This window comes from Juglans regia, chromosome 3 (assembly GCF_001411555.2).
Source record: "Juglans regia cultivar Chandler chromosome 3, Walnut 2.0, whole genome shotgun sequence".
NCBI classification, from domain to species: domain Eukaryota; kingdom Viridiplantae; phylum Streptophyta; class Magnoliopsida; order Fagales; family Juglandaceae; genus Juglans; species Juglans regia.
In genome coordinates this window covers 3,632,898-3,767,328 of record NC_049903.1, presented here as the reverse complement: position 1 = coordinate 3,767,328, position 134,431 = coordinate 3,632,898, and the positions used below count along the sequence as shown (strand labels likewise).

Genomic DNA, 134,431 nt, shown 5'->3' with positions numbered 1-134,431 from the left:
GAAATTACAATATTAGAGTCTTAGACAAATATTTCCAATATTCGTAAATGCATTAATGTGCATTTACGCCTAACATAAGAAAATCTATTTTTTCTCCTTATCCTTGGACTAATTGATCTTGATCATCAATTCATGACGATGGAGATAGTGCTAAAATAATTCTTAAAGACTTTGATAGCCGCGTACTGTACGTGGAATATTAATGGTGATCTAAGTGTACGCTACGTCCATTCATAAATATGGAATATTACCAGAGATCATAGAGAACCCAACTTAAGGTCCATTTTCGTAATCATATTTAAATTTCAATTGGATCCAATTAATATGCTTCAAGGCATGCTTCTTCTTTTAAGCGCATGCACGACCAGATAGATAGACTAGTGCATGCCACTACTGATCATCATCCAGCATTTCATGATCATGCATAGTGTTGTATACGTGGAAAATTGATATCAGAGTTACACGCGGATATTTGCAATAGTAATATTACTATACATATCTTCCTATATCTAAAACGTCAATAGTAATAAACAGTGATTATTGTTCACGTTAAAAGCTAACCATCATCAATATTACTGTTCATTTTAAAGACAACAATAATAAACAGTCATTACTGTTTACGAATCACTGTTTACGTTAAAAGGAAATAGTAATAAACAGTGATTGGAAAAATTTTAATTTGAGACTTTAAATATCAATTCTTCATCTTGAATCTCTAGAATTGATCCAACAGTAGAGGTTAAAATATTAAAAATAAACAAACTTAAAATAGATAATTAAAATATAAATTCAACTTTAATTTATAAAGTACTAATCTTTTATCGTTAAATAAAAAATAGAGTTTTGTTAAATATTTTTAAGAGAATAAAATCATATAAATAATTAGAGTTTTTAATATAATTTAAATCTCATAATATTCTTAATTAACTAAAATCATTTAGATAAAATGATTTTTTTAATACTCTCTGAGTCATTGAGTAGTGTGGTTAAATTCTACAATTCATATATTTTGTTAAGAAAACTATTGCTAGAATATCCAAAATCTTTTAATTTTCATATTATTCATATTACTGTAACATTTTGTTATCATTATGATGCTTGTTAAAATTTATTTTTCTACTCTTGTATATTAAATTAGAGTTTTGCTACACAACTTCCACCACACTCCATACTCCACATTTTTTTTAATTTTTAAAATTTTTTTTGAGTTTTTTTTTTAATTATTTCAAATTTTTTATTCATTATTCATATAATAATATTTGATAAAAGAACAAAATAATAAAAATTAAAAAAAATTGTGGAGTGTGGAGTATTAAGAGGTTAAAATTTAAAAAAAAAAATTTTGAGTTTATTTATTTTTAATTATTTCAAAGTTTTTATTCATTATTCATATAATAATATTTGATAAAAGAACAAAATAATAAAAATTAAAAAAAATTATGGAGTATAGAGTATTAAGAGGTTGTAAAGATTTTTTGATATATGTATGTATGTATGAACTATTTCTCTTAAATTTGTCATTGAATTATGATAGATATTATTATTTTTATTTTATGCAGTACTACTGCTAATTAGGGCTAAAAACCGATCTGATCGGTTCGGTTTTCTCATGAAACCGAAACCGACCGACCGGTTTCTTAAGAGGAAGAAAACCAATTGAAACCGACCGGCTTAAAGGCTGAAACCGACCTGCTTTCGGGCCGGCTGGTTTCTGGTCGGTTTGATCGGTTTTGGGCTTTTCTTGGGCCCTTCTTTTGGGCCTTTGTTCTATTCTAATTGGGTCAATTCAACAAACTGTTTTGGACTTTTTTTTTTCTTTTCCTTATTTCATTATCCAAGTTCTTTTTGAACTTTTTTTGAGTTGATTTCATTTTAAATTTTAATAGTAATATCATTTATAATTTTCTAGTATTAGTCTATTACTAACTAACTATATTAATTATTACTTACTACTTATTACATAATTAAAAATAAATAAAAATAACTTCACTAGATGTTTAGTATTACCCAATACATATTAAAAAAAACAAAAAAAAAAATAAATTGTCTTAAGCATAGCAAAATGCAACTAAAAAATATAACATAATTAAATGACAACAAATTGGATAGTTGCTACTTGCTTCTTCAACTTCACGCCATCAACCTTCAATCTTCAATACTTGTCACGTTTGATTGTGTGCCCAACTCTATATACAAATATTAATAATAAAAATAAAACATCAAATGTTAGTGAATTTGGTTTATAAAAAATACTAAAATTAAATTACAATGTAAACAAATAAAATATTACCTGATTCTACTATGAAGCTCTCCACATTATCCATATCCTCCCATATATCAATAGTTGTTGCTGGATGTCTTAACCAATTTTGAGTACAAATCAGTGCTTCAACAGTTCTCGGAGCCAATGAACTCCGAAAAGGGTCAAGCACACGACCTCCCGTACTAAATGCTGACTCAGACGCAACCGTGGAAACAGGCATAACCAATAAGTCTTGTGCAATCCTCGCGAGTATAGGATAGTTAGCCTCATTAATTTTCCACCAAGTCAACAAGTCAAACGATGTGGAGAGTGCCTCACAACCATCTGATAAATATCGATCTACTTCTGTTTTGACAATAGTAGATCCCATGGCGGAAGATACTTTATACCACTCATAGAACCATTTGATCTCACGCCTGCCATCACCATCATTCATGGTTCTAGATGTCGGAGGGGGCACATATTCTTGGCTACTCGTAGTGGAGCCGAATTCCATATTATATTCTGCATACAAATCTTTCAATAATTGTTTCACATTTGACACCAACTCCTCAGCACGAAACTCATCATGAACTTTTTTCGGGTGGAAAGTAAGAAGTCCTAACTTGCTTCGTGGATCAAGCACAACTGCAACTAACAAGAACAAGTTCAGCCTGTCTAATGACCTCCAATACTTATCATACTTCGTTCTCATATTTATGGCCATACTCCTCAAGCAACTATTAGGACTCTCGCTCAACTCCATCAACTCATTTTGGAGATCACAAATCTCCAAAAAACTGGTGTTGGCTGTCATATATAAAGACCCAGAAAATCTATTAGTAGCATCATAAAACATCTCAAAAAATTTAACAAAAACCCTCACTGTCTCCCACTCCCTAGCTTTAGGAGGCCCCATGTGCCCAGACCCAGTGCCATCATCAAAATAAGAGAGGTAATTATAATCCTCACTCTCCATCCGCCTGAAAGCCTTCTCAAACTTCTCAGCTGCCTCCAACATCATATAAGTTGAGTTCCATCGTGTTTGTACATCAAGACACAACATTTTCTTACAATCAATTTTTTCTTTTTCAGCACATCTCTTAAACTTGTCAATCTTGCGAGAGATGAACGCACATATCTAACTGCATTTCTCACCATTGTGATGGCGTCATTACACTCCTTCAAACTCTCATTCACAATAAGATTCAATATATGAGCACAACATCTCATGTGCATATACTTACCCCCCAACAAATTTCCACTCAAAAACTGTTTCAAATATGAAATTGCAGTATCATTTGAACTTGCATTATCAACTGTCACAGTAAATATTCTATCAATGCCCCAATCATACAAGTATGACTCAACATATCTCTCAATAGTTTCTCCTCGATGATTAGGGATTAAACAAAAGTTAATGATTTTTTTCTACAATTTCCAATCTTGATCAATGAAGTGTGCAGTTAGACACATATAATTCAAATTCTGTATTGATGTCCATGTATCGATCGTCAACGAAATCCTCATGCCACCATTTTTTTAACACTTTTTTCAGTTTTTCCTTTTCACTTTCATACAATTTCATACAATCTCTTGCCATTGTGACACGACATGACACTTTAAACCGAGGTTCGAAAGCCCAACACACTTTCTTAAATCTCTGTCCTTCAACAATTCTAAATGGTAACTCATCAACAATTACCATCTCTGCAATCGCTAACCTCACAACATCTTCACTATATTTGTGGGTTACAAGACTCCTTAACATACCATCACTCTCTCCAACCCCCTCCTCAGGTGTTGCCTCACCTGTTAATATTTTTTTGTACCTATCTAAAGGACCACGTTTATGAGGATTTTTAGGATATGAAGGCAAATGGTTTTGCATTGTTGAAGTCTCATTCCTCTTTGAGTAGCAAGCATATGTTTTGCCACAATAATTACATTTAGCTTTTGGATCATCTATAGCACAACCCTCCACTTTCGTAAAATAGTCCCAAACAATAGATGAATCCTTCCCTTTTCGTTTCTTAGGTAATGGACAAGTAGTACTAGTAGGGGCACTAGGGGGTTTTGATGACTGGGTCTCCCTCACATCATCTCCCAAGTTAATAGTTGGTGATGATGCATCAACATCAATCGGAGACGACGAAGAATCCATCTAATTATAAAACAAAATATAAATATTACACGTTAGTACTTAATACGTTATCACGTACATTATCACAACAGCTAGTTTGCAACATAGCAAACATCACAAGTCTAAGACTCTAATCTAAGTTTAGTTCACTCATCACATTTCATGCTTTAAATTCATTAATTCAAACTTTCAAAGATTGGTAAGAAATAAAATTAACAAACATAGCTTACAATCCACAAGTCTATCACAGACACACGCGCAAAAATTATCACTAATCATCACAAATTATCACACTGTAAGCACTAGCAGTGGCACTAAGCAGTGGCACTTGCCGCACTTCACAGTTCACATTTCGGGCAGTGGCACTTCACAGTTCACTAAGCTCATTTCACAAACCACAATATTTTTACTAACCAAGGCAAAAACAGAGGCTATACATCATCTTCCTCCCAAAAAATTCCTCAAGAAATTTAACAATAACAACTTTAACGTTCAAGAAAATAAACCCATAAAAGATGAATAAAACTTACAGTGGGATGTGGGCCGTGTGGGTCGTCGGCGATGAGAGAGGAGAAATGGTTGTGCCGCTGTGAGTTGTCAGCTACGAGAGAGGGAGTCTGGGTCACGACTCACGGGGTCCGGGGAGAGGGAGAGGGATTCTATATGGCCACGGGGTCCGGGGAGAAGGAGAGGGAGTCTGTAATTTGTATGGCCTATGGGGTCTGGGGAGAGGGAGAGGGAGAGGGAGGCTGCCGCTGGGAGCTGCTCGGGCTCACGAACTCGAAGGAACGAAGAAGACGAAATGAGATGGGGGGTTGGGTCGGAGTTCTAACTCTAGCCAAAACGACGCCGTTAGACTAAACGATGTCCTGAGTAATTTTTTTTTCATTGGTTTAAAAACAAAACGACGCCGTTTCATGTGAAACGGCGTCGTTTTGTATAAGAAATATATTTTAAATATATAGATTTAAGACGCCGGCCAGTTCGTCGGTTTAGTCCGGGATTGAACTGCAGACCAAACCGGCCGACGTCGGTTTACGTCCTTAAATTCCTACTGCCGGCCGACCGGTTCTCTGCCGGTTTCGGCCGGTTCCTGAATCTGATGGTCGGTTTGAGTCGGCGGCAGTCGGTCCAGCCGGTTTATGTACAACCCTACTGCTAATTATTTTATAAATTATTGAGAGGTGAATCCCCTTTGGGCCGGGAAGGAAGGCTAGCTTGCTGTAGGGACCATAAAATTATTTGTTCCAAACATTCTTCGCAAGTACAAGCTAGAAATTAATTAATTTGATTTTTTAGGATGAGAATTTTTGTTTCTAAAAACTGGGATTTTATTTGTCCCTAAAGACTGTTTGAGATGAAAAATCTCCATCCTGACCATTTTGTTCCAAATTAAAAGTTCTTAAAAATATATATATATATATATTTTTGGAACGAAATTGTACGTGTTAGACACGTGTGAGCGGATTTGAACTTTTGGGACAAGAAGATGTGAATTATTTTACATTTTGTCCCTAAGCATGTGAATTTCACATTAATATTTAATGCCAAGGACGTTCGTCCAAGTTACAAGCAATATTATTAAATACCGCAGGGTACTATATACGTACGTTGCACAATTAATAAGTAGTTGTATGATCTGTTTCTTTCTAATTGTAAACTCGGATATTCAAGGCAGATCGATCATTAATATTGTAAACTCGGATATATATATATATATATATTAATTACTCATGATATGATTCTAGACATGATGAGTAGACAGCAATCATGTATAGTATGGGATTAATACAAGCGCGCAGATCAGTACCGTAATTTATTGTCATATTGTGCACCAAATTAAGTTGCACTTATTCCATACATATATATATATGATCGATCTAATACTTATTCCATACATATATATATATTTATCTATATATATGATCGATCTAATACTTATTCCATACATATATATATATATTTATATATATATATGATCGATCTAATACTATTTATTGATCTTAACCAAAAGTAACTTGGAACTTGGGCTGTTTATTTGGAAGAAAGAGCCCCCAGTGTTTCTCAAACGCTGGTTCTTTCTGATTCTCATCAAACATGGCAAACAAATAAGTTTCTATCGGCTTTCCAGGTCTCTTTGGAGTGCCACTGGCGCCCTTCACATGCTGAACCAAATTCGTTATGTAAGTTCTTTCATTTACAAGCGATGTGGCTACCCCACCGTCTGAAGGCCAACCGGACTCCGATACAACGATCTCCAATGACCCCCCGCCGGCCTTCTCCAATGCCGAGTAAACAGCATCTAGAATGGCATCGAAAAGATTACGATAACTGCGCGGAGGGTCGCTCACTACAACTGAAGGAGCCGTGAAAAGGGCAAAGTCCAGATGAACATTTTGGGTGTCACCAATGTGACTGAAATATGGGTATAAGTTAACGAGTAATGGAGACCGGTTGTTCACTAAGAAGGTGATGATAGGATCAAGAAGTGGCCTGTATTCGGGCTTGAAAGAGCCTCTTGATGGGGGGGAGGACTCTCCAAGTACTCCAGTGTCAACGGCAGTGGAAACTTTGATCTGGTTTGCGAGGCCAGCTGCAGAAACTGCGTTTTGAATGTTTCGCATGGCGGGGACAAGGAACTGTGCATATCGATCCGAAGGCTTTACTTCGTTTCCAACTGCAATATACTTGAACCTGACATTACCGAAGTTTTTCACGTTGTTTTGAACCCAAGCGTCTGCATTGGCTTGGCTTGAAGCGATGTTTTCAATGTTGTCGTTCGGAAGGCCGAGCATGAGCTCAATGTCGGAGCCTCCGAGGGCTCGAAGAACATCTTGGTTTGGATCATAGATTCTCATTCTTCGGATGTTGTTTTGTTTACTGAGGGCTATAACTTCTGTCGGCTGTGGTAGATTATTACCAAGTCTTCCATAACAAACACCAACTTGCGCACCTGCACGTACGAGTCAATTAAACAACAAATGATCAATGGTTTTACATATACATAAAAATACCAATGCATACTTTACCCCCGACCACTTCTTTTAGCTCAAACTTTGTGCAGCTTGAGCTCCTATATATAAAGCCTACGGCATATGGTTTAGTTCCAATTGAAATATGCGCTCAATTTCCTCCTTAATTGTCATCGAATTACTCGTAAAAAATGAACATGAAAAAAACAAGTTCTGCCGGTAGTAAAACATGATCGAACTCTGTCCTTAACTTGGCTGATCAATTAATATCCTAAAACACGAAACTAGTGCACATTCTACTGATCTATATATAGGAAAAAGACCCCGTGCATGCCGTGCAGAATAAATCGTGAATATGGTTTTTGGGTGTATAGTAGAAAAGGTACCCTCTTGTCTCTTCCATATAGTTCTGAGAGGACAGATCTAGCACTACCTAATTGGGCGAAGTATAGTGTTCCTAACGAGCTATATCCTGAACCTTGGTCAGGCCAGTACTGAGCATTCGAGCATGGGCTGTGACGGGTGATCTTTTGGTTTGAATATGTATTAAGAAAAGAGAGCGAGATAGAAATTAAAACCTGTTGTGCCAAGAGTAGCCATTAGCAGTCCAAGAACGAGCATTGTGGAAATAATGGAAGGGCCTTTCCCGGCCGAATCGGACTTAGCCATTGAGGAAAATATAGAAGAAAAGAGAAGAATAACTACACGTTATAATTTTCAACAGGCCAATCTCTCTCACTTTATAGAAACTAAGTTGGTTGCTCAGAAAGTTCTCCATACAATGCACCAAATTGCGTCATTCAAGCGGCCACATCTAGTTCGTCATTTTGTGGAAATATTTTTTTTTCCCCGTCGAATAGTCTTCGGTTTTTCCTTGTTTCTTTGTGAACATGTTCTCATATGTAGGCAACCATTATTACAATGGACACCTTGTCGTCAGGGCGGACCTACGTTGGTAGTTGGGGGTGTGGGGTTTTCCATAATTACACCTATTTTTTTTTGTTATTAATAAAATTTCACATTCTTAATATTTTTTTTTATATCTCGTAAGAGGTAATAAAATATCTTGGTCTTTTATCATAAGTTATTTGGTAAATTTACAACCTCATTTTTTCTATTTATTTACATTTTTTCTTATAAATCTTCCACTAACTAACTTGTTTGGATTAGTTTTGTTAGTAAATATATATATACTACTATCAAGTTAACAATTATTAGTGAATGCAACAAACCTTCCATAGCTATTTTTATATATATTATAGAGACTTTACAATATTCAATCTCAGATTCAACAAAAAAATTTATCTTTATTTACTTAATTTTTATCATTTGCTTCAAAAAATCTTACATGACTATTTCTATCTTAACTTTTATCTTTTACTTGAGTTTGATGGAGTTCAAGTGAGAGGTTTAGATGGGTGGCTTTAATAATTTAGTTTGTCCCTAGATAACAACCTTATATGGTTAATGTTAAATGTCGGTGACACATTTTGCTACCTTAAATGTCGGTTATTGTTCACTCCTACATACGACATACTTTGCTAATTGCCCCCCCCCCAACGCACCAAATTCTAGTTCCGCTCCTGCTTGTTGTAATGTTGAAACAGGAGCATCCATGAGTCCAAAACCACTCCCATCAATCAATTTGTGACATGTACAAGTCCTCAACACTTGTAAAGATCACAGCATGGCATGGGAGTGGAAAACACTGATCAACCTCCCTGGAAGGTCCCTCCCATTACAAGAACATTTCTCAACCACATTTGACGTGGCAGCAAGACCATGTGGCAGCACCTCAGCAACAGTTGACAGGGCACACAATGGATCAGTCCAGTTTGTAGTAACAGAATTCTCAACTAGCTGTAATCCACATCAAAGGGAAGCTATGGCAGCAGTACTCATAGGTGTCCAAGAAGCACACTCAAGAAGCTAAAAACGATTATCATAGAAGGAGATTCACAAAAAGCCATAGCAGCTTTGCAATAGCCACATCATACCACTGATTGGATAATTGAGGGCATCATCAGTGACACACAGTTCCTTCTGCGAAGCTTTGAGGAGTGGACAGCAGTAAAATTACATCGTTCTCAGAATCGATGCGCGCATTCCATTGTGCAATGGATAGCAACCAACAACATGTTAGGTAGTATACCCCTAAATAGGACTATTGTTTGTTGGAATTCCATAATGGAAAAGATCCATCTATCTACACTATTTACTATTGTTAAATTGTACTTTTAATTTCCTGCACCAAGAACAATTGTCCCTAATGTTTCTAAAGTTTCTAATGAAGACTACTTCTAAAGTTTCTAATGAAGACGGCATGCAGTGGGAACCATATACCACAGAGATCCATGGAAGAGGGTTCGATAAGATTGGAGAGACGACGAATAATCTTAACAACTGATGTTAATACTGAACCACCACACACATGCAAGTGTAAATGATGTTAAAATAAGAAATGAAAGGGACAAATGCTTCTTGACAGTATGCTATGCGGAAAATTCAAAGATCCAACCGATTTTGTCATATTAGTGGACTTAGGTGTGGACTAGGGCTGCTTGACCGGCAGGAGTCTTCGATCAATAGGTGACAAGCGCAATTCATGCTGCATGCATGTGATAATTCAGATCAGAATAGAAAGGCGGGCTAAAATCCAGCTCGTTTGTGGAATAGGAACAGCCAGCCGGCTAGAAGATGGGACGAGGAGAACGGAAAAGTCCAAAGGGGAAGGGGGGTTGCATACATGCTTTGATTGACAGAAACATTTGTTTTCAAATTCATTCAAACGCTACGCGTAGAAAATATAACCCTTTTTCAAAAGTTTGATAAAACTAGTTCTTAAACCCCTCTTTGCAGACTGTAAAATTATCATTTATCTTAAAAATTTAAGCTGATGATAAAACATAAATTTTATTATTTTCTATCTTAACACTCTCTCTTACTTGTGAGTCAAAATCCCCTCGATGAATAAGCTCAACAAGTTAAATATTTAATTAAATAAAATAGAATGTAAAGTTAGAATTCAAACTCAAGACATCTGTCCTGATACTATATAAAATCACCACTTATCACAAAAATTTAAACTGATAAAAAAATACAAATTTTATTATTTTATATCTTAACACAGACCAGTGCCATTGGAACACTATTTCCCATATGCATTACACGAGAAAACAGAGCCTAAACATTGGATTAGATTACACGATTCCAAGGATTTACGAATGATGTTTTTGTCGTTCTTTGCTTGTACCATAAATTTACAAGATTTTGTAACAAATAAAAATGACAAAAAGATTAACAAGTTAAGAGTAAAACGCGAATTAACCCACATCAGAGTTTAGTCAGAAGGCAAGCAAATGAAATCCCACTCCCCCGGCTGTCTTCTGAAGTAACAGAAGGTGTTTGCCGATTAAGTCAACTTCAGAAGTTGGTGTCCGGCCTGTACGCTCATGAATTCAAATTAAGTGCAACACTTTTTACCTTAAGAGTGAGACACTTATAAACTCAAAGTCCAAACACCCTTCGGGTCACACCGTGTCTCGGAAGGTGGCTGGCTCCTTTGACGTCCAAGCTTACCATATTTGAATATTACTCATCCACGGAGGACCTAAAATGTTTCTCTCTTTCTTTCAAACAACTCTCTTCGTAAGATCATGACTATCTTATCGAGGATTCCATTGCTTTCAGCCAAATACTGTTCAGCTTGATGTTTATCACTGAAAAATTCTCCCTTTATGAGGTATTTGCTTCCTTCTTTAATGATGATTCCATGTTCACAAGCCAAGTCCAAGACCTCAGACTCACAGCAAAAGCCTTTCCCAAATTGTATTCCCAGTTCAGCCATTTTCATCGAAGGTGCCAGGTTATTTTTCACAACTTGTACGCAAACCCCAAGACCAGTTACCTAAAAAGTAATATATTTTTTAGGAAAAAAATTATTTAAATAATACAATACAACCTCAAACGGTGGGCTGGAGAGGAAACAGGTCTACGAGATAATAATAGAAACAAAAAATGGAAAAAAATCTCAGAAAAGTAAAAAGAACATAAAAGATGAGATTGACCTTATCCTCCGTCTTGAGTAATGCTTTTCTTATCATCTTCAGTCGTACAGATGCATAGAATTTCAATGCATTTCCACCACATGTGACCTCATCTACTCGTCCAAAACCTTGCACTGATTTCGGACTTAACCGAATCTGAACATAAAAGATAACAACGATAGGAAAGTGGCATCACTCCTTGCTATAACTGAAAAGATACATGTTATAACATATAAACAGAAATGTTAAAAATGACTTTGGCATACCAACAACCACCTGATTAAGAAAAACAATAAGTGTTTGAGATTGGCTTAATGAGTAATGAATTTTTCTAAGTGCTTGAGTCATTATTCTCGATTGTTCATCTTTGGAGGTGCCACCTATCGTTTGATCAAGCTCACATTGGGGGATAAGGGCAGCTACCTGAAAGGCCAAACATGCAGAACAGTATATAGGTTAACAGGATGAAATAGAAAGTTGTAATAGTATAGGCTCCAATAACAGACTAACAGAAGATATTGCCACCTGGAGCTGTTAACTTGTTTTCCTAAAACAACAAAAAAGTAATAATAATTAAAACAATGGGTAGCAATTCTCGTTCATAAGGAGAATGACTTCAACTGAAAAGAGAATCGGTTAAGGACAGTGAAAGTACTCAAAGTTGAACTCCCCCCTCCCCCAAAACCCAAACTGTCTCCAGGAAAAAATCAGTCCAATCGATACACCACAATCATGTGAAGTAATTAATCACTTACACTATCAACCACGATTACATCTACAGCTCCACTTCTGGTCAGTGTGTTGACTACACTTAACAAATTTTCAGCAGAACTAGGACTTGAAATAAGAAGATTCTCTGTGTTTACACCCATTGCTTCTGCAAGAGAAGGGTCCATTGCATTCTCAGCATCAAGATATGCACAGCATCCTGCCAAAAGACAATTTAGTGAGGCAATGAAGACCACAGACTGTAAAAAAGGACAGAACAATAACAGGTACTAATAAATGTTGCCAATGTAAGTCACTGATCAGTGAAGCATGGAAGATGTTAAGATATATTTTTTTTTTCTTTTGATGACGGTGGAACCACCCCATGGCAGAGCCCTTGGGACTCACCCAAGATATTAAGATATAATGAAAACAGTTATTAAACTTTCTTCCTATAAATGGGAAGGAGATGGAGTGTCATCAATTATCTTAAAAAAAAAGTGATTTAATGCCACCACAAGTGAAGAAAAAATCGTAAAACAAATAAAATGTTTGGAAGAAATTTGTAATAATCGGTTAGTCATTTAACTCCTTTTAGCACATCAGTTATTGAATTCTCGTGTGGAAAGAGAAATGGGAGAGAAACATGCATCAGGTCCAACACACCTTCATAATATGATAATAACTAAAATAGCCATGAGAATCATGCAGAAATATCTATAAAAAGCTTTGGTTAGTGTGATAACTTATAAAAGAATATCAGGTCCAACACCCCTTGATAAAGTGCTAATAATTAAAATACACATGAAAATTTTGCAGAAAGATCTATAAAAAGCTTTGGTTAGTGTGATAACTGCATATAAGAACAATCAAGGGTTTCCAGGATCTATGTTAATTGACTGATCTGGATTTCAAAGTAATGGGAAAATAAGTTTCTGATAACTTACAAACCAAAACCAATTCAACTCATGCCGAAAACACTTCCAATCACAGAGTACAAGAGGACAATTAGTGTGCACCTCCAAACTTTTGAGCTTCCTTGATGATGTGAAGGGCGAGTGTAGTTTTTCCAGATGCCTCTTTCCCATAAATTTCAACAATTCTTCCCTGCAGTGAGCAGCGTAAATCTCTCAGGACAGCTACATAGACACCATTTTATTTTTGCAGCTAAACTTATAACTTGAAACCAAAATCCTTCAAATCACATATCATTAACTTGCCTTCTTGAAGAACCGATTAGAGTATTTTAAGCGTTGATTAGGCAACACATCCAAAAGCTCATAAGCTGGTACTCCATAAATTTATTGTTTTAAACTAATGTTTTTTTTTTTTTTTTTTTGTTGGGGGGGGGGAATGCACTCTTTGATTGAATAAAAAAGGCAGCATAGACTCATACTGATGGTCTGGGCAGAAGAAAGTCCAATTTGGCCAACTAACCTGCCTATCTGTGTCAAACAAATCAAAACCATAATATTTTCCAAACATCTCTAATGGTGTCATCAACCAGGAATCTGCCTCTGGCTCTCACATATACCACTCACTACACTTGCATGTGAGTTGTGGATAAATGCATATTCGCATACCATATATGTGGCAAGAGTAAATTTTTTCTCTGTCAAATGATCACCTTTGGTAATCCTCCAATCCCGAGAGCCATATCAAGCTTTAATGAGCCAGTAGGTATCACAGGTGCACGCCGTGACCTGAAAAACCGCTGCAATGACAACATAGATTCTCTACCAAAATCACCGGCAAGTTGTGAGAGAGCGAGGCGCAATGCGGTGTCTTTTTCCTTCGCTTTGACATCATCATAGAGTTCGTCACATTCAAAATCTGAGACTTCAGCTGACAATACGTAAAACATTAAATTCTCAAATGAGAGCAAATCAATCATTCAATGCCAAATAAGTTCACATACAACTAGGAAATTTAATAAGCTGTTGTACATGCCATCAGTGTTGCGAATGTTTGTCTGAAAAAAGACAAAAATATATGCAGATTTGTCTTTAAACCCTGTACATTGACATATTCAAGGATATTTGTCCTTAACACCATTTCCAGATCTAATGAGTTACACCAGAATTAGCTAGCTCAGCGATATATGAGAAACTGTGAAAGAGACTAAAATTTTGGAACTCTACACGAGGAAAAAGATGAGAATGCACTAAAAGTGTGTTTGCAATAGCAAGCCATCTGTCAATCTAAACTATTTGATACCAATCATTTGATGATCATTCAAACGGACATACGGAAACATTTGGAATGACAGATTATGGTACCAATGGAAGACAAAATAAGAGGATGTGTTTAAGATGGTATGGCCAATGGCCATATGTAACAGAGGTCTGTGAATGCAATGTAGCAAGAGTGGTTATATAATGTGCAGGGAGCAAAAACTGCAAAAACAAAAAGAATAAAAGAAGATTTGGGGGGGAGGGGAGGGGGGGTAGAAATTATAGGCAAAGACATGATTATTAAGAGAGAAAACCAAGAGCAAGGCCCTAGGCAAGGCTGAATGGCCTTAAAAGGATCCACATAACTGACCCCAATTTGTTGGGAATTTGTAAATAAACATGACTTGAGTTGAGAGAACAATTATTTGTTGGATTATTCATCAGTGTCCATTTGTAATAGCAGAACTTTCTGGACATCCTATTAACAACCACTTTAATATATACCATAATTATATAAGGGAACGGTAGTAACTGTTACTATCCACAATTAAGTTTTAGAGAAATACACTAAAAGCCTACTTAGAACACCATGGTACATCAACCACTTCAAATATCATAGAGTACATGATTACAAGCACTTTCTGTTTCTGATTCACTAATGGTTCTAACGAAATTAACCATCACGTTTTCAGGCATTTAGGAGGGGCACAGATCAATGAATATATGCATGCATAGATAGAGAAAGGGAGATATGAGCTGTTTACTACCTACAGCAGAAAGGCGACGGATATTCAAGCAAATAGAGTTAGTCCCATCTCTTCTTCCACTCTGGCAGGGGAAAAAATTATTACAGTACAACAAAAGCAATATCATTTATATATTTGAAGTAAGTAAACAACTAATTTGTCTGAAGAATGAAAACAGAAAGAATTTAATATTTGAATAAATATATTTTATAGGAGAAGCCGTGAGCAAATCTCTAATGCTCCAATACTTAAAAATATAAATTTGAATCAAGCAGAAAACATAAAAGGCATTGTAGCACAGATATTGCCTACACTGGTGTATAATACACAACATATCAACAGATTTCCAGAGACGAACTGATACAACAACAATATAAAACAATTATCTAAATTTAGACACCTTGAGTTTATAAATTATGTACTCTTTTTTGTTTTCCCGGTAATCACAGAACCATACACAAGCCTTTGTTCTTCTATTGCACGTTGTTGAGCAGAGCAAAGGCAAGAGTTATAATTAATCATTTCCAGGCATGCTAGCTGGTTTTATTTTCCTTTATATCATATATATGCAAGTATATGTTGTAGTCATTACAAAATATCAAAATAAGCAGCAAATTTTACAATATCTAGGTACCGAGTTTAGAAAAAAAAAAAGAAAAAAAAAAAGAGATATAACACGGAGGCAACAGATAGAAACCCGCCACATGACTCCTGCAGCTAAAAACTAAGAGATTTTTTTTTATCGGAATGAAATGGGGGGTCTGTGAGACAACCGTGTGGCCATCACAACCATGCATTTTCTGAGCTAAAAACTAAGAAATTTACAAAGAACAGAATTCAAAATATACAATCAACAGAAAAAATAAAAATAAAAATAAAAAATTAACAAATTGATAAAGAGGGAGAGAAACCTTATAGAGAGAGTGGACTAGAGAGGAGAAGCGAGGTCTTCCGAACATATTGAGACGAAGGGAGTTTACAAGTGAAGAAGCTGTAAACAACCCCATATTTTGCAGGGTTCCTTTTTGTGACAATTTACGCTCTAGGGTTTAAGCAAAGGAAAAACATCAGTGTACTTGTGAGGGTTTTTTGAGATACGAGGAAGACGCGCCATTTCACAATAATTTGTGTTGTTGTTCGTTGTCAATGCATTAGCTTTTGTGCTGTTAATTTACTGGGTCACAAGCACTACGGATATGGGCTCGCTCCCCCATCAACTCGGCAAGGCCGCAATAAATCAAGGCCCACGTAAAAATCATACCACGGTATAAAGCATCCGATACTGATCTATAATTTATTAATTTCAATTCAATCCATTTAAAATGTGAGATGTAATAACATCACTTTATTCGTCAGTTCCAACATTTATAACACGAGATTTCACGCGAGTAAAAGGGTTAGTTTTACATTACAAATAGATTTTATAAAATTAAATTTATGTAATATATGAGATTTATTTTATGATAAAATTAATTTTATAAATCTAATATACTACATCAAGTCACGTTATCAACTTGTAAATTTATTTTTATAAAATTATTTTACGGCCAAAACATTTATCTTCTTTTAATTATATGGTTATTTTCCTTTAATTTCATAATAAATATATCTTTTATTATGTATTTCAAATAAAATAAACAAAATGTATACAGAAAAGGAAAACTTAGAAAAGAACAGCAATTAAAATTGCATAACCACACAAAGCTCTGTCTCTCTCGAGCGGTTTTGCATTCAAGGTGTCTTCCTCTCTCTCTCTCTCTCTCTCTCTCATTTTTTTTGGGATGGGATATGTTTCTGGGTATTAGCTTGCGACTATAATTAATTCGTGTTCTTCGGCCCAAGCCGATGGATCATATTACATTCATTTTCACTTCTATTTTCTCGGAGATATTGAATAATGTTACATACAGTTATAAAATATGTAAATGACGTACAGTCGTTTTAAAAAAGAATATAGTCTATAATTAAAAAATTAATTCTTTTTAATGTAGATCTCATATTTATTCATTTTTTTCAAAACGACTACACGACACTTACACATCCACGACTACAAATGCCACTTCTCGTCATCCTATACTTACACGTTCCAATTTGTAGCGTTGTCAGCAGCCCTTCTTTGGAAGAGCTACCGCGCGCCTACCGAGATTTTTCTTACTGAGCTGGCCAGCCAGTTTGATTCATTGTTTCTAACTTTATAATGGTACTCATGTACGTGGATGCAGCGGACGAAGAAAGTTAGCATTTCCAACAGGTTTTTACGATATTGTTATTAATTAGGTATTGCAATAACTTAATTTATTATGTTTGACGACTAACTGTATTCTGTTTTTTTTTTTTTTTTTTGGTCCCCTTCCAAATGCTGTAATGCTGTGCTTCTAATTCGCATGTGCTGATCTCGGGAGGAAACCCATGCACCGCCTAATTAAGAAGTTTGAATTCGTCTCCAAGTGTTGAATCATGATTAGATTAATCCACAAGCAGAACAACTAAATGTTGTACTCATGTGAGTAATTCTAGAGTTGCTGGTAAGTTGCGCGATTGAAGACCTGACAATCGCGCGCTTGCTGTGCCCTATTTGCAGGGAAGCTTCATCCTGCAAGTGTGCATGAGAACTAGGGAATTCAACCATGCATGCATGATGGCCACGTACGAATACTTGAAAGGAACTCGATCGGTTGGTTTCATGTGTTCAAGTGTCTGGCCGCCTGCAAGAGATCTAGAAGAGAAGGTACGTACGTATAAACTGTTCTTATATATATATATATATATATATATATGTATATGAGTCAAGACATTGTGCATGGGTGTCTCCTGATCATGCATATAAGTTAGTATACATATATATAAAAGAATAGGGCGGGTGCATGTAAGCAGCTAGCGCTAGCTAATTAATTTCCTCATTGTAAGCCAGAGAATTAGATCAGCTAGAGAATATATATTGGAATGAGTCATGTGTCATGTACGTGATGATTATATATTATCATGTACAGTACTCTTTTTTGTTCTCTAACTCATGTGTATATATATATGGATATTGATCATTTTCACTAGATTCCATTATTTTCAACCTAATGAGCCTGCCTGCCTTTACGGAGTGCGCCATAAATTGTGAGATCATGATGATCAGTGGGCCTAGCTACTTGTCATGGGAACGTATACTCGTCGACAAGTTTAATTATTTTTTTCAATATTCATAGTCTTGGGAATGCGTGCATGCATTTGGTATGTTTTCTTGATTCCATGCATGCACCTAGCTAGCTAGCTAGCTAGCTCGCTCGCTCGCTCGATCGTCGATATATATTGCGTTTACAGTACCTCCAACTGCTTGACTTGACTCGTTGGGCCTAGTTTATTGGGCTGCATCTAAATTAAACCGAATGGCTAGATATCACCTCATGTTTACGTACTTCCCGCCCAATCAGAAATAGATTAACGTACTCATCATCTCGCGCGCTCGATAATATTGTACCCGGTCAACACCTTATGGCCATTAATATAAGGGATCATTTTGGGTACGTGGCATGAGAGTATATATAAAACCAACTAATACATGATCAGTAGTGCTAATTCATTAAAAATATTTAAATTTTTTTATTTGAATTTTAAATTTTACACAATTACGTACGTAGTACCATTCATTTTAAATCCAATAGTAAAAAAAAAAAAAAAAGCTATAAAAAGGATCATCACTTTATCTAAGATACATTGACTCAATGACTCACAAAATCTAAGAGTAGTAGTACTACTGGGCAAGTCGTACGTCGGCCGGCTCCTATATATAATAATATTCTTACAGTAGTCATGAATTATATCTTAAACAGAGATCAGTACCTAATTAGGATCATTAATTACATATATATATATATATAATCTTTCAGCGTACTTAGTGGCTTAATTAATTATCGTGGGAGCCCCCTCAGTACAAGATCAACTGCATGGTGTGATTAAAGTTTTGAACCCACGAGCGAGCGTTTAGCTAATTTGATACCGGTATAAATAAATTATAAATTATATTCAACGATCCTAGCTAGCTAATTAAATTATCTTATATATATATATATATATAATGACGTTGAAGAGTCATGTTGAAAAACTTAAAGTACTCTTATAAGATCTTTTAAATATGATTGAAGAAAACATGAGTGTATATATATATATGGTATAAATTAAATTATTATAATACCAAATGCATTGTATATTCAATGCATGTCTATTTCACATGACAACTAGGGTTAGTGGCGGATCGATATTGGATTTAGCCGGATATATAATATTAATGTTTATAATGTCATAATTAAGTTCCTCTTATGATTGTGTGGTATACATGCATTCGAATTTCTTGAAAAAGACTTGGGGTTGATTAATGTCGACTCTCATAAAAAATTTGGCAACTCCATGATTTCGATCGTTTTCTGACAAAATTAACGTTAGGGGCTGGAACTGCCCATGATCCCCCACTATGTGTATGTGGATGAAGTCGAAAGCCACTATTTCCACGTGGCAAAGTGCCGAGGCAGGTCCAAGTTTTTTGAGGCAAAACAACTAGCTAGGGTTGAGACAGATGTATGTTAGGGTTTTACTTTAGTACTTATCCCCCCAACCAGGTAATGCATGGAGCTACGCCGCGGCAATTCATGAATTAGATATTAATCATGATCATCATCTACCAGCTCATTGACAAGTCCTCTCACCTTTTAGAGAAGTCCCTTCATGTCGACGTTTCTGATGAAAACGAAAACCTACTTATAAATTATAATGCAGTTTGATCGATGTTGCTTCTCAGCCCAGTTTGGTTGAAACCTAATCAGATTCCTCCACATCCATTCTTTATCTACTATTGGGAAGTCTTGTCCATGTTCTCCACTGATGAGAGCACGAGACACTTATAATGTACGTGGGTGCATATGACCTATTTACGACCGATAATGTGTCTGTGTACTCATGTCATGTGTACGTATTTGTAATCTGTAAACAACTTTATGCTTAATTTGTTAAGAAAATCAATATAGAGCAAAAACAAGAGAGATTGAATAAGTACATGATAATTAGGTTGTCATGGATTAATAGAGAAGTACTCGATCTGGGGTTAAATACAACGTACAATATCTTTTTCTCATATACGTTTTATATATTGTTTCATTATATATCCACGAGTACTACTCTTTTCTGATGCATGTTTCGTAATTTTTGTGCAATAGACATTGTAGTAGCTAGCTAGCTGTGTAAATTACAACGGTTAATGTTATAATAGGTACTCATGTACAGTTCTTGGAATATATATGCGTGTACTGATCAACGTGCATGAGTGCGTACCGGTTAAATCCTAATCCTAATTAATTAGCTAGATTGAGTTACTGGAAACTCTTTAGATTCGTACGCACCTTAATTAACGCGTGTAAATATCTTGGGACGTTTTTAAAAATAAAAAACCTTGATCAGCTCTAGTACTACTGTAAACCTTGATCGATGTTTCCGATTAATTAAGGGTCAGGCTACCCTTCCTTTTCCGGGAACTTTGCTTTTCTTTCTTCTTCTTTTTTTCTGATCAAACCAACTTGCTAAAGGGTCCTATGAATATGACTCGCCAAAGAAACAGATCAACACAAAAAGATATGGCTAAGATATGCCTTTGAAAGAATGCCCATTAGTGGCAGTGCTCGTGTTTTACAACACTAAAGGTAACCCCAGCTAGCTTCTTATAAATATGTCAGGCATGCATGTTTCGGATATATTAATATATATATATATATATAGCCTCAGTTCTAATATGACTGTGTGCTAGTTTATATATATCTCGTATATGTAGTACTCAGGATATTCTGTATGCTTTGAATCAGAGGGCCCAATAATATTTGTGTTCAAGGTTTCTAGACTTGGATCTGCTCAAGTGATCGAAATGAAAAGTGTGTGCCACTATATATATCTATAATTTTCAAGCGAGCCTTTGCAATTACTCGACGACGTTAGTCACGGGGTCTACACCTAATCTCTCTCTAGGTATAGCACATGGATCTCCTAATGCCAAATGATGTGGCACGACAGTGACAAATCAACACCAAATATGCACATCATATGTTAAGATAGAGATAGTGAGATATATAGCTAGCTAGCTAGCTGCGCGCTTGAGCTTTTGGGCTGAGATAACTGAAAAGAAGTCATCCCAACAACAGAGATAGATCGGTTCTACAAAGCCAGCATGCTCTCAAAAAGTCTTTTTGCTTGGACTTCAGACTAATGACAATCCTCCTTTCTACTCCACGTACTACTATGATAATGACTTCGCCTCTCTCTCTCTTTCACGCACGAACCCATGCCCACCCACCCCCCACACTCACTCACACAAAATCCTTCAGTACCAGGCCTAAAGCCCTACATTTGAATGTCCACGTGGGTGAGCTATATATGTTGGTACGTTGCAATATTAATTGTCTTGCTTGTTTTCGTTTCGAAGTGCTCATCAGACTGATGTTGTACTAGCATTTCATTTTTGGCCGTAGACTAGGCTAGCATGGGTATAATCCCTCGTGTTGTAGATCGAACACATTTCCTCCCTTCTTTGACTTTCTAGCAAGTTTAGTACAAAAGATATGGTAGCAAGCCCACATGGGTAAAGGTCCTTTTTTTTTTAAAGTAATGGGTAAAGGTCATGACAATATATAATCACATGGCCGATGGATATTGGCATCTCGTCAAGATGTTTGAGCTAGCTAGGTCACTTAGTTCTACTCTGAAACCCATGAAGTTTAAGTACCTTTTGATCAGGCCTCCATAAACAAGATGGAGAATGATTTTTTTATGAAGATTACACACAAGGAATTAGGATTTCTGATCGTGAACATGCAGTCTTGGGTCGATAATGGACCCCTACCCTGCAGCTAGCTAAAAGTCCTCGACCTTAGACAAGACCGGAAACCATTTTCGATAAACATGATATTATATCACTACCCATGGTTTTCGTACTAATCATTTGTTCAAGAACTTATTATTAGTGACAAGTGCATTACTGCGTTTTGCTTTCTTTCCACAATGATTATATGCAGTAGTCATTATTTTAAGGAAAAGATGTTCACCAAATATCGATGAAAGATATGTGTGTGTGTGTGTGTGTATGTCTGTCAGTGTGTGTGTGTGTTTTTGTGTGTATTTGTACATATATTATATACAATGAACCACTAACGATGTTGACCATTACGATGAATTTGGTCTAGCATTCGAGGCCAATTACTTGATTATCATTTTGAAATGTCTGGTGCAAGACCATTTATACAATGTTTGTGTGTGTCTAGCTATATATATATATATATATATATCAACGGCCTTTTGAAACCGTTGGTCGTTTTGTCAAGTGAATTAGACAGCATCATGAGCTAGCATATATCCTCGAGTGCCAGCTTAGTGCAACACACAAAATTAGAACCTCATCTTTTCCTTTCCTTTTTTCTTGGCGATGTTATTAGATTCCATGGTCACCAACATATCATTGGTGCCTATGTCTTCATTTATCATATTGTTATTTGACTCCTCACTAATTCCTTTTTCTTACATGACAAAAAAAAAATCAAAGAATTCCATTGTGATATCAAATGTCATGCTTACACCATTCTGCTGCGCACCTTCTCTTTTCATAATATGACTACTGATCACTAACTGCTATATATATATATATATATATATATATATGTACTGTGGTGCGTGTGTATTTAAGAAAAAAAAATATACGTATATATGATATCATCGTACGTAGCTTTGTTTCCTTTTTCCCTATAATATAATGATTTAAATACCATTATATATAAACAGTACTTCCCTAGCTAGCTAGCTAGCTATTACGTACATGAATATTAATTATAAATTCATGTGTGATCGAGAAGGTCATCATGTCACCCCCATGCACTCTCTATCTCGAAACAAAAATATGAAAATAATTCCTATTTATAACCAGAAAATAGATTTTAGTAAACAAATACATGACCATCTACATAAAAAACAATAGATCGAGGGCTAGATATATAGCTGATCAGTACCTGTGCCAGGAAAGAATGGGCCTAGCGGCCATGTGCATGGACCAGCTTATATGATGTCTTCAAAAAGCTAAAAAATTAAATACCCATTGCAAAGTATCACATGAATCACCTCTTCTCAATCCATAAAAGCATCAAATTAGTTGTAAATATATATATATGGTTTAATTAATTTATTTTATATATATAATTAAATTCATCTTTTAATTTCCACCAGTTATATATTGGGACAAATGGTAACTAATTAATTAGTATACATGCATGTTACATCCATCTCAATTAGACTGCATGGGTATATGTACTTAATTAATTAGGTTAAATTATCTTGACATGACAAGAAAATTGTTTATTTATTATCAGTTATTTCCTGTCAAAATGATTATTTCTTATCAAAATGAATTTATTATTGTCACAAATAGTCATTTTTTATCATAAATAACTTATCACAAATACTCATTTTTCTTACGGTCATGAGTTAGAAAAAAAAGAAAGGCTAAATCCGACATAATTTATATTAATGAGTGAATTTGAGACATGATGCACCTATATATATATATATATAAATCAGCTGATGATCACTTTGTTTCTTTCTAACATGTACAGGAAGCTAGCATGCATGCACTCAAATACTTGCAAAAGGCAAAAGGACCATTGAAGGTCCTCTTAATCCTAATCCTGCTTTCACTTTTCCGAACACAACATTACAATGTTAATGAGATTAATTAAGAGACACTAATTGGTCATTGGTTCTGAATGTTTAACAAGCAAAGCTAGCATTGAGGTGCTAATGACTTGAGGAAGAGTCACAAAAGAAGGGACAAAGAGACAAGAAAAGAATGGAATGTAAATGAAACAGGGAACACGAATGGGATTCATTTCTAATCTCTAAAAGCTAGCCTTATATATATTTTAATTTATATGAAAATTTTAATTAGATCAGTACGTACGTACCCTAATCACCTTCTTCCCTAGCCATCCCTTTACTCCTTTTCTGCAGCATGATGATCGTGACTAGGACAGCAACAAATTAACATGACTAGCTTGGCAGATCATGACCCAATAATAATATATATTTGCCCGTCACGGCCGGACTTCACGGCCGTTTCACTATCGATCACTTCTTTCAATATATTTACATGATCTTTTTCTACCTCATGAACCTATCCATGCTAGTATATATGTCATTCAGCTTTAATTAATCTTTGAACCCTAGCATAGCCAGCCAATATTCAATTTTTTATACACGCGGGTATAATATATATATAGTAGTACTACTACATGCATGCATGTTAACTTGTCGATCAATGCATGAGTACTCACGTACGTACGTACAATATTTGATAATTTTATTAGTATTTCTAGTAATGTGTAATTAATTAGGTGATCATTTTAGTTGTGAAAGTTCATATAATATATATATATATATATTACATAATAATTGAGAATTGCTTACGTACGTGATTCCAATTTAAAAACAAATCATTAATATATTAAGTATAATATATAGGCATATTAATTTTACCATGTATTCATGCATGTCACTATTCTCGAATACAAGGAATAAGTACTATATTATATGGTCTTGATTAATTATCACTCTTAACTGATGACAAACAAGTTCAGCTTTATTGACCGCCGGGGGAGCTAGCTAGCCACATGCACCACGTACACATGACATGCATATTATTTGTTTCTTCTTAAAACGTTAATTTCTATCTATTCAATCACACGTACAGTAGTTGCCGCTAAATGCCAGATAAACCAGCTGATGATCTCTTTCCGCGCGCATTGAAAATATTTTTCTATATTTGTTAAAGTTTGCATTAATACCTTTAGAAGATGTCAAGATGCTGAAAATTGCCTAAATATATTCCATTTTCACTGTAAGAAAAATAAGTAATATTTGTGACGAGAATTGATTTAATTTTATAAAAAATTATTATTTTTATAATAAATAACTAATTATAAATAAATATTTTTCTTGTAATATATATGATTGTTATGAAAATAACCTGTAAAGTATGGTTAATTTTCAGCTAGCTAGGGTATAAATTTGGAAAGACACCCTAATTGTAGCCTTGTTTTAGAAGACTTTTTGCACATTAGATCATAAAAGGGTTTCGTGTAATACATTTGCTAATTAGTCAGATGAGATGAACTGCTAATAATAATATAATATTATTTAGATAGTAAGGTGATTTGAAATAAAAATAAAAATTAAATAATATTTTTATTATATTTTATATAAAAATTAAAAAAATTATAATAATAAGATAATAAGATACTTTCTTTTCAAACGGGACTCAAGTAGAATTAATGGTGATCATGCGCCAGTAATAAATTAAAAAAAAAAAGGATGAATGGATGACAAAATTCATCATTAGTTAGATGTTTTTGGCTTTGAATTAAGATATTGTTAATAATAAAAAATAATTAAAAAAAGGAGTCATGTTGGTCTGTCTGAGACAGTGGGATCTAGGATCCCAAAGCCAGTCTAGTTTGTAGACCTGCCTTTTGGTTTTAAAGTTTTGTCTACATTTTGGTGAGCAGGATAAAACAATTCATAATTACAAAATTGAAAACAAAAAATCGTCAGTGCAAAGGTGCCCGGCCCTTCTCCTTTTCTTTCTTTCTTTTTCTTTTTCTTTTTTTTTCTTTTTTTTTTTATTTAAGTTCCACCCTTTTACTTTTGTCTCTGTTCTTCTGATGAGATCAAGATTGAGCTCCTTTTATGCTCAGAATTGAACTGTGAAGATATTTTTTTTGTTTTTATTTTTCATAAGTACTTGAATCTGATCAGACGTACCGAAATCTGAGCCAAGTGATGAACTCGACACTAGTATTAAGGCTTGTTAATTGCATGAGTGCTCTAATCAACATTATAGTATCATGAATTTCTTTTAGGAAATTGAGGTAAGAGGACTCAACCCTCATATATCTTACAATATCCCATTTCTTCAGACAGAATAGAGGTATACGTCGTAAGGGAAAAGGCCATTACCCATTAGCTCTAAGACCTTTTTGACTTGTTTGTCTTTAGGGGTGTTATAAGGAGTTCGGTCCGGACAGGAAAAACCGACCTGGTCGAGATTCGATTTGATCTAGATTGGACCGGACCGAAGTTAAGATCAGTTGGTCTTGGTCCCACAAATTATGAATTGAAAAATTTTGTCCAATTCTGAGATCTACAAATTTTGGATTGAACCGGATTGAACAGGACCGAACTGATCTTATAAATATTTTAAAATATTTTTCATAATTTAATATATTATTTTTATATAGTAATTATATAAGTTAATGATGTAATTTTCATCAAATTTATTATCTTTGATCATATAAAATAATATATGATATCAATTAATCATAAATCATGTGATAATTTGTATCATCATATGTAAATAGTTAATACATCATACATTCATACATACTCTACTATTTACACTTAATTAAAATAATTAGGTAATATTTTACAAAATTCATATTAATAATTCACTTAATTTTAATTTAATAATTTAAATAACTTTTTCTTAATTTAGTTGAAAAAAAAAAGATGAAAAAAATTACAAAATAATTGGGCTGGACCGGACCTATAGCTACCGGTTCGGTCCGAGGAAAATGATGGCCATCACCTCCGAACCAGACCAGACCGATTTACAATCCTATCTATCTTTGAGTGGAGTTCAAGATCCAAATTAACAATTTTGTGTGGGAAATCTATATGTGGCTATTTTTCTTTGCACCGTTGACATTTATATAATCTTGGCCAAAAAGAAGGCTGGTACTATTAAAGGCTGCATGCCTCTTAACATCTCTTTGACTATTTTGGCCTTCAGATTCTCAGTTTGTGCTCTTTCGAGCACTACTCCATGCGGGAAATATTCTTGAGCAAATGGAAAATATATAAGGTACTGCATGTGATCAACTTCTAATAACATGAGATCATGATCAGTTCTTTATTAAGAACATGATTTTTTTTCTTCTGTTGAAATGAGAATGATTTACGTCCAGTCGAGTTTGATCCCTTGGGGTAACACATGATGTTTCTCTTAAAAAAGTGTTGCTGAATGAAAATGGTTTGTTTATTTTCTGGATCACCCAACAAGGAAAGCAAATTGAGATGATAATTTCCAGAATATATAGTAGAAATTTGTTGGGCACAAAAAGCTATGTAGAAAAAAGCATCAAACGTGGGAATCATTTCAAGGATCATGTCCCACTGCTGGGATCAAAGACTCCAAGAGCCCCCTATTTATTAGGTTAACACCTTTAATAGTGCTACTGCTACTGCTTCCCCCCATTCAAACTGTCATTGCCTGCTGTATCCACTTCCCACTCTTCCCCTCTGACCTCCTTTTCCTACAGAAGACAAGAACCCCAGGCCCCCACTTTTCCAACACCAGCCATAGACATATATACAAACATACATACATATATATATATATATATAATTTCTGTAAAACGAATAAAAACACAGCCTGACTCCTGCATATATGCACTAAGTTTTTATACATAGGTTTTTAGGGTGAAACACATGATAGCAACCCAAGTACAAGTTTGAAGCTTGTTAACTTCATCCATTCATATTTTTTTTCTTATTTTGGCAGAAAAGAAAAAAAAAAAAAAAAGTAGTAGTTTCGATTCAGATAACCAGATCGATCGATTCCCAGTAATATTATCATAGTTTTTCATTGCTTTCTCAGGTAAAAACCAAACCAGACAGGTTCAATCTCAAGAGGATCTTTATCTTTAAGAATGTACGTACATGTTGTTGGTCCTTCACATGAGTTCCCAGTTCACAGTAATTGGTTTGACAGTTTGTATCGGAGCGATGGTCAATATATATGGCAGTTCCTCTCCCCCACCCAACATTGAAGCTCGAGGATCACGTGCTTGAGCCCCCACAAAACCCCTCTTATTCTCCATTTAAGTTCCCATCTTTCAAATTTTGTCACGTCCACGTCAGTATAACTAGTTATAAGAATACAAGTTCATCAAAATAGATTTGCCCTTTAACTCACATCAGATCTCTCGCCATTTCTCACAAATCAATTACAAATGCCAGTTCTGTACCCAAGAAGTTTGACAACGTCATTTTCTAAGTGGCCATGATAGAGTTTTCCATTATCAAAAGGCTCAAATCATTGTTAATTTACTTGATTGACCAATAAGAAAATCCAAGTTGGCCACTGTACAGATTTTTTCTTCTGGAATAATGATATATAGACAATACATTTTACAACACATTGTAAAATATATAAGAATATTTTTATAAAATACCCCTAATTTTAAATATATTATTGTATAAAATGTTACAAAAAATGATGCGCGTTTATAATTTTTCTTCTAGATTTATTGAAATTTATGATGCTGATACTAGTACTGATACATTCCCCCAAGTGGATATCTCGAATCCATGCCAAGATTTAGGTAAACAAGTTTGAACATCAAGAAACACAACAAATTAATGTCACTCGTCCTTACATATACATAGGACAGTTCATGTCATAGGAGGACAAAACATGAACACTTGAAAATATACGAGATTTTTATCATTTCACTTTATGTTGGCAAATAAAATAATTAAAAATATCATATTTTTACACCAAATAGATAATACCAGAAAAAGGTCATGTCTTTTTAGGTACTGTGGTTTGGATAATGAGATAAGATTAGATAGTTTTAGATGAAAATAAAATAGAATAATATTAAAATATTTTTTTAATATAAGAATTTATAAAAAAAATTAAAAAAATTAAATTATTTATTATATTTTATATAAAAATTTAAGAAAACTATAATAATAGAATGAAATGAGACACTTTCACTATCCAACCGGCGGGTTGTAAACACCAACTAATTAGAACTATGCATCAAGTAGCTAGTGAAATGGTGCTTTCTAAATATGCTAAATCTGGAAGCTTTTTTAAGTTGAAACTATTGAAGTGTAGCTCTAGGAGGAGAGATCTATCCAGCTAATCCACAAAGAGTGATGCTTGTTTGTCTTCCAAAAATGCCCTCCAAAAATACACAAATTTATTAGTGGTAATTTTTTAAATATTTTAAAAAAAAAATGCACTAGGCACACTTTAGAGCCACAAACCAGCATTTTCCATCCAAAAAAATACATGTTATAATAATACCCTTTCCAAAGAATCAATCCCCACTGCAGTGGGACCCAACAATCCGATGCACCTCAAACACTCTGCTGTGACAGCGTGAGACTTGGTAGGGGCCGGCCCGCCGATCACTCTATGATCGGAGAATTAAATCCCAATGTTGCAAAGCTCTGACAACAGAGCACTCGTGCCATATATTCATTAAAAAGGAAAATCAGATGGTGGTGGCAGTAACTAAGCAGGTCGATGTCTTGGGGGCATCTTGGCGTACTATCATCGCTTGAAACAGCAATACAAAACTCCATAAATGGCCAAGTAAAGAGGTAGAAAATGTGTTTATTACTGTGGGAACTGTACCCAAATCTTCACTTTCCTGTGACTTTTTTCATCTCCCTAACTTTGGAACACAAAAAAGGTGAGCTAAAAAGCAAATCCTATACGCACACCAGGGCACAGAAATACAACATGAAAGACGGGTCTATATACGGAGTCATCACTGTGCATGTGTTTGACTATGCCGCCCAAAACCTCCCTTTAAATTCTTTTCTCTGCCTTTCATTTCCTTGTGCTCTTCCACACCTCTCCTTTTGCTTTGCCTCACAAAATACAACAAAGAGAAGCTCCCCGTCCCCCCTCTCCCTCTCACCCTTTCTCTCCCTCTCTCAACATATCCTAAGAAAAAAGATGGGGTCAGCGTCTTTGAGCTTTCTCAAGCAGAATAACATTATACACCTCAAGATTCTCATGGTTTTATTCTTAAGCTGTATACCTGATAGAACAAATCTTTGTTCTAACAACTCTTTTGCCACTCTAACGGTTCCACCACGTTTCAATTCGACCAATATCAGTCTTTCATCATTGGAAACACTTACTCTAGATGGGTACTTCAGTTTTGAGAATAATCACCATGCAGCCAAGGACTTTGGCAACCTATATCATTTCCTCCCATCAGCAGTCCTACACCCAAAATCAGTTTCTGATATTTCCACCACGATAAGGCATATTTTCAAAATGGGTTCTGCTTCAGAGCTCACTGTTGCTGCCAGAGGCCATGCTCACTCCATCCAGGGTCAAGCTCAAGCCCATCAAGGCATAGTTATCAACATGGAATCACTTCAGGGACTTAAAATGCAAGTTCATACTGGAGATATGCCTTACGTAGATGTTTCAGGTGGTGAGTTGTGGATAAATATTCTGCATGAAACTCTCAAACATGGGCTGGCTCCTAAATCTTGGACAGATTACCTTCATCTCACTGTTGGGGGTACTCTGTCAAATGCTGGAATTAGCGGGCAGGCATTCCAGCATGGACCCCAGATCAACAACGTCTACCAGCTTGAAGTTGTCACAGGTAATGTTCCATCAATCCATTTAGTCCCTCCCAAGAGCATGTTTACAGTACAATTAGGCTCAACCACAGATCACTAATAAGGGACATAGCACTGTCATTTCACGAAAATAAAAGGGTACTCTAGTAAAGTAAGTTCAGTACCTTGATTCGGATGAAATAACAATGATACCCTCTATCCACAATAATGAGGTGCTCTGATCGTGAGTCTTTAATAGATTTGCCCTTCAAGATAAGATGCACTACGCAAATATAACTGCTAGTTTCAGTGCCAAAACCATGAAAGTCACAACTAATAAATGCCAAGATTTTGAGCGCAGGAAAGGGAGAAGTGGTTACCTGTTCTGAGAAACAAAATGCTGACCTCTTCTATGCTGTTCTTGGTGGGCTTGGACAATTTGGCATCATCACCCGAGCTAGGATTTCTCTTGGACCAGCACCAAAGATGGTGAGAATACATTTATTTTCTTTACAGCACATTAATCTCCAAGGCTATATAAAATTGCCTCCCTTTATAGCAAAACCATTTACTTTGGACAGGTGAAATGGATTAAAGTGCTCTACTCGGAATTCTCCACATTTTCCAAAGATCAAGAGCACTTGATATCATCTGAGAATTCATTCGACTACGTTGAAGGATTCGTAAATATAAACAGAACCGGCATTCTTAATAACTGGAGATCTTCTTTCAGTCCCAAGGACCCGCTTCAAGCCAATAAATTCACTTCAGATGGAAGAACTCTCTACTGTCTTGAAATGGTCAAATACTTCAACCCAGATGAGACTAAAACTATGAATCAGGTGAAACTGGCTTAGAAACTATCACATTGTACTTTCAATATATATGTAAAGGTACAACCTAAAATTTCTGTTAACCTCTATTTCAAAAGCAGGATATTAAGAACTTACTGTCGCAGTTGAATTATATTCCGTCCACACTCTTCCTGTCAGAAGTTTCTTATGTGGAATTTCTGGATAGAGTTCATGTGTCTGAGAGAAAACTACGAGCAAAAGGTTTGTGGGAAGTTCCTCACCCATGGCTGAATCTTCTCGTCCCCAAGAGCAGAATTTCTGTTTTCGCTGAGGAGGTCTTTGGCAACATTCTTACAGACACAAGCAATGGTCCTATCATTATCTACCCAGTCAACCAATCCAAGTACTTATTCAATGGTTCAAATTATTTTATAGAGAATATCTCAGAATATTTCATAATCTCAACCTCAATTTCCCTTATTTCTGTGTTTTAGGTGGAACAACAAAACATCTTTAGTTACCCCAGATGAAGACATTTTCTACCTAGTGGCATTTTTATCCTCTGCAATGCCATCTTCTACGGGAACAGATGGCTTAGAACACATTTTAACACAAAACAAAAGGATTCTAGACTTCTGCGCCACAGCCCAACTTGGAATGAAGCAATACCTGCCCCACTACAACACACATGAAGAGTGGCAAACTCACTTTGGCTCTCTCTGGGAAGTATTTGTACAGAGGAAATCAACCTATGACCCTTTGGCAATTCTTGCTCCTGGACAAAGAATCTTCCAGAAGGCAGTACGCACTTCATGATAGATTGATGCTGGCCACACAGATGGCCACACGGTATGTATATGGCCAAAAAAATAGTAAACTACGACAGTTGTCCTATACATCTTTGGCTCTCAATAACAAATGAAGTACAAACAAGAAGGCTGTGGGCCAGTTGAAACTTTGTTGGGAACTCTGGTAGAAAATTCAAAAGTGCAAAGAGAAGATCGCACTATGAGTTAGATGTAAGGCATCAACCTCACTAAAAAAAACCTTTTTAAGTGTATTGAACAGAGAGATATGTACAGTAATGTCCGTGTGATTCCACATATAAGATCAGAAGACATCTCTACGATGAAAGTAACAGTGTGCTAACAAAAAGACGAAATTCCTCTTCAAAATAAACTCATATCATGAACTAACGTGTTGTGATCGTACTTAAAGTCTTACAATTATAAGAAACGTCAAGTGCAACAACTTGCGCATGCGAGCAAAAACTGAACTAATCCACTTCTGTAGATTCTGTCCAGCCAGTCCGCATTGTTATGAAACACCGCTTTTAGATTACATGGGGAGATATGCGTGCATCGTGGATAGTGGCTTCAAAGTCAGTAGAATCAATTGTAATAGGAAGAAAGTTAATTATCATCCCAAGCTCCAAAGCCTCTCCATATAGCGTCATCAGTTGTAATAAGGGCCTCCATGTCAACTTCTCCAGAAGCCTTCATAATTCCTTCTGGAGATGCATGTTTCAGAACATTTTCTTCAACTTTCCAATGAATGTCTACAGAATTTCCAAGAGGACTTGAAACCAGATTAAGAACGTATTTTCCAAGAGGACTTAAAACCGGATTTAGAACACATTTTCCATCCTTCTCACACCAATTGAGTTTTGATACTTTGATCCGCACTAAGTTTTCATTCTTATCTGGTGCATTAAAAGCACAAACTTTCATGCCAAGAAAAAAAAAACACAAGCATGTGAATGAAAGCAACTCTGTTCACAAAGAAACAAAATGGGAAACATCTACCCATGCTTTATTCCTACTAGACAGATATTGAGACAAAACATATGATAGGGCCACACTTTAACTCTTGACTCCTCTATAAGTAACAGTGGCTGGTTTCTAAACAAAACGTGCACTTAAACATCTAATGGAAAAAGTTTATGGTAAACAAGAGCGATTGGGAAAAATAGATGCTTATAGATCCCAAGAAATTGAAGAGTGTAAAATAAGTTCTAATTTTACTTATCCAACTAACAAATAAAATAAGAAGTTTTGGTTCTTCTCTCTTTCATATTTGTCTTCCACTGCTGTGATCAAATTTCAAAAATTTTGTGACCTTTCTTGTAGTCAATGTTTCTCATGTTCACCACCCTTTTAGAGTGCATCCCCATAATAATTTCTTACAAATTCGAATTAAAAAAAACTGAGTCTTCTCATATTTTTCTTCATACTACTCAAGAGGAGTTTTGAATTGCATAAAGATGTTCAACATAATTGATTTCCATATGGTTGGTCATAACAGCTCGTCTTAAACTTTTACAAGCTTCTTTTTACATAAAGTTACTTCAAAAAAAAAAGTTTAACCATGGTTATTTTGGAAAATATAAAATATAATTTTTTGCAATCAATGTCCAATTAGATTTACCTGAAAGAGGGGGTAAAAAAGAAGCAAATTCATTATGATTTCACATTTTGTCTCATGCTCGCTAAATATGGAAGCTGTCATTAATGAGTTGACTTCAATTATAGGAGTGATACTCCAACATCATCACAAAATAGATATCGATCTTTTGTCTATCCTTTTAATTAAATGAATCGGAGATCCACTTCACTCATCATTCAATGTTTTTGTCTTTCTTCACAACATTGAGACCCCTTACTGAGTCAATGTCTCTCTTTTAGTGACAACTTAGCATGCTATTGGTACATGTGTCAACACATAAAGGTTTTGTTAGCCATCTTTCACATACCTCCAACATGTGGCTTCAGACTGACTAAAACCAAAATTATGAAGAGCATTAACTATAATTTAGAATTTAAGTGGCAATGAACTTTTAGCTCAAGTGCCTACAAAAACTAAGCACAAGATTCAGGACACATAACTGCCCCCTTGAAGGGCATACATAATCAAATGCTTGAAAGACATAATCAAGTGCTTGATGCAAATAAGTTATCTAGGCATATAAGTCTATTAACATATACAATCCCCTCTTTTCGAATTTTATATTTATTTCAATCCACAAACAATGCTTCTCGATATGTAAGACAAATTCCATGAAAACTTACCTAAAATGATTATAAGATTATTTATGTAGCTACTAACCTTGAGGTATGGCCAACGAAAGTAGAAGAATCTTACAGGAACCACTCTGCTGTTCTGTTTCTGCACATCTTGATCTTTCATGGAGACAATTATATGAGCATAGCCTCGACAAGAAGAAACTGTGCTTGAATCATTTCACAATAACTACAAATAGCTCACCTACTGGAATTGGACTAAGATTAGCAATAGGAGTATCGCTTTACAGTATTCCATAGCACAAGATAAAAATCTCTATGGGTGGACGCCTAGACATTTATAAAAAATCCCAAAAAGGGCATTCATATCATTATAGGACTTGACCAAATATCACAGAGACAAGCTGATGACAAATTAATGCTTGCCCAATGTTAGTTAAGAAGACTGTGCAGACTAAATTTGAACATTATGGTGGTCTTAACATCTGATACGTGGATGAATCATATCGCAAAAATTAAAATAGTTCACCTAGTTCAGTTTGACAGATTAGCCACATATAAACAGTTACACACTATTTTGGGGGTGTGCATGTGTGTGTTTAATGAATTGAGGAGATCCTCAAATTAAAACTGTTTCATTATCCAGTTTTAAAACTTTAGAGCTCATTCATAAGAAACAATGCTATATTTTTACCCAACAAATCACTCGCTTCAATTTATCAGTAGTCTTCCTTAGCTATGAATATGAACTCAACTCCTTGGTTTAGTATATACAATTATCCAGACAACAAATTCGTATGTTCTACTACATAAAGACATCATGATTAAAGGGCATCCTTTTCAGTCTTAGGACTGTAACATCCAAAATTGTCAAACCATTTCTTCCAGAGGCTATCGAAATCCATAGACTGCTCTTAAGGGGGAAAACTTTGGGAGAAAATACACCTTGCGACCTCCAACTACCAGGTGTTTTATAATTTGCACCCAAAACTATCAAAATTGACACATTGCACCCTTAAACTGCCAACAAGTTGCAATGTACACCCTCCATTAAGATCCAACTATCAAGTTGGGCTACACTACCTATTTTTCGTCCATCCTAACAGTCAAAATTGGACAATGGCACCACTTGTCAAGCTTTGGTAGTTGAATGGTAAGAAGATGTGTCAATTTTGGTTGTTTGAACCTTTGAGGTCTCAAGTGTAAAAGGTCTAGAAGTTGGACAAACCATAGATAAAAAGCTCTAATTCGATAATATCTGAATGTTCAGAGTGCAGTCAGCTGGAAGCTGGCAACCAATCTGCTGTTCAACTACGAAATGTGGTAAATAAGGATGTTATCTAAACTCAAATATTATTGTTTCTTAGAGGTCAGTATCCCTTCATGTCATTTATCAGAAAATGATGCCATCTTTGAGTTTTGAAATAGGGATGGAAGGATGAAGAAATTTTAAAAAAACAAAACGGACATAAAGAAAATGATTATCAAAGGTCGAGATGAAGATGCAGAGCAGACCAATTATTACCTTCAATATAGGCAATAGAAAGATCGTAAGAAGGGGCCTCAATTAGAAGATTAGGACTTGTGAAAATGTGGAGCAAAGATGATGCTGGAACCATTATGGATCATCATCGAGAGTAACGGGTCCTTGCCGCTGCATGAGTGGTAGCTCATGCTCAAAACTCCTCCAACATGAGTCCTAGTCGTTGCGCTTTTAAAAGCAAGTTCTACAATTTTAGAACAGTTAGTTTTAATATCAATTTTAGAGTAGTTTGTAAATGAAGAAGTTTTAGACAAAAGAAACGACCCTGCCACTAGGCACTAACTATCCTTCCATTTATGAATCAGAGAAATGTAGCACAAACACAAGATTGATGGTAGATGAACATAGAATGAGCTCTCAAACGGAGACCTACTGATCTAATGGGCAACATGAATTTTTCAAATCAGGCTTCAGTGCCTTCAATCCCCAACTGCCATTGAAAAATGTAAGTTTCAGAGCCCAGGGCTTGTCCCTTCTCCCTTTTTTTTTTTGGGTCAATACGCTTATTCCGACTTCCTTCTGATATATTATCGGACTGCCATAATAAAAAAGTATAATCACTGTTTAATACCCACCTCTTTCAACTAATATTAATTAAATCTGTCACTGATATAGCACATAAAGACGCACACGTGCACACGACAAAAGCAACATAGATTGTCTAATTAAGAACCTAGAATCTAAAATCTCAAGCACGAAGAGTCCTCCTGAAAAATCACAGATAAAGGAATAAACCCACGTCTATATAATTCTGAATTGTCCAAATGAAAGCAATACGCATTTCCTGCTCTGTTTGGCTGCTAATAAACCAAGGGAAAAGCAACAGAAACAGAAAACCTTGACGCTAATACATAACATAATTAACATTACCACGGAGTTGAGTTACCACATTACACTTCAAAATTCAAACTAAATGAAGAAGCAACGAAAGAAAAAGAACACGAGACTCGAAACTCCAAGTTGTGTTTCTCTTTTTCACTTACTTTTTTCGTATTTGCCTTCGTTTTCTCCGAACCAAACACTGATGCTAAGTGAAAAGGATGATAAGTATTGAGATAAGAAAGGAGTTAGTCGGTGGTGGCGTTACGGTTCCTGCTCTGGCTCTGTGTCTTTCTTTTGCCACCTTTCATTGTTTCGAAAGTTGTTTCTCTTTTTGATTTACATTGGGCAATGTTGCTGTGTGTGAGGGGGGCTCGGAGTTCGACGTGTCCGAAGCCGTTGTGTCACACCTGTTCGACATGGTCGTTGGAAGTGGAATTCCTCTGCGCAACTCTGGTGGGCAATCATTGGTGGGAGCAGATTTGGAGTACTTCTTCGAAATTCGGGCCTGGCCCCCATAGAAAGTCTCGTGTTGTCTATCATCAATTTTATGGTTTTTCTTTTTCTCTTCCTCTCTCCATTTAACAAAAAAAAATAGAACAATATACTGAAATATGGAATAAAAATCTAATGCATATTATGGATAGAAATCATAACTGAATCTTTTATTGCATCATGCATATCACTTCAATCGAGAGTCTCGAAGCGGGTACTTCCATTGCATTACATTATGCATATCATTAAATTGACTACAAAATAACTAATAATTAATGACATGATATAATAATAAAAATTTATTTATCCTTTTTTTTTCGTCATTATCTTAACATTTTTTATATGATATTAAATGATAATCTATAAATAAAATATAATAAATAATCTTCTATTATTTAATATTATATCATAGAAATAATAACAAACAGATTGATAAATAGCATTACTCTATAATAAAACGTAAGGTGTGCAAGCCCAAGTATATTATTTACCATATAAAGCTCGTTTGAATAGTAAGATAATATGAGATAGTTTTAGATGAGTTGAATAAAATATTATTAGAATATTATTTTTTAATATTATTATTATTTTTAGGTTTAAAAAATTTGAATTGTTTATTATATTTTATGTAAAAATTTAAAAAAATTGTAATAACAAGATGAGATGAGATGAGATGATTTCTGTATCCAAATGAGTCCATAATTTCTTTCTCAATATATATATTGCACCAGTGCTCTGTTTATTTTTTTATTTTAATGCACTTATAGTAAGGTGTGCAAGTTAAAGCATTACTAGTGATTAAATCCATAATTCATATTGAAAAATCAATTTTTTAATAATAGATTTTATTTTTTAAAATTATTGTGTAAAATTTATATACCATAAGATTGTATATAACATTACACATATATTATTTGTTATTGTACTTAATCTTGCGATAATGAAAATATTGATCTTTTATAATTATAATAAATCTCACGTGTAACTGTGCTGACACATGAAACTTTTAAGTTATTAAAATCTTCCGATTAAATTATAGAAAATTTGCAAGTTAATGTCATTAACAATATAAAATTTAAATTATAAAAAAAACATTAAACATAATACTATATGTTTTAAGTTTCTTCTAAAAAATGCTTTTATGCACGAAAGGAAAAGATTGACAAAATTTTTAGACATTATTTGGAAAACAAACCATCTTATCATTTTAAAACTTATCATATGTTATTTTTTAAATATTATTTAAACACAAATATTTATCAATTTTCAATTTTTTTATCTATTCATTATAATTTTACAAAACTTACAAACAAAATATAAAAAATAATTCAAATTTTTTAAATTTTAAAATAAAAATTACATTAAAAAATTATATTATAATAATATTTTAATTTAACTTTTTTTTCTTATCATTTCTTAAAATACAATAAAACATTTTAACTCCATCTATTTTAAATTCTACTCTCGTCACAATTTGAATTTCGCGAGTAAAACGATGAAAGGTACAAAATGACATAAAACCCTCACCCTTCGATTCTGCCTCCAAGTCCCAACGTTCACATTCTCCGTTCCATCGCTTCCAGACTAAGCGAAGGACTCAAATAATTGATTGACATACAGAGGAAATATTGCAAGAGTCTGTAACCCTAGTTTCACTGATCGATCGTCGGCGGAAAATGTCGCCGGCGGCCGTGGATGCCCGGTCTCCAATCGCCGCATCATCGGTTCCCCAAAATCCCAATCCCAATTATACGTTCAATTTCAGTGCAACTTCTTCGAGCGATTTCACGGAGAATACTGTAACCGAGTGCGATCGCGGCGCACCTTTTGCTTCAAATGTGGCGCGGGCTGGCTCGCGAGCGCGGCCAAGGCGCGTGAAAGTGAGGAAGCAGCTGGGGAGTCAGCAGGAGCGGTCGACAGCGGCGTCGAACGAGGTTGGTTCGAATTTCAATCCGTTTCGGCTTGTCGTGGGTCGAGTGGGCGATGGGGCTAGCACGTCGAATGGAGTTCTGGAGAGTTCCAGTTGTGTAAGTACCGGTTCTAGTGCTTCTAAAGGTTTTAGTTTTTCGAATGGTGATATTAGGCATGTCAACTCTGAGGGTGCGGGCTTTGTGTTTGGTGCTAATCGAAGCGTTTTCGATGCAAACCTGGGGTATAATGTGAGAGGGATGAGTGAAAGTGTTGGAGATTTGGGTAGCGAGGACGAGGGGAAGGTGAAGGATTCGAATGTAACACAGCTTGGGGAGATGGACCATGCGGGTTTTGTGTTTGGTGCTAAGCAGAGTGGTTTTGAACCGGATTCCTACGAGGAAAAGAGACTGTCTGGTGAAAATGCTAGAAAATCAGTGGTTGGTGGTGAAGGAATTGTGGAAACAGAGCCTAAATCGGAGCATGGGAAGTTTCATGATGTTCGTTCCATGCTTGATGTTGATCAGAGTAATTTGGCTTTGAAATCAAATGCAGAAAGGAACCGGGAATGTGCAAATAAATCAGGCTCTGAAGGTATTGGAAAAGCGAAATTAGAGACTGAAACCAAGTGTGGGAAGCATGATCATGTGGTGTTTGGTACTAGTCAGAGTGATCTGCCATCAATTTGGCATTCAGAAAAGGGAGAGTCTGGTGAGAATCCAGAGAAGCCGGATCATGACGAGGATAAAGTGAATATGCAGACTGAAACAATGACTAATAGATGTGCTGGTCAGAGTAAAAACTCGAGTTTATTGGACTCTGAAAATGCTGGCATTTTGAGAACTCGGAAGGAAGTTGAGTTTGGGAAGCATGGTGATTTGGGTTTTGTATTTGGCAGTAGTTGGTTTAGTTCAGTGTCAAAGAACTTGGAAATGAGAGAATCTGGTGAAATGCTAGGGAAATTGGGTACTGAGGATTGGGAGAAGGTGAAAGTGGAGAGTGGAGTAGAGTCCCGTAAAATGAAAGTTACTACTGTTAGCTTTGATACCGACTTAGATAAGAGCTTGAAGGACAATATTGATCAGGGAGTCTTTGTATTTGGAAGCGGCAGTAAGACTCAGAATAGTGAGATCAAGTTGAATGTTAAACATTCTGATAATTGTGAAAGCATCAAGACTCAGGCCAATGATTTAGGTTTTGATGTCAAAGTTAAGGGGAAATCTGTATTTGGAGATACTCGTAGTGTGGAAAGTGCTTCTGGGACAAGTCCCTTATTTAAACTTCCGGATGAATTGAAGAAATTGAATATCGATGATTCCGAGAAGGGTGATGGTACTCACAAGAGCGGAGATTTGAATAAGAACTCGCATGCCAATTCTAGGGCTGCTTTCGTGTTCAAAATAATCGAGAAGGCTTCTGGTTCTTTTGACAAAAGTTCATCAGGATTCAATAAGAATTTGAAGGCTGGCCAATTTCCTCAAGGTCAAGCCAATGATGATACACAACAGAATGCATCCGTTGCATCATCTTCATTCTCTTCGAATGGCCTTGACTCCCAACCGAATGGTAGTGCTTCTGAAATAAATTTTGTCGGTGGATGTGAAAATAAGGATGGGAATCGTTTTACAAGCATTCCAGAGGGATTAGGGGTGCCCTTTACAACCTTCAGCGAGCCAAAATGGGATCCCTCTTGCTTTAAAGGAAATTTATATCCTGAAATAAATAAAAAGGCCTCAGTAAAGAAAAGGTTTGTTAAGGACAAAAGATCAAACAAAATGAGGGGAAAATCAAAGTTATGTTCCCTAAATAAGCAAAAGCCAGGACAAGATCATGTGCAACAGGAAATCAGTTCTGAAAATCCAGACTCACCTGGATGTTACTCCCCCATGGATTTTTCTCCCTATCAAGAAACTACAGCGGCTGATCCATTTTTAAGAGAAGCTAATGTTACTTCACAGGAGTTCTCCTACCTAGATACTGATTTGGCACCCTCTACCCTGCTTTCAAGAGCTCTAAATGACACGAAAGATGAAGATTTGGGTGCTTCAGAAGGATTAGATGTTAATAATACAAGTGAGAAGAAATCTAGAGAGCAGAATGAGGTGAAGTTTTGTTATCAAAATGGAAGTGGTGCTGGTGTTATGTCAACAGGGGATAGAACTGCTTTGAGCTCAAACACAGAGTGGCAAGAAAATAATTGTAGAGCACAGTTCCATTCTTCTTCAAGTTTGGAAAAGATGGAGAAATTTTTTACATTTTCTGCATCATCCTCTGCACAAGGTGGTTTATCAGCAACAAGGCCTCAACAAAGAAAGAAAAGTAAGGGGAAGGTTCGTCGTGATTCATCTGTTAGTACTCCAAGGACAAATGTCAACACTCGGTCATCTTCTGCTCCGTTGTCACCCATTACCACTTCACATTTGGATGCAGTGGATAAATCTGAAGTGCATGAACACTCGCAAGGGGATACATCTTTCTCTGTTTCCATTCAAAAAACTTGTGATAAGCTGCGACTCAGGTGCTTTTTTTCATCATAATAACCAACCAACCTCTGCATCATAATAAACAGTCTTTTAATTCTATTTCCGCTTGGGTTTAATTGATAATTGTTATGCTGCTTTGGTCTACATTTATTTTGTTTTTGTTTTTCCTGTAGAATATTTATTGTTGTTCATGTGGCGAGTATTGTTTTGTTTAGGGGAAACCAAGCTTATAGAGATCGGCAACTGTCTAAAGCTGAGGATTTATACACCCAGGGGATAGTTTCTGTCCCTTCTAGTGAAAGATCGGGATGCTGCCTTGGGTCTCTCTTGCTGTGTTATAGCAACCGTGCGGCTACACGGATGCTTCTGGGAAGAATACGGGAAGCGTTAGGGGACTGTGTGATGGCTATCGCACTAGATCCCAACTTTCTTAAAGCTCAAATGAGAGCTGCAAAGTAAGACTTTTGTTTTTTATGATTTCAAATTATATGTACAGTAAGATTTTAACTAGCTCATTATTCTTGCAAAAATATTCACAATATTATGTATAACCAAAAGAACTTATTTGAGTTGAATGGTGTGCCATACCAAATGTGCAGTTGGTAACAATGCTCAATTTGGTTTGAATTAGTGAAAATTTGGATCTTGTTTGAACCATGTTGAAACAAATTTTAATTAACAAATTTATGCTAAAGCTTCAGGTGGTTATTATTAACAAGTTTGGTTTGAATTAATGAAAATTTGGATCTTGTTTGACCCATGTCGAAACAAATTATGATTCTCTTGCCATCACGAGTCAAACCAGCTACAAATGAGAAATAGTGGAATCTGTTAACTTTAGAAGGACAAGTAAGAGCCCAATTTATGTGCAGCCTTGCTGCCTTATTTGCTTAATAAGAAGACATTTTACGTATCTGCTACATATGTTTTTTCTTTCTTCGCAGTTGCCACCTTGTCCTTGGGGAAGTGGAAGATGCTCTGCGGTGTTTTAACAAGTGCTTGGAATCGGGGGGTGGTGTTTGCTTGGATCGGAAAGTCATTATAGAGGCTGCTGATGGTGTTCAAAAGGCTCAGGTACTGCATTTCTTTTCTATTATTTTAATATCGCATGACATTGAATGTTTACGGTTCCTTATTGGGCTGAAAATCAAACCTATATAGTTTTCACATGCATCTCATTATAAATTTCTGCTTATCAACCTTTAACAAGATGTATTTTTCGTTTTGCTTCTTTTTGGCAAATAGTTTGTCTGCCATGATTTTTTTTTTTTTTGTTGGCCTTGGGTGTCCAAGAACAAAGTCCCAACTAATCCCGGGGATGCACAGACCCTCGGCAAGGAGTTTCCCGCAAGTGCACCTTGGGTAATTGAAGGGAAGTTTCCCGAGTCCGATGGCCCATTGAAATTATTTGCACCCAAGAGCATTTGAACCTTAGACCTGGAGGGAGCATACCACCAAGACCAAGGCCTTTACCACTTGAGAGTGCCATGAATTACTCTGTTGTACTTACATAAAAATGAATTACTCTGTTTCACTATTGAGTAAAATATTGCTCATCTTCAGAATTCCTGCCTGATTATCACAGGAAATTTAGTATAGGCTAGAAGCAGGAATTTCCATTGTGACATTGTTAAAAGTCCGTTCACTATGTAATGCGGGATCTACAACAAACTTAAATATCTGGCATATTACAATCTCTCATGTAATGCGGGATCCCATTCACCATGATCATATCCTCAATCAAGGGTTTGCAATCTCCATCATTTAAATATGTAGCGTCCTCCTGTCTCTAATGACTTTAATGGGCAGACTCTGCATGACTTTCTTGTATCTATTTCTTCTTCTTGATAGGTGTTACAATTTCATGCTTCCGATGTGCTTGGGTTGCACCTTTGGTACATGGTAATAAATTGTTATAACAAAAATCCTTGGCATCCTCATCTGACCATTCTGTTGTAGGTGGTATGGTTCAAGCTCCCCATGTCTGATTGAGATTAGCTCTGATACTATTTATAATGCTAAAAACGCTATTTATAACGTTAAAAAAAAGTCCAAGCCACACTTGGGCTTATACCTCAAAGGACTTGTTGAGGTTACAATTTGAGCCCCTTAGAATCACCCCGATTTGGAGAATACTACTTCCTCTGTGAAACTACTAATCCTTTGTAAGAATGAGTTTTTTTTTTTTTAATTATTTACTGATATGTTCTTCTGCAAGGTTTTTTTTCCTTTTAATTTCTGTGCATAATGGTTCATTGATGCACTGACTAATTGTGTGGCTTGTGTTACTGGCAGAAAGTGGCCAAGTGTACAAATCGTTCTACCGAACTTTTGGAACAGAGAACCTCTGATGCTGCTCTTAGTGCTTTAGAAATAATTGATGATTCCCTGTCAATTAGTTTATACTCGGAAAAATTACTTGAAATGAAAGCGGAGGCTCTTTATATGGTCTGTGGCAACTCTATTTACTTTTCCGTTAATGCATTATTGTAATCAAGTTGATCATTTTTGTATGGTTTTTTATTTTTTTATAAGTCTATGGTCTCAGCATCAACTATGTTATTTGGTGGCATTTTGCAGCTGCGGAAGTATGAAGAGGCAATTCAGCTCTGTGAGCAGAGTCTCTCTTTTGCTGAAAAGAATTTTACCTCGCTGAGCACTGTAGCAAATGTGGAAGGTTCTGGACGTGAAAGTTACTCAACTGTTAGACTTTGGAGGTGGTGCTTGATATCCAAGTGCTACTTTCATATGGGAAGACTTGAGGCAGCTCTTGAATTACTTCAGAAGCTGGAACAAGGGAGATCTACTATAAACAAGTATTACAGAATATTTATGAAGCCAAGATCATTTTTCCACTTGCCAGTTTGTTCGGTATATTTCTTTATTTTACTGGCTTTGAGGTTTCTGATGCTAATTTCAACACTGTAGGTCCGGAATTAAGAGTTTGGAGTTGTCAATTTCATTAGCTGTCATCATACGTGAACTTTTGCGCTGCAAGGTATGCCTAGTTGGCTTTAAGTTTTTGTTTGGCGTGTTTTCTTCGTGTCCCAAGTTACTTGGTCACAGGCCTCGTCTTTTATGCATACAAACACATCATATGTCATATTTACTCTCTTGGATGCCTCTTCTCCTTGGTTGTGATGCAGAAAGTTTTTCATGTGTTTACTCTTCTTTTCTTTTCTCTGTCATATTTCATCCTTCAAAACTCTGATCATTTATTTTTTAAATAATGTTTCATCTTAAATCCCCATAAAGTAACTACCTAATGCTGTTCAAAAATTGCTGCTACGAATTTTCTGCTTTCCAGCAAATTCCACCCTTTAGATTTGGTCTGATTTTGTATTGTGCTGCAACAAGGAAAAAGATTTATATTTAATTTCATAATCAGTAATAATATCACCTCTTTTGGGTAGTCGAATTAATTATGTGGTCACTATCATAAATCAATATCTTTTCTAGTTAATCTTGTCATTCCAGTTATAAATCAATATATTTTTCCATTTCAATTTTGCGAACCCCAACATCGGTTATTATAATTTTCTATTAAGGTGATGTGGGCCAAGATAGCCTAATATTGTTATGTATTTATTGCTCTAAAAACAATAATGCCCTTATTTAAAGATTTAACTCCTTGATATCATTAAGATTCTTTTGTTCAGTCAATTTTGTGTTAAGCAGCTCATACTTTTCTCTATCGTGTAGATATGTGGGATTAAAAGGGTCAACATTTGACTTTTTTGTTTGATTTGACTCTTGATTTGCTCAGCATATTAATGAATTTCTTTTTATTGAATTCTCATTACCTATTGAACTTATTCACCCATGTTACAATTCTTGAAATAAACAGAAAGCAGGGAATGAAGCATTTCAATGCAGGAAATATACTGATGCAATAGAGTACTATACCATTGCTTTATCTAGCAATGTCGAATCACGTCCTTTTGCAGCAATCTGTCTCTGCAATCGTGCTGCAGCATACCAAGCTTTGGGCCAAACTGCTGATGCTATTGCAGATTGCAGTCTTGCCATAGCCCTTGATGGAAATTACGCAAAGGTATGCTTTTGCATTCATCTGTCATGACATGCTAGCAAATGTATGACTTATTTTTGTTTTGAATGCTGACTTTTATGATGTGAAAATAGATCATATTGCTTCTTTTTTTTATTATTTTGTTGGCCATTAGAGAGAGAGCCAACTTGTGATAAAGAAGCTTTTTGCTTGCTTTCTTTTTTCTTTCTGGGTTACTGATAAATAATACGAGTTACAGGGACTAATCCATCAAATTTTGACAGGATCCTTAGACATTGATTATTCATTTTGAAACCTTTATAAATTTCAACAATTTTTCATTTTAATTAATTGTTCGTTTTAGGAAAAAGTTAATTTTTCCAATTGTGATCAGCAATTAGATTGATGCCGTAGATGTTACAATGCTCTGAATGATAGAGGTATAAGGTAATTTCTTAAGGGTTTGGCAAGAACCTTTTACTTTATTTAGAAGTGGTCGAATGGGTGGCTCGGTTTGATTACCAATAAAAAAAATGGTCTTTCAGTTTTTAGTTTAGAAGGTGATTGTCTTAATATGCTAGAACAATTCAAGCTTTCTTAGAAATTACCTTCCTGTCCTTCAGATTTCATGCAAAACGAAATTGCTAACTTTTAGAAGAGCATATAATAGTAATGTATCTGTAATCAGATTCTTTTCCATTCCATCAAAAACACTTCCAAACAAGATGAACTAATTTTCTTTTCCTTTCCTTGCAAACATTTCAATAACAGAATGAGGAACTTAATAATTCTTTTGTATTGCCTATTCATTTTAATTTCCATTCCTTTCCATTGCCCTTTTCATTTTAATTTTCTGTTCTGTTTCATTGCTTATGATCTCCGAAGCACATTGTCAGAGATTAATTCCGAAGCACTTTGTCAGAGATTGCTTATGATCTTCGAAGCACATTTTAACCAGAATTGGTCCACTGGCACTCTTTTTTTTTTTTTTTTTTCCGAATAGATTGATTCCCCATAAATTATTCACTATCACTCATTTTGATTTTCTATTACTTCTCTATTCATACATGGGCCAAATAAGAAAGTATTTCTGGATAAAATAGTCTCAAACATTAGACATACACTGATTTCATGAAAATTCTTACTCTTTGTATTTCTTCTTCTGTTTGACTAGATTTTTACTCTAGTGATTACTATGTTTTTCTTCAGAAGAAACAAAAAATTTAATAAATAAAAAGGAAGTTGTTATCATTTTGAATTTGTTCAAGAGAGTATTTGTTCTTCTTTTCCTGTTAGATGGCACACCTGTTTTGCCTGTGCCACCTGTTGACTTGTTCAAAGAAGAATGCCAGTAACATTCTTTTCTACGTGATGATACCGTGTCTTCCTTGCTTGTAATGATCATTCCATTATTAAAACTTTCACTTTCCTATAAAAGTTATTTAATAAATTAATAATGATATTGCACAATAATTTTGCACCTAGTTAGTTTTTCTTTTTGTCAGTATTTTGTGCCTGAGCTCCTGCTGTTTTGCAGGCTTTTTCTAGAAGAGCCACCCTACATGAGATGATTAGAGATTATAAACAAGCAGCTAGTGACCTCCGAAGACTCATATCAATTCATGAAAATCAGTCCGATGAGAAAACAAAACAATCAAGCACGCCAGGTAGATCCACCAGCAGTCTGAAAGAATTAAGGGAAGCTCAACGGCATCTGTCTTTGATGGAAGAAGAGGCTAAAAAGGGAATTCCTTTGGATTTATACCTGATTTTGTAAGTTTTCCACTTTGATTAGAGCCTTTGAAACTTTGTTTTTTAAGTTCTGCTTAATCCATTTTGTGTTGAAGCCTATAGTTATTATCCACTAAAGCAGAAAATATAAACAATGTTGTATGAAAATGTAGTTGTTTCTTGTTAGAAGGAAGATTAAGAAAAGTTTTTAACCCTGGGGGTTGGCTCAAGTAGTATGAGCCTTCGTCTTGGTGGTATGCTCCTTCCAGGTCTAAGCATTGAACCCTTGGATGCAAACAATTTCTAGGGCCCACACCCCGTAGGTGAAAGGCCGATGATTTGCCTAATCCATGTGATGGGGACACGATATGCAAGTCCGGGTTTTATCCAGATTAAAGACATATTGCGTTTGCATGGTTTCCAGGATTCCTCACCATCAAAAGAAGTTTTTCTTTTGGTTTTTTTTGGGTTGGGGGGGTGGGGCAGGGTGGGGTGCATAATGGGAGTGCACTTTGATGCCGATGAGTGTTGGTCATGTGATAAGAATCTCTCATTTTACCCAACATTTCACCCAATTTCCTTTGGGTTATTATGTTAATTTCTATCGCAGAAGTTTCTGTTACTGTGATTGCTAGATGTTTTTAATAGTGTTTGAGAGATGGTTGAATCTGATGAAGCTATTTTTCTGCGGCTTCTCCGTGCCTGCTTATTTTAAGTTTTTTGTTTTACTACTAAAAAATTGCAAATGCCAGGGGAATTAAACCATCTGACACAGCAGCTGATATCAAGAAGGCATACCGTAAGGCAGCTCTTAGACATCACCCAGATAAGGTTTGAAGCTTTTGCCCTTACATTTGTTCAATTATTAGGTGATTTGCATGGTTTTTACTCATCTTAGGAGGTCTCATTAAATATTTTGTATAATATTTTTGGTGGCTTTTAGGCTGGCCAGTTCCTGGCAAGAAGTGAAAGCGGAGATGAAGGGCGACTTTGGAAGGAGATATCCCTGGAGATTCACAAGGATGCTGATAGGCTATTTAAAATGATTGGAGAGGCGTATGCAGTGCTTTCAGACACCACTAAGGTTTGCTGCCCACATGATAACTGAATCTTGAGAAGTTTTTGTGCTTGATTGCATTTCCAGCATTCGTTATATTCAGCACTACAGGAATTCCAACCTTTTTGTCTTTCTTTACATGTGCATGCATGTGTGTGTGTTGGGGTGTGCGCGCATCTAACTGCTTACAGTAATAGGGAAAATCTATTTCTTACCTTGGGGGTGGGGGTGTCTATGGTAATGAAATGGGAACTAGAGAACTATCATCCCTTATTTTTGTCTTTGCATCACTTCATCTGCGTTATAATTAACCATTCTGTGAGCAGCGGTCAGACTATGATATTGAAGAGGGTGTGAGGAAAGCCCCAAAGGAAAGCCGCAGCTATAGAAGAACTTCAGATGTTCACAGCTCTCAATTTGAAAGAACCAATAGAGGAAACCGGTGGGAGAATTGGAAAACATACGGAAATTCACATTCTCAATGGTGAGAACGCACCGGAATCTCATAATTTAAAAGTGAATGGGCTATGGAACAAGGGCATAGCGCGTATAGGAGAGGAGGCACTAGTTCTACGAAGGATGTATAGAAATCACTGGGTACCGAACTGATATAATCAGGTAATTGACAGCCGAATAATGCATTATGTTGGAAATGACTGTGCCCTTTGGTTTAAGAATGATAGTGTTGTGTGGGGTATTGCAGTTTTGGGCTTGAGGATTCCATATAATCCAAGGAGTCGAGGGGGGATAAGGGGGGGATTTTGGTCCTGACACACAGGAAACATTCATTCATATGCAAAATTCTCCACCTTGAAAAGATAAAGTGCTTGGCAGGCACTGCATCCCAAGAAAAGAAAGTTGGAGTAATTTGGTATTCATCAATTTTGACGGATTTCATATTAAATTGTAATTTTTGTTTTACAAATGATTTAGATGCCTTATTTATAGAAGAAGTTGCGTGTTTCACTGTCGTTGCATTTGTCGTATACATGTCTTGTAATAATTTTATCATCCGCATTGGGAGTAAAAGATAGTTAACAGAATGATTCAAATAAAATATTTAACATTTTAAACAAAAGTAGCACAATCACATTGGATGGTTTTGTAAAATTAATATCATTATTCTTATAATTGTGACAACTTTAGGTGCCAAGTTTTGCGTATCCAATTTTCATAGGAACGAATTTACCTTCTCCAAATTGGTGAGAAATTTCTTCTACATGGGACTGAAATTGTAATATTCTGGATTAAATATAAGAAATGATAACTAAAGTAATTTCAGTTGTAATTTTGACATGTTCTAAAAATATAATCTGACTTGAAAGTTTTCTTGAATTGTTGGAGAAGGGAAGCTCGGGAGGCAACATACACAAGTGCTTTTATTGCAGCGAGACAACCCGACGTAAAAATCTATTTCTCAAAGAAAAATGATACTTGTCACTTTTCATAATATTTTACACAATAATATTTTAAAAAGAGGGTTATTTTTGTAAACTAACTTATAAAAATAACATCATATGCAGTGAGATATATTGTGCAAGTATCATTACTCTTGCTCAAAAGCAGTCAACTTCTAGCGACAATATAAGGGGCTATCATTTGCCAAAATAGGATTTAAACTCATTACCTGGATAGCATGTTCTTAATTCTGACGTAATTGCTTAAAATTTCGAGGAAGGTCAATGCAATTTTATTTTATTTTTTTCAATTATTTTCCTCGAGAATAGAAAGTAGACTAATCGTGGTTTTCTAAATCGGATTCTAATAAGACAGGCTCTGAATACATTGTTAACAAACTGAAGTATCTCTATGAGTGCTCTCTTGTAAATTCAGATTCCAAAGATGCTTTTTGCACGCTTTGCCCTGGTAACACCCTTGACCAAAGGTGGGGTGGCAAAGCGAGTGCAAAACGGTGCACAGATTTTGTGCAGGGAGAAAATAGTCCAACAATCCATAGGCATATAACGGTTGAGAGAGAGAGCGAGAGAGAGAGAGCCTCTTCAGATCTTAGGTAGTTAGAAAAGCCTTTTGAAAAAAAATATAATTTTAGCTTGCCAGAAGAAACAAGCAATATGGTTATTATCATAAAATAACTGGGAATTAGATTGCTTACTAAAATTACACAAACTTGAATCTTTCGCTCACAGCCCAAAAGAAACAAAATTCTGAATAATTTGAAAACGTGAAGTACCAGACTTAACGTGCAGGTTGTGCCTGTGCTTGTTCCAGAAGTTGACTGACCAACTTGTAAGTACGTCCTGAGAGTGCCTTGGTGTGGTCTATTAGCTGCTCATACCTGCAAAAGAAAGATTAATTTAGGAGGCAGGTTGGGAAAAAGAATTATGAGGGAAGCACAATTGAGTGGATAAAATGTGTGAATTGACGAAAGGAGCTATTTAAAACCTCTCTCACTTACACGTTGGGATAATTGGGTTCCATAACCACAGTTCCTGATTGAGAGTCAATCTTAGCATCTAGCTTTGAGCTCCGGATGAGATTCACAATCCATCTCTCAGCCTCCTCATAATTCAAATTCAATTTCTCCGCAAGTACCCTGCCACAAGAGCACATCTCAAATTCCAATTCAATCTGACTGATACACTCTTCATGGCATATTTGGTAATCCCAAAAAAATGCTTGAAAAGTGAGACTTTCAGACATCTTTATAAAGTAGGCCGACTGTAAACACTTTAATCGAATATAGAATTGATGTTTTTCAGTTAAACAATTCATTGCTCATATTCTCCATGAAACTTAATTCAGAAATGAATTTTCTCCACATATACTTGAGAAGCTGAAAACCTCTTTGACCTAAACTCAACGATCTTTTAGAAGATAATTTTTATACCCTCACTATCATCATCAGCTTTTTCATTGGTCCTTGTGTTTTATAACAAATGGTTTTCTTTATCCAACAAAATTTAAAACTATAAACTAGTTTCCAGCCCTCTTTTTGGAAGGAAGTAGGAAAGAAGCTAGTTTTAAATAATTTACAGCTTTCCTTTTGAGACTAGTAAAATTAGTATTGAAATTAATTTTAACTCTTTTTGGAAGGAAGGGGGAGAACAAAAAATAGTAAGACACTAACAAAAAAGAAAGAAAAAAAACAAAATCAAAAGAATATGCAATGATTTTAGTATGGAATACATTTCAAATTTTAAAATCATTCCCCCCAAAAAATAACTAATTTTTTTAATACGTTAAAAATTATACTTCCACATACAATGCCACAAAATATGCACATTCGAAAAGAAGATGCATACCCCATGTCAATGCGCTGATGTATTCGGCAGTAGGTCTCGAAGATAAATAGACGGGCATTTTCAAGGAACTCATCTCTCAGTGGTACAGTAGAAAAGTTGCCTTCTTCAACCCGTTTTCCAAGGAAGGGATCATTCAATATTACCTACATTTTCATAATACGTTAGCATAATAGGAAAGCATGATGCTATTCTTGGCATTATTACCAGAGTAATGTCGTTCTTTCAAACTTGTTCACAAACATTTTACCAGATCTGTATGCACCTTTTTATGAAAAATCAACTCAAAAGAGAAAGTGTCATATGACAGAATAGGGAACTCAACCCTTGCTTGAGAAGTGTATTGGGTTGAAACCCAATCGCTAAAGGTATAGGAACTATATTTCCTTAAAAAGAAGTCAGAAAAAAGTATAGCAAGCTTACTTCTTCACACTCCCTCATCTTCTTCTGTGCCCCATCAAAGTCATAATTGACATACACACATGCTAAAAACTCTGTAATGGGATCTTTGTAAGAATGCTGCTCTTGCTGAATAACCTTTATAAAGTCTTTGAATTGAGGTCTCCTCCTTTTGTTGACAATGAATGCAGTGGCCAAGTAACGTAACAGATGGGGAGCACTTGTTTGAATCGCATTAAGATACCTGACACGAACATTTCCATGTTTTTAGATTGGGCTGGATGACAAAAGCTGAAATTTGAAAAAGTACATACAAAAACTTGACAACTGTGCAAAGAGAAAAATAGCATTTGAGCCTCAAACCAAAAGCATTGGTTTATATAAAACCAAAAGAAACACAAGAGAAAATTAAGAGTTGAACAACTAATAGTTTTGCTTTACCAATAACGGAATAGAAAACATCGTAAGGATTGAGCAAAATAATAGCATTTACAAACAATTCAAGTTATGATTGACTTGTTAATTCATTAATTTTTTACGTAAGTTATTAAAGCTTTACTGACCATAAGGATGTCAGCAATCTTCAAGTTCAAAGTGTAGGGGATCAAGCAGGTGGTGTTAACAAAATCACACTCAGGTACAGTGGAGCAAGTGAATTTTTAAAATTAAAGTACATAGATGGAAATGGACTAGTCCAGAAGGCATACTTATCCTGGTTAAACAAGTCAATGATCTGTGTCCGTCCATTGTCATGGTTGAAAAAGATGAAGAGACTCCAATGCATTAACCATATTCTATTTTGCACCTGATTCATTGGTGACGCAAAACTCTGCAACAAAACACCATTGTTAAACTTTCCTCACACTGAAATATAACAAAAACCAAGTGCGTGCTATGAACAAGTAGTGTATGGAAAAGAAAAACCTTTGAGTCAATTATTTCTTTCAAACGATTGAGCTCTTCAAGAGAAATGTCCCAATTTTGCATCAAAATCTCAGCCGCAAGCTTTCCCCACAATGCACTCAGACTCCTCTCGCTATTTGTGCACAAGGCTCTATACTGATACAGATAGTCGGCTGCACCAGAGTAGTTTCCACATTCAAACTGAAATTTGGCATACTGATATAATGCCTCTATTTGATCCGTTCCAATCTGGTGGAGAAGAATCATCATTTCATAAATCTAAACTAATGAAGAGGGAGTTTTCAATTGTAGGAGTAAAACTTCAATAACAACGCATCTAAAAGTTTGACAAGATTATCCTACTGAAATGATAAAATGGAGGACTGCTCACAAATACAAGCAGAAAACCATAGCTCGGGTTACAAATTGCACAGAGAGGAAACTTTTTGCTAACAAAGCTCGTATTCTTTCAAGTCCAATGGATGATGTACAAGTACTACTAAATAAGAGTGACACGTCAAGAGAATTTACAGCCACCAACGGTTGCACTTTGAGCATAATACTGAGATTTCAAAATTTTCCATCAAAGCCAAACTACTACCAAGACCGCGTAATGGTAAATACTCCGTCAAATCCAAAGTACTACGAACGCCAATCGGTTGATTAATTCTAGAAACCCATGATCAAATTCAGATTGGACAAAAAAACAACCACAACAATGACGCCAACACAAGAAACAGTGACACCAAATGGATATCCTTAAAAAATCATAAGCTAACAAAACCTGGTATCGCTCATTAAGCATTTGGAGATTGTACAATTTGTCAGCCCTAAGCTCCTGCACCGCATTCGGATTCTGCAAAAACGCCACAAGCGGCGCCGCGGCCTCCTCCAGCGACTTGAGTCTCGCCACTACCTCCACCCTCCTGTCCACCATATCTACAAATTACAATCACATATACACACATCAAAACCCTAAAAACTCAGACGCACGTATATATATCTACGTACTGTAAGTACGGAAATAAAAGGGTTTAGACCTTGTGGAACGTCTTCGGTATGGTAGAGGCTCTTGTGGATGTCCATGGCGTAGTCGACCATGTTAGTCTTGTTGAGGAGCTCAATCTTCGATTTCAGGATCTCCTCGTCCTCGTAGAGACGACGCTCCTGCAGGAACTCCAGGAGTGGGAAGACCAGATGCCGGTCCAGGTTCGGCGCTATCCGCGGGGTCAGGTCGTAGGTCGCCATTGCCGCGAACTCGCTCCCTCTCTCCGTCCTCTGCTAAGCTTAGCCCTAGACGGCCACAAAAAGGTTCTTAGCAATTTCTACCTCTTAGGTTTAGATGTTTTGGGCTAAATGTCAAAACTGCCCCCATTGGACTTCTTAAATATCATTCCTCTCCGATGTTCGATGAAAAACATGAGTATTATTATAGTTGAAAAATTGACTTAAACATTGCACACTTATTTAAAATTATAAGTAAAAAAATAAAATAATATATTTTTAAATAAATATATAGGGTATGAGACTTATAGATAACATGACTCATTACAATTTTATAGTGTGAATATCTTGTTTATTATTTTTGAAAAATGGTGAGTTTTGTTATTTAAAAAAGAATAATGTTATTATTCCATCTTATTTTATTCCATTATTTTTATCGCTCATATATTTAATTTTTCTTACTTGTTAATTAAGAAATTAATTATTAATATATTGATATTTTTTTATATTTTTATAAAAATGTTTAAAAATATTAAAAATTTATGAATTAAAAAATTAAAAAAGCCGGGGCACGCCAACTATCACTGTGGGGCGCACCCTAGCAGCACTCCTTAAAAAATAATAATTTTTTTTACGTAAATTTATATTTCCTTATTTTCTAGTTTACTCACAAATAGGTGTGTAACGATTCGATTTTAGATATATTTTAGAACCGAATCGGCATATACCAGTTTTGAGATTTGAAAAACCGATACTGTACCAGTTACGCTCCTAAACCAATACTTTCAATTTTATCAGTTTCAGTTCGGCTCGATTCGATTTTTTTGAAATATTATATAGTATATTATAATACATAATAATATATTGTACTATATATTTATAATATATAATTTAGTGATATATTATAATATATAGTAATGTAGTATTAATATAACTATTAATACAATAGACTATAGTGATAATATATAGTTATTTATATAGGATTTTAAAATTTAATATTATATTAATTAGTAATTTATCATATAATACAAAAATATTTTTATATATAATTATATATATTATATATAATATAAAAAACCATATAAAAAATTATACAATATAAAAATGAAAAATATATATATGAACCGGTCCTGTCTGGTGTTAGAAAAAAAAAATAGAATCAGACCGATTTTAAGAAAAATAAAATGAGTACTGGACCGAATCAAACTTGGTACCGAATCAAATCCATCGGTTCAGTTCGGTCCGGCCTGATCTGATTCATTAATTTTATTTTTTAATTTTTTGTACCCCTGCGCACAAAGAATTCTTGTTCATGAAATATTACAATGCTAGACCCTTGAGACGGGATGTGCTCAATTAAATATTTGAAACCAACAATTAAATCGAAGGTGAAATACGCCAGAGGGGGAGGAGTCATTAGCTCCCTCCTCCTCCTCTTCATTCCCTCATTCTATTTATTCATATTGTCTATTAAAATTTATTTTATTTTATTTTATTTTATTATCTTTAAAATTGAAAAAGATAGATTTACAGCTTTCTGACAACTCTCGAGAGACACGCATAGTACAAACAGATTTATAGGTCAAAAATTATTGGAAAGAAAGTAATAGTTTTGCGAAAATCACCGTGCATGGTTATTACGCGCCACCCACATTTGCGTGTGGTCCTCACGTGCCACCCATTTTGACAGTTCTTCTTGACATGTACACTATATCATCGGACTTACCACCATTAGACATTTCAGATTTGACTTTTGTGACTGAAAAGATACAAGTGTGTTGCTTTCACGAACCATCACAGATTATGAAGTCTACAAAATTGGTCCAAACTATAATCTGTCATTTTTCGCATCTATCATACTGTTTTCCTTTTTGGTTTCTTTATCATTAATTAAAAAAAAAGTTTGACTTTTGTCTGTAGAGGTTAAATCTTCTATTTTTATGAAGGGTGAGGTTGAGTTATTGTTTAGGCAGTGAGTGTTTTGTATGTAAAGAATATCAGCAATAGTGAAAATCAGATCAGTCATAAAAAAAAATAATATAATAGTGGAGCTCTAAATATATTATTTTGGTTTATAATGTCATGTTTGGTATGGAGACATTCTAGAATGTATCCAGTCATAAATGTAAACTTATTTAATAAATAAATGATAATAATTTTTCTTAAAAAAATTGAAGGTGAAATACTTCATCTACAAAAAAGGTTATATAAAAGTAAATATATAAATTGATTTAGGATGATATTTTTATTATAAAATAAATCTAATATACTATAGAAATTTACATCAATTTGTGAGTTTATTTTATTAGACTTCCCAAATTAAAATTGGAGCTATTCCCTGGATTTTTCGTGGGAAAATGAAAGTTCTCTACCATGAACGGTAAAAAAAAATTAACATTTGCGTTGAAAACCTGTGATTCACCAGCCGCAAATATTTAAAGAAGTGTTATAATCGTAAAAAAAAAAATCAAATTGATATGATAAATTATATCTATTTTATAATAAATATAATTTTACAATATAATATCATCCATTAAACCATATTTATTTATAAATTTACTTTATCAAACGTTTAAATTTCCGAATTATTATCCAATATCCGGTATGAGTAAAGTCGCAGGCCCTGCTCGTAACCGTTACATGATGGCCGTGGGCGTGAGCACGCACCTCCTGATAAGCGTGGGTGGGCAAATCTCAGTAGTAAAATCAACGTAAGTAGCAGCGTTAAACCCAGACGGCCACCTTTCAGCTTTCTTATATATATTAGAGTTAAGGGAAACGAGGATTACAACCAGAGCGAAGCAGCTATCCAGTACTAGTACTGGGAAGTAAGATTTAGCAGCAAGCACCGTGATCTTCTTCATCCATACCCACCCCATCATGACCACCATCTTTCTATTTCTGATCGCTTTTCTCATTCTGATCTCATCATCTCTCCCTCACCTCTCCAAGGCGCTCGTCTCTGAAGTGGGTACGTACGTTCTCAGTTCTCTCTCTCTCTCTCTCTCTCTCTCTCTCTCTCTGTTCCTGGTATCTTCTTGCTTTAGTTCGTCTTAAAGGTCGCTAATGGGGTTTTGGTGGTTTTCTCTTTCTGTTTTTCAATTATAGCGCAAACGTCACATAACATCATGAACAAACAAAATTACACTATTTTTTGTCCCGATGTTATTTTCTTTTATCGGTAGAAATGTCATTCTTCTATTGGTAATGGGAATATGACTAACACATTATAAAAACATCGCATGCCAGATCTCTCTCTCTGTCACTCTGATGATCTCTCTGTGTTTTTTAAGCATGCTGTTTAGATTTCATCTTGAGCATAAAATTTTTGCTCAAGTCGTCGAATCGTACTGAGAAATAAATGGATTTATTGAAATCCAATATTCCAGAGATCAAAGTTTCGTAAAACATATTTCTTACCAATTAATTAAATTATAACCTTGATCGTCCTCTTTATGAAATCATTTTGCAGCTTTCACTGTGCTTGATCAAGACCGATCGATAACCAGCTGTTATTTATGTGATTATGACAAACTCAAACTTTAAAGAGCAGCAGCTAGTAAATCCATATCTTGCCAATGATCACGCTGAAACTAATCAAGTCATGTTTTCATTGCTAAACAACTAGGCTATCCAACGTGACCGGAAGCCTGGATTAATGAAGTTTAATTATTGCAATAAAATTCTTTTTTAAAGAAATAATCATTTATAATTAAAATGAATTTATTTTTGTCATAAATAATTTTTTTACATTTTTTTCTTACTCCAAAATCCTTGATAAGTTGATATATATATATATATATATAAATTTATATATTTATCAAAATTTTGGAGGGGCCAGACCCCCTTGACCCGGGCCCACTAAAATATGTCATGATGGTGACAGCTGTTTAATTTCTTAATTTTTAGGATCTAAGTATGACAGTGATTCATGATGATCAACTGCTAATCAAAACACTCATTTATATATATATATATATATCAGATGCAAAATTATTCTCCAAAAATAAAGTCTTTGATTTGTTTACACGATAAGTAATTAGCAGTACTACTATAGCGTCACTTTTATTAAATGCTGAAACAGTTATTTCAGACTTTTTTCTGTTATATCCTTGAGGGCAAAGAAAGTATTAGCTTCTTTCCTTTTGATGTCGTATAAGGTTACGTGGCCGAAACAAAAAAAGGTTTCGGCAATTACTTTTGAAAAGGGAGACAAGATTTGTTGCGTCTATTTTTTTAAACTTTGTCATTTTTTAGGATCGCTTGGTCATCAGCTAGCTTTGCTTTACGTTTGATAAAATAAAAATAAAAAAAAAACAAAGAAAAGAAAAAAAGATGCTCTCTCTTGACTTTTTACTTCATTTTCTTTGCAAGAATTTTGTCTTCATAACGCTTTCTTTGTACTCGGGAACACGTAAAAGGATTAATGTCACGTACTTATCATGTCATTGTGTCTCACTGAGTAACTATGTAAAAGGAATGGAAAGAGTAGATGCACTTCTAGGACTCGGTTAGATACATAAATCATTTTATTTCATCTCATCTCGTATCATTTCATCTCATCTTTATAATTTTTTTAAATTTTTATATAAAATATAATAAACAATTTAATTTTTTTAAATCTTAAAACAATAATAATATTAAGAAAATAATTTTCATGTTATACATTTTATCCCAATCTGATTATGCACTTTCTATCATTTATTTATTTATTTATTTTTGAGGCGGGACAGATGATGAAATTCCATTTACTTACGTCGAGGGAACTGGTAAAGGGCCAAAGAAATGGGGCGAAATTGATCCACATTGGAAAGCTTGTGGTAATGGAAAAATGCAGTCTCCTATTGATCTTCTAGACAGAAGGGTGCAGGTTTTTCCTTCTCTGGGAAAAATAAAAAGGGATTACAAACCAGCTCCTGCTGTTGTGAAGAACAGGGGACACGACATTACAGTAAGCTGCCTAAGCCATGCTTTGCATGTCATCATTTTCCATGGTCATATTTACATATCAATTCAGTTAATGTTTGCAATTTCAATTGCATGAATGCATGTGTGGCATGGCTGCCAACCAGGATTCACACCGAGTTATAGAAGAAGAATGCTATGCATCGGTTACTATTCACTTTCACACACCACACCTGCAACTTTTTCATAGGGTGTGAGGTCGTGAATAATGACTGATGAGAATAATTTTTCGATTATAAAAACAAGCATTGCTAGGCTTATAATTCTTCTAAACTAGGACTCCTTAACCTTAATATATCTAGAAGTGGTATGCATGGGCATCTTTCAGCTGTTCAATTTATTCAAAATACATGTTTTGTCAGGTGATATGTTTTTCATAGGGTGTGGGGTTGTGAATAGTCACTGATGAGAATAATTTTTCAATTATAAAAACAAGCATCGCTAGGCCTATATATGATTCTTCTAAACTAGGACTCCTTAACCTTAATATATCTAGAAGTGGCATGCATGTGCATCTTTCAGCTGTTCAATTTATTCAAAATACATGTTTTGTCAGGTGATATGGAGAGGGGATGCAGGAGACATTAAGATAAATGGTACTGACTACAAGCTGCTACAGTGTCACTGGCATTCCCCCTCTGAGCACACATTCAATGGATCGAGGTCTTTTGTTTGCCTTTTATTCTCTCTATTTTTCCTTTTGTCTGAACCATGCTATTAAATTTATGTATCTTGCACTCAACACATTTTTTTTTTTTTACATGCAAAAGTGCAATGGCTGATGACAAATATTCACTGCAAATTCCGTTTTCAGGTATGACTTAGAGCTGCATGTAGTTCATTTAAGCACCGGTGGAGAGATAGCTGTTATTGGAATTGTTTATAAATATGGCCGCCATGATCCCTTCCTCACAGAGGTATCTAGGCTGTCTTCTCTTTCATTTGCTTGGACACATGCATCCATGATTGGCAAAATGCATCAAATAAACAAAATTTGGCCAACCTGGTCACTTGGATGGTTTTTGAAAGTAAAAAAGATATAAAATGACTTTTGATATAAATGACTTGAATTTTTAATGTCATACCCTTCATCTTTACTCTTGACAGTAAAAAGATATAAAATGATTAGAAGAAGACATATGTTGTATGAATGAATCATGTCTAGTTTGAGAATATGTAGGTATATTTCCCAGCTTGTTTTCTCATCTCACACTACTTTTTGACAGCTGCTTCACCACATAAAATCAGTTGGGAATGAAGAGAGAAATTTGGGGACTGTCAATCCGGGAGTAATTAAGTTTGGGAGTAGAAAGTATTACAGATACATTGGATCTCTTACAGTTCCTCCATGCACTGAGGGTGTCATTTGGACAATAGTCAAGAAGGTCCTTTGCCAAACACAGCTCAATTAGCAATTGCAGCGTTAGCTCTGTAACCCTTAATTTGTCTTTTAATAAAACATGACTTCTCTTTTATAGGTGAGGACAGTTTCAAGGGAGCAAGTGGCAGCTTTAAGGGAAGCTGTTCACGATGTAAGTTTGTTCTAAGTAAATATATAACTAGTGCATGCCTATCTGTCCACCCTCCTCACCCACTTCTATCTATCTCCTTAAGGTGATTTTCAATAGAGTATCCTAGTTTTGATCAAACAAGTCTTTTTGGCAGTGGAGCCTCTAGGTTCATTTCAGGATCGAAGCAAATCCCTATAAACTTACTTTCTGCGGTGTTTCAAAGTTGACTGTTGGTTTGTTCTGGTTTCAGGGATTTGAAGCAAATGCCAGGCCGACTCAACAATCAGCTGGAATAGCGGTTCGGTTTTACAATCCAAGCGGAGGTTCTACTTAATTAGCTTTCCACTACTGAGAAGAGAATTAAATATGCTGTAGAGCCACATAACTGCACGCGTTATCTCCTTTACATAAATAAATAATGCATCTTACAACATGAGCTAAAGCAACTGCCCTTGTTGATATTCACATGAAAGCGGATTTGCATGTCTTGATCGAAACAATTTGCTTTTCACACTTGCAAGTAAAGACTGAACAACGAAAAGCGATATTAGAACCTATGTTTTAAAGTTGGTTTAAAGAATTTTGATGGAAGCAAGCAAAGACTTTTTTAGCAGGTCTGTTCTTCCGATCGACTTCCATTCATATATCGGTACTATAAATCGGCATGGCATTTGTGTGGGAAGACACAATTAAGACATACAAATCGACAAGACAATATCATTATCCAAAGACTGACAGCATGGCTCATTGTCAAATATATCCTCACAGGAAAGAGAGATGGATTGATAATTCTATCAGCAAATTTACCCATAAACACTCTCTACACAAGACACTCTCTACACAAGACACTCTCTACACAAGACCCGTACAATCGAACAGAAGCACATAGAGATATTAGTAAAGCTAGAAATAAAACAAATATCTATTGCGCTAAAACACACCAATCGAGATCACATCAAACCAACCCAAAGACCATCATCAACCTGGCTATGCGATAAGGAAGGGGAGAACAGTCATCATGAAGGTCTCATAAGTGAAAGTTGCTGAACCGGAGTATGCCTTATCCTTCTCCTTGAATTTCTCAGTTAGTCCCTGCAAGTCGAATTGTCTTGGTCAAAATGTTATGAGAACAGTTCAGTCTACAAGTGCTGGAAAACTCAGATTCAAAGATTTCACACAATTCATTCAAGTATGCAAGTTAGATCGCAGAATTATCGAAATGAAAAGAAAATGCTCTTCTTATTTTGGTAGTGGAATCATGTATGGGAAGAAAGGTGGCTAGTATTCGGAAATTCATAATAACTCAAGAGTACTACTGTAAGCAGTGCAGAATGTATTCAAGTCAATAAAATTCAGGAAAAGCTACCTCAAATCATTTGAAAGCTTAAACGGAAGTCAGAAAGGGAAAAATAAATCCTCTTTTGCTAGTGTTAAAATCAAGTAAAATGGCAGAAATGCCTTGATCGAGCCAGTGTAATTAGTGCATTGGGCATGCATGCCAGAGTAGAGGCAATATTTCAATCAAGATGATAATAATGTCAATCACAAGATATGAGATCACCTTAACTGTAAGACAGCACCTGCATTCCAGAAAAAAAGGTGAAGCCATTAATAAACAGAAAGTACATTGCAACTAAAACAGTATCTGATCTTGAACCAACCAATAAAATAGTGAAGCAAAAAACAAAACATACTCGATGAAATTATCATATTCAATGGCCTTGCTTTTGCCTCCAGTTTTATCAAACTTAGAAACAAGCAGATCCAAAACCACCGGCGAGACAGCAAATCCCAGACTCAGAAGTGCCTCTCGTAACTCGGACGAGTCAATTTTGCCACTCCTGTCCCTATCAAATCTCTCAAAAATGTCCTGAGAAGTTGAATATGGTAGATGATTATACAAATTTAGATTTTAGACGGAAAAAATGTATTCTATAACTGATAATAATAAATCTCTACTTACTCTCCAACTCTGGAGGCTGTAGAATACTGCAGTGAATTCCTTAGGTCCTGCAGTATATTAGGCGGAAAAAACTCAAGTTAATAAACCTTGTTAGGTGGAGAACCACTAGATTCAAAAGGCGGAAAAAACTCAAGTTAATAAACCTTGTTAGGTGGAGAACCACTAGATTCAAAGGACGCTAGTCCAGTCTAGAGTAGTAAGTAGGGAACGTGAAACCGGCTGGGCTTCCTCACAATAAGTGGTGTGATGATGCCAGAAAGTTGCAAATAGATTTTTTTAATATTAAATTATGCATTTGTTTAATTTTATTCTAGGAAAATGCTTCCTGGTCGCCGATTGCTTTTTTTTTTTACTTAATTGTTAAGTAATTATTTAAAAAAAATATTTAATGAATTTAAATATATATTTAAAAAAAAAAAAGACAAAATTGTTTTTGCCTATTCGGTGGTTGTTTCCATCCGTCTATCCCAAAAGAATGGCCAATCTAGTCATGTCAAATTTTAAAACTGTAATAATAAAATGAAACGTGAAACACTTTATCTATCTATCTAGAAAGGCTTATCTATCATCAATATTTCCCACGTGGAATGTGGAACCACATGATCACATGTACCCAATAAACCGTGGCCAGATTCAAAATCTTACAAGCATTACGCGTTACAGATTAAGGGCTTTATGGACATTTCAACGCCTTCCTCTGCACCGGTCAAACATCGAGCGGCCACACCAGCCAACTAGAAGTCGTTCCCGTGAATCGGAGGACCTCCAACCCGGCGCATTTTCTAACGGTGAGCCGGAATTTCCTTCTCTCAGCGCAATCCAGAATACAGGCAGATCTCAGTACCACGCGGAATTCACTACACCAGGAGAGTGAAACCAGAGCTCTCCATCCCTCCCTTGTAATTGCTAAATTTACCCTAATATTCATACAATAGGGGAGAGAGAGAGAGAGAGAGAGAGAGAGAGTATCTAACCGATTCTTCTGGTGTTGGAATTGGTGAAGAGGTACATAAGAAGATGGACGGTTCTCAAGCTGAAGCTCTGGTTGTAGGAAGAGAGCGCCTTCTGCAACTCCTTGTCGTCAATAAGCCCGCTGCCGTCCTGGTCCGCTATCTGGAAGCAAGCAACGACGTTCGGATCGGTGCCGGGTGGAAAGGCCGATGGCACCAGCGACGCGAAAGGGCTGGAGTAGTTAGGCCCCGATGGGGGGTACGCGGCCCCGGCGGAGGAAGAATATTGTTCCTTAGGGGGCTTGTGGTCGTAAGGCGGGGCCGATGGCGCGGCGCCGTAAGGATGGGCAGATGGCGCGGCGCCGTAAGGCTGGGCCACGGGGGCGTAGGGAGACTGACCTTGCGGCTGTGGTGGCGGTGGCGCGCCGTAGGGTGTGCCGTATCCCTGTGGTGGGGGCGCACCGTATGGGGAGGAGCCATAAGATTGGCTTCCAGGCGGCGGAGCGCCGTAGCCGTAGCCGGAAGTATTGTGAGGGTAGCCTGACATTTTTCTGCAGAAAGGGCAATGGGTGAAGCTTTGTTCTAAGTTCGTTTACCTGGCTGTTTTTTTTTTTTTTTTAATAGTTATATATATAAATAATAGGTGTGTCCGAAGCAGCGTTTAAGGAGTATTGATGTCCATAAGTTACGCACGTCACAAATTATTTTATTTTATTTTTTTTTTTTTTAAATAATTAAATTTTTTTACTCATTATTTATATATTATATATTTTATAAAAATAAAAATTTAAAAAAATTATAAAAATTATAACGTGCGGTATATAAGACCTGTGAATATAATTTTTCGAGTTTATAAGAACCGCACGCATAATAAGACTTGTTGGGCTTGACCCAACGCCATATGAACAGTACGCCTACAGACCTCCTCGCTCACGCGGAAGCACACGGATTCACACGGATTCTTGAGAGATGTTTTGAAATAATTTTCATATCATCTATTTTTTTAAAAATATTATTTAAATATAAGTATTTTTAAACTAATCATTGCAATATTTTTAAATTTTTAAATAAATAATAATTTAATTTTTTAAAATATTAAAAAATAATATTTAATTTTAGAATTTTTTTTATTTAATTTTTTCTCTCTTCCTTTCTAAAATTCAAAAAATATTTAACTCAAGAATTAATCTAGGGAGCAGCCACTATTTGAAAATAGCCATTTTGCACATCCTATGTGGCATCATCCAAACCGGACTGAGAGAGAGAGATGATGGATGAGAGGTGGAGAGCAAGAGAGATGTAGAGGGTGAGAGTCGTGAGACAGAGAGACCGAGAGAGAGGTGGAGGGCTTAGTTGGCTCGTAGGTGCTTGGGGAGGAGTTGCAGTGGTCAGGGGAGGTGCACGGTGGGGCTAGAACCGATGCATAGTGGCGATAGGGCCGTCAGTGGCCCCGAGCTCGTGTGAAACCCATTTTATGGGTAGTTTGCGTGTGTTCAACGGAGAGGGAGGTTTTTGGTGACTAGGTCTGCGAGATGTGGTCGTCGGTGTGAGGTGGTGGAGGTGAGGTGGCCTGGGTGGCCGCGTACGACGGCACAAGTGGAGAGAAATTGGTAAATCCATTTCTGTTGGGTTAACGCAGGGGATAGAGAGAGCTGTGCATGAGGGAGATCGGTGGTAGCTGGCTTGGTCGTCGGCGTGGGGGGGAGTCGCCAGTGGTGGCAGTGAGGCTGGACGGCGTCGGGCTGGGTTGAAGGGAGAATCGGGTGTGGGGGAGAATCGAGCCAGAGGAGAGAGAGAAAGTTAGAAAGTGAAGAATGCGAAAGGGACTGAAAAAAAAAATGTAAGGACCAGAAACAGTCACGTAGTGTGTGCACATCTATAGTAGCTACTCTGTAGCAATTTTCTTAACTCAAACTATATCACTAATATTCACAAACTAACTTATTACTATTCATAAAATTTTCATCTCATCTCATTCTCCAAACATCTTTAGATTGCAAGGAAAGAAAAGCTAGCAGGAGCGTCTGTGAAGTTAAACAAATGAAAAAGATAAAGACAAGAGAGGATTCTACAAAATTAAGTGATACAATATATTTTTCCTTACTTTCACTTCTCCCTAACTCCCGCCTTTGTTCCTCACCCGTTATTTTCCCAAAAAGAGAGATCGAGAGAGATTGTGTAGATATTAGTGAGGAGTGACGATAATGATGTCTATTGTCTTGCTAGAAATGAGAGAGTGGCGTCGTTGAGGGGTTGCGACAGCATAAGGCTCGAGTGTTTGGAAAAGAGAGCAAGAAAGGGAGGATGGGAGGGGGAAAATGGGGGAAAAATAAGAAGAATAAGACTAACGTGACATATTAGTACTATGCCCCGTCAGTTTGTAATATCCTTTTATGTCTGTAACATCTCTCCAAACAAATTTAACGTTTTATGATTACTCCTTGATGATCTGGTTCTTAGCAAATGTTTAACTACTAATTAATTTGTGTTGACTTTGTTTTTTACACCCCTCCCGTGAGTTCGGTCTATTTTCTCTCAATCTATTAATCAGCTACTCTCTCTACCTTACATACTAGTTGTTTTTGTCTTTAGACTCTATATGGCGCAAGCTCTATAATTTCTATTTCATTATATCCCAATCGCACCTTCTTTCTTTTTGTCTCTATCGATCTCTCATGCATTTCTATAATTCATGTCATTTCTATTTCATACATGATTTTTTTAATTCGTTTATAAATAAATGTAACATATTTAAAAATATTTTAAACATATAATTATCAAACAGTCAATAAATTTTTCATGCATGTTTCTATCTCTCATGCATTTCTATAATTCTTAATCCATTGACATGATGTTAAGAATGATTTTACTATAAATCAGTCACTATTCATCTACATATCTTATACTTGATAGTTTTTTTTTATAAGATGTGAAGTATAGAATAATAAATAGTGACTGGTGAAAAAAATTATTCTATTAAGAGAGTCTATTTACAGAGAAAATAAGATTTATTTTAGAAGTGTTTTGTTAGTAATTTTCCGACCATCCTCCTATATTTCCCATCAGTATATTGGTCCATTAGACGGTTTTGTATTGCCCAACGTTGTAACCGAATCTGGTTCGTATGGCCTTCAAGCCTTCAACGACAGATCACCGTTTCTAAATCCGACATTACGTTTGCCAAAAATGATATTTATTTATTTATCTCTTTGAAGACCCAAAAGAATAATAGATGTAAGCATTAAGTATTAACGGCATATTTGGGATTGTAACGGAAAATATAGTTTATAACTTAAGTAATAAGTTTATTATTAAAAAATTTATTGACTTTTTGATAATTATATGTTTAAAATACTTTTAAATATGTTACATTTGTTTAGAAATAAATTAAAAAAACCATGTATGAAATAAAAATGACATAAAAGATCATTTAAGTTTTTTAAAATTATGATTATATCTAAAAAAGTTTGAAAGTTGTAATTATCTAAAAGTTATATGGGTATTTTTATCTATTAATAGACTTTTTAAAATTAAAATTATATTCCATATTATTTAGAAAAGTACAAATGATAATTTTTCTTAAATGTATTTTTAAAAAGTATTTTAATATATAACACCCAAATAATCTAATATTTATATTAGAGCTTTTGGGGTTATTGAAACACTTTTTTAAAATCTTAATGCAACCCCAAATAAGTCCTAAATGATATCCTATTCAATAATCTAAAATAAAACGATAAAAAAAAAATATTGTTATCGTTGTAACATTATTTTAACAAAGAAAAATTATATTTTTAAGTTGGTGTGGATAATTTATCTAATAAAAAACTTATGCAGTATGATTTGATTTAAAAAAATATTTAAAAATAAAATTTTATAAATCTTATTTTACTATTTAAATGATGTAGATTATGTATTCTATACACCAAACTCGATAATAAAATATGAATAATTATAAACACAAATTGAACAAGCATCACATACTTTTTTTGAAAAAAAATTTACAATTAATATTTAATTTTTTTTTATATAATTTTCATATTTAATATTCTATAATTATCATTACTCATAATAGAATGTTGAAAATAATTCCTTAAAAAAAAATGAAAACAGGTTTGCCAGTGAAAAGCGGACGCAGACGCTAGGAAACCGATCCCGAAGCATTCACGGGCTCTCAATACCGTTGCGATCCTCTTGTAAAAAAAAAAAAAAAAAAAATACCGATGCGATGCAGAGAGGCCACCGAAGAAAAGAGACAGAGAGGAGAGAGGAGTCTCCTCGAAACCTTCCTCTCCGGTCTCGCTCTGGCCAACAAATATTGAAATTAATTTAAAAAGAGAAATAAATAAAAAGAATTTAGGAAACCACGAAGTAGCGCACGTTAACGAATGTCACCCACTTTGTGCACGTTAGCAACCAGCGATGCCACCTGCACCCTGTGTGTCTACGATCACTCTCTTCCTCACCTTATCCTACGCACCCCACATTCCTTTCCCTTTCCCTCTCCCGTGTCCTTTCAGGACTGCTCTAGGGTTAGGGCTTTATTATTCTTTTTATCTCTTAATCGACCAATTCTCAATGCTCTTCGGAGAGCTAGGGTTTCGTCCCCTACGGTCAGCTTTGGAGCCTATTCGGGCCAACGCACATGGACCACGGGAGGCAATCGAAGGACTCACTCTGCTACTCCAATCTCTTCAATCTTGAGGTTTTTCGTATAGGTTTTCGCTCTTCGCATATGAGTTCTCTTTGTTTTCTCAAGTTTACTACCTCTTATGTTCTTGTTTAACTTTCATATATTTATAGAGAACTTAAGTCCTTCTTTTAAAATTTTATTATTTTGATATTTTACCCTGTGTTTCATTGTTAGTTGGTTATTACTTTAGATTTTTTTTAATCGAGGAATTTATCTTTTTAATATATATATATATTTTATTTCCTTGTGGGGTTATATTGTAGTCTTTGATGAACTTTCAACTTCCTCAACAAGATGATGATTTTGATTATTATGGAAATAGTAGTCAGGACGAGAGCAGAGGTAGCCAAGGTAGGCTTTGGTTTTTATCCTTTGACTTGAAATCACAATGAAACATCTGGATTGAGTCTCGTAATTGGATGTTTATTTTTTTGTTTGAAGAACATTCTCTCTCCTACTACACAGACACAGACACAGACACAGACACACACACGGAGAGAGATAGAGAGAGAGAGAGAATTGGTTTCAAGTGGCTTGGGATAGTGAGATTTGAGCTTATGTATGTATGCATGAATGCATTGTGCTGTTTGGTTGGTTATACACACAGGCGGGACAATTATGAATCACGGTAATGGGCCTATGCGTGAAAGGGAATCAATAAAGAGAAGGAAGCAGTCTGGAAACAGTGACGACGAGGATGAGGAAAGTTATTATGGGACACGCGTTACAGAGGACAGGTATCGATCAATGCTCGGAGAACATGTTCAGAAGTACAAGAGGAGGAGGGTGAAGGATTCCTCAGCAAGTCCTGCACCAACCAGGATGGGAGTTCCACTTCCGACGAGTAATTTGGGCTCAAAAGCTAGGAAGCTGGGGAATGAGCACCGAGGAGGATTTAATGAAGTGGAAACCATATCAGACTGGCTCAATGATATTAATCGTCAAAAACAAGAGAACTATCATGAAACAGATTTTGCACCACTCAATGGCAGTGAAAGGTATGTCATCTCCTGTGGGTTTTTAAGGTGCTTTTTTTAAGCATATTCTAATTTTTATATTGGGTGATAATTATCATTTATTTACCTTTTGCAGAACAACATATGAACCGGCTTTTTTAGATATTGGGGATGGTATCACATATAAGATTCCTCCTACTTATGATAAGTCAGCAGCATCACTGAACTTGCCAAGCTTCTCAGATTTCCAGGTGGAGGATTTTTACTTAAAGGGTACATTGGATTTGGGGTCCTTAGCAGCAATGATGGCTAATAATAAAAGGCTTGGACCTAGGAGCTGGGCAGGAATGGGGGAGCCTCAGCTCCAGTATGAATCACTTCATGCGAGATTGAAGGCCTTGTCAGCTTCTAAATTGCCCCACAAGTTCAGTCTCAAAGTATCCGATATTGGGTTGCATTCCTTCATCCCAGAAGGGGCAGCTGGAAACATAAAGCGTTCTATTTTGTCAGAGGGTGGTGTTTTGCAGGTTTACTACGTGAAGGTTTTGGAGAAAGGAGACACATATGAGGTTCATATACTACTTTTTGGATTTTAAATGAAATATTTTGGAGTTTATTTTATTTTATTTTTTTTTGGGGAGGTGGTTGTTTAGTTGGCCTTCCATTTTCTATTTGTGTACGGTATGATATGGTATTTTTTTTTCCCATTCAGCTTTGGTTCTTTTGTTCTGCAGATCATTGAACGGGCTCTGCCCAAGAAGACAAAGCTAAAGAAAGACCCTTCTGTGATTGAGGAGGAAGAAAAGGAGAAGATTGGAAAAGTTTGGGTAAACATTGTAAGAAGAGACATACCGAAGCATCATAGGATTTTTACAGCTTTTCATCGAAAGCAACTAATTGATGCCAAGAGGTTCTCTGAGAACTGTCAAAGAGAGGCAAGTATTATGTTGCATTTTTATTGCATGCTTCATTTTCAATTAGTATGTGCCAGTCATGTGGGATGTGGTTTTCAGTTCTTCAAACTTAAGCAATGTTCGATTTCTTCTATCTCTCCTTTATTATTTTTGTAAGTTTATCCTGAAGCTAGTGTGTCAACTGTTTCTTTTTATCAGGTGAAAATGAAGGTGAGTCGATCCCTTAAACTGATGAGGGGTGCTGCCATTCGCACAAGAAAATTAGCTAGAGATATGCTGCTGTATTGGAAGCGAGTAGATAAAGAGATGGTTTGTTTCCTTTCTTCCTTTATGAAATTTATTCTCCATGAAGATACAAGCTGTTAGATAATTTTATCTGTGGTTTTAATGAGACTGAATGTAGCATTATCAGGCTTCCACATGCATGTATGCACACCCACTCTCTCTCTCTCTTCTTTCTACATTCTAATTTTCTCTTCTCTTTCATGTATATTTATGTTGAATGTTACAACTTTTATGCATGCATGAACCTGCAAGTACATGCTTGTTCATCCAATGGGCCCTAGTTTTTCATGAATATGTTTTTATGTATGTTCGAAGTTCTTCTGGAGACTGCTCCAGACTCCATAGGAACTTCGAACACTATTTTTCAGCACTTTATTTCTATGGGCCATTGCTTTAGATTTTAATGGCCTGAATTTTCATGACTTTTTAGTTTCCCTTACTTCGACCTAGATAGGTCTTATCTCTTGTATACCATCTTGTGTACTTGGGCTTTGCCTATCTTTATTAATAAATTATTGATTACTTATATATAAAAAAAAAAAAATAGTTTTGCATAAATACTTATTCACTATCCTTGTGTACAGGCAGAAGTAAGGAAAAGAGAGGAGAGAGAAGCTGCTGAAGCTTTGAGGCGTGAACAGGAGCTTCGGGAAGCAAAGAGACAACAACAACGGCTCAATTTTCTTATTCAACAAACAGAACTTTACAGTCATTTTATGCAAAAAAAGTCAAATTCACAGCCCTCTGAAGCTTTGCCTGTGGGAGGTGAAAAATTAAACGACCAAGAATTGGTCTTGAGCTCTTCAGATGCGGAGCCTGATGAGGAAGAAGACCCTGAGGAGGCTGAATTGAAGAAGGAGGCTTTTAGAGCTGCTCAAGATGCAGTCTCTAAGCAGAAAAAGTTAACAAGTACCTTTGATAGTGAATGCTCGAGGCTGCGACAAGCTGCTGAATCTGAGGTCGCAGGAGCTAGTAACATTGATCTACATAATCCGTAAGTTCTTCATTTCTTTCCTCTCCCCCCTTCTTATTAAACACTTAGGGACAAACCTTTCTTGTCAAATAAGAAAATTCTTATTAAACACTAAGGGTCAAACCTTTCTTGTCAAATAACAGAATTTCTGTAATTATATTTACAGTTCCACCATGCCTGTAACATCGACAGTTCAGACACCCCGGATGTTTAAAGGCTTCCTTAGAGAATATCAGCTAAAAGGTCTTCAGTGGCTGGTTAATTGTTACGAGCAGGTTGTGAGACAAGACAATCCCTATATTAAAAATTTAGTATCTTTCTCTTTACTCTTTTCTAGATTGTTTATGTATGTGGTCCCTTGTCCCTTGGAAAAATTGCACATCAAGACTGTCACATTGTAAACAAGAGTGCATTTCTTTTTGCCCCTTTTCTTTCAGGGATTAAATGGTATACTTGCTGATGAGATGGGACTCGGAAAGACCATTCAGGCCATGGCGTTTTTGGCTCATTTAGCTGAGGTAAGTATTCAGCTTTGTGTTTGATAGTTTTAGGTTCTCTCTAATAACTTTTGTTGCTTGTGTCGCTCAGGAGAAAAATATATGGGGGCCTTTTTTGGTTGTTGCACCTGCTTCTGTGTTGAACAACTGGAATGATGAAGTTAGTCGTTTCTGCCCTGACATGAAAACTCTTCCATATTGGGGTGGGCTTCAAGATCGAACCATTCTTAGGAAAAGGATCAAACCTAAGGATCTGTACCGCAGGTAGCTATCTTTTCTACTGCTTGTTCTTTTACTTTGGCTAGAAAAGAAGACAATGATGTACTGTTTTTGGAATTTTGGATGCATTGTAGTTCTATCAAATCCATATTTGGGTGGGGAAACTTCTTAAAAATGATATTGGAGACATACACTGGAATATCTGTTTCTGACACTGATAAGCTTGCAATGAATTTTGGAGCAACCTGGGTGTTGATACCTGAAACAGTGGCCACATGTTTATGAGCCACTATGCTTGATGTATTTGAAAAGGAAAAAATTGTGATTTGTGAAACTTCCTTTTAAAATATTTGCCTTTGAATTGTTTCTGTATGATTGTGGACAACTGATGAAGAAAAATAATATTTTTTAGCACATTGTTCAACTAAAAGATATGCTTACTTTGAATATACTTTTTTTGATCAGTAGCTTACTTTGAATGTATGTCATGCCATCTCCAAAAGTAGCATTCTTGCAATAGAGGCACACGGATAATATGTCTTTGAAGTGTATTCAAACTCTTCAGTCTTGAGTTAGTTTGTAATGCACCTTATGTGAAGAGTTGAGCAGTTAAAAACATATTTTGCCCTTCTTTAATTTTTAAAATCATTGATTAATCTGAGCAATTGGTCAGTGAGGAGGCCTATCTTGTATTTTAAATGTGAGCATCTTTTTCTTGCCAGGGAAGCAGGATTTCACATTCTCATCACCAGCTACCAGCTGCTAGTGTCTGATGAGAAGTATTTTCGGCGAGTGAAATGGCAATACATGGTGTTAGATGAAGCCCAGGCAATTAAAAGTTCGAACAGGTTAGCTTAATCTTTCTAGTCTTAGTGGCTTTAGTATATGAGATAGGTATATTACATAATCTGTTATCTTTTTTAGAATTACATAGTAAACTGTCAAGGTGTAGCCTATTGGTTAAAGGGCGAGCTTGGCATGAGTTGTAGAATCATATATTCTGGGCTTGATACACAGTCTTGATGGGTGGGGTCGTGTATTTGGGGTTTATTCCCCAAAGGTGGGACTAAAGGGCCCTCCTTTGTGTGGTTCCATGTCACCAAAAAAGTATCGCATGGTATTCAGTGTATAGGCACCTCAATCTTTCCCAGTCTTTTTTAACCATCTATCTTGTGAATAGTTTGCATTTCTAATCCTTTGTATTCTCATCATTATTGATTGGATACTTACTAAAAAAAAAGTATTGATTGGATATCTGATTTGGCAGTATAAGATGGAAGACACTTCTCAGTTTCAATTGTCGGAACCGCTTGCTGCTAACGGGCACCCCCATCCAGAATAATATGGCGGAGTTGTGGGCCCTTTTACATTTCATTATGCCCACCTTATTTGACAGTCATGAACAGTTCAATGAGTGGTTTTCAAAAGGGTGAGTCTTTTTGTTCAGGTTAGCTTGTCGTTTCTGTAAATTTAGCCTGCAGACTACAGACTTGAAATGTTCTCTCCTACTGATTTTTGCTGCATTTTATCAGAATCGAGAGCCATGCTGAGCATGGGGGAACTTTGAATGAGCACCAGCTTAACAGATTGGTGAGTTTGCCTTTTTAGTAATTTTATTGCTAGACTAATCAATAAAATTTTCAATCTTCCTGCTGCCATAAACTGTTCTTAACGTGTGTATTTTATTTAAAGTAACTACAATAATTGTCAGCTGCTTTTTCTATTGTGAACTCTGCTGTCTTCACTTTTGACCTTTTTAATATGGAAAATAACTGTTTTTTATCGGTAAATAATAATTTTGTTGATAATAGAAAGTACGCGTAGTCAAGTACACATGTACGAGGAAGTCATGAATATTCATGCCATTGAAGTCTATTACAATCGACCAATGAAATAAAGTCTTAAAGTCTTAAACATTTTTTAACATTCGTAATAGATTTTTCTGACTAATGTTTTGGTCGCCGTTACAGCATTCAATTCTGAAGCCATTTATGCTGCGAAGAGTTAAAACAGATGTGGTTTCTGAGTTGACCAGTAAAACCGAGGTTACAGTACATTGCAAATTGAGTTCTCGGCAGCAAGCTTTTTATCAAGCTATTAAGAACAAGATATCTCTTGCTGAGTTGTTTGATGGCAATCGCGGGCATCTTAATGAGAAGAAAATTCTAAATTTGATGAATATTGTCATTCAGCTGAGAAAGGTATTTCATCATTTCTATTGGGGCTTTCTTTTGTTCCACATCTTCATTTTAAAAGTATAAATTTGATGTATGTGAAGAATTGTGGATCTTAGTTTCCGGGATTTTCTTAATCTCTTTCCTTTTCTACTTAGGTGTACCTGATGTATGCTCTATATACTTCGATGTCGCCTTTCTTTCTTTTTGATTGTGGACCAAAATTTTGTTACTTACAAAAAAAGGAACGTGGATCTTTGTGAATTTTGTGTCTGCAATATGAAATGTTTCTGTTTTACATGTCATCCATAACATGTGAGTAGTTTGTGTAATGGTAGGTGTGTAATCATCCAGAGTTGTTTGAGAGGAATGAGGGAAGCACATACCTCCACTTTGGGAAGATCCCAAATTCTCTTTTGCCCCCTCCCTTTGGGGAGTTGGAGGACATACATTATGCAGGAGCTCACAATCCTATAACATACAAGGTACATTTATCTTCCTGCCCCTTAATTAAAAACTTCTTTATATTTCTATTGCTGAAACTATAAGCTCACTTTCATGCTTAAGGCCTCTCTTCCTAAATACTTAATTGTTTGGCATTTCCCGTAGTTCACTTTACTTGCATTCTTGATGTTTCCATTTTAACCACATTTCTACCATCTCTCTCTCTCTCTCTGTCGCTCCCTCTCTCTCAATTTCAATCAGCCTTTTTCTTTATGAATTGTAGAAGTGCAAAAACTAGTTTTTGGACTATACATGCCTTGTGTTTGCAATACCACTAGAGTGCAGTTTAATGCCATAAAGAACAATAATAGCACACTGCGGAGGTATTTGTCTTGCCAAGTCTAACTTAAATCTTGATTTTTAAATGAGTTAATGGGCCAGAGTCTTTGTACCTTTAGGGTTCCATCGCCATGGCCGGAGCTCACAGCCTCTCCATCTCTCCCTCTCTCTCTAAAACTTTTATTTTTCTTTTGGTCTCCCTCTGTCTGTTCCTCGTGGTTGAAGCGAGGAATCCAGTGTCGTATTGAATCCGTGAAATGTGTGTTTGGCGAAGTAGACTGGGAGACAGTTTTGCCGTCTGCTTGTCTCATTGATGAAGCTGATTCGTCAATGGCAGAGGATTCTCATCCTCTCTCTACTCTCTGACTCTTCGCTCCCATTGTTTTCTTCTCCCAAAAGCTTAAAAATCTCTCTCATATAGGTATTCTATGTTTTTATCTACAATGCATTGAGTATTTGTTTGGCTAAAACGAGCGTTTAGAGAACCAACAAAAAAATATGACAGCTAAGGTGTGCTACGGATCAGCCATGAACATTGGCTGATCCGTAGAAGTACTCAATTCAAATATTCAATTCTTTCTAGCTTATTTTAGTTTTTAACCTGGCAACTTTTTGTAGACGAAATGCCAAAGGTTTCCCTAGTTTTTTAGGATATCAAAGCATGTAATTTTAAGCTACATATACAAAGATTGCTTATAATTAAATCTACTCCAGACTTGCTTATTGTTTTGCGACAAGCCTGTTCTTAGCTATCACGTGCTTTTGAATAATGAGGCATACACATTGGGAATGTCTCTAAAAGAGCTCATCTTTCATGATGGGGCCAATAATAATGAGGTTTAGTAGCAAATGTTACATGGGTTGGTAAACCTAATTTTTTGATAATGCACAAAGCACATGGATTGTGTGTGCACTTGTATCTATGCTTCCAATGAATCTGTTTTTTTGTTCAGGGCTAGTTGTGAAGAAGATGGGAAGGAGATTAATGTGGGGAAAGTTTTGTGTTTGTGTGTCTGCTTGCACGTGTGCTTTGTCCCCTCATTTCTCTGCTTTGGTTTCCAGTAATTGATTGACTTTAACTTATTCTGTTTGCTAATTTTCCCTTTTCTTCTCAGATACCGAAACTAGTTCATCTAGAAAGTGCCCATAGTTCTGAAACTCTTTGCTTGGAAGTTGGGCGTGCTGTCTCCAGAGAATCTTATCAGAAACACTTTAATATGTTCTCCCCAGAAAATGTTTATCGATCCATATTCCTGCCGGAGGATAATTTAAATGGATTGTCTGTTAGAAGTGGAACTTTTGGTTTTACACGTTTGATGGACTTGTCGCCCTCGGAGGTTACATTTTTGGCTAGTGGTTCTTTTATGGAGCAACTTCTGTTTTCTGTAATGAGATGGGACCGAAAATTCCTGGATGGAATCATAGATTTACTTATGGAAAAAATGGATGATGACCCTGAATGCAGTTACCTTAAGAAGGGGGATATGAGAGCTGTGACGCGGATGTTATTGATGCCATCAAGATCTGAGACTAACTTACTTCGAAGTAAATATGCTACGGGGCCTGGAGATGCTCCATTTGAGGCCTTAGTTATCCCTCATCAGGACAGGCTTTTATATAATTCTAGGCTACTTCACTCAGCATACACATTTATCCCGCGAATTAGAGCTCCTCCAGTATGCCTGATTTATTCATTTATGTTCTTCTTTACTTACTATTTCCATTTCAAGAAATTTCAGTTAATATTGCAGAAGCCTCTTCATGTTCTATTTTTATGTTCTGTATAGATTGATGCCCACTGCTCAGACAGAAACTTTGCTTACAAAATGTCTGAAGAACTACATGATCCCTGGATAAAAAGGTTATTTACTGGGTTTGCACGGACGTCTGAATTTAATGGACCCAGAAAGCCTGATGGTCGTCCTCATAATTTAATTCAAGAGATTGATTCCGAATTACCAGTTTCACAACCTGCTCTTCAGTTGACATACAAGATTTTTGGGTCTTCTCCCCCGATACGAAGCTTTGACCCAGCAAAGTTACTCACTGTGAGTTATTTCTTTCCTATGTCCTTTTGTTCTTCAGTGGCCATATCGTTTTCTTTTCTGTTAACCTGAAGTTTTATTTAATGTCTAAATAGGACTCTGGGAAGCTTCAAACACTTGATTTACTGTTGAAACGTCTCCGTGCCGAAAATCATCGAGTTCTCTTGTTTGCCCAAATGACAAAGATGCTGAATATTCTGGAGGTATTCTTAGTTCTATTTTTTAATCTTCTTGTGCAGTTAACATGGTGCTGTCCCAAATTCAGCACAATCAGTAGTATTTCTGGTCAATCCTAACATCTTGAGTTATAAATTTTTGTCACAATCATGGTATTGGTGGGCCCTAATATAAATTGGTGTTGGTGATTTGGACAATTCTTTGCATGTGTTGTGATCCATATAGTTAGTTGTGACCCAAAGATCAGCTCATGATTCAATTATCACATGAGCTTGTAGGAGCCTGGATTTGGAAAGGTTCTTTGTTGAGAGAGATTTAAAGTTGAGTCAATGAATTGATTTTGCTAGCCAGTTGGTGCATTGAAATCTTACTCTGTTTTGGCATTCACGACCCTTTATGTACTTGCAGGACTACATGAACTATCGGAAATATAGATATCTTAGACTTGATGGATCCTCAACTATAACTGATCGACGAGACATGGTCAGAGACTTCCAGCATCGGTAGGAGTTCATATACATACAGGAAACTTTTTAATAGATTTCTGCAGTTGAAGGACACACACACACACACACACATATTTGCTTGTTCTCATATCTATGGTAAGCGTTTGAGTTGTACGAGTTGGTTACCATGATTTACTTGTTTTTTTTTGTTTGTTGTAGGAGTGATATTTTTGTCTTCTTGTTGAGTACAAGAGCTGGTGGACTGGGCATTAACTTGACAGCTGCTGACACTGTCATATTTTATGAAAGTGATTGGAATCCTACTTTGGATTTACAAGCAATGGATAGAGCTCACCGGCTGGGTCAGACAAAAGATGTTAGTTTCTTTCTTCCACTTTTGTTCAATTTTTTCGTTTTAGAATGCCACAGGCATTTGGATGGTTTGAGTCCCCAGTAATGCCATCTGTTTTCTTGGCTCTTTGGAGATTTCCTGTTTCCTTGCGTGCATCTCTCTCTCTCTCTCTCTCTCACACCTGCAGACACATTCCCACACTCATTAGAAAACATACATTTTTAAGTCTTGTTTCAGATTCTTCAATCTAAACTTACAGGTTAACATTTCCATGATGTAGGTTACTGTCTACCGACTTATTTGTAAAGAGACAGTTGAAGAGAAGATTCTTCAAAGAGCAAGTCAGAAAAATACAGTGCAGCAGCTTGTTATGATGGGTGGTCATGTTCAGGGTGATCTCTTGGCTCCTGAGGATGTTGTATCTCTACTTTTGGATGATGCCCAGTTGGAGCAGAAATTGAGAGAAATTCCGTTGCAGGTTGGGTCAGAATCTAGTTATCTGTCTGTCAATTGGGTCAGAATCTAGTTATCTGTCTGTCAATTGTTCCAACTCAGTACATTTTCTTAGAATTCCCACTCTCTTCCTTACACATTCTCCCCTCCTCTCCCTCTCCCAAAAGAAAGAAAGAAAGAGAAGAGTTCCCTCCTGTTTGGTTGTGCTCTCAGGAAACTGTTTCCTGGGAACAAGAAATAAACTCCGATTATAGTGGTTTCATTTTTACCATTCCGTAAATGGAATACCAAAATATTCTAATTATTATCTTTTTCTGACAGGTTAAGGATAGGCAAAAGAAAAAAAATTCGACAAAGGGTATACTGTTAGATGCAGAAGGTGATGCTTCTTTGGAAGATCTAACAAACGTTGAATCTCAGGGTACAGGATATGAGCCATCTCCTGATCCTGAGAGAGCAAAATCTAGTAACAAAAAGGTACCGAAATACTTCCAAAACTAGTTTTTCTGAAAATGGGATTGTAACTTTTTTTCACTTGTTTCGTGATAACAAACCTTATGGGAAGTAGTTTGAAAATAGTATAGATCCATAAATTTTGTTCTCCGAAGGATCCCTTTTAAGATATGGGGCCCTCATTACACCAGTCTTGTCAACATGTTTTTATTGTGGTTTAGATGTTTAACAAAGGCTTCCCCAAGCAACCTTGTCACTGCCCTTGCTCAATTCATCCCCCTTCCAAATGAATGGATGAGATCGATTGAGGTGAATAAATGAATAGATCTCATTCATTCACTTTTTAATAGAACACATTTGGTAATTTTATATGAGTTGAGGTAGTAATTGGTTTTTGTGCAAGAGACATGACAGCAGTGAGCGCTATTGAGCATCACTTGCCCTATTATCTGTCACTGTGTATCCTTCATAGTTTGATGTATTCATCCGAGGCAGATCTTAAGCCATCAATTTATCTTTCTTCAAGCTGTCCATGTTGGCGTTTACCCCAAATACAGTGAGCGATTCAGTTTAGCAGTTTCTATTTTGTTGATGTTTCAAAATATTCAAAGAATGAAAGAGATTATAGGCCTTTGACACTCCCAAATTTTCATTAAGTAAAATAAATAAAGAAATATTATTTCTTTTAAAACTGTGGAAAACTGTAGAATTACCAGTTTTTTTTGGGTTGGAATAAATCTGAAGGAGCGGAGGGGCTGGGGCTGATAAAAAGATAATTCTGAACCCACCTTCATAGAGTCGTGCTAGTTTTTTTTTCCCGTTCTAAGCAAGAATTAAACCTGACACCAACCTTAATAACTTCACCAGTATACCACCTAAGCCAAGGCCTCTGGATACTATTACTATTATTGCTACCATTCATTTTTGTCATCATCTTGGACTTTAACGAAGTGACCTTTTCTGGAGTGAGAACAGGAGAGCACGAGGGCATTTACTCCAGAAGTTCTAGAAATGGAGTGATATTAGTGGCCCCTATGTATCGTGTCTACGTCTTTTTTTAAGATTTTAGAAACATTCCTTATTTATATTTGTTACGAAATAAGTAATCAAAATTAGCAGAGATCTTTGTGTACTGAAGTGGTTTGGAAAAGCATGTGTTGTTTCCTTTCTTATGGTTTGACAACCAGAAGAAGTTACTGGGTTCGGTTCTCAACCCTGACAACATTCCTTAAAACCTTGCTGAAGTAATCGAAATGAGAAATAACCCAGTGGTGAGCGGTCTCATAGCTTCTCTGTTCCCCATTGATGATGGATGGAGATCTGCGGATCTGTCCACTCCTTAGGTAGTTGGATTATGAGCCTACGTTATAATATTAGGCTCGTTTATATAGTTAGATGAGATGAGATGCGATGGTTTTAGATGAGTTGAATAAAATATTGTTAGAATATTATTATTGTTTTGAGATTTGAAAAAGTTGAATTGTTTATTATATTTTATATGAAAATTTGGGAAAGTTGTAATGATGAGATGAGATGAGATGAGATGAGCTTTTTTTTTTATACATTTGGGAGAGGGGGGTTTCGAACTCCATACGTCTATTTTGGAGGTTGGAGGTTATGTCAATCAAGCCACAGGCCTTTGACGAGATGAGATGAGTTGAGAGTGTTTCTGTATCCAAATGGGACCTTAAATCTCAAGAGCAGCATTGCAATCTTCAGTTTTTCTAAGGAATATTCTTGATTCATTTGGCACCTTAGGCTTATCCTAGCACCAAAATATTTATGGCAAGCTTTTCTAAACTTGGACTCTCATTGATTTTCATTTTTGTTTACAATGATATATATATATCTGCAGAGAAAGGCTGCTTCAGACAAACAAGCACTGCCCAGGTCTATGAATTCTCAAAAGATGACTTTAGCAATGGACGACGAGTTGGATGATTCCCTTCAAAATCCTGATCTGCAGGCACAGAGACCCAAGAGGCCTAAGAGGCCAACAAAGAGCGTAAATGAAACTCTTGAACCATCATTTACTGGCACGCCCACGGGTGTTTCAGAGCAAACCCATTATCCATCCACGAGTGAGTTAGGTTCTGGTGTTTTCAGACCAGAAGCAGAGCAAGATATCTCGAAGCATGGAGACTCGTTTACATGATATTTGGAAGTAAGTAAAGAGAGACTTCATTAATTGATCAGGCTGTTGTTCTGTTCAATTAGTAATTACAAGGGTCAATTGGATAACCAGGGAAGCGGAATTCTTTTTCCTGGTCCATCCATGGGTGCTAGATAATAGAAGCAACTGGAAAGCGAGTGGAGCCGAATGATGGTTTGTATATATTGTGAGGAGTTAGTTCTACATTCCCTTGCTGCTGCGCGCACAAGCGGATGAGTATGTACAGATGCGTTCTCCTCTCTCCCTCATTATTTTGGCTGCACAAACTACATATTCTTGATTTTGCAAGTAAGCCTCAATTCAAAAATGTCGTAGGTTAGGAAAGTTATTTCAATGACAAAATCTCAGCCTCTCTTTTAAGTGTCTCTATCTCTATCTCTGTCTCTCTCACTGTCGTAGGTTTGGACAAAGTAATCGCTTCTCAAAATTCAGTTATATCTTCTAATCAATAATATATATATATATATATATATATGTGTGCGCGCGCGCGCGTGCAAATAGAATCCAACGGCTAAGCTTTTCCAAATGCCTTATGTATTATAATCTGGTTAAAGTCATCTTTGTTCAGGGATGGCAAACATCTGTGGTTAAACAAACCTGGGAAGGCTTTAGGATTGGCCTGGCCTAATTAGTCACCTCAAAAACAATCCGGAGCCACCCTTAACTTAGACACAGTGACTGTCAAATGCACAATTTGGCAAATAAGTAATAGAATATGTTTTCAAGTTTATACCTCGTCCTTCTACTGGGGAAGTTCAAAGGCCACGGATATGCGCACTTTTACAGGTTCTGATGCCATCACAAGAGTGAGTAAGATCTCCATGCTTTTGTTCAACACAATTTGTGAGTTGCAGATTGAAAGGATGCTCCAGCATGTTACTCTACTTTCTCAATGATTTAATTTCTCCATTTTTTCAGTTGCCACAACACAACCAAAATACTTTCAGCACCCTTCTTTTCACGAGAAATAAAACGTGCATTCTGAAAAAGGTATTATATTTTACACATCACAGGATTCTAAGCACACGGTTTTAATAAAATGCATAGGTGTCGAATCCCTCAAGTCTCTGGATACTGAACATTTAGCCAGTGTTACTAATTGGCTAGGCACTCACTCATTCCAAGTCTAGCACATAATCAGACATCTTAAGTACCATCATTTTCATGGTCTAGGTATTCTGAACATAACATTCTCATGGGAAAACCAAAATATTTAGTTATAAGCACAAGCGGTCCATAGTCCGGAATTGTGTTCTAGATTCTTGAAAGGTTAAGAGCTTGAGCATGGTGGCGGATATGATCATCAATGAAGGTGGCAATAAAATTGTAAGAGTGATCATAACCAGGTTGCAACCTCAGAAGGAGTGGAACATTAGCAATCCTGCATGCCTCTTCAAACTTGTGAGGCAGCAACTGATCGTGCAAAAATTTGTCATCCTCCCCCTGCACAAATCAGGCAGTAAAATCGAAGAGGATAAAGGACAAATGCATAGCAATAAAATAAAAAATAAAGCAGCAACAAGAGAGAGTTCATTTACAAATAGAAATCAAAACCATCCACAGATTTTATTTCATTTTGCAGAGCATGCACACTTCATTCACTTCCTCTACTCTCCCACAATTCCCTGAACTTTTTGATAGGTACAACTCCTAAAGAACTTCATCACGATCCTCCCAGTCAATGAGCCTTTCTAAACTTATTCCATAAATTTCACTCCCTTCCATTGGTACCAATCCATTATATGAATTACAAGATGCAAAACTCAAAAAAATAAAAAATAGTGATGATAAAAAATAAAAATAAACATAACAAGACTTTTTATTCCAATCAAATAATTGTCGCAATATTTAAATGACTTGGAGCGAGGAGCTTCATCCCATCATAGTTCTTCAATTGTTGCTTCCAAGTCTCCAGCATAAGTTTCAAGATCAGTCACCTCATATTGTTACTTTGAGATTTTTTATTTTATTTTATGCTTACACGTAACCAACACCACATTAAATTATTATCCCTGTAAAAGAGGTACTTTTGCTCATCATTCTTGTCTGGTAAATCACTATTAGCCTGCTGCAATCACCTACTGGTTTTCTTGTCAACTTATGAGAAAAGTAAACAAAATCATATATGCCCGGTGAAAGTAATTTAAGGCTAGAGTACTTACCTGATCAATCAGAATGGTGGCAGGTACATCATGAAACTTGGAAATCAGGCAAGTTGCATCATATTCCTACATTTTTGCAAGGTTCACTTGTTATAAATAAGAACCTTAAGATATAATTTAGCAGTGATTTTAGCATTTTTCTTGGAGATTACCTCCCATTCAGCTTTGTTTCCACCCAGATAATTTGTGAAAGCCTTCTGGCCCCAGGCACAGTTTGTAGGATTTACAATGGGTGAAAAAGCAGATACTGACTGAGAAATGAGAGAAGGAAAGAAATTAAGAGCCAAAGTAATTACAAGAACTCCTAAGGTGAAATAATAATAAAAAAAAAAAAACAAGAGAGATACCAAGAATTCTAAAACATTAAAATATAACATTGAATAAACTTCACCAGAAGCTAAAAGATCAAATCTACCAAACAAATTCAATAGCTCTGTTTATTTGCCGAAGTGCCATACCTTCAATTGCATAGGAAGTAAAGACTATCATCAATTACCTTATACTTGTCCAAGTTTTTAAGGTAGATTGTTAAGGCACCATGCCCACCCATCGAATGACCTGATATAGATGCCCGTGAAGTATCAAGCTGTGGGAAACATTCACTGAGAAGCGTTGGCAATTCCTTGACAATATAGTCATACATACGCCAGTTCTTCCACTTCTCTTGTGTAGCATTCAGATAAAAACCAGCACCTGTTCTAGATCAAATTCATTAAATACTGCAGCCAAAGGATAACTTACTTCCTACCAAAACTCAAACTACTTGCAATCTGCAGGATGTTTGGGAGGAAAAACCACTAATACGTATTTGATAAAGATTGATCTAGCAACACATGTAATGCAAAATGTGTGTTCTTAAAATAATAGTAGAAGCGAGAAATGGTGCTCAGTTTAGCAGGTATTGAAGCCATAGCCACAAAACTCTCAACTGTCATTTTCCTTTTCCTTTTCATAGATTATCTCAACAAACTTTACAACTTTTTTTATTTATACATTTTTTGGGGGAGTTGAGTTGAAAACTTGTCACCGAAAAATGAAGCCCCGCCTGCTCAGTTAAACCCATGAAAGTTCTGTTTATATGACTTTGTGGAATGAGATTTTTGATAGGACGGGTATTGCTTGGGTGATGCCTAAGCATGTGGTGGACCTTCTTGCATGTTGGCAAGGTTTCGTGGGGAGACAAAGTAGTGTAGCTGTGTGGAAGATGATCCCTTTGTGCTTGATATGGTGCTTATGGTTGGAGAGGACTGGGAGGTGCTTTGAAGATAGAGAACGCTCGATGGGAGAAATTAGGGAGTTTTTCTTTAGCACTTTATGTTTTTGGGCTAAGGCTCTTGTAGGGAATCGAAATTTTCATGATTGGCTTTAGCTGTTTCTTGCTCTAGTTTGTATTTAGGTGTAATCTCTTGTATACTTCCTGTGTACTTGGGTTGGGCTATGCCTATTTACTTGGAATAAAATTCTTTTATTAATTATAAAAATAAAAATAAAACAGGCCAAGCTATCATCATTGACATGAATGAACAACAACAATAATTATCACCGAGAGTGTTGGCTTTGTGGTTAGGAGCTTACTCCCATGTGGTTTCGTGGATGGGGGCCGTGGTTACGAGTTTTGTGGACACGATGCTAAGGAGATGACACTCATGCTCAAATCCTTGCCCACCAGCTTAGTGCTACTTTGTCCTTAGTTGGGATGGGTCACACTATGGCTCAAGTCTGTCTTGAGGGAGCATCTGCAGTTCCCCACATCAACACTACTTTTTGGACTCTCCATGGGCCCATTTAGGCTCCTCTTGAGAGGCTCCCCAAATAAGGGTGCTATCATGGTCATGTCTAGGTTCAGAATACCCAAACTCTGATTTCCCCCACCTTGCCCCTTTAGCTTAGGGAAAAAAAAAAAAAAACCTAGAAAGAAGCTGAGGCATGCACCAAAGTTTACAAGTATTGTATACCAAACAGAATTTGTTATATTCATCAGAAAAAATTACTGTGGCATATTACTTATAAAAAAAAAAATTACTGTGGCATATTAGTCGACTTAATGAACCTATAAATTTGGAGAGGTTCCCCGACATAAAAAAAAAAAAAAATGAACCTATAAATTAGGTTAGTATATCTGCACAACAGGAACAAACATATGTGCAGTCTTATGAACATAACACTTATATACTCCTAATTTATACAATTTATTATAAATGAAGCCAATTAAGACATAGTTTTCATACTTCCTTTCACTTATTTTAACTCTTCTGTCAATAGTAGCTATCAAATAAAAAAAGAAAGCTTATGACAAGCATCTATTTGTTACTAAAACATGATAGAAGACATCCCTACTCACCTGAACAATAAGAATTACCCAGCAGTTCAAAATATACAACTAGAAAATTGCATATTCACACTTCAACCAAACACATGGCATTCTCATATAATTAAGATGGTTTGATAGATCAAAGGCACCTAAAAAAAATTTCAATGGCCCGGTGTTGCATACCTACACCAAAATCCCAGCTGTCCGCCTCTCCTTCCACATTCAGGCCTCCTGTAAAGAAATTTCAATTAAAAGATATTTAGCAGTGAACCTCTTGAGCACTAGTAAAAAACAAGGCATTTTGGCATTAAAATTGAATATGTGATGGCAAACCATCAATTTAGGAAAATATTAATTTAATAAGGGCTGCTGGCTTACTTGGAGATGTATCAGGGGCAATCAAAACAACGCCCTCACTCGAAGCAGCACGTTGAGCTCCTGACTTGATTATAAAGTTCTCATCTGTGCAGGTAAGGCCAGAGAGCCAGTAAAGTACCTGCTTGTTGATGAAAGAAAGTTCTTGAACTGTGTTTCTCACACATTTTAATGCACGAAACACTATATTAATATAGGAGTAAGAAAAATACTTATAAAAAAATATAGGACCAAGAAAAACGATAAATGCTGTATATGTTTGAGTAGGTATGGTTAAGTTGCAGTTTTGGAACCCTTTTTTTTTTCGCTATAACACATCTCAAGATTATTTGTATTTACTAGCATCATTAGTACCATTTGAATAACGATATTCAAAACACGCCAACTTCTCCCTGCAGAGCTCTCGCATTTGGCATTGAAATTACAATGTTGTGATTGGTGAAATTTTTTGCTTTCATGATTTATCTTACACAATTTTCACATTTCAATGCAAGGCTTGTTCCTGAAGTTCCTACTACAACAAATCTGTTGTCAATAATAGCAGTTTGAGAGACGGCTGATGATAAAAATTAAAAAAAAAAAAACAAAAAATAAATAAGAAAGAAGAAGTTCAGGCAAACACCCAAACAGAATCGAGTTAAAATATTGCCATAAAATCAGTTTTTAAAAGTAGGGTCCCCAAAAACTTGGCCATAAGTTAGCAACTAAGATTAATCTGGGTTCAGGCTTGGGATAGTGACTAATTGGATAACTAAAAACAATAATTTCAGTTCCATCAGTCATCGATTAGCATGTAAATAAATTTAATCGTATACTCCAAAAATAGAATATGCGACAAAGGGATAAACACTAAAATTCAAGAACTATAATACTTTAGAGAAAATATCTAGGCATGTTCTAATAAAAAGGTGCAACAAAAAATTACAGCCGGCCATCAATTTGCGATTATTAAAACGCTAGGAAAGGAAAACCCCAGTAATTTTTTTTGATAGATAAAACCCCAGTAATTGATTGGAAGCGAAAATGGAAATAGGTAACGTCCAGAAATGAGAAACGAAAAGGAAAAGAAATGAGGGTGAGGACTTACGGGGAATTTGTGGGAAGGGGAAGGAGAAGGAGGAAAGTAGATGTGGAAGGTCATGGAACAGCCCAGTGTGGGACTGAAATGCTTGTACCTCTTGTTGTACCCTCCGAACATCTTTGAGCTACTGATCTCTGTTGGTTTGGTCTCCATCCTCTTTGCCAGTGGACTGCTGCTTCTCTCTGCTGCCGATTAGATCAAGTGTGCTCTGCTCAGTGCCTTTCCCAGAATTTCTTTTTATTTTGTGATATATGGCATTCACTGGGCTTACATGCTGGCTCCACTCTTAAACTTTCCCTTGTCATCCTTGCACCTCTCTCGGGCCCGGCCCAGGCCCAGGCCCGGCTCGCCTTCTTTAGATTATCAATCCAAACTGGCTATTAAAAAAATAAAAATATTATAGAAACAATGTTAAAAACATTAGAAAAAAAGTAAGAATCTATGTAAAAACAACCATGTAATCTGTCACGTGAACATACTTTTGTCAAAAGTTTTAACTAACACATGGTAGAATGGTTTTTTTTTAGAAAAAGAGAGAATAAAGGAAAACGTTTCATACTCAAATATCGAAAGTGCTACAAACCAAAAATGAATTATTAATTTTTTTATTTATTTAACATTGAATAATGTCTTAGGTATTTTAATGAAATCGCTAATAATTGGTGGTCCGGAATAGAAGATTAATAATTGCATGCATACACTATCAGACTGTTGAGAGCACTTGCATTTGCTTAGAAATTTAAGAGCTCCTTACAGTAAATCTAAATCTTTCTCTATTTTTAACTACATACTATTTATAATCAAAACATATAATTTATTCTAAAATATTATTATCTCTAATTATTAATTAACATTATCAATAATAATATTAATTAATTGATTTGTGCATGGTTATTAATATTGATATTTCTAATTATTAATTAACATATAGTTAGTGTAGTTGAAAAATACGAAAAAAAAAGTTAAAAATATTAATATTAAAAAAATATTATATTAATATTTTGACTAATATATAAATAATACAATGTGAAATTATACGTTGAATGGTTTTAGGCAAATTGGCAATGGTCTAGCTCTCATGAAATGAGATCCAAAACATTTTCCCCTGCGGAAAGTCATCCGATTTTAATGACCGTTGGGGAAGTTGGCAACACCCAAAAACTATTAATGCGTATGTGCATGCATGGCACCCACCTGATCAATCTCTAACTGTACCCAATCAATGCCTCTCTCTCTCTCTCCCTGCGCGCTCGTATCAATTAAACAGAGCCAAATGTGAACGCAGACAGGTGCTGCTGTGATCCACCGTTTCCTCGCTTCCATTCCATGCATTTTTCATACATTCTGTGTCCTTCTTTCTTTTTTTATTTTTATTTTACAAGTTTCCCGACCTCAACATTAATGCCGGCTGGTCTAAGAGTGAAATCAGTCTTGGAGTCTGCGGTGGGTCTGGACTGATAGGAACTCATGTGAATCACACCTCCCAACAAATGATTGAAGCCAAATCTTGTAGTTTACCGACAAGGTTGTTCTTTGTTGACTCTGAATTTGTAAAGCTTTATATTTTTTTTCTTCCTTTAGTTTTTGGTTTTGGTAGATGAACAAACTCGGACGGAGAAAGCAAAGCTGCATTTGAATACTATTTTGTTTTTAAACATGTGCTGTGTTGGAACTCTTAAGGAAATAAATAGACTGGTATGCATGAGGTTCTTTTTCTCATGTTGTTCTATTTTTCCTCAATTTTGGGTTAGAAGAAAATATCTGGATCGGTAGGCCTGAACGTCTAAGTGGGATTATCAAAGATTAGTTTTGGTTCTGGTAAAAGAAATCTACCAGTAAGATTTCAGTTCATCCAGCAACTTGGAAATAGCTTTTCTCGTTTCAAGCAGGAATTTGAATGGTGTGGTGTTGTCACAGCAAAAACCATATAAAGGAGTTGTCCTCAGGATTCTGGTATAGTCAAGAAATTTTGAACATCAATAGAAATTTAGACATTCAGATCAAGGAAAAGAGCACTTGGTCGATATAGTCAACGAGTTTGAGACTTCTTTGCTGGTGTTGATTTTCCTGTGAAGAAAATGGTGGGAAGCATTGAGGGAATGGGTCATACTTTATACTCGAACGGGGCTATTCAGAAGTTTAATGGTTTGGAAAACAAGCTTGATGAGCTTCGCAGTCTTCTTGGCAAGGCAGATAGTGATCCACTGAGGATTGTTGGTGTTGGGGCAGGTGCTTGGGGAAGTGTTTTTGCAGCTTTGCTTCAAGATAATTATGGTCAATATAGAGAGAAGGTCCAAATCAGGATATGGAGAAGGCCTGGAAGAGCTGTCGACAGAGCCACAGCTGAACATCTTTTTGAAGTGATCAATTCGAGGGAGGATGTGCTGAGGAGGTTGATTCGGCGCTGTGCGTATTTGAAGTATGTGGAGGCAAGATTAGGAGATCGGACTCTATTTGCAGATGAGATTTTGAAAGATGGCTTTTGCTTGAACATGATTGATACACCACTTTGTCCTTTGAAGGTTGTGACTAATTTGCAGGAGGCTGTTTGGGATGCGGATATTGTGGTTAATGGCTTGCCTTCCACAGAAACTCATGAGGTGTTTGAAGAGATCAGTCATTATTGGAAGGAGAGAATCACAGTTCCTATCATCATCTCTTTGGCAAAAGGTATTGAGGCTGCACTGGATCCTGTTCCCCACATAATAACTCCCACGCAAATGATTAACCGTGCAAGTAAGAACTCCCTTGCTTTGCAAAGTCACTTGTTTAAATACTTCCTGCCTTTATTTAATTATTGTAGGTAAAGTTGAACAGATCTTTTGGTTACTTGCACAAACAACTATTCTCTCATGAAGCTAAGAAATACATGAAAAACTACTAATTTTGCATGGATTTCTCTTACTTTCAACATTGTAGAATCAGTTAGGGTAGTTTCCGATGTGGGGCTTTGACATTTTGTAGCAGTGATGGAAGCTTCAGTTATTGTAATTATGATGGGCGCCTTGGGAGTGGAATAAGGATCTCTTATTTTGGGCAGGAATTGAAGTTCCAGAGAGGAAGACTAAAATCATTCAATGAAAAAGTAGTGAGAACTCTTGAAAACGTAACGTTTCTCTAGTTTAACCCATTTTTGGGAAAGAGTAATGCTACATACAGTCGTGGAATACGCAAACGTCATGTAGTCGCTTTGAAAAAGAGTGAGGTCCACTATTAAAAAATTAATTTCTTTTCATGTGAGAAGAATAATAAAAATTAATTAAAAAATTAATTAACCTATCATGAACACTCACAGACTTCAGTATCTGAACAATAAAAGCAAAACATTAGCTGGTGTGAGAAGTATAGGGGTTGTCCAATCTGACTTTTTTCCTGTTCAGCATAATTTCCTATTTTTTCCTGTTTTTTGGCCGGGGTGGGCAGAAGTGGGTGTGAGTGTGGTCTAAGATAGTTATAGTTTATATTATTTACATTTGGTGCTGTGAGTGGTTATATTTCTCATTTTTTTCATTTAATTTTGTTAGAGATTCTTTCCCCCATCCTCTAATCTTCGGTATATGTGCTCTGCAGCTGGAGTACCTATGGAGAACATCCTTTATGTTGGTGGACCAAATATTGCATCTGAAATTTACAACAAGGAACATGCTAATGCTCGAATTTGTGGAGCTGAGAAGTGGAGGAAACCTCTTGCTAAATTTTTGAGGCAGCCTCATTTTATTGTCTGGGACAACAGTGACCTTGTCACACATGAAGTCATGGGTGGCCTGAAGAATGTCTATGCCATTGGAGCTGGTAAGTTTCTTTTAGCTGGAGATAGTGCAGGTGTTGGCAGTTTAATCGATAAATCTCTCCTTAGTCCAACCGAGTCCAACCCCCTGATTATTTTGCCAGCAGAACAAAGTGCTGTTATAGTACAAACACCATTTTTTTTTTTTTCACAAAACTTTAAATGCTTATTAGTAAAATTGGTTTCTTCAGGAATGGTGGCGGCACTTACCAATGAAAGTGCTACCAGTAAATCAGTATATTTTGCACATTGTACATCAGAGATGATATTTATTACTCATTTGTTGGCTGAAGAACCTGAGAAGCTTGCTGGACCTTTGCTGGCTGATACTTATGTAACCTTGCTGAAAGGCCGTAATGCATGGTATGGCCAAATGTTGGCCAAGGGTGAGCTAAGCCTGGATATGGGTGATAGCATCAGTGGAAAAGGAATGATTCAGGTATTGTTTCTGGTTGATTAGTTTTTTCAGAACCCATGTAAGGTGCATTACTTCACACTCTACAATTCTAGACCATGTTAGTAATGTGGCTCACTTTAGGCCTTAGGGTGAGTTTGGGAGCAGCATGAAGTAGGACTAAATGCTGTCAAAGTTCAGTGAATGTTTAATCTTATAAGGAAAACAAAGATTAGAAAAAGAAAAAGAAAAAGAGGAATACACTTTTTTGCATATCAAAATGCAGGCCTTTTGCACTTGGCACCTCAAATTGCCAAAATTGCCATGCTGCACCCTTCAACTTAAAAATAAATGAAGAAAGTAAGTACCCTCATCCAGTTTTGGCCATTAAGATAGATGAAAAATAGGGAATATGCCACAATCTTGATAATCGAAACTTTTTCGTAGTTTCAGCAAGCAAGATGTCATTTTAAGTAGGACCATTTCCCTTCTTTCTTCTTCTTCTTCTTCTTCTTCTTCTTTTTTTTTTTTTTTTTGTGTGTTTTTGTTTTACTTGAACTTACAACATGATAATTCAAAAATCTGCACTGTTATTTTGCAGGGTGTCTCTGCGGTGGAGGCTTTTTATAAACTTCTGAGTCAGTCTAGCCTAAACGTGCTGCATCCTGAAGAAAAGAAGCCAGTGGCTCCCGTAGAGCTTTGCCCCATCTTAAAGACACTGTATAAAATACTGATCTCGAGGTAAATTTCAGCGCTCCAACTCATAAATCTCATTTGTGATCTTAACCTGCAATCTATTTTATACTCATACAGAGTGAGAAACCAGAGCAATAGCAAACTGGGTTCTTGTTTCTTTTGCTAACTTTATACTGAGTCGACCACCTGAATAAATTTCAGCCATGAATAAGAGCCACAGAGCACTCATGTCAAGCTGGCTCACATGTGAAACAAGCCTAGACTTGGTTGAAAACTGTGAATTATAATTCCTTTATTTATACATTTTATGTTGGATCTCCAGGGAACAGTCATCATCACAGGCTATTTTGAAAGCACTGAGAGACGAAAACCTGAATGATCCCAGGGAACGCATTGAGATTGCACAAACCCATGCTTTCTTCAAGCCTTCACTTCTGGGACAACCTCGAAATGATCTAAGAAGCATTTGTTTAACGAAAACATGATGAACAAAAATATATTGGTCGTTGAAATGGATTGTGGATTGAATTTATACAATATCTGGATTCATCTACACGTTCCAAAAACATAATAAAAGTACTGTAGTGATGGAAACAATATACAAATTAGCATTGCTTCATATATAGACTGTAATCATTGGAAAAATGTTCAAAGGATATCCCCAGCTTGCATTTACATATCAGTAGTTAAAATGAGATAATAGAATGAAGGTGATTCGGGGTGAATGACTAGTCGATGTTCTTTAACCCAAAAAAGCAAACGAGAAATTATATGTATCAGTTACTATTCACTTTCACATTTTACAATTATAGTTTTTTTTTATAGGATATGAGGGTATTTTTCATAAGGTATGGAAGTGTTTTTTATAAAATGTGAGGTGTGGGATACTAAATATTAGATGAATGTTCAAAGTGAATAGATCACTTTAGGCCCATTGGGCATAGGTTCCGTAACTTCTGTACATTTCTGCTCCATCCCATCTCCCATATATAAATGAAACAGCGTGCAAACGCGGTTTGGCAGTTGAAGTTGTCGTTTTGAACTGAGCTCTGTGCCCTCAAACAATACAGAACAAGTTAAAACAAGGACATAAATATAATTTATTCTACAATTGATATTGTCACTTCTCAAAATATATTCCATTTTACATGTGATTTTTATTTTTTATTTTAAGTAACTCCCATCTAATTTGTATTTCAAATTTTGTACAATCGCATTTAATTTTAGAGAAGTTAAATTTAAAAAAAGATGTATGTATCTGAGAAAGGAAGCGACCAGCTTCAAGAGACGTTGAATCCATTCTAGTATTCTACAAGTACCAACGCGCTTCTGAAGCCGCCAGCTGAGGTTTTTGATTATTTCCACTTTTGAAGCTGCCCTCGCAAGTAAGAACTTTAAGTAGAAGGGTAGGTCCTAACTCCTAAGGCACGCTTATGAGATCATAGACAAAATTAAATGACGACCCAGTACGTAATTGCTTGCAAGTGGATTTTGGTGTTTGCGGGTGAGTCGTGATTTTGTTGTGGTCTGGTTATGCATGTCCTCCGGCTGGGGCTGCCATCTATTCTATAGAACATGCATGGTTCTTTAATTAGTTTCATGTTCCCTCCTCCACTTATCAATATGAGAACCCCAAAAAGAAAGCACGTCGACGCACGAACTGCTAAAGGCTTTGATTTTTTGTTTTTTTCTCTCTTTAAACAGCTCCCTCGCAATTCAACTTAAACATGATTAACAGAAGCTTTCGTAAAGTATTGACCTTCAATCGAAGATATAATGACAAACAGAAAAGCATGTAATCACCACTCACGTACTATAGCAATTCTGCAAAAAGATTGATAGCAATCTGATATCGACATCCTATGAGTACAGATGAAATATATGATCATCATTATCAGAACTAAAATGATGGTAGGATATGAAACAGAAATTTCTAAGTCCTTCCTTTTTTTCTTATAACCTTCTCTTGAGTGCTCGTTATGTAGAACAATGGATCCATTCAAGATCCGTGAGATATCCGACCATCCCCAACTGTATGTATATGTAAGAAAACAACAGAACAAGAAAATATGTACACCCGCTTGTATATTCAGCAACATCCCAGTCGGTCTGCTAATAGTTCAAGCAGCACATGTTTCCGAAGCTTATGATATTTTGTCAATTTGTTTTTCTTTGCAATGGCTCTCAGGTCAATTAATGTCAAATCCTTCAAGTTCAGCACTTTACAAGGCAGCGGAACCAAAGCCTTAGCACTGGAATCATCAGAGTAGGACTTGATGATCTGAAGATTTTCCTCACTTCCATTGTCAGTTGCATTATCGGGCAAATTTAAGAGGTCCATCTTAACATGAGTTGAATCTTTGATCTTTTCCGTGATTGGCAATTTTGAAGTTCTCTTTCCTTTCCTCTGAGACACTAAAACTGAACTTTTGCAGTCAACAGGAGCAACACTGTTCTCTTTAGCTTCGTACTGGCCTCGCTGACCTAATCTCTTTGCGGCCTCCACATTCAAAGAATGATCACTGGTGCTGACTTCAAATTTTTGTTTGCTCTTGGATCTTCCGATAGAAGAATTTGAAAGAACTCCAATTGCAGGGAAAGCTCGTTCTTGGACCTGTGGTGTATCTGACCCAATCTTCCTCTTTTCCTTCTGCTTTGGTAGCTTCAAAGAAAAATTAAAAATTGACTTCTTGCCATCACTAGCAGCTTCTGCCTTAGGAACATCTCCCGCTAGCGAGTTCCTCTCCATCAGCTGCAGCTTCGTTGTTTCTTGTCTCCTTTGATCTTTCAAATCTAAAAGTGAAGTTGATGGATCTCCAGTTTTAATAAAACCAGTTTCTTGTACCATCACTCTTTGTGGAGTTTTCCTCTCGCATTCTGTCCTCGAAGATGAATCTGGAGACTCAATCTTGTCAGTAGGAGCATTCTTTAACCCTTTGATGCACTCTCTGCGTGCAATTTTCACAGCAAATTCACTTAGTTTTAGCTCTAAATCAGACTTTGCACTTTCTGCCTGTCTGAAAGCACCTGATTCAGAACCGAAGCCTTTTTTCCTTCTATTGAGGCCAGTAGCCGGCCTCAGTGCCTCAGCGCTACTGCTTTTACCGATGGCGTTTGCAGGCTGCTCATTGAATTAAAAAGTGGGGGAGGGGGAGGGGGAGGGGGAGAAGAAAAATGATATAAGCTAATGATAATGAAAAGGGTTAAGATGGGTAGATTTGATCCTAAGGCTTCAGCAACCACAACCAACCCCTTTTCTACTAGAGCCAAGGACCAAAGCATATGCCCTCTCAGTATTTTTGTAATAAATATCTAATTAGATGGTGATCAACAAATCCATATAAGTGAGAAAAGAGCTTTTGTACCTTAGCTGTTTTTGGAAGATTTCCTCCCTTGCTTTCAGGATTTGAAGATGAATTTAATATTTTGATTTTGTGCATAGCATTAGAATTGTCTTCTCTAACTTCCAGGTTTCCACCTACATTCAACTCAAATTTGCCAGGGGAGCAGCCAGCTGCATTCCTGATAGCATCAGAGCTGGAATCTTTCCCGATAGTTTTTGCAGGCTTTTCATTGTAAGATGAAAGAATAAAAAAGGAAAAAAGAGTTAGGACTATGCGGACCCCTGCTTAGGACCATCTACTCCCACAGTTTTGAGTGTTGTAATCCACAACTAAGCTTAGGGTGAAATGGGAGAGCAGGCAGTACCTTGACCTCTTTACCATGATCTGTTCTATTTCCCTCAAGCTTGGATGATGAGCCCAAAATAGAATCACGCACCGTTTGAGTGGAATTGTGTTCTTCAATCTCCTCACTTGTGGTTCTCAGATCAGAGTCGCCCAAAATTTTCTTATTGGATTGGCCAACAAGTGGCAAAGCATCTTTACATGAATTTTTGATTTTAGTGTCTGCTGGCTGATAATTGTCATAAAAAAACAGTGCTTCCATAAATTAAAGGCTGAAGGAATAAGCATTGATAATATGATATTTTTTTATAAGTAGCATTGATACTATAATCTAAATGGAAGACATGGCTTTGCAATGACTTTTCAATGAAAGCATACAACATATGGTAGGGAAAGGAGGGAGGGAGCCTCAAAACTAATTCTTCTATTGTCAAAGTTGGTTTCAGTGCCAACAAATAATAACTAGGAAGAAGACTTCATGCGCCAGAAAAAGCTTCCTCTTAGAGTTCCTTTGTATTATATAAGTACTGAATAATTTTGCACTAAATTAAATCAAAACAATGGCATACAGAGAATTGCCTGAACCTTAATCATTTCAGGGTTATATTTCCTCTTCCTTTCAGGCTTCAAAGACAAATCTTGACTAGCTGTGTTGTTGGGAGTGGAAGAGTGCTCTTTGGCCTCCCCCTTCTGAGAACTTCTTACATCATTCTTCTCCAACATTTGCTTCCCGTTGTGGTGGCCAGCTGCAAGTCTTAAAGAATCAACATTGGAATCTTTGGCCTTGGTATTTTCAGGCTGTCAATTGTAAAATCAACAGTCAACTAGATGGAATGAGAAGCCAAATAAGTGAATTTCTTTATAAGTAACATCAAGTAGAAAAATAAAGGCCTCTTCCCTTTTCTTTTCTACTTTTCATTCAAATATCTGATTGGTGGATGCAAAACTGCATGTAATCAACATCATTTTCATTCATTGATCCTAGAAAGGTGCTAAGAAGAGTGTGTATGCTAGAAGATACTTTTAAATGTGGGGCTAAACACATGCTTGTGTACTTGTATGTTTGGAATGGCATGGCATGTATAAAAGGTTCATACCAACTAAAACTAATAGTGTATATGGCTATATTAATGAGGATATGCTTATATTTCTTTTATTTGTTTCTTTTTTAAAGAGAAAAATTAATTTTACCTCCACATTCTTTTGCCTTCAAAACAAATGAAATTTCAGCAAAATGCTCGGACCTTTTAGGCACTTAGTTATTTCATTCCCTCACAGTCCTAATAAATCTTAGATTTCGATATTAAGTCTAGGAGCGATTTATGTTCCCTCATTCTACACATACACAATAAAAATGACAACAACAAGCTTCACAAAACCGGAAGCGGTCGCATCACTTAGATAGGCTAATGATGAAAAAGAGTTGATTGTCGCAATGCAGTATGTAAACCATTTTTATAAAACATATAAGCTTTACCTGGAGTTTTCAAAGTTTCAAACCAAACTCACACAATCATGTAAATGAAAACTTGAGCATAAAGGGACTGTGTCCACCTTAATTATCTCTGGATCATTTGTTTTCTTCTCTTGAAGTTTCAAAGACAAATTTGAGCCAGTGCACGTTTCGGTAATACTGGATTCCTTGGTTTCCTCCTTTACACTGATATTTGAATCAATGATGCTAAACATCTCATTCTCATCCAATAGGTAAGTGGCATGTTCTGTAACATTTGAGCTGGAGTCCAAGGCAATAGCATGCAGAGGCTGTTCGGCATGGAAGTAACAAACAACCTATCAATTGAGCAAAAAATAATAAAGTATATAAAAACAAAACAAAAGTAAAGAAATAAACTATCAGAAGAAAAGGTAAGATAATAAGAAGTGTCGATCTCAAAAGGAAATGTAGGAGGACACCTAAAAATGCTGGTCAATAGTAACAAACAGGAGGTTGATCCTAGGGAAAGATGATGCCAAAAGGATAATACTTTGCAATGTGAGACATCCTAGGGATGTCTACGTAATGCAGAGCCACAAAAATAATGGCAAACAGAAAAACTACTACTCGTCAGCACAAACATCCCCATCAGAATAGCATAAATGGGACACGATAAACTAGACATAGGAAGCCAAGTTCAAACTTAAAGTCTCAAGGAGAACATTTCAGAATATTGAGGAAAAGGTAACAAGAAAGTTTCAACACTCAAACCTGCTCATTATTTTCTGGAAAATAATTTATAAGTAGAGCCCTCACGATTTCATGTACTCTTTCAGCGGGTTCTACATGCATTAGCAACTGAACCTCAATATCACTCTCATCAGTGTTCCTCAAACTCCCTAATGAAATATCAAGGCAATTAATCTTTTCTCTCAAAGCATTACAACATAATTCAGACCATTCTTCGTGCTCAGCACAGGCTAGTTCACTTTGAAGTAATACAAGATCTTGCTCAAGTTCATCAATTTCAGTGTCTGCCCTTGTTTTCAACATCCTTAGCACTTGAATACAAGATTTCTCATTCAAAGCATCTTCTTCTATCACATCTACAACCAAAAGAAGCAGGCGGTAAATGTGGAAGAAGCGCATTAATATTACAAGTAATAAGATCGATCAAAAAATGGCAGAGACCAGACCGTAAGGGACACAAGCGTACCATAACCATAACCAGCATAAAAGTCACACTGCCATGCAGTTAGCATACTGTAACTGCTTTCATGTGCGACTGAAAAGTAATTATCCAAATACCACACAAGTTACAATGAAGAAAACATGTTTAATCTCATGTAAGGTGAACCAAAGCTAAAACAAGACTGACGGGGGAGATTTTGAAAACCTTGATTATGGGACGAGTCCCCTGGATCAAAAGCCATGAATCTGAAGAAACTCAACCTGAAATGAGAATGATGTTACGCAGAAAAAAATGAAAATAATGTCAAAATTGCAATTGAATTCAATCGCCAATACAAGAGGGCGGATGGAAATTACATGTACTTGACAGAGTAATATGCAGATTTTATGAAGATGCCAGAATAAGACCTCCGAAAACTCAATTATTTGGTACAAATAGGTACATGGAAACACGAATATATCATTAATATGAAAAACAGCACTTCATATAAAAACCATTCTGACCAACTGTTCGACCCCAGATAACAAAGTCTCCACAATCAGGTCAAGAATCCCAGTAGCTTTATTATAAATTATTTTGACCATGCGCGATCGTACAGTAGACTAGTTTAACACCCTCGCGATGAATAGTCTGGATAATGTATTAAGCAGTTTTTTTTTTTAATAAGAAACAATGGATTAAGCAAAAATATTTTTTAAGTGAAAAATCCAAATTAATCAGCAGCGAAAGAATGAAAAAATGAACACGTAAACAGATTAAGATCCTCAAAATTAGAAAAAGTAAATTGGCAAAACAATAACTAATTATTATCCGAGACAGAGAGAATAATCTACAAATCTATATTCAAGATTAAAACTCCAGAACTAACAAGCCCTCCACCCAATTAAAAAGAGAAAGTAACAAGACAAAATTTGAAAAGATTTTAGGGAAGATGGTGAATGAATCAAATTGATAGAAATTTTAAAAAAACTAACGTCCTCAATGAGGAGTCTCCAAAATAAAAGCTGATATTTGTTAGTGATGTAACACTTGAATCTCAAAGAAAGAGACAAGAAAAACCAATAAATCCAACTAAAAAAGGACTCGTAGAAGCAGAACAGTGAAAACGTTCGGAGAGAGAGAGAGAGAGATCACTTTTTCTTGTTCCTATAGCTAAGTGACTAACAACCGTTCTTGCTCCATCAAGCATTCCACCCATAAGTGATGAAGCTAAGTGACTAAAAGTCTTGATCACTCCAAAACAAAAGGGAGAAAAGTAGCAAATTATCGGAAGTAAGGAAAGAAAGAGCAACTTTTTTGTTGTTAAACACTTAAATGGGCCGAGAAAATCCACTTCAAAATGGCTTTTCTAGGGGAACAAACAAGTCACACAATGTGCTTTTGAAACTCATTCATTCTTCGATGCATGTGTGAAAACGGAGAAAGTGTAGCTTTTTCCCAGAGAATAAACAGGGAAACAGAGAGAGAATTCGACAGACATGTGCGTAACCTGCTAGAATTTCAAGTGACAGTGGGAATGAATGAGAGAGAACACCGAGCTTAATCGGATTGAACGGAATGTGAAAGAAAAAACAAAAAGAGTAAAACTTCTAGGGTTTCGAGACCTCAAAGTTAGAGAAAGAAAGCGAGATTCATTTCAGAGAGACTGGAGCTCTCTGGTCTCTTTCTGTAGGAGAGAAAAAAAGGCTGCAACTGAAAGTGGAGTCAGGGACTGAGAGTGGGAAATAACAGATTTTTTTCAGGTGTAATATGGTAAATTGGCATTATGGCGTGTGAGATCAGCAGTGGGGCCCACAACCAATGAGAGATTCTTTCGGAGTAATCTCGCGGTTCTGGACCGTCGATCTCATCGACCCGTTGTTTTCACTTTCCAGAAAAGGAATTCGATCAGCAATTCGGGAGATGGTCCACGAGAGCATCAGTGTGACCAACTGCAGCATAGCCGCTCAGATTTTATAAGGGTGCGACATAGGTTACTACTGCAAGTGGCAAATTCGGTAAATAATGACGAGAGTACGTGCATTTTGTTTTTGCCATGAACGAAACCGTTTTGGATTTTTGCACAGCCTCAACACCACCTACGACGACCTTCATGTCGTATTAACGGAGTCTGCCCTTATTTCTAACACGTGTCGAGAGCTGTATGAAGTTATGAACCGCGACATTTTGTCGTTAATTGCATGGTTCAACCGTCAACGGGGGTGTTTAATTCGTACGGTAAATTGACAATATTAGACAAGATAATTAATTATAAAGAAATATTATTTTATAACATTTTTTCCTCTAATTCGTATGTATATTTTCAAAGGTATACAAATATTTTACTTATAATTCCTATACCACAAATTAATAATATATAATTTATTAATTTTGTTATTTTATTTAAATACATATTGATGCGTAACTATTTATATTTAAAATTTTAAATAGAAAGATAAAAATCACAAATCATATATTAATATGTAGTGTGAAAATTATAAATAATATTTTTCATTATGGTATATAATTTTTAGTTTTTATAATTATTTTTAAATATTTTTCCTCTGAGAAATCCTAATTCTATAGTTCCCGTATGTACCAAAGTTTTTCTCCTAATCCTAAGAATACAATCATAGATAATCCAAATCATTATGCCATTCTCCAGACTAGAGTTATAAAATTATATTATTTATAAATTAGTGGGTAGATAGACTATTTATTCTAAATTTCATTATAATTATAAAAACAAAGAATTAAAAAATTAAATTGTTATACTACTTAATGTGAAAATTTCTTACATTAATTATTTCTCAGAGGTGTTAATTAAATCATGGTGTGCCCATTTTAGATTTTAATCTATGCTCAAAATGAAGAAAAAAAATTAATACTACAAACTATATTATTATCTCATTTTTATTTTATTACATAGAATGTAAAATCTTTATTATTATTGGATTGTCATTTATTTAAAAAAAAAAAGAGAGAGATCAATAAAAAGCTAAAAAAGGGCGTAAAGTAGATGGAAGATCAAGTTTTCTGTTCCCCGTGAACGTCCATAATTGTCGTTTACGATAACTGATACTAAACGCAATAATATCAGTGGTTTGGATTTAAAGATAAATTAAGATAATTTGTGAATAGTAAAATAAAAATTAAATTATTTATTATATTTTATATATAAATTTTAAAAAATTATTTTAAAATTTAAAAAAATAAATTATTTATAAATTCTATATGAAAATTTAAAAAAATTATAATAATAAAATGAAATAAATTTAAAATTTAAAAGACGTCTGGAATCTAGATTAAACACGTTTGGAGGACAACTCGCATCGTACGCTATAGCCTGGGTTCACATGTCAAATCTACATGCATTCAAACTGTGTGTGGGTCGGTGTCGAATTCATGGACAAGGGAATATGATATTTTACCATTTGGGACATCCATTATTTTTCGAAAAGCATGAAAACTAAGAAAATGAATAGTGCCACGTGGAGAAACAAATTATATTTTATCATTTTTTATTTTATAAATTGATACGATACATTCGAAGTGATTTTATAAGAAAAAAAAAAAACATTAAAATATAACCCATCAATTGATGTACTAGCACGACTTGAAATGATGAAATTTCAGGCAAAAGAACAACATATCTCAACGAAATTATCGTGAAGTAAAGCACCATAGTAAAAATTGCCTCAATGGCACAGGAGGTGAGATCCGAGGGTCGAATTTCTCCTTGGGTAAAAATGAATGCTAAAAGTTCATCCGGTTCGATGCAAAGTTTCTAGAGCCAACCCTGGTTTGTTTGGTGACACTGGTCTTAATTTGTTTTTAATGAGATGAATTGAAATAAAAATTAAATATTGAATAAAATATTATTAAAATATATTTTTTAATATTATTTTTATTTTAAAATTCGAAAAAATTAAATTTTTTATTTTATTTTGTTTGAAAATTTAAAAAAATTGTAATAATTAAATGAGATGAAATAAGATAACAAAATTTTATAAAAGTGAACGAAATCTGCTGTTATTATATTATTTTCCTTCCGTCTTTACAAGTTTCCGATATTTTGATCATATCCAACCATAACGAATATTTCTCTGAAAGACGTATGCGTGTTGAGAACTGTAGTTGTTGGAATACTTGCATGTCCTTTTCCAACACTTCCGTTTCCAAAGTTCAATGTAGAATATATATATATATATATATATATATATATATATATATATATATTATTTTGGAAATGCATCTGAAACATCTTTGATACTCCAATTGATCCAGTATATGCATGAGCTGCCATAGGGAGGTGATGAATGTAGTTAATTGGATAGACTGCTCCACTCATAGTGAGATAGTTTGGAACAAGCTAATCTAGATAGCATGGGCTGGTTTTCAGAATAAAAGAAGTTGCAGTTCAGATTCGGGTATCTAAGGCTGCAATGGGTTTCATTCTTCCTGTTTGCTTGAATGCTTTCCTCAAGTCTTGATCAGAAATCTCGTTATCCCTGTGGGCATTGGCCGGTACATAATCACTGTTCGAACGTGGGGTGATTCATTGCACATGGAGAAGCAAAGCAGAGAGAGGTTTAGATGAATGGTTTTGAACAGGGTTGGCCGTAGATTCATGTAGAATAATTGTTTTCATCTACAGAGAGTGCGACTAAGAGCTGGGAAAGTATAATTTTGGCTTCTAAATGGCTTGCTCCTGTCCTTTCTCTGCCCCCAAAAGTAGCCTCAAAAGAGGATAATTTCAATCCAATTCAAACAGATAGGTCTAAGATCAAGTAAAACACGACAAAAAGACTCAGGTGCAACATGTTTCTAGCAGAAAACGGCAAAACACAATCTCCATGTGGAAATCCAGATGTCATATTGAAAGCGAAAGATAAAACGAGTTTAATATAGATAAATGCAAATGAATAATGTGCATGCACGACATTTCTCCGAGTATAGCACTGTAGGTTAGTCTATGATTCAAAGAGCTGAATGACATAAAAAAAAAAAGCATTTGAAAATGGCATGCAATGCCGCTTCATTTGTCTCAAGGAAACTAAAGGAAGTGAAATGGTGGAAAATTTACAAAAAGAACAGACCTTCCTTTGCAAGGAAAGAGCCTGGGCAAAAGGTACTACATTACTGTGACTAATGTGCTCGAGTATAGTTTCAAACCACTACCCTATTTTAAGATCCTTTGTCTCTAGAAAAAAACAAAAGGTCCACGGTCATCTTTCTACTAGTCAGTGTAGCCATTAAAATGAAAAGCTCATTACCTACACGAGATGTCATCAGTCATTCTACCTATAAGTAAGAGTGAGGAAAAATAAATGCTTCACCTTTCCTTTTTGCTCAAGCCAGGGCTTCACCAGTTGGGAGCGCATCATAACCATCATGATGCTTAGTTATATCTCTTTCGACAGGGATGCATTTTAGGATAACAGCAAGTGGTATGCTCACTGATCCAAGTAAGATGCTGAGTAACCAAAGTTCCCAGCTCAGTGGCACGGTGCTAGCAAACGCACCCAGAAACTCAACTATAATTACTTGGAAAGTCACTGTACACACCATGACTGCTAGGAATATCCAGCTCCTAAACATTCCACGGAATATGTTTATTTTCTCTATATCCCGGCTGTTTATCTCATTGAACACCTGAAAAGGCAAACCAGAGGAGAAACACCCTTGCTTATTATGAGACAAATTCGTATGTTTGGTTACTTGTAAGAAAGTAGTATAGCATTTGAGGAGCACAAGCAATATCCGAACGAGGATGTTTACTGTCAACATACCAACATATTGCACTCAAATGAAAAGTGAATTAGGAAAATCAATTACTCTAGATACTTTTATTTAATCTTAGTTCAAAAAATGATATTGATGCCATTCCATAAGTATGGCTGGATAATAAAACTACCTTATGTTCTGATATATAACTTCTAAGAAAAAGTAAACGTAATTTTATTCCAGCATTGTGAGTTGTAATTTGTTATTAACAGGGTAAGGGTTTTATGTGGGAATCACCAATACTTTATCAACAATGTTTGGCACATTTGAAAGACAGACTATTACTTCTTCTTTTTTTGGTATAAAAAGGCAGACCGTATTGCTGAGTTTCAGATAATCAGTTCATCCTTCTAATTTGAACCATAACAAAAGACAGGAATCGATGATTTTCTGCATATATCCATACCAATAAAAAAATTTAATTCAAAATAGAAGAGATAGATATCCATAACGGGAAGAGATCAGAATATATGTCGAGAACAGTAGGTCCTGACCGGTTGGTACCACAAACCTGGCAAAAGACAAAGGCGTTGAATATCAAAGTGTTGAGAGTATCACTTGCATCAGAACCACTAAGTTTTAGTAGTTGCTTTCCATCAAAATTAAGAACTCCTAGAACAGCAAGTTGATATATACTTTGACCAATGATATTTCTCCACATAGCCTTAGTGATGAAGCTCACATTCCTCCCAACTGGGGACCTTTTCATAAGTCCATCATTTGGAGGTTCTGTAGCCAGTGCTAGTGCACCAAGAGTGTCCATAATCATGTTGACCCAAAGCAACTGCACAGCTGTTAGGGGAGCAGATCCTGTATGAGATGTGGAAATCGTCATGATTGTGTTGTTCCCCAAAACAAATATAATGGTAATTCCTGGAGGGAAAAAGAGATACTCATAGTCCCACATACCAGAGATGCATGCAGAAACAAAATTGAGCACTAGAGCAACAATATTAACCGTCAACTGAAACTGCACAAATTTTTGGATGTTTATATATACCGAACGTCCCCATTTGGCTACATTTACAATAGTCGTAAAGTTGTCATCCAATATAATGACATCGGCACTTTCTTTTGCGACCTGAACATACCCATGGAAAGGAAGGTTAAAAATATAATAAAAAATTTAGAATAAAAACAAACCACTGGAAGAAGCAGCACAGCAGATAGCAATGATACAAGTCCAGACGTATTCCATGCTAAATGATACTGAATATCACAAAGATAATGTGATGCATTGGGAGAAAGGTCAAGCTGACAAGAGCTTATATTATGATAGGTGAGAGATCTCTTATCTTGTATCTCAAGATAAAACATTCTCACAAACATGCACTCCATGTTTTAGTTTTCCAATGGTCTTACATATGAGAAATGGTATATAGACAGTTATAATGTAAAAATGGCCAGAGACGGAGATCTAAATAAGTTAGATAGCAAATCTTATTTCTGCATTAATGAAAGGAGAAAGGCAAGATCCAAGTGCACTCTGAACTTGCTCAAGTCCTCAAGTAACGAAACTTTTTGCATCCATCGACCCTGGCAGGACTTTAAGAACATTAGAAATTGCCACCTCAACCAAGTCTCATAAACTACCTCTATCTCAGTTTCTATGTCCTAGGCAAGTACTTACAACTTTAGAACCCAACAATATTGAACTCATGACACAAACCTTCACCCTCTTCTTTAAAGTGATTGTGATACATATCTAATCCAAGAACCATTGGCCTATATCAGTTCTGTTTTGTAAGAAAGAGATAATAATTTGACTTCTACAAAAGCTGAGATAGAGAGGCAGACTGAAATATAAACCAAAAACAATAATATAATGAAGCTGCAAGCTAATCCAAAGGAGATTTTTGCGCTTTCCCACCTAGTAGGCATCCACCAGACTGCTTTCATCAGAGGGAGGATAAATTGGAGATCATCAGACTCCAAAGCTTTCACAGTGGATCAAAATATGGACAATTTCATTGAATTGGATATTCAGTCAGAGTAGATGTTTAATAAGTTGGTTGATTAAGATTCTTACCCATAAGTATATGCTATAAGCAAAGTTGCTAATCCAAAGAAAAATAACTTTCGCAGTAGTGACGCATTAATAGTTTGAAACCACAGCTTTTCTTCCCTGAATATGTGAAACCGCATAGTTGAAAAGAAAATAAAGAACATATATATAATTAATGAATGATGCAAGGGTATACACAGATATTCATATTCCTTAATTTCACACGAGAAAGCATGAGTGAGAAGAAAACACTGAGACTTGAGTATCAGAAATACAAGTAGCCTATCTAGCTAAGCCTGTTTAAATAATCAATATCACACAAGGGAAGAGGGAAAACAGAGAAAAAATCAGAGACAATAACCTCTGTTCCTGCTATGCCCATAGAAAGTCCAATGTCTGCCTCATGCAAAGCAGGAGCATCATTGGTCCCATCACCAGTAACCGCAACAACCTCACCAAACATTTTCCTCAATTGGGTCACCAACATGTGCTTGTCCAACGGCAAAGACCGAGCCATTACCTATATCCACAGTAAGCAGTTAGGAATCTGCAGTCACCTTCCAGGAAAAATACTTAAAAGATAAAAATCTTCTTAGGAAGCATTTAAGAACCTGAATTCTTGGTATGATGTCCTTCATCCGTTCAGGAGACATGCTACGGAATTCTGGCCCTTCTATGGCTACTCCATCTTCTGTGAGTATACCACATTCTCTGGCAATGGCCTTAGCAGTATTTATATTGTCACCAGTGACCATGCGGACAGTTATTCCAGCAGCTAAACAAGTTTGAACTGCATCTTTAACCCCGGGGCGTACAGGATCCTTGATTCCAACAACTGCTATCAATGTATAACCATCATCAGGGATGCTGCTCTCATCGGAAGTAGTTTCTAAATCTATAAAAGCCAAGCAGAGAGTTCTCAGAGCTTCAGATGCAAAGCCATTTATAACATCTGCAACATTCTTTGCCTGTTCTTTAGGAAGAGGAACAGATCGTCCATTGCAATCTACAACTTTATCACACATTCTTAATACAATTTCAGATGCACCTTTGCAAAATGCACGTACCCCTCCATCAGGAAGAGCCACGAGCACAGACATCTTCTTTCTATCTGAATTGAAAGGCTGAACCTTAAGTATCTTAAAGTCTCTGTGCTGGGCATCAAAATTGCCACCCAAAAGCATGCCAAATTCTAGGAGTGCTGATTCTGTGGGTGTTCCAAAAATGGTATTCCTTCCACTTTCATCCTTATCCACCGTGGAGCTAGTATTTTGAAATATAGCCTGCAATAGGATGCCTAGAACTCTCCCAGATAAATCTGATTTTAATACATCTTCACTCACATTACCTTTTACCTCTATAGACTTTTCAGATATCCATATTTTATCAACAACCATATGGTTTGTGGTCAATGTCCCTGTCTTATCCGTACAAATGCAGCTAGCGGAACCCATTGTCTCACATGCAGAGAGATGCCTCACGAGTGCCTTTTCATCCATTAATTTCTTCATTGCAAAAGCAAGGCTCAAAGTCACTGCCAATGGCAATCCTTCAGGTACCGCAACAACAATAATGGTTATGGCAGTGGCAAAGTAGTTCAGAATTGTCAGTGCATCACTTGAAGACCAATCTGAGAATTCATGGTTAAGTGCTTTTTCGAGCAGATATCTCCCTATCAATACCACAAATGTCAGCACAGCAACGATCAAGCCAATTTTACCAATAAGTGTAGCAACACCATTTAGCTTCACCTGCAGTGGAGTCTCATCTTCCCCTCCCTCAATCAGAGTTTCCATCAACTTTCCCCATTCGGTCCTCATACCAACTGCTGTTACTAACATCTTTCCTGAACCATCTTGCACTTTAGTTCCTGAAAGAAGAAAAGGTTTCTCCCCATATATGTTCACCGGCTCACTCTCACCTGACAAGCTTGATTCATCAATCAACAAACTGTATCCTAATATATAAACCCCATCTGCTGGAACTTGATCACCAATGGACAAGTGAACGATATCTCCAACAACCAAGTCATATATAGAAACCTTTTTTCTTTTCCCATCCCTAGTTACCTGGATCAAAATCTTTTTCTTCTCCCTATCTAAATCCTTGAATTGCAAGGCCTGCTTGTAGTCACTGATAGCAGTAACCATAACTACCAAGAATACACTAAGAATGATACCCAAACCATCATACATGCCTTTAGGCCACCCTTCAGTGGCAAGTCCTACACCTATAGATACCACAGCACAAACAGTAAGGATTATTAGGGTTAAGTCCTGAAATGCATCCCATACAAACATCAAAAAAGATCTGGAAGGTTTCTCCGTATAACGGTTGAATCCATAAATTTTTTGCCTAGTAGGTAAATCCACTGTGCTGACACCTTGATTCAGCGAGACACAGACTTTTCTTGCAATCCCCTCAACTCCACCATGGATTTTAAAGCCCTTAATATCATGGCCACGAACAATTGATGCAAGTTCATCTGGGTGAATGCTAAAACCTGCTTCTCTAGTTTCTTCTGATAGCTTGTATTCAGCTCGACCACCAGCTGCAGACAAACATAAATTGATCGTAAAAAGCACAAATGAAAGAGGTCCAATGATACAAAATAATCTTTCTTTTACAACCATACCATCAACGAACTGTATTGCTGCTTTTTGGACATAAAGAGCAACTCGTATCTTTTCCTGAGGAAAGCAAAAGATGGGGATCATGGAGTCAAGTAAATTATGACAAAAAGAGCCACTTAGCCCATAGTTCTAGGAAATTCACCAGCCAAATGTCATCGGTGAGCTTCACATTGATAATGTAATGCCATTCAACTAGCTATATGTTGTCATTACACATCCATATGGGAGTTCACTCTATGCATTTTTGGAAGATCAAGGGCCTGAATTAGTCTTCGGAAAATAAAGATGAGCTTCTTTTGTGGGGAAGAGATGCATCCTCTTGCCAAATAAAATCAATAAATGAGACTGAGTTTTCCAGAAGGATAATGGGCATGGAGCATTTGCCACTTAAAGACCAATGACGAGAAGCAAACAAGCTTAGAGAACCAATATCTTGAATGACATCGGTGTTCTTCACTAGTTGGCAGCCATGCCCACAGAATGTATGTGGGTTCTGGGAAAACTAGCATACTTTACTGAAAACGGCGAAAATAATTCTTAACAAGTCAACGACCCATTGGATCTACCAAAAGTCAAAAAGTAATTGGTGCTCAAGTCAGACGACGCACTACGGGCTTGTTTGGATTCACAAGTTATCTCAGCTCATCTCAACTCATCTCACTACTATTCATTACTACTCAACAACTTTAACTCACAAATCTCACTACTATTCACAACTCATCTCATTACTATTCACAATCCATCTCAACTCATCTCAGCTCACATCTCAAGTCATCTCCGAATCCAAACATCTCCTACGTCTCAAAAGCATCAATATGAGTGTTTATTAAGTTACCTAATTGCCATATTAATACTTCAAATAAAAGTTACAACTGGTTTTGATTATTTTCAATTTGTTAAATTTTTTCGGTTTGTAATTAACACTCTTTAGTCAAATAAGAGTTGAAAATCCCTACCAAAAAGTTTAAATGCGGTCCTTTCGAATGTAAATTCACATCAAAAGCAAGTTTTTGAATTTTTTATACAGACATTTTATCGATAGAAAACAATAGTTTTAAATATGATATTTCCACAAATATTTTCACACTATTTCTTTTTTCTTTCAAATACTTATAAAATTTTCCCACCTAAATAACTTTCGACTAAGGCCTGGTTTCGATAGCAAAATCTTTTCAAGTCATTCCATCTAATCTTAATATCCAAACACCACAAACACAAACACTTACACTTTTCAATTTCAAATATTCAATTTTTTCATATAATTATTACTTAATCATTACAACTTTTCTAAACTTTTAGATAAAATATAAAAAAATAATTCAACTTTTTTCAAATTTTAAAACCAAAATTATATTAAAAAATTATATTATGTCACGCTTCTAAATCCGACGTCTACGGCAGCCCACTCTATCAATACTGACCCGATGCTCGTGGTAGCCCTTTTCATTTTGGCAGCTTCAACCATCTATCAATATTCAATGACTTAACACTTTGCTCATACATATTACCAAGATATTTTTTTTTTTAATAAGTAAAATTAGTACCAAGACATATTAATCCAGTCTATAGGTCACCCCGTCTATGAATTGAACTCATGACGTGGTCTCTGTTTTATTACTAATTGTTAAAGACTCAACCATTAATCTAAAAGCCCTAAACCGTTTGATATTAATTTGATCAAGCATTTAACCTTAGTGATCATAATCATATAATAGCTGAAACTATAAAAGGAAATTTTACGAGGACTTGATTTCCTCTAGTCAAGGCCTTGAAGGTTCTCTACAATTCTCTATCCCAAACACTTTTTATAATTAGGAAAACAAAAGCTTTATATTTTACCGATCAAAAAAAATAATTAGGAAAAAGATACACACAATATTTAGATGGTATGTACCGTATAATTAAATGGATAATGATATGCTTATTACTTCCTACTATCTATTTACTACTCTTTTTATTTTTTTTATTTTTATTTTTTATTTAATGGTTAAGGAATAGACTATTAGTAAAACTATATATTTTTTAAATTTTTTCTTAATAATTAAGTATGTTAAAAAATTGAAAATAATAAAAAAAAAAATCAAATACACTGTAGAGTAATAAAATGGTGGTAGGAATTCACATGATGTACTCTCGTAATTACAAAAATATGTTTAAGATGGATACTTATGAGAAATCTCATTCCATAGTACACGCTCCCCCATTGGCCCAAACCACGGGCCACAAGTCATTTATAACAAAATTCAACAAGATGAATTGCAACAGCATTTAAAATTACGAGGTGTTCCACAAATCTGAAAATTTTATTACAAAGTGCAATGAGCATGAATATCGGAATCATCAAGATTAGCAAAAGAAAAACATAGGTCAAGCTGAATTAGAATTTTAGATCAAAAGAATATCGAATCGAGATCATTACATTTAATTTTATTATGTATTAGATTGGGCAGGTAAGCTCAGAACCAGAAGATGACCACTAACTGCCATAACAGTTTTTAATGAGCTGTAAATAGAAGAGTTGATCAACACAAACATGAAACAACAACGACACGCTGAGAAAAAAATAATGATTATGACAATACGAGCATTGGATAATGGATATGGCGTGTAAAGTGGGATTTGGATGAATATTGTGGATTAAAAAGTAAAAGTGGGGGACAACTTGTTCACAAAAGCCATGATGAGAGCCCACGAACGAAAAGAGCAAATGGTCAGGTTCAATAAATAAATAAATAGCATATGGCATACCCACTCGTTTCTCAATTTTGATGAACAAAAAGTGTAAAAATTAGTTATGTTCAAAGTTAGAGTGCGAAGCATATCATTTACCAGTTCTATGGTAATCCCTCATACATCCTAGCCTGCAAATTAAAAGCTTTGAAAAATGACCTTATACTTTGGAATTCACAATCTTTTGGAGATTTGGGGGAGCGAAAGAAGCTTATGGTGGAGGAGTTACATCAGTATGAGCTGAATCTCGAGGCTAGAGCCCTGTTACCAGAAGAATTGATGCGTAAGACAGAGCTGGTTTCAGAAATAGAAAGAGTACTCTCCTTAGAGGAGATTTCTTGGCGCCAAAAGTCGAGAGCATTGTGGCTGAAAGAAGGTGACCGTTGCACAAAGTTCTTTCATAGAGTTGCTAACTCTCATAGAAGAACTAATACCATCGAAATGCTAAATATTAATGGTATGGAGTGCAAGGAGGCCCCTGTGATTAGCGATCATGTGGTGGATTTCTATGAACAACTACTTACAGAACATGAGGAATGGAGACCAAAGTTGGATGGCCTCGTCTTTGACACTATTGAGCCCCAAGAAGCCTCTTGGTTGGAGAGACCTTTTGAAGAGGAGGAAGTGTATGAGGTAGTGAGACGTATGAATAAAGATAAAGCTCCAGGTCCAGATGGTTTCTCGATGGGTTTCTTCCAAACTTGTTGGGAGGTGGTGAAAGTGGACATAATGAAGGTATTTAGGGAAGTATCCTCGGTTGGTAAGTTTGAAAAAAGCCTAAATGCTACTTTTATTGCGCTAATCCCGAAGAAAATTGGAGCGGTGGAGGTTAAGGACTTCCGACCCATTAGCCTGGTGAATGGGGTGTATAAAATTATTTCTAAGGTTCTTGCTAATAGATTGGGGGTGGTGTTGGGCAAGATCATCACGAAGCCACAAAATGCCTTTGTTAAAGGGCGACAAATCTTGGATTCAGTCCTCATAGCGAACGAGGGGTTGGATAGCAGACTAAAGGCTGGATCCACAGGGATTATTTGCAAACTAGATATGGAGAAGGCATATGATCACGTAAATTGGGATTTCCTCTTGTACTTGTTGGGGAGGTGCGGTTTTGGGGCTAGGTGGCATTCTTGGATGAGTTGGTGCATTACTACGGCTAGATTCTCAGTATTGATAAATGGTTGTCCTACAGGCTTTTTCAGTAGCTCTCGTGGCCTAAGGCAAGGAGATCCTTTATCCCCACTTCTCTTTGTTATCATTATGGAGGCCTTGAGTAGGATGATATCGGTAGCGGTTACGCATGGGTTTATGGCTGGTTTTCCGATTGGTGATCCCAGCAGGGGTATTATTACCTTATCCCATTTACTCTTTGCAGATGATACACTCCTATTTTGTGAGGCAGATCGTGACCAGTTGAGGGCTATGAAGGCTTTGTTATTATGTTTTGAAGCAGCATCAGGCCTGAAAGTTAACTTTGACAAGTCAGAGTTAGTGCCAGTGGGGAACGTGAGCAACACAAGCCAGCTAGCCAGTATTCTTGGGTGCAAGGTAGCCTCTCTTCCCATGACCTACTTAGGATTGCCATTGGGGGCTGCGGCTAGGGCCTCATCCATATGGGACTCAGTCATTGAGAAGATAGAAAGAAAATTGGCAGGATGGAAAAGACTGTACTTGTCGAAAGGTGGTCGGTTGACTCTCATCAAGAGTACCCTTTCTAACCTTCCTACATACTTCTTATCCTTGTTTCAATTGCCTGTAAGGGTGGCGGCTCGGATTGATAAACTGTATCGTGATTTCTTATGGAGTGGGATAGGGGATGAATTCAAATTTCACCTGGTTAGTTGGGATAAGGTGTGTAAACCAATCTCATCAGGTGGTTTGGGTATAAAAAATCTAAGAACATTCAATCGGGCTCTACTTGGAAAGTGGCTATGGAGGTATAACACGGAGACAGAAGCCTTATGGAAACTGGTAATTGATTGTAAATATGGAAGTCTATGGGAGGGTTGGTGCACTGAAGAGGTAAATGGGGCCAGTGGTGTTGGAGTTTGGAAACATATTAGGCGTGGATGGGGGGATTTTAGTAGTCATGTTAAATTGGTGTTGGGGAGGGGTTCTTGTATTAAGTTCTGGAGGGACACTTGGTGTGGGAATGAGGCTCTAAAGGATGCATTTCCAGCAGTTTTCCGAGTGGCACGCAACCAGGAAGCTTCAGTTGAGGATCTTATGTTTCTATCAGGAGACCAAGTGCAGTGGAACATCACGTTTAGTAGAGAGGCACAAGACTGGGAAGTGGACATCTTTGAGGCTTTTTTCAGCCTGGTTTATTCTGTGAAGCCAAACAGACAACAAGCTGATAGGTTGTGGTGGACTCCTGCGGGTAAGGGCATCTTCTCAGTTCGTTCATATTATAAGTCCCTTTCCCGAGCCGTAAATAATTCATTCCCATGGAGGAGGCTTTGGCGAAAATAAGGCACCCCCGAAAGCGATCTTCTTTACATGGACAGCAGCGTTGGGGAAGATTCTGACTACTGACAATCTGAGGAAAAGCCGGATAGTTATACTAGACTGGTGTTGCATGTGCAAGAGATCTGGTGAGTCAGTGGAACACCTCTTGCTACACTGCGAGACAACTAGAGCCTTATGGGTAGAAGTCTTTAGTCGGATAGAGTTATCTTTTGTTATGCCGGCCACTGTGGTAGATCTACTAGCCAGTTGGACACTTCCAAGAGGAGCTCAACAAATCAAGGAGGTGTGGAAAATGATCCCGATCTGTATTATGTGGTGTATCTGGCAAGAACGCAATGATCGGACATTCGAAAACAATGAGCGGTCTTTGGAGGAACTTAGAGCTCTATTTTTCCGTACTTTATGTCTATGGGCCATTGCTTTAGATTTTAATGGCCTGAATTTTCATGACTTTCTAGTTTCCCTTATGTCGACCTAGATAGGTCTTATCTCTTGTATATCACTTGTGTACTTGGGTTATTGCCTATCTCTATTTATATAATATCGATTACTTATAAAAAAAAAAGCATATCATTTATATTATTTAAATAATAAAATTTTATTTTTTATTTTTTATTTTTTAAATAAAATTATATCATATAAATAAAATTTAATATATATTTTTTATTTTTTAAATTAAATTATATCGTATAAATATTTCACTATAACTACTCCGCACAAAAACTCGAGAATAGAAATTTTAAGCACAAATGACAATATTAGAGCACTCACAATGGATATTTCATCCTATCCTTTAAAATACATCATCAAAACCTAATTTTTCTATTTTACATACTGACTTTTACAATATGTCATACATCAGCTTATCTATTTTTTCTTCATATCATTTAAATATTATACTTTTTAATATTTTTTATTCATTTAAAATTTTTTCTCTAACTATCAATAATATCTTCATATCTTTTAATATTTACAATATCTCCTCATAGACAATCTCATATCATTATATTGTATTTTAAATCAAACTAAACATTGATTCAAAATATAACAAAAACAAAAAAATTAGAGAAAATATTATGTCTTATTTTAAATTACTTATAAAATAACATAGAAAAAATTGAACAATCTAGTTCCAGTTTTCAATACACTTTAGTGGATTCTCTAGCAGATAAATCTAAATAGATAAGCAACTATGACTAGCCAATACCACGCAGGGGCTGAAACAAAAATAGAATAAAGGGAAAAAGGAAATTCAGAGGAGAGAGAAATAATTAAAAATGTTTTACATGCATGAACAGTAATCTATAAATATAGCGGGGTTACCGTAGCTACTTGAAAAATAAAGATGATTTACAACATCCATTGAATCCTTATTTTGATCAATATTCTTCATATTTTAAAGAAAATTATATTTTAAAACATCCATTGGGAGTGCTCTTATTGTCGGCTCCGATAAATAAATATTTAGTAGAGGGCATCCACGTCGTCACTCGGTCATAAATGTTCCCTCGTCCTCTATTGAGGACAGGTTTAAAAGTGAGTTGAGAATTTTATATTTTATTTAAAAATTTAAAAAATTATATTTTAATATTATTATTATATTAAAATTTAAAAAAATTATATTATTTATTATATTTTATATAAAAAATTAATAAATATATAATAATAATATGAAATAAAAATTTTATATTTCATCCCACCTCAAATCTATCAGACTTGTGCATTTGTTTGAGCCATCTTTATGTCTCGTTTCGATGTTAAAATAATTTATAAATAATAATAAAATAATTTAAGATAAAATATTTTATAAAGTATTAAAAAATAGAGAGAAAAAATTAAATAAAAATATTATAAAATTAAAATATTGTTATAATATAATTTTTAGTTTTGAGATTTGAAAATATTAAATTTTTTTATTTATAAATTTAAAAAAATTATAATGAGTTGGTAATAATTAGATAAAAAAATTAAAAATTTAAAGTTGCATATTTATGATTTTTAAATGTTGACAACACAAACGGGACGTGGAAATCTAGCTCGGTTCCCACGACTTTTGTTCACTTGCGAAGGTTCCGGAAAGTTTCCTCCATTGCTATTATTGGAAGATGGAGTCAAAAGTCGATTTATTTTAACGTGCCGCCCAACATATACGGCATAGGATTAGCCAAAGCCTAACAAGAGGCCAGAAGGACCAGAACGGCAGAACCAACGGAACTGCTTGTAAAGAAAGGCACGCGACTGTTCTTTTCGGCTGAATAGGGGGCTATGATTTTTTTATGGGATAATGATATCCTTAACCAAGTATTTTTTTTTTCTATTACGAGTCCAGAGCAATAGCAAAAAATAAATCTGAAACTGAATCGAGATAGAAAAGCACGATTTTATGACATGAAAAAATAATAAATAAGCCGAGTAACCTGAATTTTGAGTTTCTTCCTCTCTGCCACGGAGCGCTGGACGAGGTCCGTGATATTGCGGAACCTACGACGTCGATTCTTCACTATAGTGACAGCGGATCTCCATCTCCTCATAGCCTCCTCCGACGGGTTCTTGGGCTCCACATCGAAGTCCTTCAGGAACCTCTCCATTGTTTTCTACGACTATCTCAGAAAAAGAACCCCTTCATAGTCTTCCCGTGCCGAAGAAACCTAAACGCTACGGGCTCCAGCTGAGGGGATATAGAGGTATTGGACATTTTCTTTATATAATGAGTCATGCTGCACATAAATTTTATATTCTGCATATTATTTTATTTTATTTTATATTTTATAAAATATAAAAATAAATAAATTTACATATTTTTAAATGATATAAAAATATACGAGACTTGTATATATAATTTTTCACTGCCAGCGCAGCAATTTTGGCTTGCGGTACCCATTTTTTTTTAACTTCAGAAATTTGGAGCATTCTCAATTATACAAAAAAAAATGTAAATTATTTAAAAAATTATTTATGAAAAGTTCCATTCGATTAGGTAAAACAATATGTAAAATATAAATTGTTATAATAGCCCGTTACGTATAACGAGTACTGATCATCTTTCAAATAATTTTTTATTATTTATATTTTATTTACTATTTCATTTTCATCTATTTTTATATTTCAATACAAATTTTTTTTATTGTTCATTATTTAAAACACCTCTATTTTATTTTATTTTTTTAAATATCTTCAAAATATTATTTATCCAATTTTTTAATATTTTTATTTTATTTTTATTTTTTATTTGACTTATATATTTTTATTTTGTGTGTATAGATCTAAATTATATTACATTGTGTATAATAATATATTGTAAATATAAAAGAATATATAGATATTACAAATTTATTGGTAAAAAATAAATGTTTAAAAAGAATAAAAAATATATTATTAAAATTAAATGAATAAAAAATAAATAAATTGATATATAATATATTGTAAAAATTAATATGTAAAATAAAAAAAATAAATTTAGTAATATATTTTAAATGATAAGACAAATGCTCCCAGGATGAAAAGACTTACGAAGAATGGTTAGAACAGTTTCAAGTTGTGCGCGTCTGTTTTCGTGGACGTGAATGAGCTTTAAATTGTTATTCATTATCCTCGTGTACTATACATTATATTTATTTTTTAATTCAATAAATTAATTAAAGAATCATATTCATAATTAATATATCACATATTTAATAAATAAATAAATATAATATGTGATGTATGAGAACGATGAATATAATTTTTCATTTGAAAAAGATTTAAGGCTAGTATGCATAAATGTAAAGTTTTTTCTTCGAACGATAAAATCGACAAGACCTACTGGTTTTGATCCAAGACCGAATTGATTAAGGGACTAGTCAGTTTTGATCTAAAAAATTTAAGAAATTGAATTTTTTGTCCGGTTTTGGGGTATGATTTTAATTTTTTTCACCTTGAACTGAACGAATTTAAGAATAATGTTATATTTATTTATACTTTTACTTACAATTTTATTTACAATAATCGTTTTATTAGTTTTCTTTTAACTTTCAAATTTTATGATTTTAAGCGTATTAATAAATGAGAGATAAATAAATTTGATATATGACATTTAGATAAGTAAATTTTTTGTAAGTTTTTTTAAGTACATTTAGCATTTTTCCGAATTTAATATATAAGTTTTTAAATAAATTTTTATATGATATTTATCATTTTTTTAAGTAGTTATATAAATTAAAAGCATCTAATTGTGTAATTTTCTTCTAATTAATTATTTAATTATCTTCTAACTAGTTATTTATGCTTAGATTATATAAAAATTAAAGGTTAAGAGTTTTAAGACAAAGTATTCACTATTAGTTATTGATAGTACACATACTATTAGCATTATTAATATATTATACTTAATTAGTTAAGTATATACTTTTGTATACAACTTAGATTATATCATTTTGATTAAGGAAAAAAAAAAACTTAGATTATATCATTCACTTGATTTTTTTAATCATTTTATATAAATTTTTTTTATCAAAAACTTCAACTAAAAAGGAAAAAGAAAAAATGGCCTAGACCGAAATACCTTAATAAGACCGACCAGACCGAACCAAAACGATTTAGTCCGGTCCAAAGTCCTTATCGATCCAATTCGGTCTGGACTTTTGGTGGATCGAAACAAATCTATCCAGTCTGAAATTCTATTCCAAGACCGATTGGACTGGATCGATTCCACCACTACTTGTTTGGGACGGGATAATATCATATAGTCTCAAACCTTCTCATAATTTCTTTTATAAACATCATTTAAAGACACAATAAACAATAAAAGCTAAACATTTGAGAGTGTTGCTTTATCCACAATTAAACGACTAACAAGAAAATCTTTAGGATCCTACCACCATTGTACATTATCAGACATTGTGCATGCACGGCACGCCAAACAATGTGAAACCTCATTACCATGTCGATCAATATGAATAATGTCAAGCGAACAAAAAAAGATAGCAAGGTAATGATGATTCATATTGATCGAATATGTGGAGTATGTGGAAGTATCAAATTTGAGGTTGTTTAATAAATATGTGGTTGAATCTTATGATCTTGGTGTTAACAGTCTTGCTTTAGTGGATAGTTTTAGGCATGTGCAAAAAACTCTAGGACCCAGCCTGTCCGTGTAACTTGAACCGACCAAAAAAACGAGTTGAAGTAACTTGTGGGTCAAACCCGCTGAAACCGATATAATGTTATAAGAAGACCAAAAAAGCGAGTTGAAGTTCACTATCTTGAAATAATCGACAGAAGCTCAGAAACCCTAGCCTCCATCCAGAACAATGTTGCTATCACCGGACTTTGCGGTCTCTGTGGCTTCCATCATCGAACTCTACATTGCCATCAAGTACAACGTCAACGTCGAGTCCCTGCTCGAGAAATTGCACATGGGTGGTGTCGGCTCCTCCACCAAGGATCATGCTCCCCCTGAAACTTCTTATTCTTCTTCCGATGAGTTTATGGTAAAAAATGAGACAGTGAGAGATGGCTAAGATTTTGCAGATGATTCTGCTGCCATAAACATTTCGATGGGTGGGAGATGAGATTTCAGGGATGAGATTTTGTTATGAACTTGATGCGAAAACAATTATTCTATCATCTGAGGTTGGCTTTCATTCTCATTTCTATTGCTTTCATCCATTTATATTCATTTATTCCAATACATTCTATTCAAATTGTGGGGGTTCATAACAGATTTCGCAGAAGATTCCTTTTTTTTTTTCTTTTGTTGCTTTCTAGTGTTTTTTACCATTGGGGTTCTCTTTTTGGTGCTATTTGTTCTTTTCTAGGTTATATGAAAGTTCTAAAGCTCGATGCTTTTTTTTGCTCTGTGTTTTCATGGATTGTGTATTTATCCATGAATTTTCGAGAAATTGACTCTGTTTATATTAGTGGATGCTGAGTTTTGATTGGATTGTATAGTGATAATGGAATTTGTAAGGTTTTTTGGATTTGATCGAACTATTTGGTTGTTGGGAAGTGGGGGAATCATTGATGAAATAGTTGTACTATGTAACAAGGCTTTGTTTTCGATTCGGGTTCCCATTACATGCTTTCAATCTTGGGTTGGGTCGGCCCATATCAGATTGATTTTTTTTTAGCTAGGTCAGGCCCATACATGAATCGGGTTGGTCGGGTTGCAGCCCTAGATAGTTTATAAATTAAATATTAAAATAAAAATTATATTTTAATAATATTTTAATTTTATAATATTTTATTAAACTTTTTTTCTATAATTTTTCAAAAATCCAATAAAATATTTAACTCGAACAATTTTACTATTATTTATGTAATTCTCATATAAAATTATTCATGCTCGTATTATAAGAATAGAATATAACTTAAAATTAGTATTTTATATTTATATCTATTTTGACTTTTGAGGGAGTAGTCACGAGGGATACGACCACTGTTTTAAATTTCGTACCATATCGGTTGATACGGTCGAAATTTTCTATACCGGCAGCTGGGCTGATACAGGTACCCCATACATTTCATACTGGTTCAAATACCGGCCGTACCGACCTGTACCAGTCGTACCGGCCTCAATTTCGGCATGTACTGGCCTATATTTCGGCATGTACTGACCGATATTTCGGCATTCCATTTTATTTTTTTTATTTTTTCAAACTACAAATTTATTTTTTTACTCTCAATTCAGACTAGATTATTTATAATTTATATATATGTATTTATATATAATTTATTCATATATAGACTATTATTTTTTAATATAATTTTTATATATTTATATATATAATTTATTCATATATCGATTATCTCGAAACGATACACGAAACGGTATCGATATCAAAATATTTTATTCTAGTGCTTTGATCGGTACGACTTTCGGTACGATATTCAAAACATTCCGTCAATGATCATTTCAGGGTGGCTTGGCTTATCTCCTTTGTCGTTTGTTGGTCATTGGAGTGCACTGGATCGACTCAATGTCATAGATAATTATCGAATCATTTATAGAGATGTTTGGACATAGAGATGAGATACAAAATTTTTAAAATTCTTAAAACTTTTTCTAAATTTATTCGCAAACATAATCTAAACATTAAATATTTTTTAATTGTAAATTAATTTTTTCATCTATTTTTTATCCAAACACAAAACTTTTACAGGCTTCAAAACAAAACATAAAATCAATAAAATTTTTACAAACTTTAAAATAAAAATTATACTAAAAAATTATACTCAAATATAAACAATTTTTAATTTTACATATTCAATTTTTTCATCTAATCATTATTTAACTTTACAACTTTTTCAAATTCTCAAACAAAATACAAAATCATATATAAATTTTTATTCAATTTTTTTTTTCTCACATTCTAAAATCTAATAAAACATTTTAACTTTAATAATTTTATTACTATTTACAAATTATTTTATTATTATTTATAATTTTTGTTTATTTCATATCATTTATTTATACAATATAGGGTATTATATTGTGTAGTTTATTTTTCAAAGCACCTGAAATCCGCAATAAAATTCTAAGTGCAAAAAAATTATCAAAAAGTATTTGTATTAGCAACATGCATGATGGATGGCAAAAGTACCGGTTGAAGATTAGCTCTCGTAACAGTTGATGGGAAATTTGTTCCTCATGATTTATTTCTTCACGTCACGCTAATGAATAAATTACAATTAAGCTGAATTAGATATCGAGATGAGATGATTTTATATAAAAGTTAAATTAAATATTATTAAAATATTATTTTTTTAATATTATTATTATTTAAAAATTTAAAAATTTTAAATTATTTGTTATATTTTATGTTAAAATTTAGAAAAATTATACTACTGATGTGTATTGATATGAGATTAAATGAAATATTTTTACTATCTAAATGAGGTTTAAGAGAATTTTAAATAGTAAGTTGAGATAAGATAAGTTAAAAGTTGAAAATTAAATAAAATATTATTTATTAATATTAAATTTATAAAAAATATGTATTTTTTTATTAAATTTTAAAGATAATTTCGATGAAGCCTCGAATGCTCAACTGCTCGTCTTCAACTGCTCGTCTTCTGGTCAAACCAATCAAACTAGATTCTGGACGTAACACCAGATGTGAAATAAAGGCAAAAGTGCAAGAGACAAACGAGTAGACGTGGAAATAATAATAATAATATGCCATCGAGATCCTGACGAGGATTCTTACCGATTTTATTTTTTTTATCTATTTAATGATTAAAAAAATTGTTTAATAAATTTATTTTTTTATTATTTTTAAATATATTTAAGAGTTCAGAAAAAAAAGAAGGAAAAAAAAAAAAAACCATACCTGATCGGTGAGGATCGGTAGTTGTAGCAGCTTCCAAATAAAAAAGTGGGTTTTATATTTAAGTTTGTGTTTGAATAATTAATTGAATTGAGTTGAGATAAAAATTAAAAATTAAAAAAATTATTATTATTATTTTAAGATTTAAAAATTTTAAATTTTAAATTATTTATTATTTTTTATATTTAAATTTAAAAAAATTATAATGATTAAATAATATAAATTGAGATGAATTTGAATTCTAAACTCACCTAAAACCTTTTTTTTTTTTTTTTTTTCCTCCTTATTTCTGTTCCACGCAGGGACAAGGGCATGTTGTATTTGCCGGTGGAAGAACAAAACGGTATCATTAGGTCAGAGATAAGATCGAGGTCATTGGCATATTCTGTACATCTCATTGTTCCTTGTTCTTTAATTCTTATTCCTCTCGAAGCTTATGTCATATGTATAGTCTATTTTGCTTAATAAGACAAATTGCCGAACCAATGAATGGGAGAATTATGGAAGGGGTAATTGAGATTTGAGCATTAGGAGAAAACTTTATAAGTGAAAGAGAAAACTTCACCAATTGAATTAGTTTTTGGGATTGAGAGAGGTTCATAACCATCTAATATTGATATTAGAGTCCAGGTTTGTCAACAATCTCGAGTCGACAGCCCACGAGAGAAAATGATTGTCGTTGCTCCGATCTAGGACCCAATATGTATGTGAGAGATTGTTAGGATTGTTTGCGTCGATTGTAGAATGGGTAAGTGGTTACTTTATAAATGTGAAGAAAAATCTCATCCATTGAGCTAACTTTTGAGGTTGAGAGAGACCCGTGACTACCCAGCATAATAATCATTGTGCTAATTTTATCATCCATCTCGTATGGTAATCAAAGCCTGACCAAATTTTTGTGTTCCTCACTCGTCTATTGTTACTTCCCATCAAATAGAATGTTATTCTGGACATAATAGTGTGACAAAAATAACTTCCAATCATTTCTTATTTATCTTTTGTCTCCAAAAAAGGTTACGTGCCAATAATTACTCAATCAATTCTTAGATTAATTGCTATTCTTTTTTAAAAAATAAAAATTGATAAATAATATTATGACATCGTAATAGCCTGATAAAAAAGATGCATGCACATAAAGTGTAGCACGTTATATTTTTCTTATCCAAATTAAGGGATAACAAGTCCAGTTGTTGACATATTTTATAATCAAATCGGTATAAAACATTTTTGATAATTGAATAATCTATATTTGATTGTTTCATTATCAAAATCAAAACTTTCAATTTTACTAATTTCAATTTAGTGTAATTTTTTCAAATTTTTAAATATAATTTTAGAAATATGTTTATCCTTGATATATATATATATATATCAAAAATAGGTTTATATTAATAACTTAATATTAATGTTTAAATTTAAAATTAAAATTTTATATTATTTTTACACTTATAATCCAAATGATCCATGTATTGAGAGTGAGATAGATTGAAAGACCAGACCAATCTAAGCCTCGTTGCGATTATATATCTAAAGAAATATTAAGTTCACTAGTTAAGAAGACAGAGAACCATGCCTAATACAAAGATACATGGTGGAGACTCACAATCGCGATTCGCAATGGATAGTCAAGACTTAAGATATATCGGCATGTCTTGACTGTTGATCCCTTTGTTTCTCTTTGAGAAATGCTTTGGGTCTGAATTTGGGATCTAAATTTATGTCCTGAATGACATTTATTTATTTATTTAGTAATTAAAAAAATATTTTTTAATAATATTATAAATTTTTTATTTTTTTTAAAATATTTATAATAATTTTAAAATAATATACTATTCGAAACTCAAATTTGAAATCTTTTTAATAATTGTAGCGAAACTCTCTTATTTCTTGGTGGACCTAACCACACATGTCGTGTCACAATGGATAGTCAAGACTCAAGATATATCTAAGCGGAAAATGTTATTTTTATTATTTATTTCTACCGCTCTATTTTATTGTTGTAATTTTTTAATTTTTTTTATTCAATGATTAAAAATATATTTTTTAATAATATTATAATTTTTTTAATTTTTTTAATATTTAAAATTGTTAAAAAATATATATAAAAAAAGTAAAAATAAAAATTTATCTAACGATAATTTCAACAGAAGCTGAGAGCGATCGACATAGTGAGTCCCATATCTAAGCATGTGTTGACTGTTGATCCCTTGTTTTTCTTTCTTGGTGGACCCCTAACCACACGTCTCGGGAAGTACAAAAATAGCTCAGGAAATGGGCCTGTCATAATAACTTGCAGCTTGGGTTATAGTTGATTGAAAATTCTACTAATAAGTTAGAGATGTAAGATAAAAATTAAATATAATATTATTTTTTAATATTAATATTATTTTATAATTTAAAAAAATTAAATTATTTATTATATTTTATATAAAAATTTAAAAATTTTATAATAATTAAATAAGATGAAGTGAAATCAACTTTAAATACAAACAAGGCCTATATAGTATATTTTTATTTCACGATTATTTAATTCCGATAAAGTGACATTTAGACATTGACTTAATTTTTATTTATAAGTATGAGATGATTCCAATTTGATGAAAAGTATTTAACATTACTCTTCTCCAAAATATGTTACAAAGAAAATTTATAACGTGTCAATTATGCTCACAATCGCAGTTACTTAAATGCATGAACATAAAATTATGTCACAAAGAACAGAATCATTGCCTTGTGAGATGGGAGATCCAGTGCAATAAAAAAAAAAAAAAACTATATTTTATCAGCTCTATAATAAATTATGTAAATTATAATGCACTCCATAATAAATAAAAAAGATGATGATAGAGTCGTATACGTTGAAGTTGAACACAATTGCACGGTGCTAAGCTTCGTTTAGCAATTAAAATCATCTCAATTCATCTTGACTCATCATTACAATTTTTTCAAATTCTAATATAAAATATAATAAACAATTCAACTTTTTCAAATTCTAAAATAATAATAATAATAAACAATAATATTCTAACAATATTTTATCATATCAACTTAATTCAACTCAACTTAATTTAACATCCAAACTTGATGTTAAACTTAGTTCAACAATATTTTACAGATCTAACAGCTCAGAATGAAAGATAAGTATTGGGCTGGATGTACCCTATTGGTTGTTCGAGATTTTCAAATCTCTAAACTTGATCTTGAGATCTAGAGCATGTTGTATTATTTTGATCTTTATATGGTGATTCGACATTAGGGTCCCGTTTCGATTAGTAAAGTATTTCATTTCATCTCATCTCATCTTATTTCATTTTATCATTATAATTTTTTAAAATTCACACATAAAATATAATAATATAATTTAACTTTTTCAAATCTCAATTCAAAATTTTTAAATTTAACATAACAATAATATTTAAAAATAATATTTTTTTTAATTTTTATCTAAAATTATCTCATAAGGCGCCCTAAATTTTAAAATAGAAACTTGTAATTAGAGGCAATGTTGGTCGTGGACCACGTTTCTACCGAGAATAGTAATCACGACAAGTGAGGCCGGTCTTGATTGGGTGGCAAAACTACAGGCCGAGTCTAAAGTCAAGAGCATGAAAGATAAAGGAAAAAATGTGGAATATACTGCATGTCTAAAAGCAATTGATATTGCAGTATTTGATCTTGAGTTTGATGTAAAGCTACAATTTACATCATTCAATACAAAACGGACACGTAAGAAGTTCGCCCTATTTACCGTCGGTGCGAGTTGAGGAAACATTTCTCCCGAAGACTTCGATCTACTCTCCCTTTTGGATTTATAGGTTTTCTCTCCCTTTCAATTTCTCTCTCTCATCTCGTGAAAAGCTTCAATTCTCATAGAAGAAGTGACCCTGCCATTATATTTGTTTCTACTATAATATATGCATTTCTCATTACTTTTCTCAGTGGATTTGTGCTGATCAATCCTTTTAACTCTACTTGAAAGAAATAAAATATACATGACTTAAAATAAGCTTACTGGTCCAATTCGAGGAAGAAATTACACCACTAAAAGATAAAATAAGCGAGAAATGAGAGATAAAGAGCAGACAAAGAAAACAGTTTAATTAGGTACAAGCAATCTCATGTACCGATTGCGCACCAAACATTACGTGACTTTTCATTTATTGTATTGTTAAATGCAGCTACAAAATACAACTAGAGTTTATCACCTAATTCAGAACATCTCGCCCTCTTATCTACTCATTACACACTTCTATGGTTGTACCTGTACCAAGTTCCGCCTCCCCTCCGTGCTTGGTGAATTCACTTTTAAGTAGAGTTTTTCTAGTATATATGCATTTACAAAGGTTTTTATTGTACAAAAACTACAAAAATCCTTATATTTTTTCCTTCATTGCTATTATCGATGGACGCAAAATAGATCATTTTGCTCTTTGATTTTTATTGGTTTGGCTTCAAAATCTTCAAAACAACTCCCAAATGTATAGAATTCAACAGACTTCGAAGTAAACATATATCATCAAATTCAAGAACTAAAATTTATGGATCTGGGTTTTGTTTTCTTAAAAGAAAATAGGAATTCAAGCTTGGCTTCAGTCGATCCTGGGTCATAAAGATTTAAAAAGAAAGATGAGAAATAAGATACTATTGATGAATCTACAACTTGGCCTTATCTTTCTTAAGCTTTGAAGGTTTTGGATAGAAAAAAATCACATAACCCATTGATGAATTGGAAATGGTGGGCTCACGCCGTTGCTTCCACTCTTAGAGGATGAAATGTATATGTGTGTGTGTATATATATATATATAGAGAGAGAGAGAGAGTTACAATGAAAGGATCGGAGAACAGCAGAGGACTCCATGAAAGACAAACTGAAATAGATAAGTTGGAAGAAAAGGGAAAATATATAGCGAAGTCAGGCGGGGCGTGGGAAGATCGAGAAGAAGATAAATGGCGTTTTATTAAAAAATGAGCATTGGTTGATTGATAAGTTGAACGTAGGTGAATTCAATGAAACACTCTGTTTCATTTTCCACATCAGCCTTCGGTGCGCAATGGGCCCTCGAATTCGCTTGACTCAAGAGTTTTCCCAAAGAAAAAGAGAATGTGTCAAAAGGAAGTGAACATAGACACAAAAAGGAAAATAAGAAAATGAAAAGGAAATGAAGATATCAGACACGCAAGGGAAGGCTGCTAATCTTCACTACTCCTTAGGGGCATGCAAAAAGAGGGATATATAAAAGGAAACAACCAGACCACTCCAGATGGACTTTTCAACTTCTTCAACCTCTGAAAAGGAAAATGAGCTCCAACGACAATATCAACTCTAGAAAATAAGCCTCTGATATTCATTGTATAGTGAAGGCAATAGACTATGAGAGACTGTAAAAAAACATATTATAGTGGACTCTCTCATTCTTAAAAATCCCAGTGGACATAAGCAATATATCGAACCACGTAAATCTATGTATTAATCTCACTTTTATATTCTCAGTATTTATTTTTTATTCACAATCACGAACGTACGCACAACCACACCGAATCACGTCAGGGGCTCCAAACTACACTAATCGAGGCCCAGATTGTCATAGTGGGCCTGAAATGACAATTTCTCCCGTTCCAAACTGTCATGTGATTTTTGGCATGAATACTACCATTATAATTGTGTGTTTATGTATTGCTTGGTCAGGTGAAATTCTGAGATTGAGTTTTTTTATGCTCTTTGGCACCCAACGCATCATTTGGCAACTTACCCCTCAAAATCTTGTCAATTGATCATTGCTTAGAGCCATAGGTCACCAGCTGTGAGTTTCATGTTTTGATTTACTAAAGACCCATAAGAGGAATCCAATAGAAGTTTCGCACCTTTTCTCTTGAACACAAGGTGTCTTGCTACTCCAAGGGAGAGATTGCATTAACAACATTTCGTTCGCTACAAGCTATTATATTTTTCTTCTGCTAGAACCATACAAAAAAAATTAAAAGAGGTGTTGTATGTGGGAGGATAAATATAATTTTTTTTAATTAGATACTAAGTATAATTATTCTAAAGAGTTAGGTCTTGTTTGGATAGAAATCAAATTTTATTATATCATTAAGTCGGTGTAAGAACATACAATTTATTTGTTTTAAAAGATAATATTTGATCTGTAATATTTAAATTTAAAATTTATCTTTTAAATAAAGTTTGACTACAAAATATTATTTTATCTTTTTCCTTTTTTTTATAGATAATCTCATTTCTTTTTGGATATTTTATAATTAAAAATTTTTATTTGCAGTCTTAAGTACAGTCTACAAATAAGACTCATTTGCAGTCCTAATATAAGAATAGACAAAATTATCCCCATTTTTTTTATCATAAAATTGACCAAAACACCCTTATTTCTAAAACAAGCCAGAAATCTGAAAACTCATTTTGATTTCCCGCTCCCTCTTGCCGTGCATCTGGGTCCTCCACTGCCAATCGTCCCACTGCCGTGCACCTTTAAACTGCCCCACTAAGCAATCGCGGCAATCTTCTCCTCCACTGCGCAATTTTCTGACGTGTCTCGCCGCAACTTTTACTCACTCCACTCGAGCGGTTCGCTTCGCTCAGAAACCAGAACCCTTTTGATGTTTCTCCCCGAATCTACCAATCGGCCAGGGTCTTCACTAGGCCTTCCAGGTACGAGTCTGAGATCAGAGAAAAAGGAACCCACATTGTACGCTTCCATTTCCAGAAGCTCAATTCTTCGAAATTTGATTTTGGGGATGCGCAATTTCACGTTTTGGTCAATGGGTTTGTGGTTCTGAGCGATTTTATCGGTGGGGAGGTAGTAATCCCTAGGGTGAAGGAGTACCGTATCTGGGTTGATACTGAAAAGCTTGTAATCACGTTTATTCCTGCTAAAAGGACTCAATTTGCTTTTTTGAATGTACTTGAAATGATTTTTCAGATAGTTAAGTAAAAGTGAATAAATATAAGATTTATTTAAAAAAAATTAAAATTTTAATAATAATTTTTTTAAGAAAAAATGACTGTATATACTTAACATTATATGTAGTATTTTTTTTTTTTTTTTTATAATCTGGGATCTGAGGAAGGAAGATCTCTCTTTAGAAAGAAGAGACCAAAACTTAATAAAACATTGCCATTTCATTATTAATAATTTAATGAAACACTGCATTTTATTTAGGCTTGGAAAGCAGTCACCATATGTGACTGCAATAAGAATTACTCGGTAGCATAGCTCCAGGCTCCAGTTAGGGCTGAACAAAAAGCCCGTGCACCCGACCTGACCAATTGTATATTACTCGTTACCCATTTTAAAAACTAAAAACCCTCTCTCACGCCAAAACCTCTACCCCTCTCTCACAACTCCGAAACTCTGCTACTCTCTCGCAACTCACGCTCTCTTTCGCAACTCACTCTCTCTTGCAACTCGCAACTCGTAGCTCTCACCTAGTCACTCTACAACCATCGAAGGTAAGGTTACTATGGGCGTTTTTGTGAGATTTTTGGGTGTTTTTGATTTTTGTGTGTATTTATTCCAAGATTGGTTTTCAATTTTTTGTGGGTGTTATCCAGTTTAAGATAAAGCCGGTGTTTTTGTGGGTGTTACCTAGTTACCCAGTCTTGGATAATAGGGTTGATTTGTATGAATATGAGGGTGTAAGAGTTCTCTCGTGAATGTATGTAAGGATGTAAGGATGGAAAGAAATAGTGATGAAATGGAAGTTGCAGGAAGTAAATGAAGATGAAATGTTTGATAAAATGGCACTGAAAATATCAGATTGCCAATAGGGTGCTTCGAGGGCTCCCTCAACCTCCAAAATGATTAAGTCCTTTACAATATTCCAAATCCTCTGTGTGTGGCTCAGGACGTGAATAAAAGGGTTGCAGCCATAACAAACTAGTCTAATGGCTATGCAACACGTGTAAAGCAGAATAACAAACTATGGTTGCAACGGAAAACAATTAATAAGCGCAGGAATAACAAAAAGTAAACGACAAGTAGTTTATTATTGCTGAACGACTGGTAGCTTCTCTTCTCAATTGATGAAACGGTGTGCTTCAACTAATACGGTGCGTTCTGAGTTGCAAGACTTAAGATACTTCCAGACCATGCTTCAGCCCGACATACTCTACTCCTTAGGGTTGCTTCCTCTGATCTCTCGGTACCTTCTTCCTCGTCCCTTTCGAGAGTCCCCTAACAAGCCCCATCCCTTACAGCACCTTGCCCACAAGGTGTGGGTAAAGGTTGCGCAACCTCCACAGGGATTCCCACGTATTATTTTTGGCGTCCATACCCACCCATTTGATGAGAGCTTCAGTGATAGCTCGATTACCCATCTTCTTCATCCTTCGTGTTACAATAGCTTCCGGTTCAGGTAAAATTTCGCCCTCCCCGTTGACTGGTGGCAGTCTCGGCAGTGGATCGATGTGTTCACCCAGTTTACGTTTTAAGCAAGAAACGTGAAAAACTGGGTGTATCTTGGAACCGAGAGGGAGATCAAGCCTGTATGCCACACTTCCGATTTTTTGGTTGATGCGAAAGGGCCCATAAAATCGTGGGGACAGCTTGAGATTTCTTCGCGTGGCCACTGATTTCTGTCGGTAGGGTTGCAATCGAAAGTAAACCCAATCCCCTTCTGTGAAATGTCTTTCCGTTCTTCGTTTATCTGCATACATCTTCATTCTTGCTTGTGATTCCTCAAGGTTGTGTTTGAGTATTGCCTTTAGTTGGTCTCGGGTTTGGAGCAAACTGTCTACTGAGTCATTTAGGGAAGTACCGGGAATATAGGAGAGGAGTTTAGGGGGGCAGTACCCATAGAGAGCTTCAAAAGGTGAAATCTTGGTAGAGTTATGATATGAAGTATTGTACCAAAACTCTGCCATTGACAACCATTGAGCCCAACAATTTGGTTTAGACCCTGCATAGCTTCTGAGATAGCCTTCCAGTGTTTTGTTAAGTGTTTCAGTTTGGCCATCTGTCTCGGGATGATAAGCTGAACTGTAGTGTAATGTGGATCCTTGGAGCTCAAATAAGGTCTTCCAAAAACAGCTGAGAAAAATAGGATCACGATCTGAGACTATGGTCTTGGGAAGACCATGAAGTCTAAAGATCTCTTGGAAAATTTTTAGGGCCACCCCAGCAGCTGTGTAGGGGTGGGTTAGAGGTATAAAATGGCCATATTTGGTCATTCTATCAACCATTACCAGAATAACGTCCACCCCTTTAGATTTAGGCAAACCTTCAATAAAGTCGAGTAAAATAGCCTCCCAAGCCTGGTCAGGAATAGGGAGTGGTTGCAGTAGGCCTGGATACAACACAGTTTCTGTTTTGTTGGCTTGACAGATGTCACACTCCCTTACTACCTGTTTGATGTCCTTTTTCATCCCTCTCCACCAAAAATCCCTCTTAGCTCTTTTATAGGTTCTAAGAAACCCTGAGTGTCCAGCTTGAGGATCATCATGTATAAATTTCAACACCTTTGTCTTGAAAGTAGATTGCTCATCTATCACAATACGCCCCTTTTTTAAGATTAATCCATGCTGTAGTGTAAGCCCTTTAGGTACTTCTTGGTTAGCATTGAACTTGGCCAGCAGTCCTTGTAAGTGTGAGGAGGTGGCATAAGTTGCCTTCAACTCTTCAATCCATGTAGGAGTAGGAAAGGTAATCACGGCCAAAGACCCCTCCTTGGGTATGTCACACTCATGCTTCCTAGACAAGGCATCAGCCACCTTGTTATCCTTCCCCTTTTTATATTCAATGCTAAAATCATAGCCCAAAAGCTTGGTGATCCACTTTTGCTGGGCCACCGTGCCCACTTTCTGCTCCAGTAAAAATTTTAAGGCTTGCTGGTCTGTTTTAACTTTGAACACTTGACCCAATAAATAAGGTCGCCATTTATGCACAGCTGTGACAAGAGCCAGGAGTTCCTTGTCATAAGTGGACAGATTCAAAGTCCTTCCCTTTAAAGCCTTGCTTAAAAAGGCTATAGGTTGTCCTTGTTGCATGAGGACAGCACCTATACCCCCTCCACTTGCATCACACTCCAAAGTGAAGGGTTGGGAAAAATTAGGCAGCCTCAAGACTGGAGGTGATGTGACTGCAGTTTTAAGCTCCATAAAGGCCTTAGCAGCCTTTTCATCCCAAGAAAAAGAATTCTTTTTTAAGAGGTGAGTGAGAGGGGCTGCAATTACACCATAACCCTTGATGAATTTCCGATAATACCCAGTTAACCCGAGAAAACCCCTTAGGGATTTTATATTTTTAGGCACTGGCCAGTCTAACATAGCAGCTATCTTTTTAGGATCAGCTTTAACTCCAGCCCCAGTGACTATGTGATCCAAATATTCGACCTCAGGAACCCCAAATAGACATTTAGATCTCTTTGCATATAAACAGTGATTAGCAAGTGTGTTCAACACCTGCCTTAGGTGATCAATGTGTTCCTCCATACAGCTGCTGTAAACCAGTATGTCGTCGAAGAACACTAGAACAAACCTTCGCAAAAAAGGTCTAAAGACTGCATTCATAAGACCTTGGAAGGTAGATGGTGCATTGGTAAGCCCGAAGGGCATTACCAAAAATTCATAGTGGCCTTCATGTGTTCGAAAGACTGTCTTATGGACATCGTCAGGAACAACTCGTATTTGATGATAACCTGCCCTTAGGTCGAGCTTAGAAAAAATGAGAGATCCATGTAATTCATCAAGTACTTCATCAATTACTGGAATTGGAAATTTGTCCTTTACAGTCACTTGGTTTAGTGCCCTGTAATCCACACACATATGCCAGCTACCATCATTTTTTCTGACCAAGAGAACTGGTGAAGAAAAAGGACTGATGCTGGGTCGGATAACCCCAGTTGTGAGAAGTTCAGTGACAATCTTTTCTATTTCAGCCTTCTGATAATGATGGTATCTGTAGGGTCTAGTGGAGATGAGATTAGTGCCCTCCTGCAGCACAATTTTATGGTCATGGGACCTACTTGGAGGTAGGCCAATAGGTTCCTGAAATACTTTGTGAAACTGTTCTAGCAAGTGGTTAATTGCTGGGCAGCAAAGCTGAGTTGGTTCTTCTCGGTTAACAGCCATTAATTGTAGGAGAATGCCCCTTCCTTTGTATAAGGCAGTGGCTAAGGATTTATCCCCCTCATTAGTGAGTGTAGATGCTCGAAGTTGGATCCCTTTCAGCTCAACATTTATCCATTCCCATAAGAACTGCATGGTTAAACATGAGAAATCCCAAGTAATAGGACCCAACTCCCTCAACCATTGAATGCCTAAGACATCATCACAACCAGCTAAGGGTAAAACATAAAATGAAGGCCTGAACCCGAACCCTTGCATAGATGTCAGCACCTGACTACAGAAACCCTGACTTTGTAAAGTGTCACCATTCGCCACCTTAACTGTTATCTGGCCAGATTTGTCAATAGGAAAAGAATTTTTTGAAACCACTGATGGATCCAGGAAGTTGTGTGTGCTTCCTGAATCTACCAAGAGCACTACCATGGTGGACCCAATTTGAGCCTGCAATCTCATGGTTGTGGGACATGGGGTACCAGTAAGGGCATTTAGGGATATCTCAGGCTTAAAATCAGGCTGTTGGTTAGGCATGTTATCAATTAATTCAGGAGAATCATAGAAAACATCCTCATCAAGATTGTCATTTACAGCATGCATAAAGTAAATTTTAGGAGACTTACAAACATGTGTTGGGTTCCACTTATCACCACAATGAAAACATAATCCCTTGCGCCTCTTTTCATCCATTTGCATTGAATGAACTTTGGTTGGTTGTGCTACTGGTTTAGTGGGTCTGTTGAAATTGCTAGCTGTGAAACTTCCTTGTCCCCCATAGAAAGTCGATGAACTGCCTTTATCTCCCCAGATTTTACTTGATTTTCCAGAACTAATCAAGTATTCCTCCTGAATCCGTGCGAGGCCATATGCTGCATTCAAGTTGACGGGGTTGAACATACGGAGGGGAAGCCGAATCTCATCTTTGAGGCCGCTGAGGAAGCAGCTTAACTTGTGAGAGTCAGGTAAGCCTTTCAATCTATTAGATAGAGCTTCAAATTGACTTTTATAAGCTGTAAGAGAAGCTGTTTGTTTCAGCCTTGTGATGGCCTCCATGGGGTCATCATAAGCTGTCGGGCCAAACCTCATTTGAAGAGCTTCAGTAAACGTCTGCCAACACTGAAATTGTCCAGTATCAAAAGCATCTTGATACCATACCAAAGCTTCCCAACTCATGTGATAAGAGGCCATGAGAAGTCTATGGCCAGGAAGTGTCTGGTGAAATTCAA

The 134,431-nt window shown here is 35.5% G+C and overlaps 12 protein-coding genes and 2 long non-coding RNA genes across 34 annotated transcripts; 5 read left to right on the top strand and 9 right to left on the bottom strand.

Annotated features, from left to right (window-relative positions):
• Nucleotides 1-6,357: 6,357 nt before the first annotated feature.
• On the bottom strand, nucleotides 6,358-8,080 carry LOC109005246 (glucan endo-1,3-beta-glucosidase, basic isoform-like). Its single transcript, XM_035688490.1, has 2 exons — nucleotides 7,936-8,080; nucleotides 6,358-7,338 (listed from the first exon to the last, which is right to left on the bottom strand). Exons 1-2 carry the CDS (start codon nucleotides 8,024-8,026, stop codon nucleotides 6,389-6,391), a joined length of 1,041 nt encoding a protein of 346 aa, XP_035544383.1. The 5' UTR covers nucleotides 8,027-8,080; the 3' UTR covers nucleotides 6,358-6,388.
• Nucleotides 8,081-10,521: 2,441 nt separating this feature from the next.
• On the bottom strand, nucleotides 10,522-16,161 carry LOC109005238 (DNA repair protein recA homolog 2, mitochondrial). The gene is made up of 8 exons (XM_035688489.1): nucleotides 15,943-16,161; nucleotides 15,053-15,113; nucleotides 13,739-13,956; nucleotides 13,131-13,218; nucleotides 12,159-12,331; nucleotides 11,680-11,826; nucleotides 11,425-11,559; nucleotides 10,522-11,264 (listed from the first exon to the last, which is right to left on the bottom strand). The coding sequence occupies exons 1-8, from the start codon at nucleotides 16,036-16,038 to the stop codon at nucleotides 10,968-10,970; spliced, it is 1,215 nt and encodes a 404-aa protein (XP_035544382.1). The 5' UTR covers nucleotides 16,039-16,161; the 3' UTR covers nucleotides 10,522-10,967.
• A 12,944-nt stretch (nucleotides 16,162-29,105) lies between these two features.
• LOC109005247 (cytokinin dehydrogenase 1-like) lies at nucleotides 29,106-32,957 on the top strand. Of its 2 annotated transcripts, none has more exons than XM_018984075.2 (5): nucleotides 29,106-30,519; nucleotides 30,837-30,964; nucleotides 31,057-31,317; nucleotides 31,410-31,672; nucleotides 31,764-32,957. In XM_018984075.2, exons 1-5 carry the CDS (start codon nucleotides 29,499-29,501, stop codon nucleotides 32,083-32,085), a joined length of 1,995 nt encoding a protein of 664 aa, XP_018839620.2. In that variant the 5' UTR covers nucleotides 29,106-29,498; the 3' UTR covers nucleotides 32,086-32,957. The 2 variants fall into 2 exon arrangements, with proteins under 2 accessions (XP_018839620.2, XP_018839619.2); XM_018984074.2 differs by having other exon boundaries at nucleotides 31,407-31,672.
• On the bottom strand, nucleotides 30,458-30,972 carry LOC109005248. 2 transcript variants are annotated; one of them, XR_004801151.1, is made up of 3 exons: nucleotides 30,856-30,972; nucleotides 30,661-30,758; nucleotides 30,458-30,546 (listed from the first exon to the last, which is right to left on the bottom strand). It is a non-coding gene; the product is annotated as an uncharacterized LOC109005248 (long non-coding RNA). The 2 variants fall into 2 exon arrangements; XR_004801150.1 differs by having other exon boundaries at nucleotides 30,518-30,592.
• Nucleotides 32,923-36,010, bottom strand: LOC118347947. The gene is made up of 3 exons (XR_004801152.1): nucleotides 35,815-36,010; nucleotides 34,375-34,536; nucleotides 32,923-32,971 (listed from the first exon to the last, which is right to left on the bottom strand). It is a non-coding gene; the product is annotated as an uncharacterized LOC118347947 (long non-coding RNA).
• Nucleotides 36,011-38,655: 2,645 nt separating this feature from the next.
• On the top strand, nucleotides 38,656-49,300 carry LOC109005249. 3 transcript variants are annotated; one of them, XR_001998443.2, is made up of 12 exons: nucleotides 38,656-41,572; nucleotides 41,753-41,992; nucleotides 42,482-42,611; nucleotides 43,833-43,985; nucleotides 44,118-44,353; nucleotides 44,466-44,535; nucleotides 45,385-45,591; nucleotides 47,084-47,319; nucleotides 48,030-48,108; nucleotides 48,221-48,361; nucleotides 48,661-48,952; nucleotides 49,038-49,300. XR_001998443.2 is itself a non-coding variant. In XM_018984077.2 (11 exons), exons 1-11 carry the CDS (start codon nucleotides 38,823-38,825, stop codon nucleotides 48,820-48,822), a joined length of 4,404 nt encoding a protein of 1,467 aa, XP_018839622.2. In that variant the 5' UTR covers nucleotides 38,656-38,822; the 3' UTR covers nucleotides 48,823-49,300. The 3 variants fall into 3 exon arrangements, 1 of the variants encoding a protein (XP_018839622.2); XR_004801149.1 differs by lacking the exon at nucleotides 43,833-43,985; XM_018984077.2 differs by having other exon boundaries at nucleotides 48,661-49,300.
• Nucleotides 49,301-50,337: 1,037 nt separating this feature from the next.
• LOC109005250 (eukaryotic translation initiation factor 3 subunit E) lies at nucleotides 50,338-54,256 on the bottom strand. Its single transcript, XM_018984078.2, has 8 exons — nucleotides 53,937-54,256; nucleotides 53,681-53,835; nucleotides 52,918-53,145; nucleotides 52,701-52,822; nucleotides 52,018-52,237; nucleotides 51,598-51,740; nucleotides 50,751-50,888; nucleotides 50,338-50,630 (listed from the first exon to the last, which is right to left on the bottom strand). Exons 1-8 carry the CDS (start codon nucleotides 54,142-54,144, stop codon nucleotides 50,531-50,533), a joined length of 1,314 nt encoding a protein of 437 aa, XP_018839623.1. The 5' UTR covers nucleotides 54,145-54,256; the 3' UTR covers nucleotides 50,338-50,530.
• Nucleotides 54,257-56,788: 2,532 nt separating this feature from the next.
• On the top strand, nucleotides 56,789-61,038 carry LOC109005252 (alpha carbonic anhydrase 4-like). 2 transcript variants are annotated; one of them, XM_018984080.2, is made up of 7 exons: nucleotides 56,789-57,091; nucleotides 58,845-59,071; nucleotides 59,642-59,748; nucleotides 59,900-60,002; nucleotides 60,312-60,470; nucleotides 60,564-60,617; nucleotides 60,847-61,038. In XM_018984080.2, the coding sequence occupies exons 1-7, from the start codon at nucleotides 57,001-57,003 to the stop codon at nucleotides 60,928-60,930; spliced, it is 825 nt and encodes a 274-aa protein (XP_018839625.2). In that variant the 5' UTR covers nucleotides 56,789-57,000; the 3' UTR covers nucleotides 60,931-61,038. The 2 variants fall into 2 exon arrangements, with proteins under 2 accessions (XP_018839625.2, XP_018839626.2); XM_018984081.2 differs by having other exon boundaries at nucleotides 56,792-57,091; nucleotides 58,854-59,071.
• A 247-nt stretch (nucleotides 61,039-61,285) lies between these two features.
• Nucleotides 61,286-64,146, bottom strand: LOC109005251 (calcium-binding protein CBP-like). The gene is made up of 5 exons (XM_018984079.2): nucleotides 63,534-64,146; nucleotides 62,560-62,606; nucleotides 62,291-62,466; nucleotides 62,158-62,176; nucleotides 61,286-61,688 (listed from the first exon to the last, which is right to left on the bottom strand). The coding sequence occupies exons 1-5, from the start codon at nucleotides 64,054-64,056 to the stop codon at nucleotides 61,584-61,586; spliced, it is 870 nt and encodes a 289-aa protein (XP_018839624.2). The 5' UTR covers nucleotides 64,057-64,146; the 3' UTR covers nucleotides 61,286-61,583.
• Nucleotides 64,147-67,873: 3,727 nt separating this feature from the next.
• On the top strand, nucleotides 67,874-81,467 carry LOC109005253 (chromatin-remodeling ATPase INO80-like). 5 transcript variants are annotated; one of them, XM_018984083.2, is made up of 24 exons: nucleotides 68,155-68,214; nucleotides 68,466-68,553; nucleotides 68,810-69,200; nucleotides 69,295-69,727; nucleotides 69,893-70,093; nucleotides 70,271-70,381; nucleotides 70,942-71,351; nucleotides 71,497-71,605; nucleotides 71,768-71,848; nucleotides 71,919-72,091; nucleotides 72,769-72,894; nucleotides 73,314-73,475; nucleotides 73,579-73,636; nucleotides 74,017-74,247; nucleotides 74,559-74,705; nucleotides 76,119-76,679; nucleotides 76,791-77,051; nucleotides 77,144-77,251; nucleotides 77,634-77,728; nucleotides 77,891-78,047; nucleotides 78,304-78,501; nucleotides 78,798-78,953; nucleotides 80,785-81,093; nucleotides 81,175-81,467. In XM_018984083.2, exons 1-23 carry the CDS (start codon nucleotides 68,155-68,157, stop codon nucleotides 81,082-81,084), a joined length of 4,617 nt encoding a protein of 1,538 aa, XP_018839628.2. In that variant the 3' UTR covers nucleotides 81,085-81,093; nucleotides 81,175-81,467. The 5 variants fall into 5 exon arrangements, with proteins under 5 accessions (XP_018839627.2, XP_018839629.2, XP_018839630.2 ...); XM_018984082.2 differs by having other exon boundaries at nucleotides 67,874-68,214; nucleotides 80,785-81,467; XM_018984084.2 differs by having other exon boundaries at nucleotides 67,874-68,227; nucleotides 80,785-81,467.
• Nucleotides 81,468-82,057: 590 nt separating this feature from the next.
• On the bottom strand, nucleotides 82,058-87,277 carry LOC109005255 (S-formylglutathione hydrolase). The gene is made up of 7 exons (XM_018984089.2): nucleotides 87,038-87,277; nucleotides 85,954-86,071; nucleotides 85,759-85,806; nucleotides 83,761-83,957; nucleotides 83,417-83,515; nucleotides 83,265-83,330; nucleotides 82,058-82,545 (listed from the first exon to the last, which is right to left on the bottom strand). The coding sequence occupies exons 1-7, from the start codon at nucleotides 87,182-87,184 to the stop codon at nucleotides 82,357-82,359; spliced, it is 864 nt and encodes a 287-aa protein (XP_018839634.1). The 5' UTR covers nucleotides 87,185-87,277; the 3' UTR covers nucleotides 82,058-82,356.
• A 988-nt stretch (nucleotides 87,278-88,265) lies between these two features.
• LOC109005256 (glycerol-3-phosphate dehydrogenase [NAD(+)] GPDHC1, cytosolic-like) lies at nucleotides 88,266-92,618 on the top strand. Of its 2 annotated transcripts, none has more exons than XM_035688488.1 (5): nucleotides 88,266-89,701; nucleotides 90,602-90,823; nucleotides 91,010-91,257; nucleotides 91,814-91,953; nucleotides 92,231-92,618. In XM_035688488.1, exons 1-5 carry the CDS (start codon nucleotides 89,110-89,112, stop codon nucleotides 92,391-92,393), a joined length of 1,365 nt encoding a protein of 454 aa, XP_035544381.1. In that variant the 5' UTR covers nucleotides 88,266-89,109; the 3' UTR covers nucleotides 92,394-92,618. The 2 variants fall into 2 exon arrangements, with proteins under 2 accessions (XP_035544381.1, XP_018839635.1); XM_018984090.2 differs by having other exon boundaries at nucleotides 88,266-89,767.
• A 1,094-nt stretch (nucleotides 92,619-93,712) lies between these two features.
• Nucleotides 93,713-99,917, bottom strand: LOC109005257. 8 transcript variants are annotated; one of them, XM_018984092.2, is made up of 9 exons: nucleotides 98,578-99,917; nucleotides 98,426-98,481; nucleotides 98,246-98,314; nucleotides 97,801-98,135; nucleotides 97,149-97,385; nucleotides 96,180-96,392; nucleotides 95,617-95,823; nucleotides 95,274-95,474; nucleotides 93,713-95,029 (listed from the first exon to the last, which is right to left on the bottom strand). In XM_018984092.2, coding segments are annotated over exons 1-9 (2,352 nt in total). In that variant the 5' UTR covers nucleotides 98,580-99,917; the 3' UTR covers nucleotides 93,713-93,997. The 8 variants fall into 8 exon arrangements, with proteins under 8 accessions (XP_018839637.2, XP_035544377.1, XP_035544378.1 ...); XM_035688484.1 differs by having other exon boundaries at nucleotides 97,149-97,358; XM_035688485.1 differs by having other exon boundaries at nucleotides 97,149-97,358; nucleotides 97,846-98,135.
• A 2,561-nt stretch (nucleotides 99,918-102,478) lies between these two features.
• Nucleotides 102,479-116,506, bottom strand: LOC109010491 (calcium-transporting ATPase 4, plasma membrane-type-like). Of its 4 annotated transcripts, none has more exons than XM_035688482.1 (8): nucleotides 116,242-116,506; nucleotides 108,628-108,682; nucleotides 106,604-108,543; nucleotides 106,354-106,512; nucleotides 104,897-105,068; nucleotides 104,499-104,797; nucleotides 103,540-103,855; nucleotides 102,479-102,499 (listed from the first exon to the last, which is right to left on the bottom strand). In XM_035688482.1, exons 1-7 carry the CDS (start codon nucleotides 116,410-116,412, stop codon nucleotides 103,553-103,555), a joined length of 3,099 nt encoding a protein of 1,032 aa, XP_035544375.1. In that variant the 5' UTR covers nucleotides 116,413-116,506; the 3' UTR covers nucleotides 102,479-102,499; nucleotides 103,540-103,552. The 4 variants fall into 4 exon arrangements, with proteins under 4 accessions (XP_035544375.1, XP_035544374.1, XP_035544376.1 ...); XM_035688481.1 differs by lacking the exon at nucleotides 102,479-102,499 and adding an exon at nucleotides 102,510-102,738; XM_035688483.1 differs by lacking the exon at nucleotides 102,479-102,499 and adding an exon at nucleotides 102,510-102,711.
• Between the last annotated feature and the right edge of the window lie 17,925 nt (nucleotides 116,507-134,431).

What these genes read in the sequence shown, in the direction of transcription:
- LOC109005246 (XM_035688490.1), bottom strand. Translation starts at nt 8,026, where the DNA reads ATGGCTAAGTCCGATTCGGCCGGGAAAGGCCCTTCCATTATTTCCACA. An exon ending in GGCTACTCTTGGCACAACAG is followed by an intron (nt 7,339 to 7,935) that starts GTTTTAATTTCT and finishes TCGTACGTGCAG; the next exon opens with GTGCGCAAGTTGGTGTTTGT.
- LOC109005251 (XM_018984079.2), bottom strand. Translation starts at nt 64,056, where the DNA reads ATGTCAGGCTACCCTCACAATACTTCCGGCTACGGCTACGGCGCTCCG. An exon ending in TTCCAACACCAGAAGAATCG is followed by an intron (nt 62,607 to 63,533) that starts GTTAGATACTCT and finishes AATATACTGCAG; the next exon opens with GACCTAAGGAATTCACTGCA. An exon ending in ACAGCCTCCAGAGTTGGAGA is followed by an intron (nt 62,467 to 62,559) that starts GTAAGTAGAGAT and finishes TCAACTTCTCAG; the next exon opens with GACATTTTTGAGAGATTTGA.
- LOC109005257 (XM_018984092.2), bottom strand. An exon ending in TTCCAGAAAATAATGAGCAG is followed by an intron (nt 97,386 to 97,800) that starts GTTTGAGTGTTG and finishes CTCAATTGATAG; the next exon opens with GTTGTTTGTTACTTCCATGC. An exon ending in ATAACCCTGAAATGATTAAG is followed by an intron (nt 95,824 to 96,179) that starts GTTCAGGCAATT and finishes GACAATTATCAG; the next exon opens with CCAGCAGACACTAAAATCAA.
- LOC109005253 (XM_018984082.2), top strand. Translation starts at nt 68,155, where the DNA reads ATGGACCACGGGAGGCAATCGAAGGACTCACTCTGCTACTCCAATCTC. An exon ending in CGAGAGCAGAGGTAGCCAAG is followed by an intron (nt 68,554 to 68,809) that starts GTAGGCTTTGGT and finishes TTATACACACAG; the next exon opens with GCGGGACAATTATGAATCAC. An exon ending in GGCTGGGTCAGACAAAAGAT is followed by an intron (nt 78,048 to 78,303) that starts GTTAGTTTCTTT and finishes TCCATGATGTAG; the next exon opens with GTTACTGTCTACCGACTTAT.
- LOC109005255 (XM_018984089.2), bottom strand. Translation starts at nt 87,184, where the DNA reads ATGGAGACCAAACCAACAGAGATCAGTAGCTCAAAGATGTTCGGAGGG. An exon ending in TGCCCCTGATACATCTCCAA is followed by an intron (nt 85,807 to 85,953) that starts GTAAGCCAGCAG and finishes ATTTCTTTACAG; the next exon opens with GAGGCCTGAATGTGGAAGGA. An exon ending in AAAACTTGGACAAGTATAAG is followed by an intron (nt 83,516 to 83,760) that starts GTAATTGATGAT and finishes CTCATTTCTCAG; the next exon opens with TCAGTATCTGCTTTTTCACC.
- LOC109005256 (XM_018984090.2), top strand. Translation starts at nt 89,110, where the DNA reads ATGGTGGGAAGCATTGAGGGAATGGGTCATACTTTATACTCGAACGGG. An exon ending in GTGGAAAAGGAATGATTCAG is followed by an intron (nt 91,258 to 91,813) that starts GTATTGTTTCTG and finishes GTTATTTTGCAG; the next exon opens with GGTGTCTCTGCGGTGGAGGC. An exon ending in TATAAAATACTGATCTCGAG is followed by an intron (nt 91,954 to 92,230) that starts GTAAATTTCAGC and finishes TTGGATCTCCAG; the next exon opens with GGAACAGTCATCATCACAGG.
- LOC109010491 (XM_035688482.1), bottom strand. Translation starts at nt 116,412, where the DNA reads ATGGAGAGGTTCCTGAAGGACTTCGATGTGGAGCCCAAGAACCCGTCG. An exon ending in ACATCATACCAAGAATTCAG is followed by an intron (nt 106,513 to 106,603) that starts GTTCTTAAATGC and finishes CTGTGGATATAG; the next exon opens with GTAATGGCTCGGTCTTTGCC. An exon ending in TGTTTCTGCATGCATCTCTG is followed by an intron (nt 104,798 to 104,896) that starts GTATGTGGGACT and finishes CATCTCATACAG; the next exon opens with GATCTGCTCCCCTAACAGCT.
- LOC109005249 (XM_018984077.2), top strand. Translation starts at nt 38,823, where the DNA reads ATGTCGCCGGCGGCCGTGGATGCCCGGTCTCCAATCGCCGCATCATCG. An exon ending in GCTCAAATGAGAGCTGCAAA is followed by an intron (nt 41,993 to 42,481) that starts GTAAGACTTTTG and finishes CTTTCTTCGCAG; the next exon opens with TTGCCACCTTGTCCTTGGGG. An exon ending in TGCTTTCAGACACCACTAAG is followed by an intron (nt 48,362 to 48,660) that starts GTTTGCTGCCCA and finishes TTCTGTGAGCAG; the next exon opens with CGGTCAGACTATGATATTGA.
- LOC109005247 (XM_018984074.2), top strand. Translation starts at nt 29,499, where the DNA reads ATGTGTTTATTACTGTGGGAACTGTACCCAAATCTTCACTTTCCTGTG. An exon ending in CCAGCTTGAAGTTGTCACAG is followed by an intron (nt 30,520 to 30,836) that starts GTAATGTTCCAT and finishes TTTTGAGCGCAG; the next exon opens with GAAAGGGAGAAGTGGTTACC. An exon ending in TACCCAGTCAACCAATCCAA is followed by an intron (nt 31,673 to 31,763) that starts GTACTTATTCAA and finishes TCTGTGTTTTAG; the next exon opens with GTGGAACAACAAAACATCTT.
- LOC109005250 (XM_018984078.2), bottom strand. Translation starts at nt 54,144, where the DNA reads ATGGCGACCTACGACCTGACCCCGCGGATAGCGCCGAACCTGGACCGG. An exon ending in AGATGAGGGAGTGTGAAGAA is followed by an intron (nt 51,741 to 52,017) that starts GTAAGCTTGCTA and finishes ATGAAAATGTAG; the next exon opens with GTAATATTGAATGATCCCTT. An exon ending in CATCAGCGCATTGACATGGG is followed by an intron (nt 50,889 to 51,597) that starts GTATGCATCTTC and finishes CTCTTGTGGCAG; the next exon opens with GGTACTTGCGGAGAAATTGA.
- LOC109005252 (XM_018984080.2), top strand. Translation starts at nt 57,001, where the DNA reads ATGACCACCATCTTTCTATTTCTGATCGCTTTTCTCATTCTGATCTCA. An exon ending in CACACATTCAATGGATCGAG is followed by an intron (nt 59,749 to 59,899) that starts GTCTTTTGTTTG and finishes TTCCGTTTTCAG; the next exon opens with GTATGACTTAGAGCTGCATG. An exon ending in TAAGGGAAGCTGTTCACGAT is followed by an intron (nt 60,618 to 60,846) that starts GTAAGTTTGTTC and finishes TTCTGGTTTCAG; the next exon opens with GGATTTGAAGCAAATGCCAG.
- LOC109005238 (XM_035688489.1), bottom strand. Translation starts at nt 16,038, where the DNA reads ATGGGGTTGTTTACAGCTTCTTCACTTGTAAACTCCCTTCGTCTCAAT. An exon ending in GGATTGGAGGATTACCAAAG is followed by an intron (nt 13,219 to 13,738) that starts GTGATCATTTGA and finishes TGCTCACTGCAG; the next exon opens with GGAAGAATTGTTGAAATTTA. An exon ending in TTATTGTTTTTCTTAATCAG is followed by an intron (nt 11,560 to 11,679) that starts GTGGTTGTTGGT and finishes TTTTATGTTCAG; the next exon opens with ATTCGGTTAAGTCCGAAATC.